The sequence below is a fragment of the Chiloscyllium plagiosum genome, unplaced genomic scaffold (assembly GCF_037043375.1).
Source record: "Chiloscyllium plagiosum isolate Xiang-an unplaced genomic scaffold, Cpla_swu_hap1 HiC_scaffold_31, whole genome shotgun sequence".
Taxonomy (NCBI): domain Eukaryota; kingdom Metazoa; phylum Chordata; class Chondrichthyes; order Orectolobiformes; family Hemiscylliidae; genus Chiloscyllium; species Chiloscyllium plagiosum.
In genome coordinates, this window is record NW_028270169.1 from 66159640 (window position 1) to 66303818 (window position 144179).

Genomic DNA, 144179 nt, shown 5'->3' on the forward strand with positions numbered 1-144179 from the left:
CCTCATTATTGGGACATTCCACACTATTATTGTCAGATTGTGACTTCTCCCCTCCCTCATTGTTGGGACATTCCACACTGTTATTGTCAGATTGTGATCCCTCCCCTCCCTCATTGTTGGGACATTCCACACTGTTATTGTCAGATTGTGATCCCTCCCCTCCCTCATTGTTGGGACATTCCACACTGTTATTGTCAGATTGTGATCTCTCCCCTCCCTCATTGTTGGGACATTCCACACTGTTATTGTCAGATTGTGATCCCTCCCCTCCCTCATTTTTGGGACATTCCACACTGTTATTTTCAGATTGTGATACCTCCCCTCGCTCATTGTTGGGACATTCCACACTGTTATTGTCAGATTGTGATCCCTCCCCTCCCTCATTCTTGGGACATTCCACACTTTTATTGTCAGATTGTGATCCTTCCCCTTCCTCATTGTTGGCACATTCCACACTGTTATTGTCAGATTGTGATCTCTCCCCTCCCTCATTGTTGGGACATTCCACACAGTTATTGTCAGATTGTGATCTCTCCCCTCCCTCATTGTTGGGGCATTCCACACTGTTATTGTCAGATTGTGATCCCTCCCCTCCCTCATTGTTGGGACATTCCACACTGTTATTGTCAGATTGTGATCCCTCCCCTCCCTCATTGTTGGCACATTCCACACTTTTATTGTCAGATTGTGATCCATCCCCTCCCTCATTGTTGGGACATTCCACACTGTTATTGTCAGATTTTGATCCCTCCCCTCCCGCATTGTTGGGACATTCCAGTCTGTTATTGTCAGATTGTGATCCCTCCCCTCCCTCATTGTTGGGACATTCCACACTGTTATTGTCAGATTGTGATCCCTCCCCTCCTTCATTCTTGGGACATTCCACACTTTTATTGTCAGATTGTGATCCTTCCCCTCCCTCATTGTTGGGACATTCCAGTCTGTTATTGTCAGATTGTGATCCCTCCCCTCCCTCATTGTTGGGACATTCCAGTCTGTTATTGTCAGATTGTGATCCCTCCCCTCCCTCATTGTTGGGACTTTCCAGTCTGTTATTGTCAGATTGTGATCCATACCCTCCCTCATTGTTGGGACATTCCAGTCTGTTATTGTCAGATTGTGATCCCTCCCCTCCCTCATTGTTGGGACATTCTACACTTTTATTGTCTGATTGTGATCCCTCCGCTCCCTCATTGTTGGGACATTCTTGTCTGTTATTGTCAGATTGTGTTCCCTCCCCTCCCTCATTGTTGGGACATTCCAGTCTGTTATTGTCAGATTGTGATCCTTCCCCTCCCTCATTGTTGGGACATTCCACACTGTTATTGTCAGATTGTGATCCCTCCCCTCCCTCATTGTTGGGACATTCTGCACTTTTATTGTCAGACTGTGATCCCTCAACTCCCTCATTATTGGCACATTCCACACTGTTATTGTCAGATTGTGATCCCTCCCCTCCCTCAGTGTTGGGACATTCTACACTTTTATTGTCAGATTCTGATCCCTCCCCTCCCTCATTGTTGGGACATTCCAGTCTGTTATTGTCAGATTGTGATCCCTCCCCTCCCTCATTGTTGGGACATTCCAGTCTGTTATTGTCAGATTGTGATCTCTCCCCTCCCTCATTGTTGGGACATTCTACACTTTTATTGTCAGATTCTGATCCCTCCCCTCCCTCATTGTTGGGACATTCCAGTCTGTTATTGTCAGATTGTGATCCCTCCCCTCCCTCATTGTTGGGACATTCCAGTCTGTTATTGTCAGATTGTGATCCCTCCCCTCCCTCATTGTTGGGACATTCCAGTCTGTTATTGTCAGATTGTGATCCCTCCCCTCCCTCATTGTTGGGACATTCCAGTCTGTTATTGTCAGATTGCGATCTCTCCCCTCCCTCATTGTTGGGACATTCCACACTGTTATTGTCAGATTGTGATCCCTCCCCTCCCTCATTGTTGGGACATTCTACACTTTTATTGTCAGATTGTGATCCCTCCCCTCCCTCATTGTTGGGACATTCCAGTCTGTTATTGTCAAATTGTGATCCCTCCCCTCCCTCATTGTTGGGACATTCCAGTCTGTTATTTTCAGATTGTGATCTCTCCCCTCCCTCATTGTTGCGACATTCCACACTGTTATTGTCAGATTGTGATCCCTCCCCTCCCTCATTGTTGGGACGTTCCACACTGTTATTGTCAGATTGTGATCCCTCCCCTCCCTCATTGTTGGGACATTCCACCCTGTTATTGTCAGATTGTGATCCCTCCCCTCCCTCATTGTTGGGACATTCCACACTGTTATTGTCAGATTGTGATACCTCCCCTCCCTCATTGTTGGGACATTCCACACTGTTATTGTCAGATTGTGATCCCTCCCCTCCCTCATTATTGGGACATTCCACGCTGTTATTGTCAGATTGTGACCCCTCCCCACCCTCATTGTTGGGACAATCCACATTGTTATTGTCAGATTGTGATCCCTCCCCTCCCTCATTGTTGGGACATTCCACACTGTTATTGTTAGATAGTGATCTCTCCCCTCCCTAATTGTTGGGACATTCCACACTGTTATTGTCAGATTGTGATCCCTCCCCTCCCTCATTTTTGGGACATTCCACACTGTTATTGTCAGATTGTGATCTCTCCCCTCCCTCATTGTTGGGACATTCCAGTCTGTTATTGTCAGATTGTGATCTCTCCCCTCCCTCATTGTTGGGACATTCCACACTGTTATTGTCAGATTCTGATCCCTCCCCTCCCTCATTGTTGGGACATTCCAGTCTGTTATTGTCAGATTGTGATCCCTCCCCTCCCTCATTGTTGGGGCATTCCAGTCTGTTATTGTCAGATTGTGATCCCTCCCTTCCCTCATTGTTGGGACATTCCAGTCTGTTATTGTCAGATTGTGATCCCTCCCCTCCCTCATTGTTGGGACATTCCAGTCTGTTATTGTCAGATTGTGATCTCTCCCCTCCCTCATTGTTGGGACATTCCACACTGTTATTGTCAGATTCTGATCCCTCCCCTCCCTCATTGTTGGGACATTCTACACTTTTATTTTCAGATTGTGATCCCTCCTCTCCATCATTGTTGGGACATTCCAGACTGTTATTGTCAAATTGTGATCCCTCCCCTCCCTCATTGTTGGGACATTCCATTCTGTTGTTTTCAGATTGTGATCCCTCCTCTCCCTCATTGTTGGGACATTCCAGTCTGTTATTGTCAAATTGTGATCCCTCCCCTCCCTCATTGTTGGGACATTCCAGTCTGTAACTGTCAGATTGTGATCTCTCCCCTCCCTCATTGTTGGGACATTCCACACTGTTATTGTCAGATTGTGATCCCTCCCCTCCCTCATTGTTGGGACGTTCCACACTGTTATTGTCAGATTGTGATCCCTCCCCTCCCTCATTGTTGGGACATTCCAGTCTGTTATTGTCAGATTGTGATCCCTCCCCTCCCTCATTGTTGGGACATTCCACACTGTTATTGTCAGATTGTGATACCTCCCCTCACTCATTGTTGGGACATTCCACACTGTTATTGTCAGATTGTGATCCCTCCCCTCCCTCATTATTGGGACATTCCACACTGTGATTGTCAGATTGTGATCCCTCCCCTCCCTCATTGTTGGGACTTTCCACACTGTTATTGTCAGATTGTGATCCCTCCCCTCCATAATAGTTGGGACATTTTACACTTTTATTTTCAGACTGTGATCCCTCCCCTCCCTCATAGTTGGGACATTCTACACTTTTATTTTCAGACTGTGATCCCTCCCCTCCCTCATTGTTGGGACATTCTACACTTTTATTTTCAGACTGTGATCCCTCCCCTCCCTCATAGTTGGGACATTCTACACTTTTATTTTCAGACTGTGATCCCTCCCCTCCCTCATTGTTGGCACATTCCACACTGTTATTGACAGATTGTGATCCATACCGTCCCTCATTGTTGGGACATTCTACACTTTTATTGTCAGATTGTGATCCCTCCCCTCCCTCATAGTTGGGACATTCTACACTTTTATTTTCAGACTGTGATCCCTCCCCTCCCTCATTGTTGGCACATTCCACACTGTTATTGTCAGATTGTGATCCCTCCCCTCCCTCATTGTTGGGACATTCCAGTCTGTTATTGTCAGATTGTGATCCCTCCCCTCCCTCATTGTTGGGACATTCCAGTCTGTTATTGTCAGATTGTGATCTCTACCCTCCCTCATTGTTGGGACATTCCACACTGTTATTGTCAGATTGTGATCCCTCCGCTCCCTCATTGTTGGGACGTTCCACATTGTTATTGTCAGATTGTGATCCCTCCCCTCCCTCATTGTTGGGACATTCCACACTGTTATTGTCAGATTGTGATACCTCCCCTCCCTCATTGTTGGGACATTCTACACTTTTATTGTCAGATTGTGATCCCTCCCCTCCCTCATTATTGGGACATTCCACACTATTATTGTCAGATTGTGACTTCTCCCCTCCCTCATTGTTGGGACATTCCACACTGTTATTGTCAGATTGTGATCCCTCCCCTCCCTCATTGTTGGGACATTCCACACTGTTATTGTCAGATTGTGATCTCTCCCCTCCCTCATTGTTGGGACATTCCACACTGTTATTGTCAGATTGTGATCCCTCCCCTCCCTCATTTTTGGGACATTCCACACTGTTATTTTCAGATTGTGATACCTCCCCTCGCTCATTGTTGGGACATTCCACACTGTTATTGTCAGATTGTGATCCCTCCCCTCCCTCATTCTTGGGACATTCCACACTTTTATTGTCAGATTGTGATCCTTCCCCTCCCTCATTGTTGGCACATTCCACACTATTATTGTCAGATTGTGATCTCTCCCCTCCCTCATTGTTGGGACATTCCACACAGTTATTGTCAGATTGTGATCTCTCCCCTCCCTCATTGTTGGGGCATTCCACACTGTTATTGTCAGATTGTGATCTCTCCCCTCCCTCATTGTTGGGACATTCCACACTGTTATTGTCAGATTGTGATCCCTCCCCTCCCTCATTGTTGGCACATTCCACACTTTTATTGTCAGATTGTGATCCATAATCTCCCTCATTGTTGGGACATTCCACACTGTTATTGTCAGATTTTGATCCCTCCCCTCCCGCATTGTTGGGACATTCCAGTCTGTTATTGTCAGATTGTGATCCCTCCCCTCCCTCATTGTTGGGACATTCCACACTGTTATTGTCAGATTGTGATCCCTCCCCTCCCTCATTGTTGGGACATTCCACGCTGTTATTGTTAGATAGTGATCTCTCCCCTCCCTAATTGTTGGGACATTCCACACTGTTATTGTCAGATTGTGATCCCTCCCCTCCCTCATTTTTGGAACATTCCACACTGTTATTGTCAGATTGTGATCTCTCCCCTCCCTCATTGTTGGGACATTCCAGTCTGTTATTGTCAGATTGTGATCTCTCCCCTCCCTCATTGTTGGGACATTCCACACTGTTATTGTCAGATTCTGATCCCTCCCCTCCCTCATTGTTGGGACATTCCAGTCTGTTATTGTCAGATTGTGATCCCTCCCCTCCCTCATTGTTGGGGCATTCCAGTCTGTTATTGTCAGATTGTGATCCCTCCCTTCCCTCATTGTTGGGACATTCCAGTCTGTTATTGTCAGATTGTGATCCCTCCCCTCCCTCATTGTTGGGACATTCCAGTCTGTTATTGTCAGATTGTGATCTCTCCCCTCCCTCATTGTTGGGACATTCCACACTGTTATTGTCAGATTCTGATCCCTCCCCTCCCTCATTGTTGGGACATTCTACACTTTTATTTTCAGATTGTGATCCCTCCTCTCCATCATTGTTGGGACATTCCAGTCTGTTATTGTCAAATTGTGATCCCTCCCCTCCCTCATTGTTGGGACATTCCAGTCTGTTGTTTTCAGATTGTGATCCCTCCTCTCCCTCATTGTTGGGACATTCCAGTCTGTTATTGTCAAATTGTGATCCCTCCCCTCCCTCATTGTTGGGACATTCCAGTCTGTAACTGTCAGATTGTGATCTCTCCCCTCCCTCATTGTTGGGACATTCCACACTGTTATTGTCAGATTGTGATCCCTCCCCTCCCTCATTGTTGGGACGTTCCACACTGTTATTGTCAGATTGTGATCCCTCCCCTCCCTCATTGTTGGGACATTCCAGTCTGTTATTGTCAGATTGTGATCCCTCCCCTCCCTCATTGTTGGGACATTCCAGTCTGTTATTGTCAAATTGTGATCCCTCCCCTCCCTCATTGTTGGGACATTCCAGTCTGTAACTGTCAGATTGTGATCTCTCCCCTCCCTCATTGTTGGGACATTCCACACTGTTATTGTCAGATTGTGATACCTCCCCTCACTCATTGTTGGGACATTCCACACTGTTATTGTCAGATTGTGATCCCTCCCCTCCCTCATTATTGGGACATTCCACACTGTGATTGTCAGATTGTGACCCCTCCCCTCCCTCATTGTTGGGACTTTCCACACTGTTATTGTCAGATTGTGATCCCTCCCCTCCATAATAGTTGGGACATTTTACACTTTTATTTTCAGACTGTGATCCCTCCCCTCCCTCATTGTTGGCACATTCCACACTGTTATTGACAGATTGTGATCCATACCCTCCCTCATTGTTGGGACATTCTACACTTTTATTGTCAGATTGTGATCCCTCCCCTCCCTCATAGTTGGGACATTCTACACTTTTATTTTCAGACTGTGATCCCTCCCCTCCCTCATTGTTGGCACATTCCACACTGTTATTGTCAGATTGTGATCTTTCCCCTCCCTCATTGTTGGGACATTCCAGTCTGTTATTGTCAGATTGTGATCCCTCCCCTCCCTCATTGTTGGGACATTCCAGTCTGTTATTGTCAGATTGTGATCTCTACCCTCCCTCATTGTTGGGACATTCCACACTGTTATTGTCAGATTGTGATCCCTCCGCTTCCTCATTGTTGGGACGTTCCACATTGTTATTGTCAGATTGTGATCCCTCCCCTCCCTCATTGTTGGGACATTCCACACTGTTATTGTCAGATTGTGATACCTCCCCTCCCTCATTGTTGGGACATTCTACACTTTTATTGTCAGATTGTGATCCCTCCCCTCCCTCATTATTGGGACATTCCACACTATTATTGTCAGATTGTGACTTCTCCCCTCCCTCATTGTTGGGACATTCCACACTGTTATTGTCAGATTGTGATCCCTCCCCTCCCTCATTGTTGGGACATTCCACACTGTTATTGTCAGATTGTGATCTCTCCCCTCCCTCATTGTTGGGACATTCCACACTGTTATTGACAGATTGTGATCCCTCCCCTCCCTCATTTTTGGGACATTCCACACTGTTATTTTCAGATTGTGATACCTCCCCTCGCTCGTTGTTGGGACATTCCACACTGTTATTGTCAGATTGTGATCCCTCCCCTCCCTCATTCTTGGGACATTCCACACTTTTATTGTCAGATTGTGATCCTTCCCCTCCCTCATTGTTGGCACATTCCACACTGTTATTGTCAGATTGTGATCTCTCCCCTCCCTCATTGTTGGGACATTCCACACAGTTATTGTCAGATTGTGATCTCTCCCCTCCCTCATTGTTGGGGCATTCCACACTGTTATTGTCAGATTGTGATCTCTCCCCTCCCTCATTGTTGGGACATTCCACACTGTTATTGTCAGATTGTGATCCCTCCCCTCCCTCATTGTTGGCACATTCCACACTTTTATTGTCAGATTGTGATCCATAATCTCCCTCATTGTTGGGACATTCCACACTGTTATTGTCAGATTTTGATCCCTCCCCTCCCGCATTGTTGGGACATTCCAGTCTGTTATTGTCAGATTGTGATCCCTCCCCTCCCTCATTGTTGGGACATTCCACACTGTTATTGTCAGATTGTGATCCCTCCCCTCCTTCATTCTTGGGACCTTCCACACTTTTATTGTCAGATTGTGATCCTTCCCCTAACTCATTGTTGGGACATTCCAGTCTGTTATTGTCAGATTGTGATCCCTCCCCTCCCTCATTGTTGGGACATTCCAGTCTGTTATTGTCAGATTGTGATCCCTCCCCTCCCTCATTGTTGGGACTTTCCAGTCTGTTATTGTCAGATTGTGATCCATACCCTCCCTCATTGTTGGGACATTCCAGTCTGTTATTGTCAGATTGTGATCCCTCTCCTCCCTCATTGTTGGGACATTCCACACTGTTATTGTCAGATTGTGATCCCTCCCCTCCCTCATTATTGGGACATTCCACACTGTTATTGTCAGATTGTGACCCCTCCCCTCCCTCATTGTTGGGACTTTCCACACTGTTATTGTCAGATTGTGATCCCTCCCCTCCCTCATAGTTGGGACATTCTACACTTTTATTTTCAGACTGTGATCCCTCCCCTCCCTCATAGTTGGGACATTCTACACTTTTATTTTCAGACTGTGATCCCTCCCCTCCCTCATTGTTGGCACATTCCACACTGTTATTGTCAGATTGTGATCCCTCCCCTCCCTCATTGTTGGGACATTCCAGTCTGTTATTGTCAGATTGTGATCCCTCCCCTCCCTCATTGTTGGGACATTCCAGTCTGTGATTGTCAGATTGTGATCTCTACCCTCCCTCATTGTTGGGACATTCCACACTGTTATTGTCAGATTGTGATCCCTCCGCTCCCTCATTGTTGGGACGTTCCACACTGTTATTGTCAGATGGTGATCCCTCCCCTCCCTCATTGTTGGGACATTCCAGTCTGTTATTGTCAGATTGTGATCCCTCCCCTCCCTCATTGTTGGGACATTCCACACTGTTATTGTCAGATTGTGATACCTCCCCTCCCTCATTGTTGGGACATTCTACACTTTTATTGTCAGATTGTGATCCCTCCCCTCCCTCATTATTGGGACATTCCACACTATTATTGTCAGATTGTGACTTCTCCCCTCCCTCATTGTTGGGACATTCCACACTGTTATTGTCAGATTGTGATCCCTCCCCTCCCTCATTGTTGGGACATTCCACACTGTTATTGTCAGATTGTGATCTCTCCCCTCCCTCATTGTTGGGACATTCCACACTATTATTGTCAGATTGTGATCCCTCCCCTCCCTCATTTTTGGGACATTCCACACTGTTATTTTCAGATTGTGATACCTCCCCTCGCTCATTGTTGGGACATTCCACACTGTTATTGTCAGATTGTGATCCCTCCCCTCCCTCATTCTTGGGACATTCCACACTTTTATTGTCAGATTGTGATCCTTCCCCTCCCTCATTGTTGGCACATTCCACACTGTTATTGTCAGATTGTGATCTCTCCCCTCCCTCATTGTTGGGACATTCCACACAGTTATTGTCAGATTGTGATCTCTCCCCTCCCTCATTGTTGGGGCATTCCACACTGTTATTGTCAGATTGTGATCTCTCCCCTCCCTCATTGTTGGGACAGTCCACACTGTTATTGTCAGATTGTGATCCCTCCCCTCCCTCATTGTTGGCACATTCCACACTTTTATTGTCAGATTGTGATCCATCCCCTCCCTCATTGTTGGGACATTCCACACTGTTATTGTCAGATTTTGATCCCTCCCCTCCCGCATTGTTGGGACATTCCAGTCTGTTATTGTCAGATTGTGATCCCTCCCCTCCCTCATTGTTGGGACATTCCACACTGTTATTGTCAGATTGTGATCCCTCCCCTCCTTCATTCTTGGGACATTCCACACTTTTATTGTCAGATTGTGATCCTTCCCCTCCCTCATTGTTGGGACATTCCAGTCTGTTATTGTCAGATTGTGATCCCTCCCCTCCCTCATTGTTGGGACATTCCAGTCTGTTATTGTCAGATTGTGATCCCTCCCCTCCCTCATTGTTGGGACTTTCCAGTATGTTATTGTCAGATTGTGATCCATACCCTCCCTCATTGTTGGGACATTCCAGTCTGTTATTGTCAGATTGTGATCCCTCCCTCCCTCATTGTTGGGACATTCTACACTTTTATTGTCTGATTGTGATCCCTCCGCTCCCTCATTGTTGGGACATTCTTGTCTGTTATTGTCAGATTGTGTTCCCTCCCCTCCCTCATTGTTGGGACATTCCAGTCTGTTATTGTCAGATTGTGATCCTTCCCCTCCCTCATTGTTGGGACATTCCACACTGTTATTGTCAGATTGTGATCCATCCCCTCCCTCATTGTTGGGACATTCTACACTTTTATTGTCAGACTGTGATCCCTCCCCTCCCTCATTATTGGCACATTCCACACTGTTATTGTCAGATTGTGATCCCTCCCCTCCCTCAGTGTTGGGACATTCTACACTTTTATTGTCAGATTCTGATCCCTCCCCTCCCTCATTGTTGGGACATTCCAGTCTGTTATTGTCAGATTGTGATCCCTCCCCTCCCTCATTGTTGGGACATTCCAGTCTGTTATTGTCAGATTGTGATCTCTCCCCTCCCTCATTGTTGGGACATTCTACACTTTTATTGTCAGATTCTGATCCCTCCCCTCCCTCATTGTTGGGACATTCCAGTCTGTTATTGTCAGATTGTGATCCCTCCCCTCCCTCATTGTTGGGACATTCCAGTCTGTTATTGTCAGATTGTGATCCCTCCCCTCCCTCATTGTTGGGACATTCCAGTCTGTTATTGTCAGATTGTGATCCCTCCCCTCCCTCATTGTTGGGACATTCCAGTCTGTTATTGTCAGATTGTGATCTCTCCCCTCCCTCATTGTTGGGACATTCCACCTGTTATTGTCAGATTGTGATCCCTCCCCTCCCTCATTGTTGGGACATTCTACACTTTTATTGTCAGATTGTGATCCCTCCCCTCCCTCATTGTTGGGACATTCCAGTCTGTTATTGTCAAATTGTGATCCCTCCCCTCCCTCATTGTTGGGACATTCCAGTCTGTTATTTTCAGATTGTGATCTCTCCCCTCCCTCATTGTTGGGACATTCCACACTGTTATTGTCAGATTGTGATCCCTCCCCTCCCTCATTGTTGGGACGTTCCACACTGTTATTGTCAGATTGTGATCCCTCCCCTCCCTCATTGTTGGGACATTCCAGTCTGTTATTGTCAGATTGTGATCCCTCCCCTCCCTCATTGTTGGGACATTCCAGTCTGTTATTGTCAGATTGTGATCCCTCCCCTCCCTCATTGTTGGGACATTCCAGTCTGTTATTGTCAGATTGTGATCCCTCCCCTCCCTCATTGTTGGGACATTCCAGTCTGTTATTGTCAGATTGTGATCTCTCCCCTCCCTCATTGTTGGGACATTCCACACTGTTATTGTCAGATTGTGATCCCTCCCCTCCCTCATTGTTGGGACATTCTAAACTTTTATTGTCAGATTGTGATTCCTCCCCTCCCTCATTGTTGGGACATTCCAGTCTGTTATTGTCAGATTGTGATCCCTCCCCTCCCTCAATGTTGGGACATTCCAGTCTGTTATTTTCAGATTGTGATCTCTCCCCTCCCTCATTGTTGGGACATTCCACACTGTTATTGTCAGATTGTGATCCCTCCCCTCCCTCATTGTTGGGACGTTCCACACTGTTATTGTCAGATTGTGATCCCTCCCCTCCCTCATTGTTGGGACATTCCAGTCTGTTATTGTCAGATTGTGATCCCTCCCCTCCCTCATTGTTGGGACATTCCACACTGTTATTGTCAGATTGTGATACCTCCCCTCCCTCATTGTTGGGACATTCCACACTGTTATTGTCAGATTGTGATCCCTCCCCTCCCTCATTATTGGGACATTCCACACTGTTATTGTCAGATTGTGACCCCTCCCCACCCTCATTGTTGGGACAATCCACACTGTTATTGTCAGATTGTGATCCCTCCCCTCCCTCATTGTTGGGACATTCCACACTGTTATTGTTAGATAGTGATCTCTCCCCTCCCTAATTGTTGGGACATTCCACACTGTTATTGTCAGATTGTGATCCCTCCCCTCCCTCATTTTTGGGACATTCCACACTGTTATTGTCAGATTGTGATCTCTCCCCTCCCTCATTGTTGGGACATTCCACACTGTTATTGTCAGATTCTGATCCCTCCCCTCCCTCATTGTTGGGACATTCCAGTCTGTTATTGTCAGATTGTGATCCCTCCCCTCCCTCATTGTTGTGACATTCCAGTCTGTTATTGTCAGATTGTGATCCCTCCCCTCCCTCATTGTTGGGACATTCCAGTCTGTTATTGTCAGATTGTGATCTCTCCCCTCCCTCATTGTTGGGACATTCTACACTTTTATTGTCAGATTCTGATCTCTCCCCTCCCTCATTGTTGGGACATTCCAGTCTGTTATTGTCAGATTGTGATCCCCCCACTCCCTCATTGTTGGGATATTCCAGTCTGTTATTGTCAGATTCTGATCCCTCCCCTCCCTCATTGTTGGGACATTCCAGTCTGTTATTGTCAGATTGTGATCCCTCCCCTCCCTCATTGTTGGGACATTCCAGTCTGTTATTGTCAGATTGTGATTTCTCCCCTCCCTCATTGTTGGGACATTCCACACTGTTATTGTCAGATTCTGATCCCTCCCCTCCCTCATTGTTGGGACATTCCAGTCTGTTATTGTCAGATTGTGATCCCTCCCTCCCTCATTGTTGGGACATTCCAGTCTGTTACTGTCAAATTGTGATCCCTCCCCTCCCTCATTGTTGGGACATTCCAGTCTGTTATTGTCAGATTGTGATCTCTCCCCTCCCTCATTGTTGGGACATTCCACACTGTTGTTGTCAGATTGTGATCCCTCCCCTCCCTTATTGTTGGGACGTTCCACACTGTTATTGTCAGATTGTGATCCCTCCCCTCCCTCATTGTTGGGACATTCCAGTCTGTTATTGTCAGATTGTGATCCCTCCCCTCCCTCATTGTTGGGACATTCCACACTGTTATTGTCAGATTGTGACCCCTCCCCTCCCTCATTGTTGGGACATTATACACTGTTATTGTCAGATTGTGATCCCTCCCCTCCCTCATTGTTGGGACATTCCACACTGTTATTGTCAGATTGTGATCCCTCCCCTCCCTCATTGTTGGGACATTCCAGTCTGTTATTGACAGATTGTGATCCCTCCCCTCCCTCATTGTTGGGACATTCCAGTCTGTTATTGTCAGATTGTGATCTCTACCCTCCCTCATTGTTGGGACATTCCACACTGTTATTGTCAGATTGTGATCCCTCCGCTCCCTCATTGTTGGGACGTTCCACACTGTTATTGTCAGATTGTGATCCCTCCCCTCCCTCATTGTTGGGACATTCCAGTCTGTTATTGTCAGATTGTGATCCCTCCCCTCCCTCATTGTTGGGACATTCCACACTGTTATTGTCAGATTGTGATACCTCCCCTCCCTCATTGTTGGGACATTCTACACTTTTATTGTCAGATTGTGATCCCTCCCCTCCCTCATTATTGGGACATTCCACACTATTATTGTCAGATTGTGACTTCTCCCCTCCCTCATTGTTGGGACATTCCACACTGTTTTTGTCAGATTGTGATCCCTCCCCTCCCTCATTGTTGGGACATTCCACACTGTTATTGTCAGATTGTGATCTCTCCCCTCCCTCATTGTTGGGACATTCCACACTGTTATTGTCAGATTGTGATCCCTCCCCTCCCTCATTTTTGGGACATTCCACACTGTTATTGTCAGATTGTGATACCTCCCCTCGCACATTGTTGGGACATTCCACACTGTTATTGTCAGATTGTGATCCCTCCCCTCCCTCATTCTTGGGACATTCCACACTTTTATTGTCAGATTGTGATCCTTCCCCTCCCTCATTGTTGGCACATTCTACACTGTTATTGTCAGATTGTGATCTCTCCCCTCCCTCATTGTTGGGACATTCCACACAGTTATTGTCAGATTGTGATCTCTCCCCTCCCTCATTGTTGGGGCATTCCACACTGTTATTGTCAGATTGTGATCTCTCCCCTCCCTCATTGTTGGGACATTCCACACTGTTATTGTCAGATTGTGATCCCTCCCCTCCCTCATTGTTGGCACATTCCACACTTTTATTGTCAAATTGTGATCCATCCCCTCCCTCATTGTTGGGACATTCCACACTGTTATTGTCAGATTTTGATCCCTCCCCTCCCGCATTGTTGGGACAGTCCAGTCTGTTATTGTCAGATTGTGATCCCTCCCCTCCCTCATTGTTGGGACATTCCACACTGTTATTGTCAGATTCTGATCCCTCCCCTCCTTCATTCTTGGGACATTCCACACTTTTATTGTCAGATTGTGATCCTTCCCCTCCCTCATTGTTGGGACATTCCAGTCTGTTATTGTCAGATTGTGATCCCTCCCTCCCTCATTGTTGGGACATTCCAGTCTGTTATTGTCAGATTGTGATCCCTCCCATCCCTCATTGTTGGGACTTTCCAGTCTGTTATTGTCAGATTGTGATCCATACCCTCCCTCATTGTTGGGACATTCCAGTCTGTTATTGTCAGATTGTGATCCCTCCCCTCCCTCATTGTTGGGACATTCTACACTTTTATTTTCAGATTGTGATCCCTCCGCTCCCTCATTGTTGGGACATTCTTGTCGGTTATTGTCAGATTGTGATCCCTCCCCTCCCTCATTGTTGGGACATTCCACACTGTTATTGTCAGATTGTGATCCCTCCCCTCCCTCATTATTGGGACATTCCAGTCTGTTATTGTCAGATTGTGATCCCTCCCCTCCCTCATTGTTGGGACATTCCAGTCTGTTATTGTCAGGTTGTGATCTCTCCCCTCCCTCATTGTTGGGACATTCCACACTGTTATTGTCAGATTGTGATCCCTCCCCTCCCTCATTGTTGGGACATTCTACACTTTTATTGTCAGATTGTTATCCCTCCCCTCCCTCATTGTTGGGACATTCCAGTCTGTTATTGTCAAATTGTGATCCCTCCCCTCCCTCATTATTGGGACATTCCAGTCTGTTATTGTCAGATTGTGATCCCTCCCTTCCCTCATTGTTGGGACATTCCAGTCTGTTATTGTCAGATTGTGATCCCTCCACTCCCTCATTGTTGGGACATTCCAGTCTGTTATTGTCAGATTGTGATCTCTCCCCTCCCTCATTGTTGGGACATTCCACACTGTTATTGTCAGATTCTGATCCCTCCCCTCCCTCATTGTTGGGACATTCTACACTTTTATTTTCAGATTGTGATCCCTCCTCTCCCTCATTGTTGGGACATTCCAGTCTGTTATTGTCAAATTGTGATCCCTCCCCTCCCTCATTGTTGGGACATTCCAGTCTGTTATTTTCAGATTGTGATCCCTCCCTTCCCTCATTTTTGGGACATTCCAGTCTGTTATTGTCAAATTGTGATCCCTCCCCTCCCTCATTGTTGGGACATTCCAGTCTGTTATTGTCAGATTGTGATCTCTCCCCTCCCTCATTGTTGGGACATTCCACACTGTTATTGTCAGATTGTGATCCCTCCCCTCCCTCATTGTTGGGACGTTCCACACTGTTATTGTCAGATTGTGATCCCTCCCCTCCCTCATTGTTGGGACATTCCAGTCTGTTATTGTCAGATTGTGATCCCTCCCCTCCCTCATTGTTGGGACATTCCACACTGTTATTGTCAGATTGTGATACCTCCCCTCCTTCATTGTTGGGACATTCCACACTGTTATTGTCAGATTGTGATCCCTCCCCTCCCTCATTATTGGGACATTCCACACTGTTATTGTCAGATTGTGACCCCTCCCCACCCTCATTGTTGGGACAATCCACACTGTTATTGTCAGATTGTGATCCCTCCCCTCCCTCATTGTTGGGACATTCCACACTGTTATTGTTAGATAGTGATCTCTCCCCTCCCTAATTGTTGGGACATTCCACACTGTTATTGTCAGATTGTGATCCCTCCCCTCCCTCATTTTTGGGACATTCCACACTGTTATTGTCAGATTGTGATCTCTCCCCTCCCTCATTGTTGGGACATTCCAGTCTGTTATTGTCAGATTGTGATCTCTCCCCTCCCTCATTGTTGGGACATTCCACACTGTTATTGTCAGATTCTGATCCCTCCCCTCCCTCATTGTTGGGACATTCCAGTCTGTTATTGTCAGATTGTGATCCCTCCCCTCCCTCATTGTTGGGACATTCCAGTCTGTTATTGTCAGATTGTGATCCCTCCCTTCCCTCATTGTTGGGACATTCCAGTCTGTTATTGTCAGATTGTGATACCTCCCCTCCCTCATTGTTGGGACATTCCACACTGTTCTTGTCAGATTGTGATCCCTCCCCTCCCTCATTATTGGGACATTCCACACTGTTATTGTCAGATTGTGACCCCACCCCTCCCTCATTGTTGGGACTTTCCACACTGTTATTTTAGATTGTGATCCCTCCCCTCCCTCATAGTTGGGACATGCTACACTTTTATTTTCAGACTGTGATCCCTCCCCTCCCTCATTGTTGGCACATTCCACACTGTTATTGTCAGATTGTGATCCATACCCTCCCTCATTGTTGGGACATTCTACACTTTTATTGTCAGATTGTGATCCCTCCCCTCCCTCATTGTTGTGACATTCCAGTCTGTTATTGTCAGATTGTGATCCCTCCCCTCCCTCATTGTTGGGACATTCCAGTCTGTTATTGTCAGATTGTGATCTCTCCCCTCCCTCATTGTTGGGACATTCTACACTTTTATTGTCAGATTCTGATCTCTCCCCTCCCTCATTGTTGGGACATTCCAGTCTGTTATTGTCAGATTGTGATCCCCCCACTCCCTCATTGTTGGGATATTCCAGTCTGTTATTGTCAGATTCTGATCCCTCCCCTCCCTCATTGTTGGGACATTCCAGTCTGTTATTGTCAGATTGTGATCCCTCCCCTCCCTCATTGTTGGGACATTCCAGTCTGTTATTGTCAGATTGTGATTTCTCCCCTCCCTCATTGTTGGGACATTCCACACTGTTATTGTCAGATTCTGATCCCTCCCCTCCCTCATTGTTGGGACATTCCAGTCTGTTATTGTCAGATTGTGATCCCTCCCTCCCTCATTGTTGGGACATTCCAGTCTGTTACTGTCAAATTGTGATCCCTCCCCTCCCTCATTGTTGGGACATTCCAGTCTGTTATTGTCAGATTGTGATCTCTCCCCTCCCTCATTGTTGGGACATTCCACACTGTTATTGTCAGATTGTGATCCCTCCCCTCCCTTATTGTTGGGACGTTCCACACTGTTATTGTCAGATTGTGATCCCTCCCCTCCCTCATTGTTGGGACATTCCAGTCTGTTATTGTCAGATTGTGATCCCTCCCCTCCCTCATTGTTGGGACATTCCACACTGTTATTGTCAGATTGTGATACCTCCCCTCCCTCATTGTTGGGACATTCCACACTGTTATTGTCAGATTGTGATCCCTCGACTCCCTCATTATTGGGAAATTCCACACTGTTATTGTCAGATTGTGACCCCTCCCCTCCCTCATTGTTGGGACATTATACACTGTTATTGTCAGATTGTGATCCCTCCCCTCCCTCATTGTTGGGACATTCCACACTGTTATTGTCAGATTGTGATCCCTCCCCTCCCTCATTGTTGGGACATTCCAGTCTGTTATTGACAGATTGTGATCCCTCCCCTCCCTCATTGTTGGGACATTCCAGTCTGTTATTGTCAGATTGTGATCTCTACCCTCCCTCATTGTTGGGACATTCCACACTGTTATTGTCAGATTGTGATCCCTCCGCTCCCTCATTGTTGGGACGTTCCACACTGTTATTGTCAGATTGTGATCCCTCCCCTCCCTCATTGTTGGAACATTCCAGTCTGTTATTGTCAGATTGTGATCCCTCCCCTCCCTCATTGTTGGGACATTCCACACTGTTATTGTCAGATTGTGATACCTCCCCTCCCTCATTGTTGGGACATTCTACACTTTTATTGTCAGATTGTGATCCCTCCCCTCCCTCATTATTGGGACATTCCACACTATTATTGTCAGATTGTGACTTCTCCCCTCCCTCATTGTTGGGACATTCCACACTGTTTTTGTCAGATTGTGATCCCTCCCCTCCCTCATTGTTGGGACATTCCACACTGTTATTGTCAGATTGTGATCTCTCCCCTCCCTCATTGTTGGGACATTCCACACTGTTATTGTCAGATTGTGATCCCTCCCCTCCCTCATTTTTGGGACATTCCACACTGTTATTGTCAGATTGTGATACCTCCCCTCGCACATTGTTGGGACATTCCACACTGTTATTGTCAGATTGTGATCCCTCCCCTCCCTCATTCTTGGGACATTCCACACTTTTATTGTCAGATTGTGATCCTTCCCCTCCCTCATTGTTGGCACATTCTACACTGTTATTGTCAGATTGTGATCTCTCCCCTCCCTCATTGTTGGGACATTCCACACAGTTATTGTCAGATTGTGATCTCTCCCCTCCCTCATTGTTGGGGCATTCCACACTGTTATTGTCAGATTGTGATCTCTCCCCTCCCTCATTGTTGGGACATTCCACACTGTTATTGTCAGATTGTGATCCCTCCCCTCCCTCATTGTTGGCACATTCCACACTTTTATTGTCAAATTGTGATCCATCCCCTCCCTCATTGTTGGGACATTCCACACTGTTATTGTCAGATTTTGATCCCTCCCCTCCCGCATTGTTGGGACATTCCAGTCTGTTATTGTCAGATTGTGATCCCTCCCCTCCCTCATTGTTGGGACATTCCACACTGTTATTGTCAGATTCTGATCCCTCCCCTCCTTCATTCTTGGGACATTCCACACTTTTATTGTCAGATTGTGATCCTTCCCCTCCCTCATTGTTGGGACATTCCAGTCTGTTATTGTCAGATTGTGATCCCTCCCTCCCTCATTGTTGGGACATTCCAGTCTGTTATTGTCAGATTGTGATCCCTCCCATCCCTCATTGTTGGGACTTTCCAGTCTGTTATTGTCAGATTGTGATCCATACCCTCCCTCATTGTTGGGACATTCCAGTCTGTTATTGTCAGATTGTGATCCCTCCCCTCCCTCATTGTTGGGACATTCTACACTTTTATTTTCAGATTGTGATCCCTCCGCTCCCTCATTGTTGGGACATTCTTGTCGGTTATTGTCAGATTGTGATCCCTCCCCTCCCTCATTGTTGGGACATTCCACACTGTTATTGTCAGATTGTGATCCCTCCCCTCCCTCATTATTGGGACATTCCAGTCTGTTATTGTCAGATTGTGATCCCTCCCCTCCCTCATTGTTGGGACATTCCAGTCTGTTATTGTCAGGTTGTGATCTCTCCCCTCCCTCATTGTTGGGACATTCCACACTGTTATTGTCAGATTGTGATCCCTCCCCTCCCTCATTGTTGGGACATTCTACACTTTTATTGTCAGATTGTTATCCCTCCCCTCCCTCATTGTTGGGACATTCCAGTCTGTTATTGTCAAATTGTGATCCCTCCCCTCCCTCATTGTTGGGACATTCCAGTCTGTTATTTTCAGATTGTGATCTCTCCCCTCCCTCATTGTTGGGACATTCCACACTGTTATTGTCAGATTGTGATCCCTCCCCTCCCTCATTGTTGGGACGTTCCACACTGTTATTGTCAGATTGTGATCCCACCCCTCCCTCATTGTTGGGACATTCCAGTCTGTTATTGTCAGATTGTGATCCCTCCCCTCCCTCATTGTTGGGACATTCCACACTGTTATTGTCAGATTGTGATACCTCCCCTCCCTCATTGTTGGGACATTCCACACTGTTATTGTCAGATTGTGATCCCTCCCCTCCCTCATTATTGGGACATTCCACACTGTTATTGTCAGATTGTGACCCCTCCCCACCCTCATTGTTGGGACAATCCACACTGTTATTGTCAGATTGTGATCCCTCCCCTCCCTCATTGTTGGGACATTCCACACTGTTATTGTTAGATAGTGATCTCTCCCCTCCCTAATTGTTGGGACATTCCACACTGTTATTGTCAGATTGTGATCCCTCCCCTCCCTCATTTTTGGGACATTCCACACTGTTATTGTCAGATTGTGATCTCTCCCCTCCCTCATTGTTGGGACATTCCAGTCTGTTATTGTCAGATTGTGATCTCTCCCCTCCCTCATTGTTGGGACATTCCAGTCTGTTATTGTCAGATTGTGATCCCTCCCCTCCCTCATTGTTGGGACATTCCAGTCTGTTATTGTCAGATTGTGATCCCTCCCCTCCCTCATTGTTGGGACATTCCAGTCTGTTATTGCCAGATTGTGATCCCTCCCTTCCCTCATTGTTGGGACATTCCAGTCTGTTATTGTCAGATTGTGATCCCTACCCTCCCTCATTGTTGGGACATTCCAGTCTGTTATTGTCAGATTGTGATCTCTCCCCTCCCTCATTGTTGGGACATTCCACACTGTTATTGTCAGATTGTGATCCCTCCCCTCCCTCATTGTTGGGACATTCTATACTTTTATTGTCAGATTGTGATCCCTCCTCTCCCTCATTGTTGGGACATTCCAGTCTGTTATTGTCAAATTGTGATCCCTCCCCTCCCTCATTGTTGGGACATTCCAGTCTGTTATTTTCAGATTGTGATCCCTCCTCTCCCTCATTGTTGGGACATTCCAGTCTGTTATTGTCAAATTGTGATCCCTCCCCTCCCTCATTGTTGGGACATTCCAGTCTGTTACTGTCAGATTGTGATCTCTCCCCTCCCTCATTGTTGGGACATACCACACTGTTATTGTCAGATTGTGATCCCTCCCCTCCCTAATTGTTGGGACGTTCCACACTGTTATTGTCAGATTGTGATCCCTCCCCTCCCTCATTGTTGGGACATTCCAGTCTGTTATTGTCAGATTGTGATCCCTCCCCTCCCTCATTGTTGGGACATTCCACACTGTTATTGTCAGATTCTGATACCTCCCCTCCCTCATTGTTGGGACATTCCACACTGTTATTGTCAGATTGTGATCCCTCCCCTCCCTCATTATTGGGACATTCCACACTGTTATTGTCAGATTGTGACCCCTCCCCTCCCTCATTGTTGGGACTTTCCACACTGTTATTGTCAGATTGTGATCCCTCCCCTCCCTCATAGTTGGGACATTCTACACTTTTATTTTCAGACTGTGATCCCTCCCCTCCCTCATTGTTGGCACATTCCACACTGTTATTGTCAGATTGTGATCCATACCCTCCCTCATTGTTGGGACATTCTACACTTTTATTGTCAGATTGTGATCCCTCCCCTCCCTCATTGTTGGGACATTCCAGTCTGTTATTGTCAGATTGTGATCCCTCCCCTCCCTGATTGTTGGGACATTCCAGTCTGTTATTGTCAGATTGTGATCTCTCCCCTCCCTCATTGTTGGGACATTCTACACTTTTATTGTCAGATTCTGATCCCTCCCCTCCCTCATTGTTGGGACATTCCAGTCTGTTATTGTCAGATTGTGATCCCTCCCCTCCCTCATTATTGGGACATTCCAGTCTGTTATTGTCAGATTCTGATCCCTCCCCTCCCTCATTGTTGGGACATTCCAGTCTGTTATTGTCAGATTGTGATCCCTCCCCTCCCTCATTGTTGGGACATTCCAGTCTGTTATTGTCAGATTGTGATCTCTCCCCTCCCTCATTGTTGGGACATTCCACACTGTTATTGTCAGATTCTGATCCCTCCCCTCCCTCATTGTTGGGACATTCTACACTTTTATTGTCAGATTGTTATCCCTCCCCTCCCTCATTGTTGGGACATTCCAGTCTGTTATTGTCAAATTGTGATCCCTCCCCTCCCTCATTGTTGGGACATTCCAGTCTGTTATTTTCAGATTGTGATCTCTCCCCTCCCTCATTGTTGGGACATTCCACACTGTTATTGTCAGATTGTGATCCCTCCCCTCCCTCATTGTTGGGACGTTCCACACTGTTATTGTCAGATTGTGATCCCACCCCTCCCTCATTGTTGGGACATTCCAGTCTGTTATTGTCAGATTGTGATCCCTCCCCTCCCTCATTGTTGGGACATTCCACACTGTTATTGTCAGATTGTGATACCTCCCCTCCCTCATTGTTGGGACATTCCACACTGTTATTGTCAGATTGTGATCCCTCCCCTCCCTCATTATTGGGACATTCCACACTGTTATTGTCAGATTGTGACCCCTCCCCACCCTCATTGTTGGGACATTCCACACTGTTATTGTCAGATTGTGATCCCTCCCCTCCCTCATTGTTGGGACATTCCACACTGTTATTGTCAGATAGTGATCTCTCCCCTCCCTAATTGTTGGGACATTCCACACTGTTATTGTCAGATTATGATCCCTCCCCTCCCTCATTTTTGGGACATTCCACACTGTTATTGTCAGATTGTGATCTCTCCCCTCCCTCATTGTTGGGACATTCCAGTCTGTTATTGTCAGATTGTGATCTCTCCCCTCCCTCATTGTTGGGACATTCCACACTGTTATTGTCAGATTCTGATCCCTCCCCTCCCTCATTGTTGGGACATTCCAGTCTGTTATTGTCAGATTGTGATCCCTCCCCTCCCTCATTGTTGGGACATTCCAGTCTGTTATTGTCAGATTGTGATCCCTCCCTTCCCTCATTGTTGGGACATTCCAGTCTGTTATTGTCAGATTGTGATCCCTCCCCTCCCTCATTGTTGGGACATTCCAGTCTGTTATTGTCAGATTGTGATCTCTCCCCTCCCTCATTGTTGGGACATTCCACACTGTTATTGTCAGATTCTGATCCCTCCCCTCCCTCATTGTTGGGACATTCTACACTTTTATTGTCAGATTGTGATCCCTCCTCTCCCTCATTGTTGGGACATTCCAGTCTGTTATTGTCAAATTGTGATCCCTCCCCTCCCTCATTGTTGGGACATTCCAGTCTGTTATTTTCAGATTGTGATCCCTCCTCTCCCTCATTGTTGGGACATTCCAGTCTGTTATTGTCAAATTGTGATCCCTCCCCTCCCTCATTGTTGGGACATTCCAGTCTGTTACTGTCAGATTGTGATCTCTCCCCTCCCTCATTGTTGGGACATTCCACACTGTTATTGTCAAATTGTGATCCCTCCCCTCCCTAATTGTTGGGACGTTCCACACTGTTATTGTCAGATTGTGATCCCTCCCCTCCCTCATTGTTGGGACATTCCAGTCTGTTATTGTCAGATTGTGATCCCTCCCCTCCCTCATTGTTGGGACAGTCCACACTGTTATTGTCAGATTGTGATCCCTCCCCTCCCTCATTGTTGGCACATTCCACACTTTTATTGTCAGATTGTGATCCATCCCCTCCCTCATTGTTGGGACATTCCACACTGTTATTGTCAGATTTTGATCCCTCCCCTCCCGCATTGTTGGGACATTCCAGTCTGTTATTGTCAGATTGTGATCCCTCCCCTCCCTCATTGTTGGGACATTCCACACTGTTATTGTCAGATTGTGATCCCTCCCCTCCTTCATTCTTGGGACATTCCACACTTTTATTGTCAGATTGTGATCCTTCCCCTCCCTCATTGTTGGGACATTCCAGTCTGTTATTGTCAGATTGTGATCCCTCCCCTCCCTCATTGTTGGGACATTCCAGTCTGTTATTGTCAGATTGTGATCCCTCCCCTCCCTCATTGTTGGGACTTTCCAGTCTGTTATTGTCAGATTGTGATCCATACCCTCCCTCATTGTTGGGACATTCCAGTCTGTTATTGTCAGATTGTGATCCCTCCCTCCCTCATTGTTGGGACATTCTACACTTTTATTGTCTGATTGTGATCCCTCCGCTCCCTCATTGTTGGGACATTCTTGTCTGTTATTGTCAGATTGTGTTCCCTCCCCTCCCTCATTGTTGGGACATTCCAGTCTGTTATTGTCAGATTGTGATCCTTCCCCTCCCTCATTGTTGGGACATTCCACACTGTTATTGTCAGATTGTGATCCATCCCCTCCCTCATTGTTGGGACATTCTACACTTTTATTGTCAGACTGTGATCCCTCCCCTCCCTCATTATTGGCACATTCCACACTGTTATTGTCAGATTGTGATCCCTCCCCTCCCTCAGTGTTGGGACATTCTACACTTTTATTGTCAGATTCTGATCCCTCCCCTCCCTCATTGTTGGGACATTCCAGTCTGTTATTGTCAGAATGTGATCCCTCCCCTCCCTCATTGTTGGGACATTCCAGTCTGTTATTGTCAGATTCTGATCCCTCCCCTCCCTCATTGTTGGGACATTCCAGTCTGTTATTGTCAGATTCTGATCCCTCCCCTCCCTCATTGTTGGGACATTCCAGTCTGTTATTGTCAGATTGTGATCTCTCCCCTCCCTCATTGTTGGTACATTCCACACTGTTATTGTCAGATTCTGATCCCTCCCCTCCCTCATTGTTGGGACATTCTACACTTTTATTGTCAGATTGTTATCCCTCCCCTCCCTCATTGTTGGGACATTCCAGTCTGTTATTGTCAAATTGTGATCCCTCCCCTCCCTCATTGTTGGGACATTCCAGTCTGTTATTTTCAGATTGTGATCTCTCCCCTCCCTCATTGTTGGGACATTCCACACTGTTATTGTCAGATTGTGATCCCTCCCCTCCCTCATTGTTGGGACGTTCCACACTGTTATTGTCAGATTGTGATCCCACCCCTCCCTCATTGTTGGGACATTCCAGTCTGTTATTGTCAGATTGTGATCCCTCCCCTCCCTCATTGTTGGGACATTCCACACTGTTATTGTCAGATTGTGATACCTCCCCTCCCTCATTGTTGGGACATTCCACACTGTTATTGTCAGATTGTGATCCCTCCCCTCCCTCATTATTGGGACATTCCACACTGTTATTGTCAGATTGTGACCCCTCCCCACCCTCATTGTTGGGACAATCCACACTGTTATTGTCAGATTGTGATCCCTCCCCTCCCTCATTGTTGGGACATTCCACACTGTTATTGTTAGATAGTGATCTCTCCCCTCCCTAATTGTTGGGACATTCCACACTGTTATTGTCAGATTGTGATCCCTCCCCTCCCTCATTTTTGGGACATACCACACTGTTATTGTCAGATTGTGATCTCTCCCCTCCCTCATTGTTGGGACATTCCAGTCTGTTATTGTCAGATTGTGATCTCTCCCCTCCCTCATTGTTGGGACATTCCACACTGTTATTGTCAGATTCTGATCCCTCCCCTCCCTCATTGTTGGGACATTCCAGTCTGTTATTGTCAGATTGTGATCCCTCCCCTCCCTCATTGTTGGGACATTCCAGTCTGTTATTGTCAGATTGTGATCCCTCCCTTCCCTCATTGTTGGGACATTCCAGTCTGTTATTGTCAGATTGTGATCCCTCCCCTCCCTCATTGTTGGGACATTCCAGTCTGTTATTGTCAGATTGTGATCTCTCCCCTCCCTCATTGTTGGGACATTCCACACTGTTATTGTCAGATTCTGATCCCTCCCCTCCCTCATTGTTGGGACATTCTACACTTTTATTGTCAGATTGTGATCCCTCCTCTCCCTCATTGTTGGGACATTCCAGTCTGTTATTGTCAAATTGTGATCCCTCCCCTCCCTCATTGTTGGGACATTCCAGTCTGTTATTTTCAGATTGTGATCCCTCCTCTCCCTCATTGTTGGGACATTCCAGTCTGTTATTGTCAAATTGTGATCCCTCCCCTCCCTCATTGTTGGGACATTCCAGTCTGTTACTGTCAGATTGTGATCTCTCCCCTCCCTCATTGTTGGGACATTCCACACTGTTATTGTCAGATTGTGATCCCTCCCCTCCCTAATTGTTGGGACGTTCCACACTGTTATTGTCAGATTGTGATCCCTCCCCTCCCTCATTGTTGGGACATTCCAGTCTGTTATTGTCAGATTGTGATCCCTCCCCTCCCTCATTGTTGGGACAGTCCACACTTTTATTGTCAGATTGTGATCCATCCCCTCCCTCATTGTTGGGACATTCCACACTGTTATTGTCAGATTTTGATCCCTCCCCTCCCGCATTGTTGGGGCATTCCAGTCTGTTATTGTCAGATTGTGATCCCTCCCCTCCCTCATTGTTGGGACATTCCACACTGTTATTGTCAGATTGTGATCCCTCCCCTCCTTCATTCTTGGGACATTCCACACTTTTATTGTCAGATTGTGATCCTTCCCCTCCCTCATTGTTGGGACATTCCAGTCTGTTATTGTCAGATTGTGATCCCTCCCCTCCCTCATTGTTGGGACATTCCAGTCTGTTATTGTCAGATTGTGATCCCTCCCCTCCCTCATTGTTGGGATTTTCCAGTCTGTTATTGTCAGATTGTGATCAATACCCTCCCTCATTGTTGGGACATTCCAGTCTGTTATTGTCAGATTGTGATCCCTCCCTCCCTCATTGTTGGGACATTCTACACTTTTATTGTCTGATTGTGATCCCTCCGCTCCCTCATTGTTGGGACATTCTTGTCTGTTATTGTCAGATTGTGTTCCCTCCCCTCCCTCATTGTTGGGACATTCCAGTCTGTTATTGTCAGATAGGGATCCTTCCCCTCCCTCATTGTTGGGACATTCCACACTGTTATTGTCAGATTGTGATCCATCCCCTCGCTCATTGTTGGGACATTCTACACTTTTATTGTCAGACTGTGATCCCTCCCCTCCCTCATTATTGGCACATTCCACACTGTTATTGTCAGATTGTGATCCCTCCCCTCCCTCAGTGTTGGGACATTCTACACTTTTATTGTCAGATTCTGATCCCTCTCCTCCCTCATTGTTGGGACATTCCAGTCTGTTATTGTCAGATTGTGATCCCTCCCCTCCCTCATTGTTGGGACATTCCAGTCTGTTATTGTCAGATTGTGATCTCTCCCCTCCCTCATTGTTGGGACATTCTACACTTTTATTGTCAGATTCAGATCCCTCCCCTCCCTCATTGTTGGGACATTCCACACTGTTATTGTCAGATTGTGATCCCTCCCCTCCCTCATTGTTGGGACATTCCAGTCTGTTATTGTCAGATTGTGATCCCTCCCCTCCCTCATTGTTGGGACATTCCAGTCTGTTATTGTCAGATTGTGATCCCTCCCCTCCCTCATTGTTGGGACATTCCAGTCTGTTATTGTCAGATTGTGATCTCTCCCCTCCCTCATTGTTGGGACATTCCACACTGTTATTGTCAGATTGTGATCCCTCCCCTCCCTCATTGTTGGGACATTCTACACTTTTATTGTCAGATTGTGATCCCTCCCCTCCCTCATTGTTGGGACATTCCAGTCTGTTATTGTCAAATTGTGATACCTCCCCTCCCTCATTGTTGGGACATTCCAGTCTGTTATTTTCAGATTGTGATCTCTCCCCTCCCTCATTGTTGGGACATTCCACACTGTTATTGTCAGATTGTGATCCCTCCCCTCCCTCATTGTTGGGACGTTCCACACTGTTATTGTCAGATTGTGATCCCTCCCTCCCTCATTGTTGGGACAATCCAGTCTGTTTTTGTCAGATTGTGATCCCTCCCCTCCCTCATTGTTGGGACATTCCAGTCTGTTATTGTCAGATTGTGATCCCTCCCCTCCCTCATTGTTGGGACATTCCAGTCTGTTATTGTCAGATTGTGATCCCTCCCCTCCCTCATTGTTGGGACATTCCAGTCTGTTATTGTCTGATTGTGATCTCTCCCCTCCCTCATTGTTGGGACATTCCACACTGTTCTTGTCAGATTGTGATCCCTCCCCTCCCTCATTGTTGGGACATTCTACACTTTTATTGTCAGATTGTGATCCCTCCCCTCCCTCATTGTTGGGACATTCCAGTCTGTTATTGTCAGATTGTGATCCCTCCCCTCCCTCATTGTTGGGACATTCCAGTCTGTTATTTTCAGATTGTGATCTCTCCCCTCCCTCATTGTTGGGACATTCCACACTGTTATTGTCAGATTGTGATCCCTCCCCTCCCTCATTGTTGGGACGTTCCACACTGTTATTGTCAGATTGTGATCCCTCCCCTCCCTCATTGTTGGGACATTCCAGTCTGTTATTGTCAGATTGTGATCCCTCCCCTCCCTCATTGTTGGGACATTCCACACTGTTATTTTCAGATTGTGATACCTCCCCTCCCTCATTGTTGGGACATTCCACACTGTTATTGTCAGATTGTGATCCCTCCCCTCCCTCATTATTGGGACATTCCACACTGTTATTGTCAGATTGTGACCCCTCCCCACCCTCATTGTTGGGACAATCCACACTGTTATTGTCAGATTGTGATCCCTCCCCTCCCTCATTGTTGGGACATTCCACACTGTTATTGTTAGATAGTGATCTCTCCCCTCCCTAATTGTTGGGACATTCCACACTGTTATTGTCAGATTGTGATCCCTCCCCTCCCTCATTTTTGGGACATTCCACGCTGTTATTGTCAGATTGTGATCTCTCCCCTCCCTCATTGTTGGGACATTCCAGTCTGTTATTGTCAGATTGTGATGTCTCCCCTCCCTCATTGTTGGCACATTCCACACTGTTATTGTCAGATTCTGATCCCTCCCCTCCCTCATTGTTGGGACATTCCAGTCTGTTATTGTCAGATTGTGATCCCTCCCCTCCCTCATTGTTGGGACATTCCAGTCAGTTATTGTCAGATTGTGATCCCTCCCTTCCCTCATTGTTGGGACATTCTACACTTTTATTTTCAGATTATTATCCCTCCTCTCCCTCATTGTTGGGACATTCCAGTCTGTTATTGTCAAATTGTGATCCCTCCCCTCCCTCATTGTTGGGACATTCCAGTCTGTTATTTTCAGATTGTGATCCCTCCTCTCCCTCATTGTTGAGACATTCCAGTCTGTTATTGTCAAATTGTGATCCCTCCCCTCCCTCATTGTTGGGACATTCCAGTCTGTTATTTTCAGATTGTGATCTCTCCCCTCCCCCATTGTTGGGACATTCCACACTGTTATTGTCAGGTTGTGATCCCTCCCCTCCCTCATTGTTGGGACGATCCACACTGTTATTGTCAGATTGTGATCCCTCCCCTCCCTCATTGTTGGGACATTCCAGTCTGTTATTGTCAGATTGTTATCCCTCCCCTCCCTCATTGTTGGGACATTCCACACTGTTATTGTCAGATTGTGATACCTCCCCTCCCTCATTGTTGGGACATTCCACACTGTTATTGTCAGATTGTGATCCCTCCCCTCCCTCATTATTGGGACATTCCACACTGTTATTGTCAGATTGTGACCCCTCCCCACCCTCATTGTTGGGACAATCCACACTCTTATTGTCAGATTGTGATCTCTCCCCTCCCTCATTGTTGGGACATTCCACACTGTTATTGTCAGATTCTGATCCCTCCCCTCCCTCATTGTTGGGACATTCCAGTCTGTTATTGTCAGATTGTGATCCCTCCCCTCCCTCATTGTTGGGACATTCCAGTCTGTTATTGCCAGATTGTGATCCCTCCCTTCCCTCATTGTTGGGACATTCCAGTCTGTTATTGTCAGATTGTGATCCCTCCCCTCCCTCATTGTTGGGACATTCCAGTCTGTTATTGTCAGATTGTGATCTCTCCCCTCCCTCATTGTTGGGACATTCCACACTGTTATTGTCAGATTGTGATCCCTCCCCTTCCTCATTGTTGGGACATTCTACACTTTTATTGTCAGATTGTGATCCCTCCTCTCCCTCATTGTTGGGACATTCCAGTCTGTTATTGTCAAATTGTGATCCCTCCCCTCCCTCATTGTTGGGACATTCCAGTCTGTTATTTTCAGATTGTGATCCCTCCTCTCCCTCATTGTTGGGACATTCCAGTCTGTTATTGTCAGATTGTGATCCCTCCCCTCCCTCATTGTTGGGACATTCCAGTCTGTTACTGTCAGATTGTGATCTCTCCCCTCCCTCATTGTTGGGACATTCCACACTGTTATTGTCAGATTGTGATCCCTCCCCTCCCTAATTGTTGGGACGTTCCACACTGTTATTGTCAGATTGTGATCCCTCCCCTCCCTCATTGTTGGGAAATTCCAGTCTGTTATTGTCAGATTGTGATCCCTCCCCTCCCTCATTGTTGGGACATTCCACACTGTTATTGTCAGATTGTGATACCTTCCCTCCCTCATTGTTGGGACTTTCCACACTGTTATTGTAAGATTGTGATCCCTCCCCTCCCTCATAGTTGGGACATTCTACACTTTTATTTTCAGACTGTGATCCCTCCCCTCCCTCATTGTTGGGACATTCCACACAGTTATTGTCAGATTGTGATCCATACCCTCCCTCATTGTTGGGACATTCCAGTCTGTTATTGTCAGATTGTGATCCCTCCCCTCCCTCATTGTTGGGACATTCCAGTCTGTTATTGTCAGATTGTGATCCCTCCGCTCCCTCATTGTTGGGACATTCTACACTTTTATTGTCAGATTCTGATCCCTCCCCTCCCTCATTGTTGGGACATTCCACACTGTTATTGTCAGATTGTGATCCCTCCCCTTCCTCATTGTTGGGACATTCTACACTTTTATTGTCAGATTGTGATCCCTCCTCTCCCTCATTGTTGGGACATTCCAGTCTGTTATTGTCAGATTGTGATCCCTCCCCTCCCTCATTGTTGGGACATTCCAGTCTGTTATTGTCAGATTGTGATCTCTCCCCTCCCTCATTGTTGGGACATTCCACACTGTTATTGTCAGATTCTGATCCCTCCCCTCCCTCATTGTTGGGACATTCTACACTTTTATTGTCAGATTGTTATCCCTCCCCTCCCTCATTGTTGGGACATTCCAGTCTGTTATTGTCAAATTGTGATCCCTCCCCTCCCTCATTGTTGGGTCATTCCAGTCTGTTATTTTCAGATTGTGATCTCTCCCCTCCCTCATTGTTGGGACATTCCACACTGTTATTGTCAGATTGTGATCCCTCCCCTCCCTCATTGTTGGGACGTTCCACACTGTTATTGTCAGATTGTGATCCCACCCCTCCCTCATTGTTGGGACATTCCAGTCTGTTATTGTCAGATTGTGATCCCTCCCCTCCCTCATTGTTGGGACATTCCACACTGTTATTGTCAGATTGTGATACCTCCCCTCCCTCATTGTTGGGACATTCCACACTGTTATTGTCAGATTGTGATCCCTCCCCTCCCTCATTATTGGGACATTCCACACTGTTATTGTCCGATTGTGACCCCTCCCCACCCTCATTGTTGGGACAATCCACACTGTTATTGTCAGATTGTGATCCCTCCCCTCCCTCATTGTTGGGACATTCCACACTGTTATTGTTAGATAGTGATCTCTCCCCTCCCTAATTGTTGGGACATTCCACACTGTTATTGTCAGATTGTGATCCCTCCCCTCCCTCATTTTTGGGACATTCCACACTGTTATTGTCAGATTGTGATCTCTCCCCTCCCTCATTGTTGGGACATTCCAGTCTGTTATTGTCAGATTGTGATCTCTCCCCTCCCTCATTGTTGGGACATTCCACACTGTTATTGTTAGATTCTGATCCCTCCCCTCCCTCATTGTTGGGACATTCCAGTCTGTTATTGTCAGATTGTGATCCCTCCCCTCCCTCATTGTTGGGACATTCCAGTCAGTTATTGTCAGATTGTGATCCCTCCCTTCCCTCATTGTTGGGACATTCCAGTCTGTTATTGTCAGATTGTGATCCCTCCCCTCCCTCATTGTTGGGACATTCCAGTCTGTTATTGTCAGATTGTGATCTCTCCCCTTCCTCATTGTTGGGACATTCCACACTGTTATTGTCAGATTCTGATCCCTCCCCTCCCTCATTGTTGGGACATTCTACACTTTTATTGTCAGATTGTGATCCCTCCTCTCCCTCATTGTTGGGACATTCCACACTGTTATTGTCAAATTGTGATCCCTCCCCTCCCTCATTGTTGGGACATTCCAGTCTGTTATTTTCAGATTGTGATCCCTCCTCTCCCTCATTGTTGGGACATTCCAGTCTGTTATTGTCAAATTGTGATCCCTCCCCTCCCTCATTGTTGGGACATTCCAGTCTGTTACTGTCAGATTGTGATCTCTCCCCTCCCTCATTGTTGGGACATTCCACACTGTTATTGTCAGATTGTGATCCCTACCCTCCCTAATTGTTGGGACGTTCCACACTGTTATTGTCAGATTGTGATCCCTCCCCTCCCTCATTGTTGGGACATTCCAGTCTGTTATTGTCAGATTGTGATCCCTCCCCTCCCTCATTGTTGGGACATTCCACACTGTTATTGTCAGATTGTGATCCCTCCCCTCCCTCATAGTTGGGACATTCTACACTTTTATTTTCAGACTGTGATCCCTCCCCTCCCTCATTGTTGGCACATTCCACACTGTTATTGTCAGATTGTGATCCATACCCTCCCTCATTGTTGGGACATTCAACACTTTTATTGTCAGATTGTGATCCCTCCCCTCCCTCATTGTTGGGACATTCCAGTCTGTTATTGTCAGATTGTGATCCCTCCCCTCCCTCATTGTTGGGACATTCCAGTCTGTTATTGTCAGATTGTGATCCCTCCCCTCCCTCATTGTTGGGACATTCCAGTCTGTTATTGTCAGATTGTGATCCCTCCCCTCCCTCATTGTTGGGACATTCCAGTCTGTTATTGTCAGATTCTGATCCCTCCCCTCCCTCATTGTTGGGACATTCCAGTCTGTTATTGTCAGATTGTGATCTCTCCCCTCCCTCATTGTTGGGACATTCTACACTTTTATTGTCAGATTCTGATCCCTCCCCTCCCTCATTGTTGGGACATTCCAGTCTGTTATTGTCAGATTGTGATCCCTCCCCTCCCTCATTGTTGGGACATTCCAGTCTGTTATTGTCAGATTCTGATCCCTCCCCTCCCTCATTGTTGGGACATTCCAGTCTGTTATTGTCAGATTGTGATCCCTCCCCTCCCTCATTGTTGGGACATTCCAGTCTGTTATTGTCAGATTGTGATCTCTCCCCTCCCTCATTGTTGGGACATTCCACACTGTTATTGTCAGATTCTGATCCCTCCCCTCCCTCATTGTTGGGACATTCTACACTTTTATTGTCAGATTGTGATCCCTCCCCTCCCTCATTGTTGGGACATTCCAGTCTGTTATTGTCAAATTGTGATCCCTCCCCTCCCTCATTGTTGGGACATTCCAGTCTGTTATTGTCAGATTGTGATCTCTCCCCTCCCTCATTGTTGGGACATTCCACACTGTTATTGTCAGATTGTGATCCCTCCCCTCCCTCATTGTTGGGACGTTCCACACTGTTATTGTCAGATTGTGATCCCTCCCCTCCCTCATTGTTGGGACATTTCAGTCTGTTATTGTCAGATTGTGATCCCTCCCCTCCCTCATTGTTGGGACATTCCACACTGTTATTGTCAGATTGTGATACCTCCCCTCCCTCATTGTTGGGACATTCCACACTGTTATTGTCAGATTGTGATCCCTCCCCTCCCTCATTATTGGGACTTTCCACACTGTTATTGTCAGATTGTGACCCCTCCCCTCCCTCATTGTTGGGACATTCCACACTGTTATTGTCAGATTGTGATCCCTCCCCTCCTGCATTGTTGGGACTTTCCAGTCTGTTATTGTCAGATTGTGATCCCTCCCCTCCCTCATTGTTGGGACATTCCACACTGTTATTGTCAGATTGTGATCCCTCCCCTCCCTCATTGTTGGGACATTCCACACTTTTATTGTCAGATTGTGATCCTTCCCCACCCTCATTGTTGGGACATTCCACACTGTTAATGTCAGATTGTGATCCCTCCCCTCCCTCATTGTTGGGACATTCCAGTCTGTTATTGTCAGATTGTGATCCCTCCCCTCCCTCATTGTTGGGACATTCCACACTGTTATTATCAGATTGTGATCTCTCCCCTCCCTCATTGTTGGGACATTCCACACAGTTATTGTCAGATTGAGATGTCTCCCCTCCCTCATTGTTGGGACATTCCACACTGTTATTGTCAGATTGTGATCTATCCCCTCCCTCATTGTTGGGACATTCCACACTGTTATTGTCAGATTGTGAATCCTCCCCTCCCTCATTGTTGGCACATTCCACACTTTTATTGTCAGATTGTGATCTCTCCCCTCCCTCATTGTTGGGACATTCCAGTCTGTTACTGTCAGATTGTGATCTCTCCCCTCCCTCATTATTGGGACATTCCACACTGTTATTGTCAGATTGTGATTACTCCCCTCCCTAATTGTTGGGACGTTCCACACTGTTATTGTCAGATTGTGATCCCTCCCCTCCCTCATTGTTGGGACATTCCAGTCTGTTATTGTCAGATTGTGATCCCTCCCCTCCCTCATTGTTGGGACATTCCACCCTGTTATTGTCAGATTGTGATACCTCCCCTCACTCATTGTTGGGACATTCCACACTGTTATTGTCAGATTGTGATCCCTCCCCTCCCTCATTATTGGGACATTCCACACTGTTATTGTCAGATTGTGACCCCTCCCCTCCCTCATTGTTGGGACTTTCCACACTGTTATTGTCAGATTGTGATCCCTCCCCTCCCTCATAGTTGGAACATTCTACACTTTTATTTTCAGACTGTGATCCCTCCCCTCCCTCATTGTTGGCACATTCCACACTGTTATTGTCAGATTGTGATCCATACCCTCCCTCATTGTTGGGACATTCTACACTTTTATGGTCAGATTGTGATCCCTCCCCTCCGTCATTGTTGGGACATTCCAGTCTGTTATTGTCAGATTGTGATCCTTCCCCTCCCTCATTGTTGGGACATTCCAGTCTGTTATTGTCAGATTGTGATCTCTCCCCTCCCTCATTGTTGGGACATTCTACACTTTTATTGTCAGATTCTGATCCCTCCCCTCCCTCATTGTTGGGACATTCCAGTCTGTTATTGTCAGATTGTGATCCCTCCCCTCCCTCATTGTTGGGACATTCCAGTCTGTTATTGTCAGATTCTGATCCCTCCCCTCCCTCATTGTTGGGACATTCCAGTCTGTTATTGTCAGATTGTGATCCCTCCCCTCCCTCATTGTTGGGACATTCCAGTCTGTTATTGTCAGATTGTGATCTCTCCCCTCCCTCATTGTTGGGACATTCCACACTGTTATTGTCAGATTCTGATCCCTCCCCTCCCTCATTGTTGGGACATTCTACACTTTTATTGTCAGATTGTTATCCCTCCCCTCCCTCATTGTTGGGACATTCCAGTCTGTTATTGTCAAATTGTGATCCCTCCCCTCCCTCATTGTTGGGACATTCCAGTCTGTTATTTTCAGATTGTGATCCCTCCCCTCCCTCATTGTTGGGACATTCCAGTCTGTTATTGTCAGATTGTGATCTCTCCCCTCCCTCATTGTTGGGACATTCCACACTGTTATTGTCAGATTGTGATCCCTCCCCTTCCTCATTGTTGGGACATTCCAGTCTGTTATTGTCAGATTGTGATCCCTCCCCTCCCTCATTGTTGGGACATTCCAGTCTGTTATTGTCAGATTCTGATCTCTCCCCTCCCTCATTGTTGGGACATTCCAGTCTGTTATTGTCAGATTGTGATCCCTCCCCTCCCTCATTGTTGGGACATTCCACACTGTTATTGTCAGATTGTGATCCCTCCCCTCCCTCATTGTTGGGACATTCCACACTGTTATTGTCAGATTGTGATCCCTCCCCTCCCTCATTGTTGTGACATTCCAGTCTGTTATTGTCAGATTGTGATCCCTCCCCTCCCTCATTTTTGGGACATTCCAGTCTGTTATTTTCAGATTGTGATCCCTCCCCTCCCTCATTGTTGGGACATTCCACACTGTTATTGTCAGATTGTATTCCCTCCCCTCCCTCATTGTTGGGACATTCCACACTGTTATTGTCAGATTGTGATCCCTCCCCTCCCTCATTGTTGGGACGTTCCACACTGTTATTGTCAGATTGTGATCCCTCCCCTCCCTCATTGTTGGGACATTCCAGTCTGTTATTGTCAGATTGTGATCCCTCCCCTCCCTCATTGTTGGGACATTCCACACTGTTATTGTCAGATTGTGATACCTCCCCTCCCTCATTGTTGGGACATTCCACACTGTTATTGTCAGATTGTGATCCCTCCCCTCCCTCATTATTGGGACATTCCTCACTGTTATTGTCAGATTGTGACCCCTCCCCTCCCTCATTGTTGGGACATTCCACACTGTTATTGTCAGATTGTGATCCCTCCCCTCCCTCATTGTTGGGACATTCCACACTGTTATTGTCAGATTGTGATCTCTCCCCTCCCTCATTGTTGGGACATTCCACACAGTTATTGTCAGATTGTGATCCCTCCCCTCCCTCATTTTTGGGACATTCCACACTGTTATTGTCAGATTGTGATTACTCCCCTCCCTCATTGTTGGGACATTCCAGTCTGTTATTGTCAGATTGTGATCCATCCCCTCCCGCATTGTTGGGACATTCCACACTTTTATTGTCAGATTGTGATCTCTCCCCTCCCTCATTGTTGGGACATTCCACACTGTTATTGTCAGATTGTGATCTCTCCCCTCCCTCATTGTTGGGACATTCCACACTGTTATTGTCAGATTGTGATCCCTCCCCTCCTGCATTGTTGGGACTTTCCAGTCTGTTATTGTCAGATTGTGATCCCTCCCCTCCCTCATTGTTGGGACATTCCACACTGTTATTGTCAGATTGTGATCTCTCCCCTCCCTCATTCTTGGGACATTCCACACAGTTATTGTCAGATTGTGATGTCTCCCCTCCCTCATTGTTGGGACATTCCACACTGTTATTGTCAGATTGTGATCTATCCCCTCCCTCATTGTTGGGACATTCCACACTGTTATTGTCAGATTGTGAATCCTCCCCTCCCTCATTGTTGGCACATTCCACACTTTTATTGTCAGATTGTGATCTCTCCCCTCCCTCATTCTTGGGACATTCCACACAGTTATTGTCAGATTGTGATGTCTCCCCTCCCTCATTGTTGGAACATTCCACACTGTTATTGTCAGATTGTGATCTATCCCCTCCCTCATTGTTGGGACATTCCACACTGTTATTGTCAGATTGTGAATCCTCCCCTCCCTCATTGTTGGCACATTCCACACTTTTATTGTCAGATTGTGATCCCTCCCCTCCCTCATTGTTGGGACATTCCACACTGTTATTGTCAGATTGTGATCCCTCCCCTCCCGCATTGTTGGGACATTCCAGTCTGTTATTGTCAGATTGTGATCCCTCCCCTCCCTCATTGTTAGGACATTCCACACTGTTATTGTCAGATTGTGATCCCTCCCCTCCCTCATTCTTGGGACATTCCACACTGTTACTGTCAGATTGTGATCCCTCCCCTCCCTCATTGTTGGGACATTCCAGTCTGTGGTTGTCAGATTGTGATCTCTCCCCTCCCTCATTGTTGGGACATTCCAGTCTGTTATTGTCAGATTGTGATCCCTCCCCTCCCTCATTGTTGGGACATTCCACACTGTTATTGTCAGATTGTGATCCCTCCCCTTCCTCATTGTTGGGACATTCCAGTCTGTTATTGTCAGATTGTGATCCCTCCCCTCCCTCATTGTTGGGACATTCCAGTCTGTTATTGTCAGATTCTGATCTCTCCCCTCCCTAATTGTTGGGACATTCCAGTCTGTTATTGTCAGATTGTGATCCCTCCCCTCCCTCATTGTTGGGACATTCCACACTGTTATTGTCAGATTGTGATCCCTCCCCTCCCTCATTGTTGGGACATTCCACACTGTTATTGTCAGATTGTGATCCCTCCCCTCCCTCATTGTTGTGACATTCCAGTCTGTTATTGTCAGATTGTGATCCCTCCCCTCCCTCATTTTTGGGACATTCCAGTCTGTTATTTTCAGATTGTGATCCCTCCCCTCCCTCATTGTTTGGACATTCCACACTGTTATTGTCAGATTGTATTCCCTCCCCTCCCTCATTGTTGGGACATTCCACACTGTTATTGTCAGATTGTGATCCCTCCCCTCCCTCATTGTTGGGACGTTCCACACTGTTATTGTCAGATTGTGATCCCTCCCCTCCCTCATTGTTGGGACATTCCAGTCTGTTATTGTCAGATTGTGATCCCTCCCCTCCCTCATTGTTGGGACATTCCACACTGTTATTGTCAGATTGTGATCCCTCCCCTCCCTCATTGTTGGGACATTCCACACTGTTATTGTCAGATTGTGATCCCTCCCCTCCCTCATTGTTGGGACATTCCACACTGTTATTGTCAGATTGTGATACCTCCCCTCCCTCATTGTTGGGACATTCCACACTGTTATTGTCAGATTGTGATCTCTCCCCTCCCTCATTGTTGGGACATTCCACACAGTTATTGTCAGATTGTGATCCCTCCCCTCCCTCATTTTTGGGACATTCCACACTGTTATTGTCAGATTGTGATTACTCCCCTCCCTCATTGTTGGGACATTCCAGTCTGTTATTGTCAGATTGTGATCCATCCCCTCCCGCATTGTTGGGACATTCCACACTTTTATTGTCAGATTGTGATCCTTCCCCTCCCTCATTGTTGGGACATTCCACACTGTTATTGTCAGATTGTGATCTCTCCCCTCCCTCATTGTTGGGACATTCCACACAGTTATTGTCAGATTGTGATCTCTCCCCTCCCTCATTGTTGGGACATTCCACACTGTTATTGTCAGATTGTGATCTCTCCCCTCCCTCATTGTTGGGACATTCCACACTGTTATTGTCAGATTGTGATCCCTCCCCTCCCTCATTGTTGGCACATTCCACACTTTTATTGTCAGATTGTTATCCATCCCCTCCCTCATTGTTGGGACATTCCACACTGTTATTGTCAGATTGTGATCCCTCCCCTCCTGCATTGTTGGGACTTTCCAGTCTGTTATTGTCAGATTGTGATCCCTCCCCTCCCTCATTGTTGGGACATTCCACACTGTTATTGTCAGATTGTGATCCCTCCCCTCCCTCATTCTTGGGACATTCCACACTTTTATTGTCAGATTGTGATCCTTCCCCACCCTCATTGTTGGGACATTCCACACTGTTAATGTCAGATTCTGATCCCTCCCCTCCCTCATTGTTGGGACATTCCAGTCTGTTATTGTCAGATTGTGATCCCTCCCCTCCCTCATTGTTGGGACATTCCACACTGTTATTATCAGATTGTGATCTCTCCCCTCCCTCATTGTTGGGACATTCCACACAGTTATTGTCAGATTGTGATCTATCCCCTCCTTCATTGTTGGGACATTCCACACTGTTATTGTCAGATTGTGAATCCTCCCCTCCCTCATTGTTGGCACATTCCACACTTTTATTGTCAGATTGTGATCCCTCCCCTCCCTCATTGTTGGGACATTCCACACTGTTATTGTCAGATTGTGATCCCTCCCCTCCCGCATTGTTGGGACATTCCAGTCTGTTATTGTCAGATTGTGACCCCTCCCCTCCCTCATTGTTGGGACATTCCACACTGTTATTGTCAGATTGTGATCCCTCCCCTCCCTCATTCTTGGGACATTCCAGTTTGTTGTTGTCAGATTGTGATCTCTCCCCTCCCTCATTGTTGGGACATTCCACACTGTTATTGTCAGATTGTGTTCCCTCCCCTTCCTCATTGTTGGGACATTCCAGTCTGTTATTGTCAGATTGTGATCCCTCCCCTCCCTCATTGTTGGGACATTCCAGTCTGTTATTGTCAGATTCTGATCTCTCCCCTACATCATTGTTTGGAATATTCCAGTCTGTTATTGTCAGATTGTGATCCCTCCCCTCCCTCATTGTTGGGACATTCCACACTGTTATTGTCAGATTGTGATCCCTCCCCTCCCTCATTGTTGGGACATTCCACACTGTTATTGTCAGATTGTGATCCCTCCCCTCCCTCATTGTTGTGACATTCCAGTCTGTTATTGTCAGATTGTGATCCCTCCCCTCCCTCATTTTTGGGACATTCCAGTCTGTTATTTTCAGATTGTGATTCCTCCCCTCCCTCATTGTTGGGACATTCCAGTCTGTTATTGTCAGATTGTATTCCCTCCCCTCCCTCATTGTTGGGACATTCCACACTGTTATTGTCAGATTGTGATCTCTCCCCTCCCTCATTGTTGGGACATTCCACAATTTTATTGTCAGATTGTGATCTCTCCCCTCCCTCATTGTTGGGACATTCCACACTGTTATTGTCAGATTGTGATCTCTCCCCTCCCTCATTGTTGGGACATTCCACACAGTTATTGTCAGATTGTGATCTCTCCCCTCCCTCATTGTTGGGGCATTCCACACTGTTATTGTCAGATTGTGATCTCTCCCCTCCCTCATTGTTGGGACATTCCACACTGTTATTGTCAGATTGTTATCCCTCCCCTCCCTCATTGTTGGCACATTCCACACTGTTATTGTCAGATTTTGATCCCTCCCCTCCCGCATTGTTGGGACATTCCAGTCTGTTATTGTCAGATTGTGATCCCTCCCCTCCCTCATTGTTGGGACATTGCACACTGTTATTGTCAGATTGTTATCCCTCCCCTCCCTCATTGTTGGCACATTCCACACTGTTATTGTCAGATTGTGATCCCTCCCCTCCTTCATTCTTGGGACATTCCACACTTTTATTGTCAGATTGTGATCCTTCCCCTCCCTCATTGTTGGGACATTCCACACTGTTAATGTCAGATTGTGATCCCTCCCCTCCCTCATTGTTGGGACATTCCAGTCTGTTATTGTCAGATTGTGATCCCTCCCCTCCCTCATTGTTGGGACATTCCACACTGTTATTGTCAGATTGTGATCTCTCCCCTCCCTCATTGTTGGGACATTCCACACAGTTATTGTCAGATTGTGATCTCTCCCCTCCCTCATTGTTGGGACATTCCACACTGTTATTGACAGATTGTGATCTCTCCCCTACCTCATTGTTGGGACATTCCACACTGTTATTGTCAGATTGTGATCCCTCCCCTCCCTCATTGTTGGCACATTCCACACTTTTATTGTCAGATTGTGATCCATCCCCTCCCTCATTGTTGGGACATTCCACACTGATATTGTCAGATTGTGATCCCTCCCCTCCCGCATTGTTGGGACATTCCAGTCTGTTATTGTCAGATTGTGATCCCTCCCCTCCCTCATTGTTGGGACATTCCACACTGTTATTGTCAGATTGTGATCCCTCCCCTCCCTCATTCTTGGGACATTCCACACTTTTATTGTCAGATTGTGATCCTTCCCCTCCCTCATTGTTGGGACATTCCACACTGTGAATGTCAGATTGTGATCCCTCCCCTCCCTCATTGTTGGGACATTCCAGTCTGTTATTGTCAGATTGTGATCCCTCCCCTCCCTCATTGTTGGGACATTCCAGTCTGTTGTTGTCAGATTGTGATCTCTCCCCTCCCTCATTGTTGGGACATTCCACACTGTTATTGTCAGATTGTGATCTCTCCCCTCCCTCATTGTTGGGACATTCCACACTGTTATTCTCAGATTGTGATCTCTCCCCTCCCTCATTGTTGGGACATTCTACACTTATTGTCAGATTGTATCCCTCCCCTCCCTCATTGTTGGGACATTCCACACTGTCATTGTCAGATTGTGATCTCTCCCCTCCCTCATTGTTGGGACATTCCAGTCTGTTATTGTCAGATTGTGATCTCTCCCCTCCCTCATTGTTGGGACATTCCACACTGTTATTCTCAGATTGTGATCTCTCCCCTCCCTCATTGTTGGGACATTCCACACTGTTATTGTCAGATTGTGATCTCTCCCCTCCCTCATTGTTGGGACATTCCACACTGTTATTGTCAGATTGTGATCTCTCCCCTCCCTCATTGTTGGGACATTCCACACTGTTATTGTCAGATTGTGATCCCTCCCCTCCCTCATTGTTGGGACATTCCACACTGTTATTGTCAGATTGTGATCTCTCCCCTCCCTCATTGTTGGGACATTCTACACTGTTATTGTCAGTTTGTGATCTCTCCCCTCCCTCATTGTTGGGACATTCCACACTGTTATTGTCAGATTGTGATCTCTCCCCTCCCCCATTGTTGGGACATTCCACACTGTTATTGTCAGATTGTGATCTCTCCCCTCCCTCATTGTTGGGACATTCCACACTGTTATTGTCAGATTGTGATCCCTCCCCTCCCTCATTGTTGTGACATTCCACACTGTTATTGTCAGATTGTGTTCCCACCCCTTCCCGATTGTTGGGACAATCCACACTGTTATTGTCAGATTGTGATCCCTCCCCTTCCCTCATTGTTGGGACATTCCACACTGTTATTGTCAGATTGTGATCCCTCCCCTCCCTCATTGTTGGGACATTCCAGTCTGTTATTGTCAGATTGTGATCTCTCCCCTCCCTCATTGTTGTGACATTCCAGTCTGTTATTGTCAGATTGTGATCTGCTAATCAGTCTATGCCAAAAATAATCGCAGTCTAAACCAGTCCTACCTGCCTACTCCTGGCTCATATTCCTCCAAACCTTTCCTATTCATTCAAAATTCCAAATGTCTTTTAAATGTTGAAATTGTACCGATATCCATCCCTTCCTCAGGAAGTTCTTTCCACAAACATACCAGTCTCTGTACAAAAGAAGCCCTATCTTTTTTAAATCTTTCTCCTCTCACTTTAAAAATGCATCCCCGAGTCTTGAAATCCCCCACTCTAGGTAAAAGATAGCTACCATTAACTCGATCTGCACTCTCTATATTTTGCAAACTTCTATCTCAACATCCTGCGCTCCATGTAAAAGGTCCCAGCCTATCCAGCCTTTCTTTCTAACTCAACCCTTCCATACCTGGCAACACCTTGGAAAATCTCTTCTGAACCCTCTCTAATTTTATAACATCCTTCCTATAATGGGGCGACCAGAATTGGACACAACATTAAGGAAAAAGCCTCACCAAAATCCTGTCCAATCTTAACACGAATTCCCAACTGCTATACTCAACATGCCAAAAACCTTTTTAACCAGCCTGTGAAAATGTGCTGCATACTCCAAAGAATTATATGCCTACAGCCCGAGTAAATGTTCCTCTAAAACTCTGAATCCAGATATTCACTTTAGAATCAATACTAACTGCATCAGTGAACCTGTTCATTCCCTCTGCTCGTCTTCGCTACTTACAGTATCCCTCGTGGATGTATGTGTAACTCAGTTTTGGCTGTGACAATGGTTTCAATGTAACACACACGCACACACGCACACACACACACACTTGCCTCATTCTGATGCAATGGAGATATTGAGATATACATCCGTGGAAGGCCCATTAACTGTCATTCAGCATGGTGTTACGACATAGCAGTGAACCCTTCTGTTAATTAAACCAAACACCCAGAAAAGCTCACCTCGCGTCGTAATCTGTTAACATATGAGTGAAAGAGAACTCCCAAATTCCACTATTTAAAGAAAATAATATCAATTTATTCTTTAACTCTAAAAGCGAACATTAAAGAACAACTATTCACAGCTCTAAGCCATCCTTTCTCTTAACTGCTTATATTTGCCTCCAACTTAATAACAATATACTGTTGCAACAAACCACTGACTAAAATTTCTTCAACTTAATTTCAAAATGGACTTCAGTAAAGCCTTTGATAAGGTTCCACATGGTAGGCTATTGGAGAAAATGCAGAGACATGGGATTGAGGGTGATTTTGCAGTTTGGATTAGAAACTGGCTTTCTGAAAGAAGGCAGCGGGTGGTGGTTGATGGAAAATATTCAGCCTGGAGCCCGGTTACTAGTGGTGTGCCACAAGGGTCTGTTTTGGGACCACTGCTGTTTGTCATTTTTATAAATGATTTAGATGCACGCATAGGGGATGGGTTAATAGATTTGCATATGAAACTAAATTTGGTGGAGTAGTGGACAGTGTGGAAGAATGCTACAGGTTGCAGGGGAACTTGGATAAACTACAGAATTAGGCTGAGAGGTTATTCTTCACTTTGGTAAGAATAACAGGAAGGCAGAGTACTGGGTCAATGGAAAGATTCTTGGTAGTGTGGATGTGCAGAGGGATCTTGGAGTCCATGTACGTGGATCCCTGAAAGTTGCCACCCAGGTGGATAGTGCTGTTAAGAAGGCATACAGTGTGTTAGGTTTCATCGGTAGAGGAATTGAGTTCTGGAGCCGGAATGTCATGCTGAAACTACAAAACTACAGAATATTGTGTACAGTTCCGGTTGCCACATTACAGAAAGGACGTGGAAGCATTGGAAAAGGTGCAGAGGAAATTTACCAGGATGTTGCTTGGTCTGGAGGGAAGGTCTTATGAGGAAAGGCTGAGAGACTTGAACCTGTTCTCATTGGCAAGAAGAAGGCGAAGAGGGGATTTAATAGAGACATACAAGATGATCAGAGGATTAGATAGGGAGGACAGTGAGAGTCTTTTTCCTAGGATGATGACGTCAGCGTGTACGGGGGGACATAACTACAAATTGAGGGGTGATAGATTTAAGACAGATGGCAGAGGCAGATTCTTTACTCAGAGAGTGGTAAGGGTGTGTAATGCCATACCTGCCAATGTTAGGGACACTTAAACAATCTTTGGATAATCATATGGATGATGATGGGATAGTGTAGGGGAATGAGCTGAGGATAGTTCACAGGTGCAACATTGGGGGCCGAAAGGCCTGTTCTGCATTGTATTGTTCTATGTTCTATGTTCTAAAACCATACAGCAGCTGTCATTATCAGTGTCTTTCTTCTACTGTCTACAGATCTCCCTGGGTTGTCTTCTTTCTTTTACTGTGAATACATTTCATTTGAAAAGATACCTTTGATAGAGTGTTTCAAGTGACAGTTGCTCTCTCGATGGTAGTTACTCTGCCTGACCTTCAAACTGTCTGCCTATTTTACACGCCCAACATCAGATCATAAACAATAGATAATATACAATAGGTGCAGGAGTAGGCCATTCTGCCCTTCGAGCCTGCACCACCATTCAATATGATCATGGCTGATCATCCTTAATCAGTATCCTGTTCCTGCCTTATCTCCATAACCCTTAATTCCACTATCCTTGAGAGCTCTATCCAACTATTTCATAAATGAATCCAGAGAGTGGGCCTCCACTGCCCTCTGGGCAGAGCATTCCACACAGCCACCACTCTCTGGGTGAAGACGTTTCTCCTCATCTCTGTCCTAAATGGTCGACTGCGTATTTTTAAGCTGTGTCCTCTGTTTCGGCACTCACCCACCAGCGGAAATATGTTTCCTGCCTCCAGAGTGTCCAATCCTTTAATAATCTTATATGTCTCAATCAGATCCCCTCTCAGTCTTCTAAACTCAAGGGTATACAAGCCCAGTCGCTCCAGTCTTTCAGGGTAAGGTAGTCCCGTCATTCCAGGAATTGACCTCGTGAACCTATGCTGCACTGCCTCAATAGCTAGAATGTCTTTCCTCAAATTTGGAGACCAGAACCACCCAGGTGTGGTTTCACCAGGGCCCTGTACAGCTGCAGAAGAACCTCTTTGCTTCTACACTCAATCCCTCTTGTTATGAAGGCCAGCATGCTATTAGCCTTCTTCACTACCTGCTGTACCTTTACCTTCATTGACTGGTGTACAAGAACACCCAGATCTCTTTGTACTGCCCCTTTACCTAAATTGATTCCATTTAGGTAGTAATCTGCCTTCCTGTTCTTGCCACCAAAGTGGATAACCATACATTTATCCACATTAAACTGCATCTGCCATGCATCTGACCACTCACCTAATCTGTCCAGGTCACCCTGTCATCTCCTAACATCTTCCTCACATTTCACCCTGCCACCCAGCTTAGTATCATCAGCAAATTTACTAATGTTATTACTAATACCATCTTCTATATTGTAAAAAGCTGCTGTCATCTCATTGGTTCGTCATTGGCAGACACATTAAATTCAAACTCGGTTGGGTTTTCGTATCCTTGGGCATAATTTAAACTGTTTGATTAAATTAGAATTGTTGTCAAAACAGCAACCAACTCAGGTAACTATTTCACAGCCAAATATTTTCAATTTTCCAGTACACTCTGTTGACTGACAGTTTGTCATATGTGAGCTCTCAGTTTGTGAGCTCTCAGTTCAGAACAGTACTCACTCTCTCTTAAAGGGACAGTCCACACCTTCAACTTCATAACACCTCCCCCTGAAGAAAACAAATGAACCATTATAATGAAAGATGGCTTCATTTTTTTTCCTAATTCTTAATCCCATTACAATGAAATACGCAGGACATTAATCGAAGTTCATATTAATTTCTGCAGACACCTACGTATAACATTGGAATCTGTTCAAATTTATTTATACTTTATCGTGTTAATCCTCGATAACACATTTGCTATCACATTTTTCAATCCGCAACATGTAAAATTTGCAAATTAAAAGTCTGAAACATAATACTTCAATGAAATAGTCTCATATTTTTGTCCTTAAATCGTTCAAACAATGTAAGAGGATTATGATCTGTGTACACAACTGTCTCCGACATATCATTCATCACATAAACATTAAAATGTTTTAAGGCAGTACCAAGTTCAATATTTCATTTTCAATGGTAGAGTGTTTTCTCTGGTGAGTGTTGAGTTTCTTTGTAACATAGCCAATTCGTGGTTCAATTCCATCATCATCTTCCTGTAGCAGTACAGTTCCAACCCATATACTGCTCACATTGATTGCAACTTTGAAGAGTTCCAAAAAAATTTGGTGTAACTAAAACTAGTGCAGTGGTTAATATAGCTTTTAAATTTTCAAATGTCTACTGGCATTGCTCTGTCCACAGGAATTTTGCGTCCTTCAGTAAATCTGTTAGTGGTGCCACCAAACTGCTGAAGTTTGGAACAAACCTCTGGTAGAATCCACTTAATCCCAAATATCGAAGCACCTCTTTCTTCGAGGCTGGTCGTGGAAATTCCCCGATGGCCTTCGTCTTTGCATTCCTTGTTATGTCCCAAGAACATCATCTCTGCCTTTGTGAATTCAGTTTGGTTTAAGTTTATTACCAGTTTTGCTTCTCTGAATCATTCAAAGAGCTCTGCCAACTGTACTATGTGATCTTTCCATGGCTCGCTAAAGATAGTACATCATCCCGATAGACTGCACAATTTGTTAAACCAGCCACCACTCTATTCGTGAATCTTTGGAATGTGGGTGGTATGTTCTTCATTCCAAATGGCATCACTTTGAATTGATATAGCCCAATTGGAGTTACAAATGCAGCAACTTCTTTCACTTTCTCTGATAAAGGTACCTGCCAATAACCACGCAGTAAGTCCAACTTTGTGATGTAACTTTCTCTGTACAGTCCTCCAAACTTGATTTTGGATATGAGTCCAATTTTGTTACAGGGTTGACTTTCCAATATTCCATGCAAAATCGTGGACAGCGGGCTTCAGCTGCTTTGAAAAAGGTCTTTGAAACTTGCTTTCCACTGAGCGGTCGTGCTTGTCCCCCTTAGGTGATCATGCAGTCAGTGACATGAGGAAGCCCCTCAAGTTCTGATTGTAAAGGACGTGGCACTTGTCTTTTTTTATCTGAGGTACTTCTGGCCAACAACTGTTGTTGAAAGGTTGGTGGTGATGCTCGGGTTGGTTTGCTGGAGGTTGTGCTGTCAGCTGCCTCAGACATCCAGGGAACCTGAGGATTTGTTGACTCAACTCTGGACGAAGCTTTGGGAGTCCAGTTACAGCATCTGGGTCTGCAAGGTGAACATAGCACTCAAAACTGGAACCCTCCCAACCCCCCAAGGGTGAGTTCTCAGCTCTCTACTGTACTCTCTGTACACCCATGACTCTGTTTCCAAATTCCAAACAAATGCCACCTACAAGTTCGTTGAAAACGCCACCAGGACAGATATCTAATAATGACAGTCAGAATATATGAAGTAAATAGAGAGCTTGGTGACATGGTGCAATGATAATAACCTCGGTCTCAATGTCGGAAAAACAATCAAAGTAATCATTAACTTCAGCAAGGAAGGTGGAGAACACCCCCACACAACCCCTCACCCGCCCCCCCCCCCCCCCCGCCCCCACACACACATACACACACACACAAACACATCAATAGAGCTCAGGTTGAGAGGTGGAGAGACTCAAGTTCATCAGAGTGATGATAACCGCCATAATGTCCTGGACCTCCCACATGGATGTGATTGTCAAGAAGGCAGAATAAAATCTCTTCTTCCTCAGGCTGCTCAGGAAACCTAGCAAGTCCATCAGGACCCGCACCAACCTTCCCAGATACACCATTGAGAACACATTATCCAGATGCATAACAGACTGATATGGCAAATAATCTGCTCAGGACAGTGAGAAACTACAGAAGGTGGTTTGCACAGCCCAGAGTACCAGGGAACCAACATCCCATCCATGGACTTCAGTTAAACAGCTCGCTACCTCGGAAAGGTTGCCAACATCCTAAATGACCCCGCCCACCCCGGTAATGCTCTCTTACACTCCTTTCCATTAAACACGATACAGAAGCCTGAACACCCGCACCAACAGGTTCAATAACAGATTCGTCCCTGCTGTTATTAGACTGATGATGGACTCTCTAACTTAAAACAATCCTGACCTTGTTGATCCTGATCTTGTCTAGCGCACGTCCTTCATAATGTGAACTGTATTCCTTTCTCTCTCCAAGGCTTTTTTACACTCTGTGATCTGTATATCCTTGCTTACTATGATCTATCTGTACTACTCACAAACAAAGCCTTTCACTGTACTTAGGTTCACGTGACAATAATTTAAACCAAATCAAAACCAAATGGAGCACACACTGCAGAGAGGCAAAGTTCTGAAACCAAGCAGTAGGTGTGTGTGGGAAAGGGATCTGCCGTATTCACCCATGGTTTTCGAAGAACAGCTTCCCCAGCGACACTTATCCCAGGAGCAGAGTGTGAGGGGACCCTGACTGAACACGGAGCTGGTCACAGAGCAGTGTCACCTCCTTCAACATGACCTGCAGCTTCACACCAGGGGGAGGACAGTGCTGCCAGAGGCTGTTAGGGTCACAGTTTCATTCAGCTTCTAAGATCTGGAGTGTGTGAGATATCCATCATCTCCCAGTGTGTCGACATCAATGTCACTATTCAGTGAGGGAGGATATATATGATGGTTGAGGTGAATACAATGCTTTCTCATACAGCAGGGAGCTGCTGGGTGCATCTTGTTTTCCCAGTAGAAAGGGTTTTGCGATTGTGTACTCATGGTTCCATTGATTTGCCATGTCAATGAAGCGAGGTAGAGCAACTGAAGGAACTCTCATTCCATTGATGTCACATTGTGATCATCCATATTACATCATAGAGTTATAGAGTCATTGAGTTGTACAGCATAGAAACACACCCTTTAGAACAACTCATCCATGATAAGTAAATATCCTAAAGTAATCTACAGCCATTTGCCAGCATTTGACCCATATCCCTCTTAACCTTCCTATTCATGTACCCATTCAAATACCTTTTAAATGTTGCATAATTTTACCAGCCTCCACCACTTTCTTTGGTCATACATTCCACACCTGTACAACCGTATGATTGAAAAAGATCCCTGTTAGGTCCTTTCTAAATCTTTCCCCTCTCACGTTATACATACGCCCTCTAGTTTTGGACTTCCCACCCCAGGGAAAAGACTTGTCTCTTCAATCCAAAGGGAATAATCTCGGCTTTATTCTTAGTGCAATGTATTAGTGAGTCAAGGAATAGGAACAGACCAGGTGAATGTTTGCCTGAGGGATTGAACAAAGTTAGGAATTTGGATTTTTCAGGACTGGGACTGATTCTGTGGAAGATGGGATGTGTACAATCCAGACAGGTTACACCACAGCAGCACCAGCACCAATATCCTCACAGGGAACTTTCAGTAGGCTGTGGGGGAGGGTTTAAACCAGAGTGGTAGGGAGATGGGAACCAGAACTGGGAGACAGGAGTTAGAACAACACAGATGGAAATGAAAGAAAAAAAAAGTAGAAAGCAAAGGAAAGCAGAAGAAACAGAAATATTGATAAATATTGTTGTAAAGATGGAATCAATTCAATAGTGAGAAAAAGTATTGGAGCAGGAACCCCAGATATGGGTGCATCGAGAAAGTTACAAAAGACAGAAGACATTTGTGGAAGTTCTTCGGAGGCCTCCAAACAGTACTGATAAGAGAGGAGATGACAGGAGATTGGAGATGCATGCAACAAGGATGCTACAGTAATCATCATTTTAATCTACAGATCGAATGGCAAAGCACATTCATAATAATACTCTGACTATTAATTCCTGGAGTGTGTACAAGATGAGGGGTGTGTCATTGATAGGCGATGCATGGATTGCAATAGCTATACATTCCTTTTGGAAAACAAAGTGCAAAAGAAAACCATGGCTAATGAAAGAAATTGAGAATACGATTAGCTTCAAAGAGGAGCCATATAAAGTTTCTAAAGAATATAGTAAGCCTGAGGCTTGGGAACATTGTAGAATTCAGCAAAGGAGGTCTGGGAAGTTGGTTATGAGGGCAAAAATAATGTATGAGAAGCAAACTTTCAAAAACAAATTAAAGATTGACGGTAGAATCCTCTAGAAATATGTAAAAAAAAAAGTGAGGACAAATTCTTCAAGAGACTTCATCCTTACAGTCTGAAATGGGATAAATCCATAATGGAAAACACTGAAATGGCAACGCAGTTAAACAAATATTTTAGTTTTGCCTTTACAGAAGAGCACACTGATAATTTCCCAGAAATGCTAGGGTTGCAAGTATATATCTAGAAGGAAGCATTGAAGGAAATTAATGTTACTACAAAATAGTGCTGGAGAAATTAATGGGAGTGAAATTACACTGAAGGAAATAGCCAATCTGTTAGATCCCTCACTGATGATTTACTTTATGCTTTATTGTTTTATCAATTTTGGTTTGGATCTAAAGATGATTTATAGACTTTGAAACAGCTTGTGACAACAGGAAAACAATAGTTTGTTTTGTTGGTGAATTCCCACTGTCCTGGCAGCAGCAACAGCCTCTTCATTTAGAAGCAGTCAGCCATTCCTGTCATCTTCAGGTCTCCATGGAGAGAGAAAGGGTGGCCTCTCAGATTAAGGTCATCCCTTTGATATTAGTTTCAAAACACCCTTCAACTCAGCATTCCCCACTGCAAACCAACCCCATCAAAATACCCTGTGTGTACTGAGAGCAATGGGCCCACTGGGAACATCAGGGAGCAGACCATCAGGGAGATGGAACAACACTTCTGATGTCCGAATGGGTCAGAGTGAACCCTCCAGTACAGATTATTTCATTAAGTCCTGTAATCTCTATCCATTTCAGTAACATTCTGCCTTCTATTCTTCCTGATAAAAATGACAGGATATATATCACATTAACAGCGACCACAATTCTGTAAGTTTTAGAATACTTGTAGACAAAGATGAGAGTGGTCCTAAGGGACGAGTAATAAACTGGGCTGAAGCCAATTATATCAAAATTAGGCAGGAGCTTGGAAATGTGGATTGGACACAGCTATTTGAAGGGAGGTCCACATTTAAGATGTGGGAGGCTTTCAAAGATAGGTTAAAGATAGTGCAGGATAGGCATATCTTGTTGAAAGCAAGGGATAGGAAAGGCAAGATTTGTGAACCGTGGATGACAGGAAAAATCGTACGACTAGCCAAGAAGAAAAGGGAAGCGTACATAAGATCTAGGCAGCTGAGGACAGGACGCGCCCTGGAGGAATATCGGAAGAGTAGGACCAGTCTTAAATGAGGAATCAAGCAGGCTAAAAGGGGTCATGAAATAGCTTTAGCTAGCAGAATTAAAGAGAATCCCAAAGACTTTTATTCTTATATAAGAAAGAAGCGGGTAAATAGAGAAAGGATTGGTCCACTAAAGGATAATGAAGGAAGGCTGTGTGCCGAACCTGAGAGAATGGGTGAGATTCTGTATGATAACTTTGCATCAGTGTTCATTGAAGAGAGGGACATGATTAATGTTGAGATTAGAGATAGAAGTTTGATTACTCTGGATCACATTGACATAATAGGCAAGATGTGTTGGTTATGCTGGAGGTTATTAAAGTGGACAAATTCCGAGGACCAGATGGGATCTATCCCAGGTTGCTTAGGGAGGCGAGAGAGGAAATAGCTGGGGCCCTGACAGATATCCTTCCAGCATCCTTAAATACAGGTGAGGTGCCGGAGGACTGGAGAGTAGCTCATGTTGTCCCCCTGTTCAAGAAGGGTAGTAGGGATATTCCGGGTAACTACAGACTAGTGAGCCTGACGTCAGTGATGGGAAAGTTGCTGGAGAATGTACTGAAGGATAAAATCCATTTATGCTTGGAAAAGAATGGGCTTATCAGTGATAGGCAATATGGTTTTGTACGGGGGAGATCATGCTTTACCAACTTAATAGAGTTCTTTGAGGATGACCTTCCAAGCTCTTATACTCAATACCCTGTCTGATCAAGTTGATAGATGAAGGAAGTGCTGTTGATGTTATATACATTGTCATAGTAAGGTATTTGATTAGGTTCCCCACAGTAAACTAATGGAGAAAGTGAAGTCACATGGTGTGCAGGGTGTTCTAGCTAGGAGGATAAAGAACTGATTGAGCAACAGGAGACAGAGAGTAGTAGTTGAAGGGAGTTTCTGGAAATGGAGAAAGGTGACCAGTGGTGTTCCACAGGGGTCAGTATTGGGGCCACTGTTGTTTGTGGTATCCATAAATGATCTAGAAGAGGGCACAGTTAGTACGATCAGCAAGTTTGCAGATGTCATGAAGATTGGTGGAGTGGCAGAAAGCATAAGGGACTGTCAAAGAATACAGGAGGACATAGATAGACTGGAGAGTTGGGCGGAGAGGTGGCAGATGGAGTTCAATCCAGGCAAAAGTGAGATGATGCATTTTGTGAAGTCTAATTTTAGAGTGAATTATACAGTAAACGGAAGAGCTTTGGGAAAAGTTGATGGGCAGAGAGATCTGGGAGTTCAGGTCCATTATACCCTGAAGGTTGCTGCACAGGTGGATAGAGTGATCAAGAAGGCATATAGCATCAGACAGGGTATTGAGTATAAGAGCTTGGAAGGTCATGTTAAAATTGTACAAGACATTGGTTCAGCCGCATTTAGAATACTGTGTACAGTTCTGGTTGCCACATTACCAAAAGGATGTGGACGCTTTGGAGAGGGTGCAGAGAAGATGTTGCCTGGTATGGAAGGTGCTAGCTATGAAGAGAGATTGAGTAGGTTAGGATTGTTTTCATTAGAAAAAAGGAGATTGAGGGGGGACCTCGTTGAGGTTTGCAAAATCATGAAGGGTATAGACAGGGGGGATAGAGACAAGCTTTTGCCCAGGGTGAGGGATTCAATGATGAGGTCATGCTTTCAAGGTGAGAGGGGGAAAGTTTAAGAGGGATACACGCAGGAAGTACTTCACACAGAGGGTGGTGGGCATCTGGAACACATTGCCAGCAGAGGTGGTAGAGGCAGACACGGTAGATTCATTTAAGATGCGTTTGGACAGATGCATAAGTAGGTGGGGAGCAGAGGGATACAGATGCTTAGGAATTGACCGACAGGTTTAGACACTAGATTTGGATCGGCTCAGGCTTTGAAGGGCCTGTTAATTCTCTTTGTTCTATGTATTATATTGCACCCTCCAAACTAATGTCCATTGACTTTACACGTCTAGATGAGAGTAAACCAGTTGATGTGGTGTATATGGATATTAGCAAAGTGTTCGATAAGGTTCCCCACAGTAGGCTATTGTACAAAATGTAGAAAGTGAGGTCTGCAGATGCTGGAGATCAAAGTTGAAACTTTATTGCTGGAACAGCACAGCAGGTCAGGCAGCATCCAGGGAACAGGAGATTCGACGTTTCGGGCACAGGCCCTTCTTCAGGAATGAGCAGAGAGTGTTCAGCAGGAGAAGATAAAAGGTAGGGAGGAGGGACTTGGAGGAGGGGAGTTGGAAATGTGATAGGTGGAAAGAGGTCAAGGTGAGGGTGATAGGTCGGAGTAGGGTGGAGGCGGAGAGGTCAAGAAGAAGACTGCAGGTCAGGAAGGCGGTGCCGGGCTGGAAGGATCCGGCTGAGACAAGGTGGGGGGAGGGGGGATGAAGAAACTGGTGAAGTCCAAGTTCATCCCCTGCGGTTGGAGGGTTCCCAGTCGGAAGATAAGACGCTCCTCCTCCGACCGTCGGGTTGTTGTGGTTTGGCGGTGGATGAGTCCAATGACCTGCATATCCTCGGTGGAGTGGGAGGGGGAGTTGAAATGCTGTGCCACAGGTTGGTTGGGTTGGTTCGTCCGGGTGGCCCAGAGGTGCTCCCTGAATCGCTCCGCAAGTAGGCGGCCTGTCTCCCCAATATAGAGGAGGCCACACCGGCTGCAGCGGATGCAGTAGATGATGTGGGTGGAGGTGCAGGTGAATCTGTGGCGGATATGGAAGTTTCCCTTGGGGCCTTGGAGAGAAGTGAGGGGGGAGGTGTGGGCGCAAGTGTTGCACCTCCTGCGGTTGCAAGGGAAGGTGCCGGGAGTGGTGGTTGGGTCGGTGGGGGGTGTGGATCTGACAAGGGAGTCGCGGAGGGAGTGGTCTCTACGGAAAGCTGATAGGGGAGGGGAGGGAAATATATCCTTGGTGCTGGGGTCTGTTTGGAGGTGGCGGAAGTGACGGCGGATGATGCGCTGTACATGGAGATTGGTGGGGTGGTAGGTGAGGACCAGTGGGGTTCTATCCTGGTGGCGGTTGGAGGGGCGGGGCTCAAGGGCGGAGGAGCGGGAAGTGGAGGAGATGCGGTGGAGGGCACCGTCGACCACGTCGGGGGGGAAATTGCGGTCCTTGAAGAAGGAGGCCATCTGTGTTGTACGTAATTTGAACTGGTCCTCCTGGGAGCAGATGCGGCGGAGACGAAGGAATTGGGAGAATGGGATGGCGTTTTTACAGGGGGCAGGATGGGAGGAGGTGTAGTCCAGGTAGCTGTGTGAGTCGGTAGGTTTGTAGTAGATGTCCGTGTTGATTCGGTCGCCTGAGATAGAAACAGAAAGGTCTAGGAAGGGGAGGGAGGAGTCCGAGACTGTCCAGGTGAATTTGAGGTCGGGGTGGAAGGTGTTGGTGTAGTGGATGAACTGTTCAACCTCCTCGTGGGAGCACGAGGTAGCGCCGATACAGTCATCAATGTAGCGAAGAAAAAGATGGGGGGTGGGGCCAGTGTAGTTGCGGAAGATGGATTGTTCCACATACCCTACGAAGAGGCAGGCATAGCTGGGGCCCATGCGGGTGCCCATGGCTACTCCTTTTGTTTGGAGAAAGTGGGAGGATTGGAAAGAAAAGTTGTTCAGGGTGAGGACCAGTTCGGTCAGTCGAAGGAGGGTGTCGGTGGAAGGGTACTGGGTGGTACGGCGGGAAAGGAAGAAGCGGAGTGCTTTGAGTCCTTCGTGATGGGGGATGGAGGTGTACAGGGACTGGATGTCCATGGTGAAGATGAGGCGTTGGGGACCGGGGAAGCGGAAATCCTGGAGGAGGTGGAGGGCGTGGGTGGTGTCACGAACGTAGGTGGGGAGTTCTTGGACTAATGGGGACAGGACCGTGTCGAGGTATGCCGAGATGAGTTCGGTTGGGCAGGAGCAGGCTGAGACGATGGGTCGTCCGGGGCAGTCAGGTTTGTGGATTTTGGGCAGGAGGTAGAAACGGGCGGTTCGGGGTTGTGGGACTATGAGGTTGGAGGCGGTGGATGGGAGGTCCCCTGAGGTGATGAGGTTATGGACGGTCTGGGAGATGATGGTTTGGTGGTGGGGGGTGGGGTCATGGTCAAGGGGACGGTAGGAGGAGGTATCTGCGAGCTGGCGTTTGGCCTCAGCGGTGTAAAGGTCAGTGCGCCAAACTACTACTGCGCCTCCCTTGTCAGCTGGTTTGATGGTGAGGTTGGGGTTGGAACGGAGGGAGTGGAGGGCTGCGCGTTCCGAGGGTGAGAGGTTGGAGTGGGTGGGGGGAGTGTGGGAGTTCAGGTAGCGGTTAATATCGCGGCGGCAGTTTGCTATGAAGAGGTCGAGGGCAGGTAGGAGGCCAGCACGGGGTGTCCAGGTGGACGGGGTGTGTTGGAGGTGGGAGAAGGGGTCGTCAGAGGGTGGGCGAGGGTCTTGATTGAAGAAGAAGGCACGGAGGCGAAGGCGGCGGAAGAATTGTTCGGTGTCACTCCGTGTATTGAATTCATTGACCCGAGAACGTGTGGGAAGGAAGGTGAGACCTCTGCTGAGGACTGATCTTTCATCCTCAGAGAGGGGCAAGTCTGGAGGGATGGTGAACACACGGCAGGGCTGGGAGCTAGGACCTGGTGTGGGGCTGGAGCTGGATGTGGGGGCGGGGTTAGGCCTGGGGGCGGGGACAGAGGTCGGCTTGGGGGCGGAGTTGGACATGGTGATAGAGACCGGCGGGGGGGCGGGGTTAGTCGCGGTGACGGAACTCGGCCGGGGGGCGGAGTTAGGCGCGGTGACGGAACGCGGCGTGGGGGCGGGGTTAGGCACGGTGACGGAACTCGGCCGGGGGGCGGAGTTAGGCGTGGTGGCGGAACGCGGCTTGGGGGCGGGGTTAGGCGCGGTGACGGAACGCGGCCGGGGGGCGGAGTTAGGCGTGGTGGCGGAACGCGGCGGGGGGGCGGGGTTAGGCGTGGTGACGGAACGCGGCGGGGGGGCGGAGACACCTGCGGCGATGTGGTCCAAACGTAGATTGCTGACGTCACTGGGGGCGGAAGTAGCTGCGGCGACCACGCAGACAGAGTTCTTCCCCGTAGCCGCGGAGGTCGCCAATCTGTTGGTGATTGTCTTCATGACGATCGCAGAGCAGGTTGTCTGTGCGGCGATTCCGGAGGCGGTTGTTTGGGCCGCGATCATGAAGGTTGCGAGGTCGGTGGGGGCGGAAGTGACGTCATCGTCGGCGGCGTCTGCGGCTATTGCCGCGGGCGCTGTAGCGGCCGCGTGTGTAATGGCGCCGGACTGGTTTCGGAGGCCGATGGAAGTTTCTGGAACGGTTGAGGAATCCGGAGTTTGGGGGTAAGTGCATGAAAGTTTTTGGTACTTACTGCCTTTAATTTCCGAAATGGCTAGAAAGAACTGTTTGTTTAGTTTATGGATCCTTCTGTAAATGAAGAACAGTAGAGGTCCTTTACAGGTCTGTGAGAGAGTTGTCCTGAGCTGGGGTAGGTCGAGCTGCAGGGAATGTAGGTACCGGCGCATGGCTGCAAGCGTGGAGCGGAGGATCCGGAGGGAGGTCCGTTGCTGGAGGCTGCGGATTTGTTGCAGGTACTGGTAGTCCTGGTTGGGTCCAAATTGTGTTGGTCGGAAGGTGATCTGGAGTCCATGGGGGATCAGTCGGTTCCGTAGGCAGGTGCTGAGGAAGGAGACATGGCTGTGGTAACGAGTCTGCTTCAGAATATGGCTGAAGAGCTTCTGTGCAGAGGAGATGACCTGGGGTGTGCAGTGAGAGAGGGACTCACTGAAATCTTTGTAGAGAGAGGCAGAGAGCTTCTTCAAGGAAGGCATCCTTGTAAGAGGATTCGCAGAAGGTTGAAATCTTCTAGGAGAAAGTGAGGTCTGCAGATGCTGGAGATCAAAGTTGAAACTTTATTGCTGGAACAGCACAGCAGGTCAGGCAGCATCCAGGGAACAGGAGATTCGACGTTTCGGGCACAGGCCCTTCTTCAGGAATGAGCAGAGAGTGTTCAGCAGGAGAAGATAAAAGGTAGGGAGGAGGGACTTGGAGGAGGGGAGTTGGAAATGTGATAGGTGGAAAGAGGTCAAGGTGAGGGTGATAGGTCGGAGTAGGGTGGAGGCGGAGAGGTCAAGAAGAAGACTGCAGGTCAGGAAGGCGGTGCCGGGCTGGAAGGATCCGGCTGAGACAAGGTGGGGGGAGGGGGGATGAAGAAACTGGTGAAGTCCAAGTTCATCCCCTGCGGTTGGAGGGTTCCCAGTCGGAAGATAAGACGCTCCTCCTCCGACCGTCGGGTTGTTGTGGTTTGGCGGTGGATGAGTCCAATGACCTGCATATCCTCGGTGGAGTGGGAGGGGGAGTTGAAATGCTGTGCCACAGGTTGGTTGGGTTGGTTCGTCCGGGTGGCCCAGAGGTGCTCCCTGAATCGCTCCGCAAGTAGGCGGCCTGTCTCCCCAATATAGAGGAGGCCACACCGGCTGCAGCGGATGCAGTAGATGATGTGGGTGGAGGTGCAGGTGAATCTGTGGCGGATATGGAAGTTTCCCTTGGGGCCTTGGAGAGAAGTGAGGGGGGAGGTGTGGGCGCAAGTGTTGCACCTCCTGCGGTTGCAAGGGAAGGTGCCGGGAGTGGTGGTTGGGTCGGTGGGGGGTGTGGATCTGACAAGGGAGTCGCGGAGGGAGTGGACTACACCTCCTCCCATCCTGCCCCCTGTAAAAACGCCATCCCATTCTCCCAATTCCTTCGTCTCCGCCGCATCTGCTCCCAGGAGGACCAGTTCAAATTACGTACAACACAGATGGCCTCCTTCTTCAAGGACCGCAATTTCCCCCCCGACGTGGTCGACGGTGCCCTCCACCGCATCTCCTCCACTTCCCGCTCCTCCGCCCTTGAGCCCCGCCCCTCCAACCGCCACCAGGATAGAACCCCACTGGTCCTCACCTACCACCCCACCAATCTCCATGTACAGCGCATCATCCGCCGTCACTTCCGCCACCTCCAAACAGACCCCAGCACCAAGGATATATTTCCCTCCCCTCCCCTATCAGCTTTCCGTAGAGACCACTCCCTCCGCGACTCCCTTGTCAGATCCACACCCCCCACCGACCCAACCACCACTCCCGGCACCTTCCCTTGCAACCGCAGGAGGTGCAACACTTGCGCCCACACCTCCCCCCTCACTTCTCTCCAAGGCCCCAAGGGAAACTTCCATATCCGCCACAGATTCACCTGCACCTCCACCCACATCATCTACTGCATCCGCTGCAGCCGGTGTGGCCTCCTCTATATTGGGGAGACAGGCCGCCTACTTGCGGAGCGATTCAGGGAGCACCTCTGGGCCACCCGGACGAACCAACCCAACCAACCTGTGGCACAGCATTTCAACTCCCCCTCCCACTCCACCGAGGATATGCAGGTCATTGGACTCATCCACCGCCAAACCACAACAACCCGACGGTCGGAGGAGGAGCGTCTTATCTTCCGACTGGGAACCCTCCAACCGCAGGGGATGAACTTGGACTTCACCAGTTTCTTCATCCCCCCCCCCCCACCTTGTCTCAGCCGGATCCTTCCAGCCCGGCACCGCCTTCCTGACCTGCAGTCTTCTTCTTGACCTCTCCGCCTCCACCCTACTCCGACCTATCACCCTCACCTTGACCTCTTTCCACCTATCACATTTCCAACTCCCCTCCTCCAAGTCCCTCCTCCCTACCTTTTATCTTCTCCTGCTGAACACTCTCTGCTCATTCCTGAAGAAGGGCCTGTGCCCGAAACGTCGAATCTCCTGTTCCCTGGATGCTGCCTGACCTGCTGTGCTGTTCCAGCAATAAAGTTTCAACTACAAAATGTAGAGGAATGGGATTGTGGGAGATATTGCAGTTTGGATCAGTAATTGGCTTGCTGAAAGAAAACAGAAGGTGGTGATTGATGGGAAATGTTCATCCTGGAGTCCAGTTACTCATGGGTCCACTGCTGATCGTCATTTTTATAAACGACCTAGAAGGGTGGGTTAGAAAATTTGCAGACGATACTAAGGTCGGTGGAGTTGTGGATAGTGACGAAGGATGTTGTAGGTTACAGAGAGACATAGATAAGCTGCAGACCTGGGCTGAGAGGTGGCAAATGGAGTTTAATGCAGACAAGTGTGAGGTGATTCACTTTGGTCGGAGTAACCGGAATGCAAAGTACTGGGCTAATGGTAAGATTCTTAGGAGTGTAGATGAGCAGAGAGATTTCGGTGTCCAGGTACACAGATCCTTGAAAGTTGCCACCCAGGTTGACAGGGTTGTTAAGAAGGCATACAGTGTTTTAGCTTTTGTTAATAGAGGGATCGAGTTCCGAAACCATGAGGTTATGATGCAGCTGTACAAAACTCTGGTACAGCCGCACTTGGAGTTTCGTGTACAGTTCTGGTCACTGCATTATAAGAAGGATGTGGAAGCTTTGGAAAGGGTGCAGAGGAGATTTACCAGGATGTTGTCTGGTATGGAGGGGAGGTCTTACGAGGAAAGGCTGAGGGACTTGAGGCTGTTTTCGTTAGAGAGAAGAAGGTTGAGAGGTGACTTAATAGAGACATATAAGATAATCAGAGGGTTAGATAGGGTGGACAGGGAGAGCCTTTTTCCAAGTATGGGGACGGCGAGCACGAGGGGGCATAGCTTTAAATTGAGGGTTGATAGATATAGGACAGATGTCAGAGGTAGTTTCTTTACTCATTGAGTAGTAAGGCTATGGAATGCTTTGCCTGCTTTGCCGACTTTAAGTTCATTTAAGTCGTCATTGGACAAGCATATGGACATACATGGAATAGTGTAGGTTAGATGGACTTCAGATTGGTATGACAGGTCGGCGTAACATCGAGGGCTGAAGGGCCTGTACTGCGGTGTAATGTTCTATGTTCTATGTTCTATATCCACTTACAGTCTCTCCACCTTCTCTTGATAATTTAATTTCCTACTTATCTGTGTGTTGTCAGCAAACTTAGTTCCAATCCATCTGTTCCATCCTCCTGATCATTGATCTCGATTGTAAATGGCTGAGGAGCCAGCACTGGTCACCGTGGGACTCCACTGGTTACTTTCTCTCAAACTGGTCAAGACTGATTTATTCCGAGTGCCTGCTCCCTGTCTGATACACAGTCCTGCATGATTCTTGTGGAGTACATTGAAAGGGCTGAATACAAGTGAGGAGCATCAGTTTGCAAGTTAGCCTTTTGAGCGTGCTCGGCCATTTAATATGACCATGACTAATGTCACTCGGCTTCGGGTCTACTTTCCTGTCCACTCTCCATCACCCTTCATTTACTCAATGCCTCCAGCATCCACTGCACTCTGGGGTAGGGAATCTCACAGATTCACAAAAGTTTAAGCGAAGTGAGTTCTCCTCACCCCTTATTCTAAAACTCTGGTCTTTTGTTCAAGACTGTCCCATGAGGAAATATCCATTCCACATTTGCATTATCAATCATTTTTAGCATCTTACAGACCTCAATGAGATCTCTTCTCATTCTTATAAACTCCAGAGAGCACAGGCCTGAAGTGCTCAACCTCTCTTCATAAGACAAACTCCTCATCTCTGAATTTAATCCAGTGAACCTCTTCTGAACTGCCTCCAATGCAACTACATCCCTCCTCCAGTCTGGGCACCAAACTGCACACAGTCTTCCAGTTGTTGTCTCACTAACGGTTTGCTTAGCTGCAGGAACCCTTCCCTACCAGTATATTGCGGTCTATTAGAAATAAACAATGTAAGTGCACTTGCCTTCCTCCTCACCTGCTGTACCTGCATATGTGTTTTCTGTGATACAAACGAGAACACACAGATCCCTCTGCACCTAAGCATGCTGAAGTTTCTCTTCATTTAGATAGTAAGTTGCCTTTGTATTCCGCCGGTCAAAAGAGATAACCTCATACTTATCTCTTTGAAATTTCATCGGACAAATGTTGGCTCATTTACTAAACATATCCATGTCTATTTGTAAACTTCAGACATTTTCACTGCAACCCACTTTTCCAAGTATTTTAATATAATCTGATAATTTGACTGGAGTATCTTTTATCTCTCATCCAAGTAACATTACAGATTGCAAACAGCTGGGGCCTGGGATTCAAAATCTATGGCAGTCCAAAAGTCGTCAACCATAAAACGTTGGATCTATTCCATCTTTGTCCATTTTGTTAGTTCATCAATCCTCGATCTAAGTTAATAAATTACTCCTAACTTGAAGTGCTCTTGTCTAGATATTTTACATCACGAGGATCCCCATTATCCAACTTGTTTGTCACATAGAATCATACAATCCCTACAGTGTAGAAACAGACCATTCGGCCCATAAAGTCCACACCAACACCCGAAGAGCATCCCGTCCAGATCCACTCCCTATCCTATCCCTGTGACGCAGCATTCCCTATGGCTAATACTCCTACACTGCACATCCCTGAATACTATGGGCCATTTATCATGCCCAATCCGCCTAACCTGCACACTTTGGGACGGTGGGAGGAAACCAGAGCACTCAGAGGAAATCCCTGCAGACACAGGGAGGACGTGCAACCTCCACACCGACTGAGATTGCAATCAAATGGCAGTCACTGGCATGGTGAGGCAGCAGTGCTAACCACTTAGCCACTGTGCAACCATCTTTAAGGAACTCAACTAATTCCAATACGATTTATTCTGAAGAAACAAAGCTGGCTCTGATGGATGATGATGAATATTTTACTCACCCCTTTTTATTCTTTGGTGAAGGTGACTATTCTAAGTTCTCCCCTTTCTATAATCTCAATGTTCCCTTCCAATTCCTGTGTAACAGGGCACTATCTTCTCAGAATGCTATTTCAGAGCATGAGTGGCTGAATGGATACATTCTGCTCCTGGTGTGAAACTTGATGGGCTGAATGTCCTCCTGGTGTTGCTACATTACAGTCTCAATGAGCTGCATGTCCTGCTCCGGTTCTGTTGTAAGCAGATCAAGGTCTGAATATCCTCCTTCTGTTGCTGTGTAAGGGTTTTAAGGGATTATGAGATCTTCCTGTTGCTATTTAACAGTTTGAGGAGCTGGAGGGTCTCCTCCTATTGTTCCATTACAGACTCGAGGTACTGAACAGTCTCCTCCTGCATCCCTGAAATGAGACTGAGAGAGTGATTGGTCTTCTCCTGTTCCCACACAACACACATGTGGCTGTATTACTTTTTCCTTTCCCATATAAATCTCAAATTATTTTGTATTCTTCTTCAATTACCTTTCAACCAGCTCAATGGGCTGAAGGGCTTCCTGTTATTTCAGTCTAACAATCTGAAGTCACATTTTGGCCTCTTCTGGTCCCTGTATTAAAGACTTTAGGATGCTGAATGAACTGATTCTGTTGCGGTGTGTGATGATGCTGTCAGGTTAACAAGGTTATTTTGTCCTTGGGTTTTTTTAAAGAGGGGTTGTAAAGGCAGAAGTGCTGAGAGGTTTAGGAAGATCCACGTTTAACAATGGCAAGGGAGTGGCCAGTTCTCTCAGTTCAAGTTTTCTTTTCTAGTTTGGTTTAGTTGTGGAAGTCACAAGATGTTGTAATCCAGAGAGGTTGGAGCATCAGCAAATGATTTCTGGCAGACTTTCTATTTGAAACCTCTTTGGATGTTGTTCCCTCCTGCCTGGAGGAATCAATTTACCTTATTGTCAAGCAGTGTGTTTATGGGATGTGACTGGATTGGAACAGTTCCTTAGTTAAGTTGCTGTATCGACTTGGTTAAGTTTTCCAATTGTTAAGTTATTGTAAATTCCATTTTCTTTTGATTGTGCTTTAATTGTAACATTTAAATAAATTCTGTTTTACTTAAAGCCAAGTGCTTTGACCAGCAGCATCACACCTGGAATATCCACTACACATCTGCCTTTAAAATAAGACAAAAATTAGGGTCTAAGCTACCTTCTTAAAATATTTTCGGCATTCTGGCCTGGTCCATAACCTCGGTAACAGGATACTAGTGCTGCATGGCCTGTTCTGGGTCCTGTGTTATCGGCTCAAGGGATTCACTGGCCTCCTCCTGTAATTGTACATCAGGCTCCAGGGCTGAATAGCCTCGTCCTGTTCCATAGACATAGAAACATAGAATCCCTACAGGATAGAAACAGTCCATTTGACCCAACAAGTCCACGCTGTCCCTCCAAAGAGTAACCCACCCAGACCCATTCTCCTACCCTATTACTCTACATTTCCACTGACTAAGACCCCTAACCTACATATCCTTGAACACTATGGGACAATTTAGTATGGCAAATTCACCTAGCCCGCACATCATTGGATAATGGGAGGGAACTGAAGCACTTGGAGAAACGCAGACATGGGGAGAAAGTTCAAATTCCACACAGAGTTGCCCAAGGCTGGAATCGAACCAGAGTCCCTGACTCTATGAGGCAGCAGTGAATGCCTGAATATCCTTCTGAAATTTCTGTGCGACAGACTCAAGATTCCTCCATTTGCTGTGGAATTGGTTTCTGTGGCTGACATCTTCCAGTCTTTTCTATAAAATTATGATCAGCTTTCATTATCATAAACTCCAATGCATATTAGATCAAACTGATCATTCTTTTGTTTTAAGCTAACACCTTCATTGCAGGAATCAGTTGAGACAACCATCTCTGAGCTGCTTCCAGTACAACAATATCCTTTCTTCAGTGAGGAGACAAAATCCTGTGCACACTATTCCAGGCATAATCTCAATAAGATTCTGTGCAGCAGCAGCTACACTTTGCCAGCCTGCTGTAAGGCTCCCATCGAGGTTAGAGCAGCCTCAGCTCTCTCGAGGAATGCACTGCATAGCTTGAAAGATCTTTGCTTTTTTCTACTACACCAGCGTAACAGGAGATCTGGTGAAAATGTCATAATTACGCTTGAGAAGAACGAATAAGATGTGGTGAGATGACCTCAATGTCAAGATAAGCCTCACCAAACATCTCACCAGAATCTACTATTAATGTTTTCAGAACCTATGTTGCTTGGATTCCACTGAAATTGGTAATGTGGAGCTTAGAATCAGCAAGGAGAATCAAACATTAAAGCGCGTTACACATCAAAGTCAAAAATGCAACACAAATGTTGGGCATGTTATAAAACAGGAAATTAGATATTTAGGTTCATGTGTACTGCAGCACTAATGGAAAAAAACCTGTGTTAACCCAAGTGAATCCTAATGCTGGGAAAAATGGATTCCATGGCGTGTGTGAGATTGTTTGTTTTAACAGCATATTGAGCACCAAGCCAGAGATCAGGCTGTTTTGGAATTGTTGTTGTGTGACTAGAAGAGCTAATTGAAAACCTTGCTGTAAAGGACCTTTTGAAATAGTGATCATAATATATTGAATTTTACATGACATCTGAATACAACTTTTTTTTTGAAATTACATTTATAAACCTGAGTCAGGCAAGTCATGAAGTATTGAGGGACAAGTTGGCTTCAGTGAATTGGAAAAGTATGTGAAAAAGATTCAATGGAACAAAGGCAATGTCTGTTACTTATAGAAATACTGTAAGGTGTACAATGTGCATATATCCTTCAAAGGTGCAAACAGCAAAACGAAAGCGACTCAATGATGGTTAAATAAAGAAGTTAAAGATTGCATTAGTTCAGGGGGAAGCGGCTTAGAAAAAGGCCAAATATTGTGGAAAGCCTTGGTTTCAGAGAGACATTTCGGACTCAGCAAAAGAGAACCAATAAACTGATAAGAAAATCAAAAAGAAAACTTCAATGCAAACTGACAACAAACATAAAGACTGCCGAAAAACTTCAAACAGTATTTGAAAAGCAAAATGAAGGCAAGGTCAAATGTGAAACGGTGAATATGTGAACAGGATAATTGATTGTCGGGAACAGAGAAATTACTGGGAAAATAAGGAGTTAATTTATGTCTGTTTTCCTGGAGGAAAATCCAGAAATTCTCCCAGAAATATCAAGTCATTCCTGATATAGATGATTTTTCCCTATCGACCTTTTTGAACTTGGTACTGTCCTACAAAATAGGGAATATAGCTGTTCCTGACCATGCGGCAGTGTATATGGTGGTTAAGATCAAAGGTGGTGAGGTGGATTCCCGGCACTGGCGGATGGACCCTTTCCTCCTGAAAGATAATAAGTTTATAGAATATTTTCCACAGGAATTTAAATCGTTTGGGACATCAATTAAGGTATGGCCAGCAACCCATCGGTGATGTGGGAGACTGACAAGGCCTATGCCTGGGGTCAGATTATTTCTTACTCTGCGACCTGGAGATGACAGAGGGGAGAACAGCAATGTCTGCTTGAGGCTCGCATGAAGGCAGCTGAGTTAGCATTCTTTGATTGGCCGTCCATAACTAAATTACAGAGGATTACAGACCTCAGGGCTACTTTGAATGCTGCACTTACCCAAACAGTAAAGAAGGAGATCTCTTTTGTGAAACACAACATCGGCATAACATTGTGGGTCGAAGGGCCTGTTCTGTGCTGTACTTTTTTATGTTTCTATGAAACAGAGACTATTTGAGTACGGTGATAATCCGGGTAGGTATTTAGCGTACTTGGCGAGAAAGAGGAATGCTTCCTAATCTATTACATCTATTAGAGAGAGTCTGACACTTTGACTTGCAATGCCAAAAAGATTAATGCAGCATTTTGAAAGTTCTATTTTTTGCTGTATGAGTTGGACAGCTGTGAGGGTAGAATGGGGAAGATGGAGTCCTTTTTTAAGACTTTGGACTTTTTTGGGTGTAACCTCAGAGCAGCTGTCCTTTTTGAGTGCCCCCTTGACAATTCAGGAAGTACAGGAGGAGGTGAGACTGCTCCAGAGTGGTAAAGCGCCTGGACCAGATGGATTTCAAAGTGAGTTTTATAAGGAGTTTACAGACATGCTGGCCGGGCCACTCTTGGATATGTACAATTAATCGTACAATCAGGACTGTCTCCCATGTTTTTTGAGAGAATCAAATATTTGTCTCATCCTTAGGAAAGGGAAAGCCCTAGAAGATTGCACATCATACAGGCCTATATCGTTACTGAACGTGGATTTAAATATCCTGTCAAAAATGCTGGCATTAAGACTGGAGAGGGTATTGCCTTTTATTGTAAAGGAGGACCAGGCAGGTTTTAATAAGGGTTGTACATCGACCAATAATATCAGAAGAGTATTAAATATGGTCCAAATATGTCAGCAAAGAGCGATCTTGGGTTTAGTAGTCTCCTCGGCTGCAGAGAAAACATTTGTTCAGGTGGCATGGCGTACCTCTCTTTTGTCATGGAACAGTTTGGTCTTGGAGAGATTTTTACCAAATGGGTGGCAGTGCTGTATAGTGACCCAAAAGCAGTGGTGCTCACTAATTGTATAAGGTCAGATAGCTTTAGTGTTGGCAGAGGCTTCTATCAAAGGTGTCCAGTTTCACCACTATTATTTAGACTGGTGATTGAGCCACTGATGGAAGCCATTCGGACGGATCCCAATATAATTGCCCCGGAGATAGGATGAGGCAGGCATAAAATTACTCTTTATGTGGATGATGTCCTTCTCTTTTTAACTGAGCCAATGACATGTATACCCTGCATAACACAAGAGGTTAATCTGTTTGGTGTGTTTTCAGGGTACAAAATTAATTTCATGAAATCAGAGGCCATGCCTGTCGGGGTCGAACCAATATGTCCAACTTTGAGGATGGAACCCATTTCCCCTTTTGGTGGTCACAGGGAGGTTTTCTGTACTTAGGCATTTTTATTACCCTGGTTTTTGATCAGTTATAAAAAAGCCAATTACATGTAGCTTTTGGAGAAAATTAGGCAGGATCTTCAGTGCTGGGAAGATCTTCTGATATCTTGGGCAGAATAGCTTTGGTTAAGATGAATGTTCTTCCTCGCTTATTATATCCCATGAGAATGCCCCCTTTGATGTTGCCAAGACAAGTGACGTAGACTTTATAGCTGGCTTGGATCTTTTATTTGACATCATCGATGGCCTCTTATTAAGCTGGATAAATTGCAGCTTTTGCAAGAAAGGGTGGGGGGGTCTAGACTTTCCAGACTTTAGGAATTATCAACTGAGTTCCTTGTTATCCTATGTGGTGGATTATTAACTTGTTGTTTATGGACAATATGAGAACTGTTATGGAACATTGTAAAAATTCGATTGTCCTAAACACAGTTAAAGCATAATGCGGCAGGGCGAGGGCAATTTACAAAAAAACCTCCCCTTTCACTTCTATAGTGGGAATGTTGGGATTTCAGTCAGGTTTGACGGACTCTGGCTGTAAGCCCTGGGAATCCTGAGGAATCTCCTGTTTGAGATGGGGAGGTCATGATGTCCTTCGAACAGCTGAGTCAGAAGTTGAGCTTCGATACTTCCAAGTTAGAGACTTTGTATAAAAAAAGACTACAATTATGGTCAATCCTTACAAATTGGACATGGCGAGGAGAGTGCTCCGATCAGCGGGTTCCCCCTCAGTTAGCACACTCTATCACTTACTAGGTAGTAAAGTGCCAACGGACATAGAATGGCTATATAAAACCTGGACTCAAGAATTAGGGGTGGAAATCTCCTCAGAGATGTAGGTGGATGTCTGGAGAAAATGTTAGGAAGATCTCGATTTGTAATAGGACTCAGGCTATTCAACTGAAGATACTTCATAGGGCCTACCTGGCACCAGAACGGCAAGTGAAGTTTAAGACAGGATCATACTCGATGCGCTGCAAATGAAAAACGGAGGTTGGTACTCTTACTCATTGTTTGTGGACATGCCACAAGATTCACAGGTGTTGGGATGACGTAGCGAGTGCCTTGGCAAAGTTTTTGGGAACTGAGATTGGGTTGGATCCGCTGTCCCTCCTTATGGGTCTTTCAAATCTTCCTTCCCTGGATGCACATGGGTAGAATCTGTTTAATATTCTTTCTTTCTGTGCAAGGAAGTACATTTTAATGAGCTGGGTGTCAGGAGATCCCCAGGACTCTTGAGCTGGCATAGGATGGTATTGGAACACCTCCCTCTGGACTTCCTTATGAGTATGGTGCACCAGAAAACAGAATTGTTCTATAAAACATGGCGGTCCTTTTTGAACTATATCAATGTAGACATATCGGCTATATTATCCAGGGCCTTTGTTTAGGACTGTGCCTGTTGGTTTGGGGGCTCCTGGGAGGAAGAATCCCATATAAATACGGGTCTATTCATTATTGCTCCCAATGTTGGGGAATTGTGATGAGATTGCGCTGAGTGTAGAAAGTTAATTGAATGTAACTTAAGTTTCCTTGTTATGACTTGGCATAATTTTACTTTTTCTGCTTTTTTTTCTTCTTCTTTCTCAATGGTTATTTATTGAACTGTAGATTTTATAGAGTTTTAAAATTTTTTTGTGTTTTGATAGTCTGTGGAGTAGATTAGTAGTTTGTTTTTTTCTTATTGTTGTGATTATAATGTAAAGTTGTCATACTATTTTGTACTGGTTTTGTAATTTTGTAAAAGACCTAAAATCTTTTCGTTTTAATAAAAATATTGATAAAAGTGAACAGGTTGTCATCAGATTCAGGCGCACAAGTTTCTGACCTATTCACCCAGACTTGTCACTGGACCAAAGCTTGGCTTGATGGTAATGGTAGACTGAGGGATTATTCTGGGCAAGAAGTTGCAGATTGTGGTTGAGTACAATTCTGCTTGTGCTGCTACTGTGGCCTGCAGCGCCACATGAATGCCCGTTTTGAGCTCCAACATCTGCAATGCAATTCTGCTGCCTGTTCCCAATTCACACCAAGACCCCTTCACCCACCAACCTTGTACTCAGCGACCTACTCCAGTTTCTGATATGGCAATTCTTCTGAGGGTCTCACCGTGGTGTCATTTGTACCTTTCCTTGACCTTGATGGGGATCTCTATGTTTCTTCTGGAAAAGTGGGGAACAGGCACTGGCAAAAGCATGGGAGATGGGTCAGTTACAGCTGAAGGGCCTGTCCACCAGAGTTTGGGGATTTCTTGTCATGTTGGTGTCTTCCCACTGGAATGTGGCATCATCAAATGACAGAGATGGGAAACTGGTAGAGTGGAGTGACCCTCAGCTGATCACGTATTCAGCCACATACGGAAGATCACCCTGAATGATTGAAAAGAACCAGGCATCTAAATTGCAGTTTTGTCTGACATCTGGTCTAAGGCAGGATGTGAAAATACACCCAGGTGAAGGTCAGTGTATGTACAATGGCAGACATCTGAGCAGATATTTCATAATGTTCTGCAGTGATCGATTCTGTTCAAAAAGCGGGACTTGATAAGAAGATGAACCACCAGTGGTTCACAAACGCAATCAAAGAGAATTTTCAAACAGAAACTAAAGAATTCCAATCAGTGAGGATTAGTGCAGACCAAATTTGGGATGTTTAGTTTAGGAACCAAAAACAGATTATATAAAATGAAAAATAATAACCATATTGCGCATGTAAATTATGAAGAAGGATAAAAAAAACCCAACACAGCCTTTTCCATGTGTATAAAAAATGTGAATAAATCATGTGTATATGATTGTGTGAACCTTGGAAGAAAATCAGGAAGGTATATGTGGGGCACCTGGACAGTGTGGTGAGGGAAATAATTAATGTAAACAGGCAGATAATTTAAACCAGTGGTCTGCATCACCCTCAAAGGAAAATACACAGTGAGCATTTCAATGATGTGAGCGAATGGTAAGAGAAGGAAAGTTTCATCTGTCTTTAAGAAAATGAATAAAGTTTTTGACTAACAGATAAGACTGAGGGTAGATTAGAATTCCTGATGAAGGGCTTTTCCCTGAAACGTCAATTTTCCTGCTCCTTGGATGTTGCCTGGCCTGCTGTGTTTTTCCAGCACCGCTCTGATCTCCAGCATCTGCAGTCCACATTTTCGCCTAAGACTGAGGGTAGACAGGTCAGCAGCAACTGACACATAGTTTTAAAAGAAGTTTTAAAAGAGGGACAGGTGACATTGTATGGAATATTTCATAACTCTCTGAATTGCAGGAGTGTTCCAGCAAAACTGGAGAACCTTCAATGTGGTGCTTGCCTTTCGGGAGGGGGTCAGACTGAAGTCAGGAACCTATAGGCCAATTAGCCTATTCATTATTGCTGGGAATCTGCTAAAGTCTGTCAATAATTTAGGAATTGCAGGACATTTAGGAAAGCTTAACGTACAATCAGCATGATTTTGTGAATGGGACATTGTGTTTTGCCCTGTAAAATCATGCAACATTTTGCTGGAGATTCCCAAGAACATAACAAGACTTAATCAGTGTGAACTACTAGACAGTGTATTTGGCTTTCCAGAAACATAAAGTTTGTTACACAAGACGTGAGTGCACAGTAAGACGGTAATATATTAGCAAAGAATGAGGATTGGTTAACACACAGAAAATGGAGAGTTAAGGTTAAGAAGATATATCTAAAGGAGTATCACAAATATCAGTCCTGTAGCATGTTATTTGCAATCTATATTGATGGTTTGAAGCCAGGCATTGAGTGCAGTTTATATTTGAGTTTGTGGATGATGTAAACATGCGTGGGAGGGCATATTGCAGTAGGGATGTAAGGAATCTGAAAGGGGGTATAGATAAGGTCAGTGAGTAGGCAAATAATTAGCAGATGGAGTTTATTGTTAAAAAAAAGTATGTTTTATCCACTTTGGCAATGAGAACCAAATTTAAGGTTATTATTCAATTACAGATGACGCAACCTGAACGTGAAAATGAAATGAAATGGTTTGAATTACAGTTAATAGCAGAGGAAAGGGAAAGAACAACAAGAAAAGAAAAGGAGAGGAAGGCCTGAGCAAAGGTGGGGGAGGGTGATGGTCTTCATAAATTGGCACTTAGACAGGAAAGTCGGACTTAAAAGGAATAGAGGTGAGGGTAAAGATAGGCTGAGTGAGGAAGGTATTGAGGATGACACCGTAAGAACATAGGAATGAGGAGCAGGAGTAGGCCATTCAGCCCATCGAGCCTGCTCCGCCATTCTATAAGATCATGGCTAATCTTTTTGCGGACTAAGCGCCACTTACCCGCCCTCTCTCTGTATCCCTTAGTTCCTTTATTTTCAAAAAAGAACTGCCTTAGCTTTAAAAGCATTTACTGAAATAGCGTCAACTACTTCCCAAGGCAAGGAATTCCATAGATTAACAACCCTCTGAGTGAAGACGTTTCTTCTCAATTCAGTCTTAAATCTGCTCTCTCTAACCTTGTAGCTCTGCCCTCTTCCCCTAGTTTCACCTGCCAGTAGAAACATCTCTCTCCTTTCTAATTTAGAAATTCCTTTCATAATTTTATGTTTTCATAAGATCCCCCCCCCCATTCTTCTGAATTCCAATGAATATAATACCAATCTACTCAGTCCTTCCTCATAAGCCAACCCCCTCATCTCCAGAATCAACCTTATGAACCCTCTCCAGTATCAGTACATCCTTTCTCAAGTAAGGAGAACAAATCTGCACACAGTACTCACAGTTTTGTGCCACATTACCAAAAGGATGTGGACGCTTTGGAGAGGGTGCAGAGAAGGTTTACGAGGATGTTGCTGGCTATGAAAAGAGGTTGAATAGGTTAGGTTTGTTTTCATTAGAAAAAAGGAGATTGAGGGGGGACCTGATTGAGGTTTACAAAATCATGAAGGATATAGACAGGGTGGATAAAGACGAGCTTTTTCCCAGGGTGAGGGATTCAATAACGAGAGGTCATGCTTTCAAGGTGAGAGGTGGAAAGTTTAAGGGGGATACACAGGTAAGTGCTTCACACAGAGGATGGTGGGTGTTTGGAACACATTCCCAGCAGTGGTGGTAGAGGCAGGCAGGCACAGTAGATTCATTTAAGATGCGTCTGGACAGATGCATGAGTAGGTAGGGAGCAGAGGGACTTAGGAATTGACCAACAGATTTAGACAATACATTTGAATTGGTTCAGGCTTGGAGGGCTGAAGGGCCTGTTCCTGGGCTGTAAATTTTCTTTGTTCTTTGCTCTATTGCACACAGTGTGGCCTCACCAGCACCCTATCCAGCTGCTACATAACCTCTCTGCTTTTAAATTCAATCCCTTTCGTAATGAAGGACAAAATTCCATTCACCTTCTGACCAACCCTCTGTGATTCATGCACAAGGACACTCAGGCCCCTGTGCCCAGCAGCATGCTGCAACTTTTTATCATTCAAGTAATAATCCTTTTTCTGTTACTCCTACCAAATGTATGACTTCACATTTACTAACACTGTATTCCATCTGCCAGACCTTAGCCCACTCACTCAATGTATCTATGTTCCTCTGCAAAGTTTCACAGTCCTCTGCACACTTTGCTCTGCCACTCGTCTTAGTGTCATCTGCAAACTTTGACACCAAACACATGGTCCCCCATTCCAAATCATCTATATAAATTGTAAATAATTGCAGTGCCAATACCGATCCCTGAGGCACACCACTAGTCACTGATTATCAGCCAGAATACCACTCATTTATCCCACTCTGCTTCCTGTCAGTCAACCAATCTTCTATCCACGGCTAATACTTTACCCCTAATGCCATGCATCCTTATTTTCTGCAGCAACCTCTTGTGCAGCACCTTGTTGAAGGCCTATTGGAAATCTATGTACACCACATCTACTGGGTCCCCATTATCCACCTTGCTCATAATGTCTTCATAGAATTCCAAAAGACTTGTCAAGCTTCTGAGGAAACCCATTGTAGCCAAAGGTCTGGTGGAGATCTGTTTAAATATATCCAAACATTACCTATATTTAATGAGAAGGATGAGAAACCTTTTTCATCTCAGTTGAGAAAGCGGCTAAACAAAGGCAATGGCCAGTGACCTTGTGGGCTTTTTTGATCCAAATAAAGCTGGTAGAGAACTAGAGAAGTAGCAGTGAGTCACTAATTTGAACCTTTAAAAGCTTATAACCAGCGCAGGAGTCCTCCATTTCTGTTTTTCAGCGGCAGGTACAACTCGAAGGGCGGGAGCTAGCACCAGGGGCCTGCCGGGAGCAGTGACTCACTGATTGGTGCTTTCACATTTGAAGTCAGAGAGCAGAGGTTTCTCAGAAAGGAGGGCTTTCTTATTTTTTTATTTCCGACCAGCTATATCAGTAGTATTTCTCAACCGGAGACCCTACCTTTGTAGGACACAACCACCTTCTCTAACATTATAGACCAGGGACATATCAGATAAGTGTCTCTTCTTTTTTTACTTTGTGACTAGGGGACTAGCAGAGATGGCAGTGCAGGGAGAGCAATGTTCCTCCTGCAGGATGTTTGAGGTCAGGGACACCAATAGTGTCCCATCCAAGTACATTTGCAGGAAGTGCACCCAACTCTCGCTCATCCAAGACCGTGTTAGGGAACTGGAGCGGGAGCTGGATGAACTTCGGGTCATTTGGGAGGCAGAGGCTGTGATAGATAGGAGTTAAAGGGAAGTAGTTACTCCTAGGCACGAAGAAAGCTGGGTGACTCTTCGAAGAGGGAGAAAACAGTCAGTGGAGGGATCCCCTGTGGTCGTTCCCCTGAAAAACATGTATACTGTTTTGGATACTGTTGGGGGGGGGGGGACGACTTACCAGGGGTATGCAGTGGGGCCCAGGTCTCTGGCACAGAGCCTGTCCCTGTTGCGCAGAAGGGAAGGAGAGAAAGGAGGAGTAGGGATAACCCTAGTAACTATAGGCCGGTGAGTCTCACTTCTGTTGTGGGTAAAATCTTAGAGAGAATTGTAAGGGATAGGATTTATGAACATCTGGATAGGAATAATGTGATCAAGGATAGTCAGCATGGTTTTGTGAAGGGCAGGTCGTGCCTCATAAACCTTATTGAATTCTTTGAGAAGGTGACTAAGGAGGTCGACGAGGGGAAAGCAGTAGATGTGGTGTATATGGATTTTAGTAAGGCGTTTGATAAGGTTCCCCATGGTAGACTACTGCAAAAAATACGGAGGTATGGCATTGAGGGTGAGTTGGAGGTTTGGATTAGGAGTTGGCTGGCTGGAAGAAGACAGAGAGTAGTAGTTGATGGAAAGGTTCATCTTGGAGTGCTGTCACTAGCGGTGTTCCGCAAGGATCTGTTTTGGGACCATTGCTGTTTGTCATTTTTATAAATGACCTGGAGGAGGGGTTAGAAGGTTGGGTGAGCAAGTTTGCGGATGATACGAAAGTCGGAGGAGTGGTAGACAGTGAGGAAGGATGTGGCAGGTTACAGCGGGATATTGATAAGCTGCAGAACTGGGCAGAAAGGTGGCAAATGGAGTTCAATGTAGCTAAGTGTGAGGTGATTCATTTTGGTAAGAGTAATAAAAAGATGGGGTACTGGGCTAACGGTCGGATACTTGGTAGTGTGGATGAGCAGAAAGATCTTGGTGTCCATGTACACAAATCTTTGAAAGTTGCCACCCAGGTAAATAGTGCGGTGAAGAAGGCATATGGCGTACTGGCTTTTATTGGTAGAGGAATTGAATTCCGGAGTACTGAGGTAATGTTGCAGTTGTATAAGACTCTGGTGCGGCCGCATCTGGAGTATTGTGTGCAGTTTTGGTCCCCATACTATAGGAAGGATGTGGAGGCACTGGAACGGGTGCAGAGGAGGTTTACCAGGATGTTGCCTGGTATGGTAGGAAGACCGTATGAGGAAAGGCTGAGGCACTTGGGGCTGTTTTCATTGGAGAAAAGAAGGTTTAGGGGTGACTTGATAGAGGTGTAAAAGATGATTAGGGGTTTAGATAGGGTCGATAGTGAGAATCTTTTTCCACGTATGGAGTCAGCTATTACAAGGGGGCATAGCTTTAAATTAAGGGGGGGTAGGTATAGGACAGATGTTAGGGGTAGATTCTTTACTCAGCGAGTCGTGAGTTTATGGAATGCCCTGCCAGTAGCAGTGGTGGACGCTCCTTCATTATGGGCATTTAAACGTGCATTGGATAGGCATATGGAGGATAGTGGGCTAGTGTAGGTTAGGTGGGCTTGGATCGGCGCAACATCGAGGGCCAAAGGGCCTGTACTGCACTGTATTCTTCTATGTTCTATGTTCTATGAGGAGAGTGTTAGTCATTGTGGACTCAATAGTTAGAGGCTCAGATAGAAGGTTTCTTGGGAATGAACGAGACTCACGGTTGGTGTGTTGCCTCCCAGGTGCCAAGGTCCATGATGTCTCGGATCGGATCTTTGAGGTCCTGAAGGGAGAGCGTGACCAGCCTCAAGTCGTTGTCCATGTAGGGACCAATGACATAGGTAGAAAGAGGGATAGGGATGTAAGGCAGGATTTCAGGGAGCTATGGTGGAAGCTGAGAGCTAGAACAAACAGAGTTGTTGTCTCTGGATTGTTACCCGTGCCACGTGATAGTGAGGCAAGGAATAGGGAGAGATATCAGCTGAACACGTGGCTGCAAGGATGGTGCAGGAGGGAGGGTTTCAGGTACTTGGATAACTGGGGCTCATTCTGGGGAAGGTGGGACTTATACAAACAGGACAGTCTTCACTTGAACCAGAGGGGTACTAATATCCTTGGTGGGAAATTTGCTGGTGCTATTCGAGTGGGTTTAAACTAGCTCAGCAGGGGGATGGGAACCGGAGGTGTAGTTGCAGTGCACGGGAGAATAAGAGTATGAAGGATAGGGACAGGATTTCGTGGTCACAGGAATGTGCTGGCAGACAGCGAAGTGGTTTGAATTAGGAGTTGGCTGGCTGGAAGAAGACAGAGAGTAGTAGTTGATGGCAAAGGTTCATCTTGGAGTGCCGTCACTAGCGGTGTTCCGCAAGGATCTGTTTTGGGACCATTGCTGTTTGTCATTTTTATAAATGACCTGGAGGAGGGGTTAGAAGGCTGGGTGAGCAAGTTTGCGGATGATACGAAAGTTGTAGACAGTGAGGAAGGATGTGGCAGGTTACAGCGGGATATAGATAAGCTGCAGAGCTGGGCAGAAAGGTGGCAAATGGAGTTCAATGTAGCTAAGTGTGAGGTGATTCACTTTGGTAAGAGTAATAAAAAGATGGGGTACTGGGCTAATGGTCGGATACTTGGTAGTGTGGATGAGCAGAGGGATCTTGGTGTCCATGTACACAGATCTTTGAAAGTTGCTACCCAGGTAAATAGTGCGGTGAAGAAGGCATATGGCGTACTGGCTTTTATTGGTAGAGGAATTGAGTTCCGGAGTACTGAGGTAATGTTGCAGTTGTATAAGACTCTGGTGTGGCCACATCTGGAGTATTGTGTGCAGTTTTGGTCGCCATACTATAGGAAGGATGTGGAGGCACTGGAACGGGTGCAGAGGAGATTTACCAGGATGTTGCCTGGTATGGTAGGAAGATCGTATGAGGAAAGGCTGAGGCACTTGGGTTGTTTTCATTGGAGAAAAGAAGGTTTAGGGGTGACTTGATAGAGGTGTACAAGATGATTAGGGGTTTAGATAGGGTTGACAGTGAGAATCTTTTTCCACGTATGGAGTCAGCGATTACAAGGGGGCATAGCTTTAAATTAAGGGGGGGGTAGGTATAGGACAGATGTTAGGGGTAGATTCTTTACTTAGCGAGTCGTGAGTTCATGGAATGCCCTGCCAGTAGCAGTGGTGGACTCTCCCTCATTATGGGCATTTAAGCGGGCATTGGATAGGCATATGGAGGATAGTGGGCTAGTGTAGGTTAGGTGGGCTTGGATCGGCGCAACATCGAGGGCCGAAGGGCCTGTACTGCACTGTACTCTTCTATGTTCTATGTTCTATGTTCTATGTTCTATAAGTGTGTCTACTTCATTGCCAGAAGTATCCGAAATAAGGTAGGTGAGCTTGCAGCATGGGTAGGTACCTGGGACTTCGATGTTGTGGCCATTTCGGAGACATGGAAAGAGCAGGTTGAGGAATGGATGTTGCAGGTTCCAGGTTTTAGATCTTTCATTAAGAGCAGGTAAGTCGGTAAAAGAGGGGGAGGTGAGGCCTTGTTAGTCAATGATAGTATAACGGTGGCTGAGAGAACTTTTGACAAGGACTCGTCTACTGAGGTAGTGTGGGCTGAGGTTAGAAACAGGAGAGGAGAGGTCCCACTGCTTGGAGTTTTTTTATAGGCCTCCACAGAGTTCCAGGGATGTGGAAGAGAGGATTAACAACATTATTCTGGGTAGGAGTGAAAGGAACAGGGTGGTCATTATGGGAGACTTTAACTTCCCCAACATTGATTGGAAATGTTTTAGCTTTCGTACTTCGGCTGGATCAGTTTTTGTCCAATGTGTACAGGAGGGTTTCCTGACGCAGTATGTCGAAGGGCCGACAAGAGGGGGGCCACACCAGATCTGGTGCTTGGTCATGAACCAGGCCAGGTGTTTGATTTAGTTGTTGGTGAGCACTTTGGAGAGAGTGACCATAATTCAGTTACGTTTAGTTTAGTGATGGAAAGGGATAGGTACATGCCACAGGTCCTGGTGTTTTCACTGCAATAAAGTAGGCTACATGAGGTCTCAGTGTTGGTCAGTTAGAGAAAGCACTGGGAAGCTGGATGTATGAAAACAGGATAAGCCAGTGAATTTTGTAAAGTGGTCAAGGAAAGCCTAGTGGAGGCTATAAAGCTATACCAGATTGTACAACCTTGTCAGAGGTCACTTCAGGAGGAAGTGTCAGATAATCTTAAACCATTCACTTGCAAAGGTAAGGTTTAATCACATAGATTAGGAGCAGCAGGTAAAGAGGTTACAATGTTAAGAGAAATGGGATTATGTCAACCTTTGATGTTGCGAGATGAGGAGATATATAACTCAGAAGAACAATTACCAGAAGAAGTGTTAATTGCGGGACAAGACGTCTTGCAATGTGTTATGCAGAGTGAGGTTATAGTGACTAGTGAAAAGCGGATTAGTGATGGTTGGAGTACTGTAAAATCTCTTGCCTCCAGGAATACAATTTGTCCTTGCTAACAATATAAGCTAGGTCTCAGTTAGGACTGCTGCCTGCTGAGATTGAAAGGTCAATGGAAAACTGAGGTATTATAGGAGGTATATCCTGGGACTTTTCCTGACAGTGTGATAACAAGGTCACAAAGCCACCAGTTGAACCATGAGGAGAAATCAAAGAATAAGATAAGGAAATTGAAATAGAATTATCAAAGTCCATATTTGATCAAATGGTTGAGACAAAATGGGATGTAGACGATGAATCGAGAATTCGAAATTTTGCTAAAGGAGATAAAGTTTTCGTGTTACTTCCAGTGATAGGAGTACCTTTAAAACCAAGGTTTAGCAGACCCTACCAAGTCAAAAGGAGTTTGAGTGAAGTGAACTATTTGATAAGAACTCCAAACAGAAAACAATCTCACAATTTCATATGAATATGAAAGCAAAAAGAGAATGTGCTGCTTGTTACAACACAGAGTGAAGACCCAAGTTCGGAGGATTCTGAATTGGACATTCCTCAAATTAAATTGGACAATGCGAAAGTTCTCAGAAACTGTGATAAGTTATTGAGTTACCTTCCAGAGGAAATTCGAAATGACCTGAAAGAGTTATTGTTATTGTTCAGGCAGGTAAGTGGGAATAAGCTGGAAACAAGTACTAATTTAATTATGCATGATTTAGATATTGGAATTACTTTTCCAATTAAACCATATTCTGATAGATCTAACCCTCTAAAGTTTGCACAAATTCAAAAAGACATTGAGCACGTGCTCCAAAACAACGTATTCGAAGTGAGATTGCAGTGGAGCTCACCCAGAAAATATAGTGTCGAACCCAAAGGGTACTCAGTGGTTATGTGTATACTGTAGCAAAGTCAATGCAGTTACAAAGTCTGATTCACATCCGAAGGCTGTATTGGGAAGGTGGGTCAAACAACTTATATTTTTTAGTTTGACCTACTCAGAGAATACTGGCAGGTACCTTTTTTTTAAAACAGCGAAGACAATTTTGGCTTTCATAACGCCAAATGGACTGTATCAATTTAAAGTCATGCCATTTGGTGTGAAATTGTGCCAGCAACATTTCAAAGACTAACAAAGTCACTTCTAATTTACTCAATAGTGTGGTAAAAATCACAACCTGGTGATGTTTAGTCTTACATGAAAAGAACATTTTCAGAATTCTTTGGAATTATTCAATTGGCTTCGGGGGCAGGCTTAGTGTTAAAACTGGCTAGGAGGGGATTCACCAAAGCGCAAGTCACCTTCCTGGGTTGTGTTATCGGATATTGACAGATTGTCCCACAGAATATGAAAACAAAGGTTATTGAGGAATTTGCTATGTCATCAACGAAGAGAGCATATTACGATTCCTGGGATTGAGTGAGTGTCATTAGAAATTCGTATGGAATGTTAGCAGCGTGATTGCTCCACTCACTGAATTACTGAAGAGATGCAGGAAGTTTCAGTAGACAGCAGACTGTCAGAAGGCATTTGACAGCCTGAAAGCTGTGTTAAGCACTGCCCCAGTATTAGCTGCACCTAATTATGCAAAGCCATTCAAGGTGGATATCTATGTGAGCGCTGTGAGTGTTGGTGCTGTGCTCTTAAAAGCAGTAAACCATATGATAGAAGTATTGGATATTTCTCCAGGAAATTGAACATGTTGAAAAGAATACATTGAGCTTGGTGTTGGTGTTACAATATTTCCATATTTATTTTGCCAGTACTGTGTCTAAGACAATCATACATACTGATCATGACCCATTAACATTTTTGGAGTAATTTAAGGACAAACTTTCCAGACTGTTTAGATGGAGCTGATTAGTGCAGGCATTAAATTTGAAAATTATTCATGTGGCAGAATGAGAAACCATAGTTGCCGACGCATTCTCGAGACTTGGATTAAAAACTTGAATTACAATTCGGTTGTAGTTAAAATTCTAGAGTCTAGATTGGAGTGGTGCTGGAAAAGCACAGCAGGTCAGGCAGCATCCGAGGAGCAGGAAAATCAATGTTTCGGGCAAAAGCCCTTCATCAGGAATAGAGGCAGGGTGCCTGTAGGGTGGAGAGATAAATGAGAGGAGGGTGGGGGTGGGGAGAAAGTAGCTTCAGGGCAGAGGAGATGACCAGGGGGTTGCAGTGAGAGGCACCCTGCCTCTATTCCTGATGAAGGGCTTTTGCCCAAAACATTGATTTTCCTGCTCCTCGGATGCTACCTGACCTGCTGTGCTTTTCCAGCATCACTCTAATCTAGACTTTGGTTTCCAGCATCTGCAGTCCTTGTTCTTACTGAGGTAAAATTCTAGAATCCATCGTTAAGGATGAGATTTCTAAATTCTTCGAAATGCAGGATTGGATTAGAACAAGTCAGCATGGATTTAGAAGGGGAGGTCGTACCTGACAAACCTGTTAGAATTCTTTGAAGAGGTAACAAGTAGGTTAGACCTGGGAAACCCAGTGGATGTTATCTACCTAGACTTCCAAAAGGCTTTTGATAAGGTGCCTCACGGGAGGCTGCTGAGTAAGGTGAAGGCCCATGGTGTTCGAGGTGAGCTACTGGTATGGATTGAGGATTGGCTGTCTGACAGAAGGCAGAGAGTTGGGATAAAAGGTTCTTTTTCAGAATGGCAGCTGGTGACAAGCGGTGTCCCGCAGGGTTCAGTGTTGGGGCCGTAGCTGTTCACTTTATACATTAATGATCTGGACGAAGAGACTGGGGGCAGTCTGGTGAAGTTCGCCGATGATATGAAGTTAGGTGGACAGGCAGATAGCACTGAGGAGGTGGGGAGGCTGCAGAAAGATTTAGACAGTTTAGGAGAGTGGTCCAGGAAATGGCTGATGAAATTCAATGTGAGCAAATGCGAGGTCTAGCACTTTGGAAAAAAGAATACAGGCATGGACTACTTTCTAAACAGTGAGAAAATACATAAAGCTGAAGTACAAAGGGATCTGGGAGTGCTAGTCCAGGATTCTCTAAAGGTAAACATGCAGGTTGAGTCCGTGATTAAGAAAGCGAATGTAATGTTGTCATTTATCTCAAGAGGGTTGGAATATAAAAGCAGTGATGTGCTACTGAGACTTTATAAAGCTCTGGTTAGGCCCCATTTGGAGTACTATATCCAGTTTTGGGCCCCACACCTCAGGAAGGACATACTGGCACTGGAGCGTGTCCAGCAGAGATTCACACGGATGATCCCTGGAATGGTAGGTCTAACATACAATGAACGGCTGAGGATCCTGGGATTATATTCATTAGAGTTCAGAAGGTTGAGGGGAGACCTATTAGAAACTTACAAGATAATGCATGGCTTAGAAAGGTTGGACATTGGGAAATTGTTTCCGTCAGGCGGAGATATAAAGACTTGTGAGCACAGCCTTAGAATTAGAGGGGGTCACTTTAAAACGGAAATGAGAAGACATTTCTTCAGCCTGTGGAATTTATTGCCACGGAGCACAGTGGAGGCTGAGACGTTAAATGGCTTCAAGGCAGAGATTGATAAATGTTTGATCTCGCAAAGAATTAAGGGATATGGGGAGAGTGCGGGTAAGTGGCGTTGAAATGCCCATCAGCCATGACTAAATGGTGGAGTGGACTCGATGGGCCGAATGGTCTTACTTCCACTCCTATTTGTTATGGTCTTAAAAAACAGAGATGTTCAGTGGCAGGAGTAAATGGACTGAAATAGAATTTAATAGTGCATAGTTGCATGGTTATGGTTAATATAATGTATAAGTTTTATGGTGTACTAACAGTATTAGACTAAGGGGCTTAAAATGAAGTCATCGTTGTATATTGCTGGATCATTTTTTAAAGTGGGTTGGTGTGGTGATGTTGTCAGTTTAAGACGGTTATTTTGTGCATTTTATTAAGAGAGGCAATAAAGGCAAAGTTGCTGAGGGCTCTAGAAAGAGCCTAGTTTTCCAATGACAGGGGAGTGGCTAGATCTCCGAATTCATGATTTGGAGATGCCGGTGTTGGACTGGGGTGTACAAAGTTAAAATCACACAACACCAGGTTATAGTCTAACAGGTTTAATTGGAAGCACTAGCTTTCGGAGCGACACTCCTTCATCAGGTGATAAAATCTCCTAATTCAGGTATTTTCAAGTTTGATTTGGCTGCAGCAGTCAAAAGATGCTGGAGTCTAGGAAAAGTTGTCACTTCAGCACATGACTCCTGACTGACTTTCTCTCTGAAATCTCTCTTTGGATGTTGTTCCCTCCTGCCTGTAAGAATCTGATTTTCAAATTACCTTTTTACCAAGCGGTGTATTTATGGGATATTACTGGATTGGAAAAGTTCCTCACTTAAGTTGCTGTAATGGTTTGATTAAATTTTCCTATAGTTACGTTATTCTAAATTCTATTTTCTTTTGTTTGTTTTTCAACTGTAGTGTTTAAATAAATTTGGCTTGCACGGTGGCACAGTGGTTAGCATTGCTGCCTCACAGCGCCAGGGACCCGGGTTCATTTCCTGCCTTGGGCAACTGTCTGTGTGGAGTTTGCACATTCTCCCTGTGTCTGTGTGGGTTTCCTCCAGGTGCTCTGGTTTCCTCCCACAATCCAAAGATGTGCAGGTCAGGTGAATTGGCCATGCTAAACTGCCCGTAGTATTAGGTGCATTAGTCAGGGGTAAATATAGGGTAGGGGAATGGGTCTGGGTGGGTTGCTCTTTGGAGGGTCAGTGTGGACTTGTTGGGCCGAAGGTCCTGTTTCAACACTGTAGGGAATCTAATCTAAAGCTGAGTGTTTTCACCAGCTGCTTCACTCCTAGAATATCCACTTTACATATGCCATTAAAATAAGATAATGTTAGGGTTTAGGCTACCTTCTAAAAATATTTTGAGGAGTTCTGGCCTGTTCCATAACAAAATGAAGTGAAATATCTCTGAACCACTTCCACTGTAATTATTATCCTTTCTCAGACAAGTAGAAAAAAACACATTCACATAACGTCCTCCAGATATGTTATCAATCTGGGTACAACTGCAACAATATGGCCTTCCTACAACATGAATTGAAAGTACAGCTAGCGGCACATTCTATGTCTTTACCTTCTTTAAAAAATCTTCTTTAATTTACTAGAGTTGAGGAAATTTACTCTCTATTTTCAGTGTTGTGTGTCTTTGAAACTCCCTTCCACAGACAGCATTCGGGGAAAAGATCACAAACAGATAGATTGAGAAATAACAACAGAGTCAAGGATTTTCGGATAGTGGACAGGAATGTGCAGTGTGGGAGTAAATTCTGATCGTGATACAAAATGAAACTGTGCCTGTCCAGAACATTCAGGAATACAATGGAAAAATAAATAATAATGTAGAGAAAATTTTAAAATGCTAACAGTGATAGAATAAAGTTGCTATAGTCCCAGAGGACCATAACGATGCTGTCTTATTAGAGAGACACTTGTGGTGGTTTAACCGAAGGGACACCATACCTCAGTCGAAGGATGAGGTTAAGACAGTGGACCCTTTAGCCTCTGTCAGAGTGGGGAATTGAACCTGCACTGTTGACTTCCTTGTGCATCACCAACCAGCTGTTCAGCCAACTGAGCTAACTAAGAAGGTAGCCCAGACTCTAACCTTTTTGGTTGTTTAAGCAAATGTAAAGTGGGTATTCCAGGTGTGCTGCACCTAGTCAAACCACTTGGCTTTAAACAGAACAGAACTTATTTAAACAGTATGGATGCAACATGAACAAAAGAAAACAGAATTTAGAACAACAACTTATTTGAAAGCCCAACCAAATCTAGCTTAACTTAAAGAAGCTGTTCCAATTCCTGCAACATTCCATAAACACATCCCTTGGCAAAAGATACATTTAAAAATAAGTTCTTACAGGCAGGAGAAAACAACTTCCAGAGTTTGGACAAAAAGCCAGAGTGGAACCATCTGTTGAAGAATGGAACCACTTTTCACTACAGCTGCTTCTACATTACGAGCAGTTTCCTGACTGACTGCTAAATCTAAACCAAAGTAGAGAAAATCTGAATTGAAACAACTGACCACTCTCCTGCCATTGTTCAAGCCAAGCATTTCCAGACAAATTGGCATCTCTGCCTTTATGAACTCACTTAAAATCCAAGGACAACATTAGACTTGGTAGTGGGCAGCATTTTCACAAGTATGAGACTTTAAAACTGCTATAGACTGGAATAATCAAAGACAAAGGATAATAAAAACTTTTATAACAAGGAAGACGCTGTAAGTCAGACCATGTTCAAGATGACGGCTCATGAATAAAATGTTCTCTGCTGGAAATTGTATTTTTATAATGAGATGAGCGTATAGACGCTGTCTTTGGCTGATTAAAAGAAGGCGAGACAAATGAAGTAGCCAGAATTACTGATTGTTTTCGGATATTGAAAATCATAAAATATGTGTAATGTTTTGATTGAGTTGTGTAAAGTGTATTATGATTACATAAAAGGGTCAATCTGATGTAACATATTTATTGGAGAGTCCATCTTCCTGGGAAATGGTTCGTTTGAAGAAAACTCATGTAAAACGAATCCGAGTGTCATCTGATCAGTGACAGGAAGTCAGGGGGTTGAATGATTGAAACATGGAGCTCAGGACGCCATCAATTCACCATGTTTCCTGGTGGCTAGTTTTCTGCCTGTTTGTCGAATGTAGTGTTTGTTACAGTTCTTGCACGGTATTTTGTAAATGACATTAGTTTTGCTTGTTGTCTGTGTAGGGTCTTTCAACTTCATTAGCTGCTATTTTAGAGCGTTGGTGGGTTTGTGGGCTACCATGAACATCAACTAGCCACAAAACAACATGACCCACTCTCACTAGTATCCTTACATATAGATGAGGAAGGACATCACTTCGACTGGGACAACACATCCATCCTCGGACAAGCCAAACAGAGACATGCACGAGAATTCCTAGAAGCATGGCATTCCAACTGGAACACTATTGGCAAACATATTGAGTTGGATCCCATTTATCTCATCCTGAGAAAAAGAACAGTAAATGACATCACCATTGGAAATGACATCACCACAGGAAATGACATCACCAACCCAAAGAACCCCAAATATATAAAGAGAAACCAGGAATCATCAGCAGTGCTTCATCCGGAGGCTCACTGAAGATGTTACTAGTTATGATGACGAAACGGCTGAAAATGAACCTTCCAGTTCAGTGAGCTAACCAAATCCAAAACTGATGCAGTGGTTAATAAGGCTTTTAACTTCTGAAATGCCACCTCACATTGTTCTGTCTACCGAAATTTTGTGTTCTTCTTCAGTAAATCTCTCAGCGGTGTCACCACTCTGCTCACATTTGGTACAAGCTTCCGGTAGAATCTGCTCAGTCCCAAAAATCGAAGCACCACTTTCTTTGCGGATGTTTGTGGAAATTCCTCGATGGCCTTTATCTTCCTGTTCCTGGGGGTTATCCTTCTATGTATGATGTTATGTGCCAAGAAATTCACCTCTGCTTTCGCAAATTCTGTTTTGTTTAAGCTTATTACTAGTTTCTCTTTTCATAACCATTCGAAGAGCTTTGCCAAATGTACCCAGATGATCTTTCCATGAATGGCTAAAGATCACTACATCATAAGATAAACTGCACAAGTTTTGAATCAGGCGACAACTCTGTTCAAGAATCTTTGAAATGTGGCTGATGCATTCTTCATTCTAAAGGGCATCATTTTAAATTGATATGTCCTATTTGGGGTTACAAATGCAGAAACTTCTTTCGCTTTATCTGATAAAGGTACCTGCCAATAACCACGCAATCAGTGCAACTTCATGAAGTAAACGGCTTGCTCGACTTTCGTTGTATCGACCTCCAGCTTTGGTGTTGGATAAAATTCTGGTTTAGTTATGACATTGACCTTTTGATAGTCCACACCATATCGTTGAGTCTATTCAGGTTTGGGAACTAAAATGATCTGCTGTTATGGACTAGGCAAGACCCCTCAAAACATTTTTAAGCAGGTATCCCAGACCGTAACGTTGCTATTTGTTTTAGATTGCTGTACAGTGGATTTTCCCAGAGTAAATTAGCTGGTTCGGCTGCCAAGTTTTAAACAAATAACATTATTTACAAAATTACAGAATGAAACGCAAAGAACCGAAAACAGAATAATACATAATTTATCCTATCCGAATCTGACTTAACAATGCTGTTCTGAAAATACTCACAACAGTCCTAATATACACATCCTGTAGCACAAATGGTGAAAATGGCACAGGCAGCTTGTCGTTATTGTAGTTACAAGGGCAGAAGCAGAGAGAGCTTCCCGATTCAACTGTGACTCTTGCTCAACTAACTCCCAAACTGAATTGAACTGCACAGCTGGCCACACCCCCTTGACTAGGAGAAAGTGAGGACTGCAGATGCTGGGGATCAGAGCTTAAAAATGTGTTGCTGGAAAAGCGCAGCAGGTCAGGCAGCATCAACGGAGCAGGAAATCCCAACCCTCGGACTCAGCAATGCCTTCTTGACCTGCAATCTTCTTCCCGACCTCTCCGCCCCCACCCCCTCTCCAGCCTATCACCCTCACCTTAACCTCCTCCCACCTATCGCATTCCCAAAGCCCCTCCTCCCTACCTTTTATCTTAACCTGCTTGGCACACCTTCCTCATTCCTGAAGAAGGGCTTATGCCCGAAAAGTCGATTCTCCTGTTCCTTTGATGCTGCCTAACCTGCTGCGCTTTTCCAGCAACACATTTTTAAGCTCACAACCCCTTGACTATTCCAGTTATTTCAAAAGACTTTTCAAACTTTTGGTCTGAAGCACTATCTGTTAGGGTAAACGAAATTTTGTGTTCTTCTTCAGTAAATCTCTCAGCGGTGTCACCACTCTGCTCACATTTGGTACAAGCTTCCGGTAGAATCTGCTCAGTCCCAAAAATCGAAGCACCACTTTCTTTGCGGATGTTTGTGGAAATTCCTCGATGGCCTTTATCTTCCTGTTCCTGGGGGTTATCCTTCTATGTATGATGTTATGTGCCAAGAAATTCACCTCTGCTTTCGCAAATTCTGTTTTGTTTAAGCAAGCCCCCAATGAACCATTCCAACCTTCGACATGATGTAGCCTGGCTAATTACCTGCACTCTGGGAAAAAAACTCAACAGCAAAGTAACCTTGTAAAAAAACCAGCATTGAGGCACTGTGAACTCAGCTCACTCTGACTCACTTCGATTATGTCTTCGTTGAGCATCACATCCACCTCCTTCCATATCTGTGCAGCTTTGAGAGGATTAAGCCTGTAGGGTTTTTTTTTTATTGCCAAAGCCTTCCTATTTCCACCTCATGAACAACAGTAGTTGTCCTTCTCATTCTATTCCTGCATATGTCCTTATACAGCTGCAACAAACCTTTCAACTCCGTTCTTTGTTCCTGAGACAGGTTATCCAATATCCTATCCCATTCTCCAAGAACTTCCTAATTATTTAATGTATTTTGCAGCCCATCAAAGTCCACACCACCTGGATTTGATTCCTCACTCTACGGGACAGTAATTAACACTTGTTTTCTATGGTGGCTTTCCTATCCTCTGGCATATTTTACAGGTACAGCAAATCTCAACCCCATCCTTTTACATTCCAGGCAAATAGAAGTGCTTTAGATTAGATTAGATTACTTACAGTGTGGAAACAGGCCCTTCGGCCCAACAAGTCCACACCGACCCGCCAAAGCGCGACCCACCCATACCCCTACATTTACTACGGGCAATTTAGCATGGCCAATTCACCTGACCTGCACATCTTTGGACTGTGGGAGGAAACCGGAGCACCCGGAGGAAACCCACACAGACACAGGGAGAATGTGCAAACTCCACACAGTCAGTCGCCTGAGGCAGGAATTGAACCCGGGTCTCTGGCGCTGGGAGGCAACAGTGCTAACCAATGTGCCACCGTGCCGCCCACCGTGCTTTTCTACCTTAGCCTGAGTTTTCCTCACCCCTAAATGACCTCCTACTGGTAATACTTCCTGTCTGTATGCTGTCGGTAACAAAATCTGGTGCACTTGAGCCCACTTCTCCTCTCCACTAACCTGCTGTGGTCTCTGTTTTCATTTTAGGATTCTATCCTTAAGATAATAATCCTCTGAAATACATTCCGATTCTTTTTCTGAGTAAGCTTCATAATACACATCTTTTATTGTTTCAATTTTCTGTTGTAAGTCCATTGGCCTTTCAGGACTAAACACCTCTGCCTGACTGGATCTGTTCAGAGTTTTTTTTTCTGTATCATTACATCAAACAGGGTGTCTGCTAACTGAACCTCGACTCCTTTGTCTTTCTGTTTAGTTTTGCCCTCTTACTGTAACTTATGACAGTGAGATCTTGTTGCTGAATAGTCAGGAAAAATTTCAGGGTATTTATCCTTTAACTTCACAGTTCCCTGGTTTTCCTTTGGCTTCTTCACCACAACAGGCAGATATTCCACCTTGGATCCTGCTAGGTCATTTCCAAGACCATACTATACTCCTGTAACTGGCACTCCATCAAACCTGATTTGGCTCTCCAACTGATCTTATGTAGGGGAATACTAAACCTCCAAAAATTATCACGTTCCCTGGTAACATGTCTGAAAGAGTGCAAATTGTTTCATCTCTTACTATTAGAGATTGATCAGATCCTGTATCTGTTAGAATTGTAACTTCTTTCCCTTCTCCCCCGATCTTTCTGAAGAAATTTTACCCATGGAGATGAAGTCTTTCCAGAGATTGGGCACTATCTCAATATCCAGCAGATGCCCATGCTGTGCAACTCTCTTGTAGCTCCTTGACTTTTCTTGGTACTTCCTCTACTCCTTCCACTAATCCCACTGGCTTAGCCTCTTTTACCACATCATTTCCCACAGTGCCTTACTTTAACGACCAGCACTGTGACTTTGCATGTCCCACCTTATCCACAGTGGAAACACCTCAGATCTTTCTCCCCGTTTTACCCCCTTGGGTGTTTTTTTTCACCTGTGGTAAACCGTTTCCAGTGTCATCTACACTTTGTTTTTGTAGTGAAGAATCTGGCCTTCTCCCAATTTCTATTCCTCACAGGATGAAATTCCTGCTGGAAGCTAAACTTTGCCTTATGCACCAATGTATATTCATCCGCCATCTCTGCTGCTCTTTTTACTTCTTGAACTTTCTGTTCATCCACATGAATTCTTATCATCCCTGGAAGTGAGTTTTTAAACTCCTTCAGCAGAATAACCTCTCTTAGAGCCTCAAATGTCTTGTCTATTTTTAAGGCCTGCACCCATTTATCAAAATTGCTATGTTTAATTCTTTCAAACTCAACAAATGTCTGACCTGGTTAATTCTTTATGTTTCTGAACCACTCGCTATATACTTCTGGTACCAATTCATAAGCATTCAAAATAGCCTTTTTGACCTCTGGACAATCTCTTGATCCCTCATCTGACAGCGCTGCAAATATCTCACCACCCCATTGTCTGAACCAGCATTACCGACATGTTCTCTGGCCATTCTATATGCCTAGTGAAATTTTCAAATGTATAACAAAATGCTTTTATATCTTTCAGATCGGAATATAACAATGTTTTAACACAGTTGTCTACATCCCTCCCTTCTTCTTTCCTCTCCATCCTGTTAACTTGACTTTCCCGTCTAATTTGCAACTTCTGAAGTTCAAATTATCTCTCTCTTTCTCTTTCTTCTCTCTCACTTTCCCTCTCCCTTTTTTCTTCTCTTTCTCTTTATCTCTTTCTTCTCTTTCTTCTCTCACTTTCCCTCTCCCTTTTTTCTTCTCTTTCTCTTACTTTCTCTTTTACTTCTCTCTTTCTTTCTCTTTCTCCTCCGTCTCTTTTTCCTTGCTCCGCTAAGTCACTCCCGTCCCTTTCTTTCTTGTCCAAGCGAAGCTGCTTCATCTGCAATTGAATTTTAGTCATTTCCAAGGATTCTCATGGCCTTGCTGGCATATTTAAATATTGAGTTATTTTGGTAATAACCTCATCTTTTTCTTTCAGAGACACAGGCAATTGCAGCTTGAGCTTGTCTGAAAATCCTAGCAGCTTTTCCTTGCTCATCTTAATGTAAAACCCCCAAAGTCACTTAGAGTCATAGAGTCATAGAGACGTATTCTATATGAATTCCAGTAAGGCCTTGGATAAGTTCCACATGGCAGGTTGCTCTGGAAGGTAAGATTGCACGGAATTGAGGGAGAGCTGGCAAATTGGGGAATCGAGGACTAGAGTCATGGAGATGTACAGCATGGAAACAAACCCTTCAGTCCAACCCGTCCATGCCGACCAGATATCCCAACCCAATCTAGTCCCACCTGCCAGCACCCAGTCCATATCTCTCCAAACCCTTCCTATTCATATACCCATCCAAATGCCTCTTAAATGTTATAATTGTACCAGCCTCCACCACTTCCTCTGGCAGCTCATTCCATACACACCCCACTCTGCGTGAAAACGTTGCCCCTTAGGTCTCTTTTATATCTTTCCCCTCTCACCCTAAACCTATGCCCTCTAGTTCTGGACTCCCCGAACCAGGGAAAAGACTTTGCCTATTTACCCTATCCATGCCCCTCATAATTTTGTAAACCTCTATAAGGTCACCTTTCAGCCTCCGATGCTCCAGTGAAAACAGCCCCAGCCTATTCAGCCTCTCCCTGTAGCTCAAATCCTCCAACCCTGGCAACATCCTTGTAAATCTTTTCTGAACCCTTGCAAGTTTCACAACATCTTTCAGATAGGAAGGAGACCAGAATTGCGCGCAATATTCCAACAGTGGCCTAACCACTGTCCGGTACAGCCGCAACATGACCTCCCAACTCCTGTACTCAATACTCTGACCAATAAAGGAAAGCATACCAAACGCCTTCTTCACTATCCTATCTACCTGCAACTCCACTTTATAGGAGCTATGAACCTGCACTCCAAGGTCTCTTTGTTCAGCAACACTCCCTCGGGCCTTACCATTAAGTGTATAAGTCCTGCTAAGATTTACTTTCCCAAAATGCAGCACCTCGCATTTATCTGAATTAATCTCCATTTGCCACTTCTCAGCCCATTGGCCCATCTGGTCCAGATCCTGTTGTAGTCTGAGGTAACCCTCTTCACTGTCCACTACACCTCCAATTTTGGTGTCATCTGCAAACTTACTAACTGTACCTCTAATGCTCGCATCCAAATCATTTATGTGTAAATGACAAAAAGTAGAGGGCCCAGCACCGATCCTCGTGGCACTCCACTGGTCACAGGCCTCCAGTCTGAAAAACAACCCTCCACCACCACCCTCTGTCCTCTACCTTTGAGCCAGTTCTGTATCCAAATGGCTAGTTCTCCCTGTATTCCATGAGATCTAGCCTTGCTAATCAGTCTCCCATGGGGAACCTTGTCGAACGCCTTACTGAAGTCCATATAGATCACATCTACTAATCCTCTTTGTTACTTCTTCAAAAAACTCAATCAGGTTTGTGAGACATGATTTGCGGCACAGTGGCTCAGTGGCTAGCACTGCTGCCTCAAAGCACCAGGGTCCCAGGTTCAATTCCAGCCTCGGGTGACTGTTTGTCTGGAGTTTGCACATTCTCCCTGTGTCTGCATGGATTTCCTCCGGGTGCTCCGGTTTCCTCCCACAGTCCAAAGATATGCAGGTCAGGTGAATTGGCCATGCTAAATTGCCCATAGTGTTAGGTGCATTAGTCAGAGGGAAATGGGTCTGGGTGGGTTACTCTTCGGTGTGGACTGGTTGAGCTGAAGGGCTTGTTTCCACACTGTAGGGAATCTTAAAAAAACACACAGATTTCCTCTGCACAAAGCCATGTTGACTATCCCTAATCAGTCCTTGCCTTTCCAAATACATGTACATCTTGTCCCTCAGGATTCCCTCCAACAACTTGCCCACCACCAACGTCAGGCTCACTGGTCTGTAGTTCCCTGGCTTGTCCTTCCCACTCTTCTTAAACAGTGGCACCGCATTTGCCAACCTCCAGTCTTCCGGAACCTCACCTGTGACTATCGATGATGCAAATATCTCAGCAAGAGACCCAGCAATCACTTCTCTAGCTTCCCACAGAGTTCTTGGGTACACCTGATCAGGTCCTGGGGATTTATCCACCTTTACCTATTTCAAGACATCCAGCACTTCCTCTTCTGTAATCTGGACATTTTGCAAGATGTCACCATCTATTTCCCTACAGTCTATATGTACCACATCCTTTTCCACAGTAAATACTGATGCAAAATACTCATTTAGTATCTCCCCCATTTTCTGTGGCTCCACACAAAGGCCTCCTTGCTAATCTTTGAGGGGCCCTATTCTCTCCCTAGATACCCTTTTGTCTTGAATGTATTCGTAAAAACGCTTTGGATTCTCCTTAATTCTATTTGCCAAAGCTATCTCATGTCCCCTTTTTGCCCTCCTGATTTCCCTCTTAAGTATACTCCTACTTCCTTTATACTCTTCTAAGGATTCACTCGATCTCTCCTGTCTGTATCTGACATATGCTTCCTTCTTTTTCTTAACCAAACCCTCAATTTCTTTAGTCATCCAGCATTCCCTAAACCTACCAGCCTTCCCTTTCACCCTGACAGGAATACACTTTCTCTGGATTCTTGTTATCTCATTTCTGAAGGCTTCCCATTTTCCAGCCGTCCCTTTACGAACATCTGCCTCCAATCAGCTTTCAAAAGTTCTTGCCTAATACTGTCAAAATTGGCCTTTCTACAATTTAGAACTTCAACTTTTAGATCTGGTCTATCCTTTGTATCACTATTTTAAAACGAATCGAATTATGGTCGCTGGCCCCAAAGTGCTCCCCCACTGACACCTCAGTCACCTTCCCTGCCTTATTTCCCAAGAGTAGGTCAAGTTTTGCACCTTCTCTAGTAGGTACATCCACATATTGAATCAGAAAATTGTCTTGTACACACTTAACAAATTCCTCTCCATCTAAACCTTTAACACTATGGCAGTCCCAGTCGATGTTTGGAAAGTTAAAATCCCCGACCATAACCACCCTATTATTCTTATAGATAGCTGAGATCTCCTTGCAAGTTTGTTTCTCAATTTCCCTCTGACTACTGGGGGGTCTATAATAAAATCCCAATAAGGTGATCATCCCTTTCTTATTTCTCAGTTCCACCCAAATAACTTGCCTGGATGTATTTCCGGGAATATCCTCCCTCAGCACAGCTGTAATGCTATCCCTTATCAAAAATGCCACTACCCCTCCTCTCTTGCCTCCCTTTCTATCCTTCCTGTAGCATTTGTATCCTGGAACATTAAGCTGCCAGTCCTGCCCATCCCTGAGCCATGTTTCTGTAATTGCTATGATATCCCAGTCCCATGTTCCTAACCATCGCCTGAGTTCATCTGCCTTCCCTGTTCGGCCCCTTGCATTGAAATAAATGCAGTTTAATTTATTAGTCCTACCTTGTCCCTGCCTGCCCTGACTGTTTGACTCACTTCTGTTCTCAACTGTATCCGTCTCAGATCGATCTCTTACCTCACTATCTCCCTGGGTCCCACCCCCCCACCTTACTAGTTTAAATCCTCCCTAGCAGTTCTAGCAAATCTCCCTGCCAGTATATTAGTCCCCTTCCAATGTAGGTGCAGTCTGTCCTTCTTGTACAGTCACCTCTACCCCAAAAGAGATTCCAATGATCCAAAAATGTGAATCCTTCTCCCATATTCCAGCTCCTCAGCCATGCAGTGATCTGCTCTGTCCTCCTATTCCTGCCCTCACTAGCTCGTAGCACTGGGAGTAATCCAGATACTACTACTCTCGAGGACCTCCTTTTTAAATTTCTGCCTAACTCTCTGTAATCTCCCTTCAGAATCTCAACCTTTTCCCTTCCAATGTCGTTGGTTCCAATGTGGACAATGACCTCCTCTCCCCCGTGAGAACATTCTGCACCCTCTCTGAGACATCCTTGATCCTGGCACCAGGGAAACAACACACCATTCTGCTTTTTCTCTGATGGCCACAGAAACGTCTGTCTGTACCTCGGACTACAGAATCCCCTAACACAATTGATCTCTTGGAAGCCGACGTACCCCTCGTTGCATTAGAGCCAGTCTCAAAACCCGAAACTTGGCTGTTTGTGATATGTTCCCCTGAGAATCCATCACCCCCTACATTTTCCAAAATAGCATACCTGTTTGAAATGGGTATATCCACAAAAGACTCCTGCCCTAGGTGCTGACTTCTCTCACCCTTCCTGTTTTTAACCCATCTATGTGACTGTATCTGAGACTTCTCCCCTTCCTATAACTGCCATCCATCACATACTGTTGCTGTTGCAAATTCCTCATCGCTTCTAACTGTCTCTCCAACTGATCCACTCAATCTGATAAGATTTGCATCCAACAGCATGTATGGCAGATATAATCCACAGTAACCTGCCACCTGTGGAGGCTTTGGAGACGGTGAAAAGAATGTTTACCAGGGTGCTGCCTGGACTGGAGGGCTTGTCTTATGAAGAGAGGTTGAATAAGCTTGGACTTTTCTCTCTGGAGAGAAGGAGGAAGAGTGGTGACCTGATCGAGGTGTACAAAATAATGAGAGGAATAGATAGAGTCAATAGCCAGAAACTTTTCCCCAGGGCAGGATTGACTGGCATGAGGGGTCATAGTGTTAAGATATTAGGAGAAAGGTTTAGAGGAGATGTCAGAGGAAGGTTCTTTACACAGAGAGTTGTGAATGTATGGAATGTGTTGCCAGCGGTGGTGGTGGAAGCAAAGTCATTAGGGACATTTAAGCGACTGCTGGACATGCACATGATAGCAGTGCGTTGAGGGGTGCGTGGGTTAAGTTATTATATTTTACATTAGAATTAATCCTCAGCACAACATCGTGGGCCGAAGGGCCTGTTCTGTGCTGTACTTTTCTATGTTCTATGTTCTATTTGAGCTAGGAAAATAAATTGATTTTCTTTTAAATAGTGGAAATTAGGAGTTCTTTGTCACTTACTGACACTTGTAAAATCTGCCTGCCTTGTAACACTTGTAACAGATTAAGAGGCAATGTTAGCTTTTCTGGGTGTTGGTTTTAATTGGCAGAGAGGTTCGACCTCTGCGTTGTAACAGATTTGGACAGGTTTGGACAGATCCAGTCTGGGACTGGGACAGGATCGGACAGATTTGAATAGATGTGGGGGACGAACGGTCCCAGCAGATTTAAACACTAGGCAAGTGAGAAAAATCTATTTAATTTCAGATACTTGTAGTTGGTTATATTAAAAGTAAGATGAATGGCACTTTCAGTTACAAAATGTTTTCTGGAGGTGGAAGAAGATGATTCTGGGTAATCGAAGATGGACGACGGGAAATATTTCTGGCTGTAACAGCTGCTTCTTTTTTGAGGTATTTTAGGTGTAGGAAGTGATTTCCTCAAATTCCAGGAGCAGCAATTACTGTTTTATATGCTGTTGCATTGTTTTGGAACTTTGGGAAAAAAAAAGTCAAAACAACAGCAGTTTAAAAGGGAGAAGAGCAGACAAAGGAAGCACATGGTGAGGACAGTGCAGGAGAGAGAGAGAGAGAGCGCGAGAGAGAGAACCTGCACAGTTACCGCTTTTGCTGTTTTGAATTCATGTATCGCTGGACATCGGAGTACATCTGGGAAAATTAACAAATGGTGAAATTCACAACTAATTTTGGAGGAACCTGTTTGGGCGAAGTTCACAACACAGAATCAGATAAGTTAATCATTGTTTTAAGTGTGGCCGACAGAGAATCTGCAGTAGTGAGTAGAGTGGGTTCTTTCTTGATTTTTTTTTTGAGATTTATCTCTTGATTAAACTGAAAATATAAGCCATAACTATTAACTTAATCTGGGGCACTGTTTTGTAGAGGAATAAGTTGATGTTATTTTCTGGATCTGTAGATTGTGAAGTAGCAAAAATAGCCTTTAGTACAGTGATATGTACTTCTTGTCAGATGTGGAAATTTAATGAGAGTTTAAGGGACTAGATTGGGTTGGGATATCTGGTCGGATTGGACAGGTTGGACCGAAGGATCTGTTTCCATGCTGTACATCTCTATGACTCTATCTTTCCTGTGATAGGACGACCAGAACTGGACACAATATTCCAAGTGTAGTCTCACGAGGGACTTGTAGAGCTGGAGTTGGCTCTTAAACTCGATCCCCCTGTTAATGAAAGCCAAAACACTATATGCTTTCTTAACAACTCTATCCACTTGGGTGGAAACTTTGAGGGATCTATGTACTTACACACCCAGATCCCTCTGTTCCTCCACACTGCCAAGAATCCTATCTTTAATCTTATATTCGAGTTCGATCTTCCAAAATGCATCACTTTGAATTTATCCAGGTTGAACTCCATCTGCCTTTTCTCAGCCTAGCTCTGCATCCTGTCTATGTCATGCTGCAGCCTGCAGTAGCCCTATATACAATCGACGGCACCTCCAACCTTTGTGTCATCTGCAAATTTACTAAACCACCCCTCAACCTCCTCATCCAAGTCATTTATAAAAACTACAAAGAGCAGAGGCCCAAGAACAGAGCCCTGTGGGACCCCACTCAACACTGACCTCCAGGCAGAATATTTTCCATCTACAACCACTCTCTGCCTTCTGTCAGCCAGCCAATTCTGCATCCAGACAGCCAGATCTCCCTGACTTACAGATGTAAGACTGACTGGTCTGTAATTGCCAGGGATTTCCCTATTACCCTTCTTGAGAAGTGAATACTAAACAAAATTATTAACAAACCGGACTTCAGGACAGGCAATAATGCAAAGTGGCCAAGCAGAGGCTGATAGCCAAGCTCGGTACCGATGGGAATGGACTCAACTGGGATCCCGGGTTCATGTCACGCTACAGGTGACTCCACTGCACACACACACATAAGTTTGTGAGGTGAATTGTACTTGCAGAATAAAGTTTTATTTGCTCATAAACTACATGAATCCATGTAAGATTCTGTAAATCCCTTTTGAGAATAGAATCAGTTTGAACATTGGGACACAGACAGACCGACTTTAACCTTACCCCTTACCCCTTCATGCATTATCTGACCTGACATGGCACCTACTCTTAAAGTTCACTTGAGAATGTGAGAATTTGGGAGAACTGAAACCAACATGGTCATCATAAAATATGAGCGACTTAACAAACCAGGTCTTTTTCAATATATAATTTCAGTTACATCACACTGTAAACCTTTGGGACAAATCCTGTGTCCTACAATCTTATTCTCCACAACCACCTGCTGAAGGAGCAGCGCTCCAAAAGCTGGTGCTTCCATATAAACCTGTTGGAGTATAACCTGGTGTTGTGGGATTTTTAACCATGAACAAACCGGACATACTTTCCCGAATGAATCAGTATTCCTTAACTGAACACAATTCTATTAACGTGCTGTTCCAATAACACAATTATTAAACATTAACTTAGTCTCAGGTCCACACAGTCTCTTATGCTGTCTTCTTCTTGCTTTTTACTGGGAATGCTTTTACAGGAGAACTTACTTTTTGATAGGTAGTGCCTTCTGATTTCCTTGAGAACTTTTCTGATGGGCAATTAGCTCTCTGGATTAGTGGTGCTGGAAGAGCACAGCAGTTCAGGCAGCATCCAAGGAGCAGCAAAATCGACGTTTTGAGCAAAAGCCCTTCATCAGGAATAAAGGCAGAGAGCCAGAAGCGTGGAGAGATAAGCTAGAGGAGGGTGGGGGTGGGGAGAGAGTAGCATAGAGTACAATAGGTGAGTGGGGGAGGGGATGAAGGTGATAGGTCAGGGAGGAGAGGGTGGAGTGGATAGGTGGAAAAGGAGATAGGCAGGTAGGACAAGTCCAGACAAGTCATGGGGACAGGGCTGAGCTGGAAGTTTGAAACTAGGAAGAGGTGGGGAAGGGGAAATGAGGAAACTGTTGAAGTCCACATTGATGCCCTGGGGTTGAAGTGTTCCGAGGTGGAAGATGAGGCGTTCTTCCTCCAGGCGTCTGGTGGTGAGGGAGCGGTGGTGAAGGAGGCCCAGGACCTTCATGTCCTCGGCAGAGTGGGAGGGGGAGTTGAAATGTTGGGCCACGGGGCAGTTTGGTTGATTGGTGCGGGTGTCTCGGAGATGTTCCCTAAAGCGCTCTGCTAGGAGGCACCCAGTCTCCCCAATGTAGAGGAGACCGCATCGGGAGCAATGGACACAATAAATTATATTAGTGGATGTGCAAGTAAAACTTTGATGGATGTGGAAGGTTCCTTTAGGGCCTTGGATAGAGATGAGGGAGGAGGTGTGGGCGCAGGTTTTACAGTTCCTGCGGTGGCAGGGGAAAGTGCCAGGATGGGAGGGTGTGTCGTAGGGGGGTGTGGACCTGACATAGAACATAGAACAATACAGCACAGAACAGGCCCTTTGGCCCACAATGTTGTGCCGAACATTTGTCCTAGCTTAAGCACCCATCCATGTACCTATCCAATTGCTGCTTAAAGGTCACCAAAGATTCTGACTCTGCCACTCCCACAGGCAGCGCATTCCATGCCCCCACCACTCTCTGGGTAAAGAACCCACCCCTGACATCTCCCCTATGCCTTCCACCCTTCACCTTAAATTTATGTCCCCTTGTAACACTCTGTTGCACCCGGGGAAAAAGTTTCTGACTGTCTACTCTATCTATTCCTCTGATCATCTTATAAACCTCTATCAAGTCACCCCTCATCCTTCGCCGTTCCAATGAGAAAAGGCTTAGCACTCTCAACTTATCCTCGTACGACCTATTCTCCATTCCAGGCAACATCCTGGTAAATCTTCTCTGCACCCTCTCCAAAGCTTCCACATCTTTCCTAAAGTGAGGCGACCAGAACTGCACACAGTACTCCAAATGTGGCCTAACCAAAGTCCTGTACAGTTGCAACATCACTTCACGACTCTTGAATTCAATCCCTCTGCCACTGAACGCTAATACATCATAGGCCTTCTTACAAGCTCTATCCACCTGAGTGGCAACTTTCAAAGACCTATGAACATAGACCCCAAGATCCCTCTGTTCCTCCACCTCACTAAGAACCCTACCGTTAACCCTGTATTCCGCATTCTTATTTGTCTTTCCAAAATGGACAACCTCACACTTGGCAGGGTTGAACTCCATCTGCCACTCCTCAGCCCAGCTCTGCATCATATCTCAGTCTCTTTGCAGCCGACAACAGCCCTCCTCACTATCCACAACTCCACCAATCTTCGTATCATCTGCAAATTTACTGACCCACCCTTCGACTCCCTCAGCCAAGTCATTAATAAAAATTACAAACAGCAGAGGACCCAGAACTGATCCCTGCGGAACTCTACTTGTAACTGGGCTCCAGGCTGAATATTTGCCATCTACCACCACTCTCTGACTTCGACCGGTTAGCCAGTTTTCTATCCAATTGGTCAAATTTCCCTCTATCCCATGCCTCCTGACTTTCCGCATAAGCCTACCATGGGGAACCTTATCAAATGTCTTACTAAAATCCATGTATACTACATCCACTGCTCTACCCTCATCCACATGCTTGGTCACCTCCTCAAAGAATTCAATAAGACTTGTAAGGCAAGACCTACCCTTCACAAATCCGTGCTGGCAGTCCCTAATCAAGCAGTGTCTTTCCAGATACTCATAAATCCTATCCCTCAGTACCCTTTCCATTACTTTGCCTACCACCGAAGTAAGACTAACTGGCCTGTAATTCCCGGGGTTATCCCTATTCCCTTTTTTGAACAGGGGCACAACATTCGCCACTCTCCAGTCCCCTGGTACCACCCCTGTTAACAGTGAAGATGAAAAGATCATTGCCAACGGTTCTGCAATTTCCTCTCTTGCTTCCCACATAATCCTCGGATATATCCTGTCAGGCCCGGGGGACTTGTCTGTCCTCAAGTTGTTCAAAATGTCCAACACATCTTCCTTCCTAACAAGTATCTCCTCTAGCTTACCAGTCCGTTTCACACTCTCCTCTTCAACAATACGGTCCCTCTCGTTCGTAAATACTGAAGAAAAGTACTCATTCAAGACCTCTCCTATCTCTTCCGACTCAATACACAGTCTCCCACTACTGTCCTTGATCGGACCTACCCTCGTTCTCGTCATTCTCATGTTTCTCATTACGCATAAAATGCCTTTGGGCTATCCTTGATCCTATCCGCCAAAGATTTTTCATGCCCTCTCTTAGCTCTCCTAATCCCTTTCTTCAGGTCCCTTCTGGCTATCCCGTATCCCTCCACTGCTCTGTCTGAACCCTGTTTCCTCAACCTGATGTAAGCCTCCTTCTTCCTCTTTACAAGACATTCAACCTCCCTTGTCAACCAAGGTTCCCTCACACGACCATTTCTTTCCTGCCTGACAGGTACATACATATCAAGGACACATCGTATCTGTTCCTTGAAAAAAGTTCCACATTTTCACAACATCCTTCCCTGACAGCCTATGCTTCCAACTTATGCTCCTCAGATCCTGTCTTACAGCATCGTAATTACCCATCCCCCAATTGTAAAACCTACCCTGTTGCACGCACCTATCTCTCTCCATAACCAAGGTGAAAGTCACAGAATTGTGGTCACCATCACCAAAATGTTCACCCACTAACAAGCCCATCACTTGTCCCAGTTCATTACCGAGTACCAAATCCAATTTGGCCTCCCCTCTGGTCGGACAATCTACATACTGAGTTAGAAAAGCTTCCTGGACACACTGCGCAAACACCGCCCCATCCAATCTACTTGATCTAAAGAGCTTCCAATCAATATTTGGGAAGTTGAAATCGCCCATGACTACTACCCTGTGGCTTCTGCACCTTTCCAAAATCTGTTTCCCAATCTGTTTCTCCACATCTCTGCTGCTATTGGGGGGCCTATAGTAAACACCCAACAAGGTTACTGCACCTTTCCTATTTCTGACTTCAGCCCATACTACCTCTAAAGGCAGATCCCCCTCGAACTGCCTTTCTGCAGCCGTTATACCATTTCTAATTAGCAACGCCACCCCCCTCCTTTTTTACCACCCTCCCTAATCTTACTGAAACATCTGTAACCAGGAACCTCCAACAACCATTTCTGTCCCTCTTCTATCCACGTTTCTGTGATGGCCACAACATCGTAGTCCCAGGTACCGATCCACGCCTTAAGTTCACCCACCTTATTTCTGATACTCCTTGCGTTGAAGTATACGCACTTATTCCCTGTCAGTGCTACCTTCTTCACAGCCTCCCTACATTCTTGGACATCCTGACAAACAGCTAGCCTACTTGCTGGATTACAAGTCCGGATCCCATCCCCCTGCCAAATTAGTTTAAACCCCCCCGAAGAGTGCTCGCAAACCTACCCCCCCAGGATATTGGTGCCCTTCTGGTTCAGGTGCAACCCATCCTGCTTGTACAGGTCCCACCTTCCCCAGAATGCAGTCCAATTGTCCAAATACCTGAAGCCCTCCCTCCTACACCATCCTTGCAGCCATGTGTTCAACTGCACTCTCTCCCTATTCCTTGCCTCACTGTCACGTGGTACCGGCAACAACCCAGAGATGACGATTATGTCCGTCCTAGCTTGTAGCTTCCAGCCTAACTCCCTGAGCTCCTGAATGACCTCCCCACCCCTCTTCCTACCTATGTCGTTGGTGCCAACGTGCACCACGACTTCTGGCTGCACCCCCTCCCCCTTAAGGATTCTGAAGACACGGTCCAAGACGTCTCGGACCCTGGCACCCGGGAGGCAACAAACCATCCGAGAGTCTCGCCCATGTCCACAGAACCGCCTGTCCGTCCCTCTAACTAGAGAGTCTCCTATAACAAGCACTCTCCTCCTCTCCCCCTTTCCCTTCTGAATCTCAGAGCCAGACCTTGCGCCACAGACCCAGTCACTGCAGCTTACCCCTGCTACCCCAACAGTATCCAAAGCGGTATATTTATTGTTTAGGGGAACGACCACAGGGGATCCCTGCACTGCCTGCTTCCTCCCCTTCCCACCTCTAGCTGTTACCCAGCTACCTCTGTTCTCTGGCGTAGCTATGTCCCTGTAACTTCTGTCTATCACCCTCTCAGCCTCTCGAATAATCCTCAGTTCATCCAACTCCAGTTCCCTAACTCGTTCTGTGAGGAGCAGGATCTGACTGCATTTCCTGCAGATGAAGTCGGCAGGAGTATCGATGGTCACCCCTACCTCGAACATCCTGCAGGAGGAACATTCCACTGCCTGCGCTGCCATTACTCTACACCTCGTCTCCGAAAACAAGAACACTGAGTAGCTTACCTGTGGACTTTAAAATTAGGTTAGAGGAGGAGGATGGGAGGGAGGCCCTACTATGTAGGGCCTGGGGTCTAGAACACACCCACTCAAATATCAGTCACTTACCTTCCCGACCAGCTCTGCGCTCCAACCTCACTTCCGCCCAGGTCGCGCCGCTCTCTGCTGTGACCAGGTAGTCACGGAGGGAACGGTCTTTGCGGAAGGCGGAAAGGGGTGGGGAGGGAAATATATCCCTAGTGGTGGGGTCTGTTTGGAGGTGGCGGAAATGTCGGCGGATGATTTGGTTTATGCGGAGGTTTGTCGGGTGGAAGGTGAGCACCAGGGGTGTTCTGTCCTTGTTACGGTTGGAGGGGTGGGGTCTGAGGGCGGAGGTGCGGGATGTGGACGAGATACGTTGGAGGGCATCTTTAACCACGTGGGAAGGGAAATTGCGGTCTCTAAAGAAGGAGGCCATCTGGTGTGTTCTGTGGTGGAACTGCTCCTCCTGGGAGCAGATCCGGCAGAGGCGGAGGAATTGGGAATACGGGATGGCATTTTTGCAGGGGATAGGGTGGGAAGAGGTGTAATCCAGGTAGCTGTGGGAGTCGGTGGGTTTGTAGAAAATGTCAGTGTCAAGTCGGTCGTCATTAATGGAGATGGAGAGGTCCAGGAAGGGGAGGGAGGTGTCAGAGATGGTCCAGGTAAATTTAAGGTCAGGGTGGAATGTGTTGGTGAAGTTGATGAATTGCTCAACCTCCTTGCGGGAGATGAATTGCTCTCTGGCCCTACCGCAGCTGGTCTGACCAATTTTCAAAATGCCAGAGTTTTTTACACCCCCAACATTGTTCCCTCTCATTGGTTTGATGTTGTTAATACAACAAACTCATGTTCAATTTGGTTTCAGTATCCTGAGCATAATTTAAATTAATTGTTTAAATCTGAATGGTTTTCATAACATCAACCAAAACACAGGTATCCCTTTAACAGTCAGTTGTTAAATGGATTGGTTTTGAAACAACCCATTCCTTAGCTGTTATGCTTTGGCTGCACTTTAAATTTACTTTGAAATTCGGAGAACACTTTCTATCTTAGAGTTAGCATATACTCTTCAGACTTCGTAACTCTCTGTGCTGGTGGACATTTCTTCAGACTGCAGATACTGCACTGAGCTGGGTGGTAAGCTCAGACCATGCTTGGTGGGTCTGGTGGTGTGGCATCCTCTGGGAAGCGAATGGTCTCCTCTGTACTAGCCTATCCACCAGGACCTTTGTGTCCCTGTCGACAAATTGTGTTGTAATTGCCCCTTATCTGCCGTGTTCGGATTAAACTTTGCAGGACAGCTCTGAGCTGAGAGAAACGAAGCATGTGCACATAAGCCTTTTAAATATGGCACTAGTGCCAGAGATCACCGGTGCCACGAGATAGTGAGATGAGGAACAGGCAGTGAATGCAGCTTAACACGTGGATGTGAGGCTGGAGCAGGAAGGAGGGCTTCAGATACCTAGACCATTGGGATACCTTCTGGGGAAGGTGGGACCTGTACATGGAGGACGGGTTGCACCTGAACTGGAGGGGCACAAATGTCCTGGGTGGGAGATTTGCTCGAGTGATTCAGGAGGGTTTAAACTAGTTTGGCAAGGGGTGGGAATCAGAGCTACATGTCTGAGAGGGGGGTAGTTGTAGATGGGGCAGTGACAGGATGTAGTGAATCTATCAGGAAGGAATCTCACGTGATGAAACAAAGGGATCGGCTAAAGTGTGTCTGTTTTAATGCAAGGAGTGTCAGAGATAAGAGTGAGGAACTTAGAGCATGGATCAGTACTTGGCACTGTGATGTTGTGGCCATAACAGAGGCCAGGGTTTCACAGGGGCAGGAATGGTTGCTTGATGTTCCAAGGTTTAGAACATTTTAAAAGAACAGGGAGGGTGGAAAAAGAGGAGGGGGTGTAACATTGCTAATCAGAGAGTGCATCACAGCTACAGAAACGAAGGTTGTTGAGGAAGGTTTGTCTACTGAGTCAGTATGGGTGGGAGTTAGGAACAGCAAGGGAACAGCCATCGCACTGGGGGTTTTCTACAGACCCCCTAATAGCAATAGAGAGATTGAAGAACTTATAGGCAGGCAGATTTTGGAAACATGTAGATGTAGCAGGGTTGTTGTTATGGGTGATTTCAACTTTCCCAATATTGACTGGAACCTCCTTAGTGCAGATGGTTTGGATGGAGCTGTTTTTGTCAGGTGTGTTCAGGAGGGTTTCCTTACTCAGTATGTAGACAGGCCGACGAGGGGAGAGGCCATTTTGGATTTGGTGCTCGGCAACGAGCCAGGACAGTTGTCAGATCTCGCAGTGGGAGAGCACTTTGGTGAAAGTGATCATAACTGCCTCACATTTACCATGGCCTTGGAAAGTGAAAGGAGCAGTTAAGGAGGGAAGATATTTAATTGGGGAAAAGGAAATTATGACACTATCAGACAGGAGTTGGGAAGTACAGACTGGGAGCAATTGTTCCACAGAAAGGGCATAGCAGACATGTGGAGACTATTTAAGGAGCAGTTGTTGCGAGTGATGCACGAATGTGTTCCTTGAGACAGGTAAGAAGGGGTAAGATTAAGGAACCTTGTATGACAAGAACAGAGGAACTTCTCGTCAAAAGGAAGAAGGAGCTTACGTAAGGTGGAGGAAGCGAGGATCTAGCACAGCTTTCGAGGATTCCAGGCTTGCTAGAAAGAAGCTCAGAAATGCACTGAGGAGAGCCTGGAGGGGGAACGAGAAAGGCTTGGCAATAAGGATTAGGGGGAACAAAGGCATTTACTCATACGTGAGGAATAAGAGAATGATCAGGGAAAAGGTAGGGCCCATCAGGGATAACGTAGTGAACTTGTGCGTGGAGTCTGAGCAGATAGGGAAGCCCAAAATGAATTCTTTTGCTTCGGATTTCAATAAGGAAAAGGACCTTGTTGTGAATGAGAACTTTGAGGAGCTGGGATACAGGTTTGACAGATCGAGATTGATGAAATTGATGTGTTGGAAAATTTCGCAAACATTAAGATTGCTAAGTCCCCAGGGCCAGACCAGATTTATCCCAGGCTGCTCCAGGAAGTGAGAAAGGAGGTTGCTAAGCCACTGGCGAAGATCTTTGCCTCCTCACTCTCCACGAGAGTCATACCGGAGGATTGGAAAGAGGTGAATTTTGTTCCTCTTTTCAAGAAAGGCAATAGGGAAATCCCTGCAATTACAGACCAGTCAGTCTTATGTCTGTGATCAGCAAGGATTTGGAAAGAATCCTGAGAGATAGGATTTATGACTATTTGGAAAAGCATAGTATGATTACAGGCAGTCAGCATGGCTTTGTGAGGGGCAGGTCATGCCTCACAAATCTTACTGAGTTCTTTGAGGAGGTGACAAGACAGGTCAGCAAAGGTCAAGCAGTGGATGTGGTGTTTCTGGAATTCAGCAAAGTATTTGATAAGGTTCCTCATGGTAGGCTCATTCATAAAGTCAGCAGGTATGGGATGCAGGGAGATTTGCCTGTCTGGATTCGAAATTGGTTGGCTGACACTAGGCAGAGAGTGGTTATAGATGGAAAGTATCCTGCCTGGAGGTCAATGGTGAGTAGTGTCCCGCAGGGCTCTGTTTTTGGGCCTCTGCTCTTTGTAGTTTTTATAAGTGACTTGGATGAGGAGGTTGGGGGGTGGGTCAATAAATTTGCAGATGACACTAAGGTTGGAGGTGTTATCGATAATATCGAGAGCTATTGCAGGCTGCAGCATGACATAGACAGGATGCAGAGCTGGGCTGAGAAATGGCAGATGGAGTTCAACCTGGATAAATGCGAAGTGATGCATTTTGAAAGGTCGAATTCGAATGCTGAATATAGGATTAAAGACAGGATTCTTGGTAGTGTGGAGGAACAGAGGGATCTGGGTGTGTAAGTACATAGATCCCTCAAAGTTGCCACCCAAGTGGATAGGGTTGTTAAAAAGCATAGTGTTTTGGCTTTCATTAATAGGGGGATCGACTTTAAGAGCCGTGAGGTTTTGCTGCAGCTGTACAAGTCCCTGGTGAGATCAAACTTGGAATATTGTGTCCAGTTCTGGTCGCCTTACTATAGGAAAGATACGGAGGCTTTGGAGAGGGTGCAAAGAAGGTTTAGCAGGATGCTGCCTGGACTGGAGGACTTGTCTTATAAAGAGAGATTGACTAAGCTCGGACTTTTCTCTCTGGAGAGAAGGAGGAAGAGAGGAGACCTGATCGAGGTGTACAAAATAATGAGAGGAATAGATAGAGTCAATAGCCAGAGACTTTTCCCCAGGGCAGGATTGACTGGTACGAGAAGTCATAGTTTGAAGATATTAGGAGAAAGGTATAGAGGAGACATCAGAGGTAGGTTCTTTACGCAGAGAGTTGTGAATGCATGGAATGCGTTGCCAGCGGTGGTGATGGAAGCAGAGTCATTAGGGACATTTAAGCGACTGCTGGATACGCACATGAACATGTGAATTGAAGGGTGGGGTTATTTTATTTTAGATTAGGATTAATCTTCAGCACAACATCGTGGGCCGAAGGGCCTGTTCTGTGCTGTACTTTTCTATGTTCTATGTTCTACCACAGAATATTCAGGGGAAACCAGGTGATGGCAAATACCTCCAGCTGTGATGGGTGGGAGAATTGGGCTGGCATTGAATGAGAGGGATGCCATGGGGTGGGTGTTTAGTTAATAAGTTGAGTTGGATAAGACAGCACCATGAAACTAGCTCAGCCTCATACAGACAATGTCTCTGTCACAGTCAATGAAAATGACACGGAGACAAATTATTGTTAGATTCAGCCCAATGAGTCAAAGTCTCTGCTGACGCCACTCCCAGTTACAAAGCTGCTGAATCAATATGTTTCTAATATTCTCCATCATCTGCACTCACCCAAATCCCATTCAACCAAACCTTCCTGGAAATATTGGCCCATGTTGCAGGATGATATTGAAGTGTACTCATTTCAGCATTCTTAATCCTGTGAAGACATGCTTCCATGGCATTGTCTCTCAATCTGCCCCTCTCTATTTCCCAAACCTCTCCCATTTGTTGATGTTGAAACTGATCTCACTGACATCTCCCTCTGGTAGTGATTTTCACATCCACAGCACCCCTTGTCATGGCACAATGGAGATATGGAGCCGTCAATGAATGGGAGCTGCATATCCTGTTACTTCTAGCATGAGATGCAAGTTCCCTGCACAGCTCCTATGTTACAAAAATACCTAGTCTTTGTTTATTGATTGATTCACTGGAGTGGACTGCGCGGTGGTCCACCCTGGACAGATTGTCAGGCTGTATTGAGCAGTACACTAGCCTGGTCTGCACAGTGCTGCATGATGTACAGATACCTCCTCTGGCTTTACGGTATCTGCACTGGTTCTCTGAGGTGAATTGACAATGTAGTAGAACGGAACGTTTCAGTTGATTTGGCAATGCCTTTATTTTATCTCATTCTTCTGATCAATCCTCCAAAGTCTGACAGCTCCAGCTCCTCCCATTTCTCCGTCTACCTGCATATTTTTGCATTAATTATTTGTCCCGTTTTAACATAAATATTTTTTCCTGGCCCTTTGTGTTGCTCTCCCGGAACAGCTTTCAGATTACGCCTTTTAACTTGTTCTGTGCCTGTTGACTGACTGCCTGTATTAGTCACTCTCTGCTGACCATGAGCTCAGTAACATGAGGTTACTGTTATTGTTTCAGACCAGGATTCTAATTTGAAATTGAGAGGAGTTTGACATAATTGTGGTATTGAAAGGTTTGTAGAAATGCTGGGGATATTTTCCTAGAGATTGGGTTTTACGCTGCTGTGCACAGACACAAAGAAAGAAGACTTTGATGACCCACTCTGGTTAAGTCATGTTGACTATAGTTACAACACTGGGATCTGCAACATGACCAGCAAGTGGGAGCAGTGGCTGCAGAGAGGAGAATCTCTGTCATATGGAATGGGGAGTCACAATCAGATCAGCCGTGGTCTTGTTGCACTTTGGATGACCCACTCCTCCAACTTATTCATATGTTTTTGTTTGTAACAAGCCAATTCTCCTTCTCTCCCAGTGTATTATACTGCTAGGGAGTGAGTCACCTCCTCCTGTTCCTGGGTAACAGGATCCTGGGAGCTCATTGGCCTCCAGCTTTTCCTGTGTCTCAGTCTCGAGCTGTTGAAAGACTGCCTCCTGCTCCTGTGTACCTGGTTTGTGGAAATAGATGTCCTCCTTCTTCTCCTGAGTAACAGGCTCAAATAGTTGAGTGCTTTTCTGCAGCCCTCATTTTCTCCTAGTCATTTGGTCCAGGTACACTCCCAATGCACTGGCAAAGCATTGCAACAAACCTCAGAGTAGTTGGGGCATGGAATGGCCTGCCTGCAACAGTAGTAGACTGGCCACCTGTAAGGGCATTAAATGGTCATTGGAAAGGCATATGGATGAGAATGGAATAGTAGGTTAAATAGGCTTTAGATTGGTCCTACAGATCGGCACAACATCAAGGGCTGAAGGGCCTGTATTGCACTGTAATGTTCTATGTTCTATGATGGGCAGATAGTCCAGTTTACTGTGCAATAGACTGGCATAGTCTATGCAGCTCTCCATGCTGGCCTCTCTTCTTGTTCCAGTTTATGGTATCTGGGCAGATCCAGAATTTGATGTAACAAACCATTTCAACTGATCTGGCAATGTTCTCATTATGTGATTTGGATACTCCAAGTCTCACTCCTCCAGTTAGTCCCATTCCCCTGTCTTTTTCCTTCATACTTCCAATACACGTTTTCGATTAATTAATTGTCTGTTTCTGTTTTTAATTGGAATCTTTGTCCGTCGGTATGTTTCCTGGCCTCGGGTTTTGCCTCCCACGTGTATCAGGTGCTGGCATTGTGAATCTCAGAAACAATTAAATGGTGTGTGTCTGACTGTTGTTCACTTCCCGGTGTGCCCCATTTGGTGCTTCATGTTGGACAGGAGGGTTCCAGTATCTTTGAAACGTGGTCTGTGCCTGTCCACTGAAAGCCTAAGTTTGTCCCTCTCAGCTGATTGTGCGGTCAGTAACACGAGGAAGTCCCATAAGTATTATTGTAAAAGACCTAACATCCAACGTGTAGCTCAGGGACGTCTGGATGATTCTTGGTATTAAAATGTTAATGGAGGGGCTGGGGATGGTTTTCTGGAGGTTGTGCTGTGACCCGCCTCAGACATTCAGGGAGACCTGAGGATTTGGTGACCCAACTCTGGATGGAGTCTGGGGACTGTAGTTACAGCATCTGGGTCTATAATATGAACAACAAATGGAGCAGGGGCTGGAGAGTGGGGCAGCTCTGAAACCACGGAGTGAGTGTGGATGGGGAAAGGGATCTGCTGTATCCATCCCGGGTTTTCCAAGACCAGCTTCCCAAGCTAAACTTATCCCAGGAGCAGTGTGTGAGGGGACCCTGACTGAACAAGGAGCTGGTCACAGAGCTGTGTCACCTCATTCAATATGACCTGCAGCGTCACACCAGGGGGAGGACAGTGCTGCCAGTGGCTGATAGGGTCACAGTTTCATTCAGCTTCTAGGATCCGGAACTTTCCAGGCAGAAGTGGGTGAGATATTCATCATCTCCCAGTATGTCGATATCAATGTCATCATTCACTGATGGAGGATATTAATGGTGGATGTGGAAAATATTCTTCTTTTCCCTCAACAGAAAGCAGCAGGATATATTCTTGTTTTCCCAGTATAGTGGGATTCCTGATTGTGTACATGGCTCTGCAGGTCCCCATATCAATGTGGAGAGGTAGACAAACTGAAGGAAGTCTCATTCCATGAATGTTGCAGTGTGTCCATGCACAGGACATCATGTTGGTGAATACCCACTGTCCTGGCAGCAGCCACAGCCTCTTCATTCAGAAGCAGTCAGCCATTCCCATCATCTTCAGATCTCCATGGAGAAAGAAAGAATGGCATCTCGGATAAAGGCTGTCCCCTTGATACACTGCTCAATGTACTCTCCCTCTCAATAGTCCCCACCACCAAACAATCAAACTAAATTACCGTGTGTGAACTGAGAGCAATGGGGCCACTGGGAACATCAGGGAGCAGACCGCCAGGGAGATGGAGCAACACTTACGATGTCTGAACAGGTCAGAGTGAACCTTCCAGTACACACTGTATCACTAAGTCCTGTAAAGTCTCTCTATTCATGCAATATACTGCCTTTTATTCTTCCTGAAAAATTCACAGATTCACAGTTGCTCACGTTATATTCCATCTGCCGAATTGTTGCTCATTGATTATATATTTACGGACTCTCTATCTTTTCTTGATAATTTTGCTTCCTAACTGTGTTAGCATAATTGACAAATTTAGTTTGATTGTATTTGTTTCCTTTTTCTATATCGTTACTAAAGGTTGTAAATAATTGAGGACCCAGTACTAGTCACTGTGTCACTGGAGTCATTAGTTTCTGTTAAACTGACTTAGAATAATTTATCCCAGTGAGCAGTATCTTCAATATGGGGATAAACTCTTCCTCCACAAGGACAGTGTGCTGGATGCTCCGACACATACTGTTAGGGACAGATACAGGATTAGAATCCCTACAGTGTGGAAACAGGCCTTTCAGCCCAACAAGTCCACACCAACCCTCCAAAACCTAACCCACCCAGACCCATTCTCCTACATTTACCCCAGACTGTTACACCTAACGTACACATCCCTGAACACTATGGGCAATTTAGCATGGCCAATATTACACCTAACCTGCACATCTTTGGATTGTGGGAGGAAACCCACGCAGACACAGGGAGAATGTGCAAACTCCACACAGACAGTTGTCTGAGGCTGGAATTGAACTCAGATCCCCTGGTGCTGTGAGGCAGCTGTGCTAGCCACTGAGCCACCGTGCCATGCCAAACGTCAATGAGAATGGTTTGTTATTCTTGAATAAAAGGCTCCTTCACAGGATAGCAGCCAGTGACAAGTGGTGTTCTGCAAGGCTCAGTGTTAGGATCACAACTTTTCACTTTAGACATTAATGATCTAAATAAAGGAACTGTGGCAATCTGGCTAAGTATGTAGATGATACAAAGATAGGTAAAGTGATAGATGGGATTGAGGAGGCGGGCACCTCCCTCCCCTTCAAGGGTCTCTCCATTTCCACTAATGACCACCGACTTGACACTGACATTTCTTTACAAACCCACCGACTCCCACAGCTACCTGGATTACACCTCTTCCCACCCTATCCCCTGCAAAAATGCCATCCCGTATTCCCAATTCCTCCGCTCCACCGTATCTGCTCCCAGGAGGACCAGTACCACCACAGAACACACCAGATGGCCTCCTTCTTTAGAGACCACCATTTCTCTTCCCACGTGGTTAAAGATGCCCTCCAACGCAACTCATCCACATCCTGCACCTCCGCCCTCAGATCCCACCCCTCCAACCGCAACAAGGACAGAACCCCCCCCGGTGCTCACCTTCCGCCCTACCATAGACCATAGAACATAGAACAGTACAGCACAGAACAGGCCCTTCAGCCCATGATGGTGTGCTGACCACTGATCCTCATGTATGCACCCTCAAATTTCTGTGACCATATGCATGTCCAGTAGTCTCTTTAATGTCCCCAATGACCTTGCTTCCACAACTGCTGCTGGCAACACATTCCATGCTCTCACAACTCTCTTGGTTAAGAACCTGCCTCTGACATCCCCTCTATACTTTCCTCCAACCAGCTTAAAACTATGACGCCTCATGTTAGTCATTTCTGCCCTGGGAAATAGTCTCTGGCTATCGACTCTATCTATGCCTCTCATTATCTTGTATACCTCAATTAGGTCCCCCCTTCTCCTCCTTTTCTCCAATGAAAAAGGTCCGAGCTCAGTCAACCTCTCTTCATCTTTCCTATAATAGGGCAACCAGAACTGGACGCAGTATTCCAAGTGCGGTCTAACCAAAGTTTTATAGAGCTGCAATAAGATCTCACGACTCTTAAACTCAATCCCCCTGTTAATGAAAGCCAAAACACCATATGCTTTCTTAACAACCCTGTCCACTTAGGTGGCCATTTTAAGGGAGCTATGTACCTGCACACCAAGATCCTTCTGTTCCTCCACACTGCCAAGAATCCTTTCCTTATTCCTGTACTCAGCTTTCAAATTCGACCTTCCAAAATGCATCACCTCGCATTTATCCAGGTTGAACTCCATCTGCCACCTCTCAGCCCATCTCTGCATCCTGTCAATGTCCCACTGCAGCCTATAACAGCCCTCTGTACTGTCAATGACACTTCCAACCTTTGTGTCGTCTGCAAACTTGCTGACCCATCCTTCAATCCCCTCATCCAAGTCATTAATAAAAATTACAAACAGTAGAGGCCCAAGGACAGAGCCCTGTGGAACACCACTCACCACAGACTTCCAGGCAGAATATTTTCCTTCTACTACCACTCACTGTCTTCTGTTGGCCAGCCAATTCTGCATCCAGGCAGCTAAGTTCCCCTGTATCCCATTCCTCCTGACCTTCTGAATGAGCCTACCATGGGGAACCTTATCAAATGCCTTGCTGAAGTCCATATACAACACATCCACAGCTCAACCCTCATCAACATTTCTAGTCACATCCTCAAAGAACTCGATAAGGTTTGTGAGGCATGACCTGCCCCTCACAAAGCCGTGTTGACTGCATTTAATCAAGCCATGCTCTTCCAGATGGTCATAAATCCTATCCCTCAGAATCCTTTCTAACACCTTGCAGACAACAGACGTGAGACTTACTGGTCTGTAATTGCCGGGGAGGAATTTCTTGAAGAGAGGAATTACATTTGCCTCTCTCCAGTCCTCAGGTACGACTCCAGTGGAGAGCGAGGATGAAAAGATCTTTGCAAGTGGCGAAGCAATTGCATTTCTCGTTTCCCAAAGCAGCCGAGGACCAATCTGGTCAGGGCCTGGCGACTTGTCAATCTTAATGTTGGACAAAATTTTCAGCTCATCAGCTCCCTCTATCTCTATCCATTCCAGCATGCACACCTGCTCTTCAAAGGTTTCATTCACTACAAAGTTCGTATCTTTCGTAAAGACAGAAGCAAAAAACTCATTTAGGGCTTCCCCTACCTCCTCAGACTCCACACACAAATTCCCTATGCTACCCCTGATCGGCCCTACTCTTTCTTTGACCATTCTCTTATTCCTCACATAAGTGTAAAATGCCTTTGTGTTCACCCTAATCTGTTCTGCCAAGCCTTTCTCATGCCCCCTCCTGGCTCTCCTCAGACCATTTTTGAGCTCCTTCCTCGCCTGCCTGTAATCCTGTAGAGCTGAGCTTGACCCGAGCTTCCTCCACCTTATGTAAGCTACGTTTTTCCTTTTGACGAGAAGCTCCACCGCTATCGTCATCCAAGGTTCCTTTATCTTACACCTTCTTGCCTGTCTCAGAGGGACATATTTATTCATCACTTGCAACAACTGTTTTTAGATTAGATTAGATTAGATTATAGTGTGGAAACAAGCCCTTCGGCCCAACAAGTCCACACCGACCCGCCGAAGCAAAACCCACCCATACCCCTACATTTACCCCTTACCTAACACTATGGGCAATTTAGTATGGCCAATTCACCTGACCCTGCACATCTTTGGACTGTGGGAGGAAACCGGAGCACCCGGAGGAAACCCACGCAGACACAGGGAGAACGTGCAAACTCCACACAGTCAGTCGCCTGAGGCGGGAATTGAACCCGGGTCTCTGGCGCTGTGAGGCAGCAGTGCTAACCACTGTGCCACCGTGCCGCCCACCAAACAGTCCTTAAACAGTCTCCACATGTCTATAGTGCCTTTACCATGGAACAATTGCTCCCAATCCATGCTTCCTAACTCATGCCTAATCGCATCATAGTTTCCTCTTCCCCAATTAAATATCCTCCCATTTTGCCTAATCCTCTCCTTCTCCATAGCTATGTAGAATGTGAGACAGTTGTGGTCACTATCACCAAAATGCTTTCCCACCGCAAGATACCTGCCCTGGCTCGTTTCCGAGCACCAAGTCTAGAACAGCCTCTCCCCTCGTCGGCCTGTCAACGTACTGAGTTAGGAAACCCTCCTGAACACACCTTACAAAAACAGCTCCATTCAAATCTTCTGCTCGAATGAGGTTCCAATCAATACTGGGAAAGTTAAAGTCACCCAATAGAACAACCCTACTACGTCCACACTTTTCCAAAATCTGCCGACCTATGCATTCTTTCATCTCCCTGCTGCTATTGGGGGGCCTGTAGTAAACCCCTAATGAGGTGACTGCTCCCTTGCTGTTCCTAATTTCCACCCATACTGACTCGGTAGGCAGATCTTCCTCGACAAGGGAAGCTTCGGTAGCTGTGATACCCTCTCTGATTAGTAGTGCTACACCCCCTCCTCTTTTCCCCCCTCCCTATTCTTTTTAAATGTTCTAAACCCTGGAACATCCAGCAACCATTTCTGCCCCTGAGAAACTCATGTCTCTGTTATGGCCACAACATCATAGCACCAGGTACTGATCCATGCTCTAAATTCGTCACTTTTATTCCTGATACTCCTTGCGTTAAAGCAAACACACTTTAACTGATACCTTGGTTCCTTCCCAGGAAATTCCTTCCCACTAGCTGGTCTACCTCTTGCTATTGCCTCATCTCCATCAACTCTCACAACTCTCAGGTTCCCACCCCCCTGCCATACTAGTTTAAACCCTCTCGAACTACTCGAGCAAAACTTCCACCCAGGACATTGGTCCCTTTCCAGTTCAGATGCAACCCGTCTTTCTTGTACAGGTCCCACCTTCCCCAGAAGGCATCCCAATTATCTACATATCTGAAGCCCTCCCTCCTACACCAGCTGCGCAGCCACGTGTTAAACTGCTCCCGCTCCCTGTTCCTTGCCTCGCAATCTCGTGGCACCGGTAGTAAACTAGAGAACACTACTCTGTTCGTCCTGCTTTGCAGCTTCCACCCTAACTCCCTGAAATCACTTTTTATATCCTCGATCCTTTTCCTGGCTATATCATTAGTGCAATATGTAACACGATTTCTGGCTGTTCGCCCTCCCCTTTCAGAACCTTATACACCCGATTGGATACGTCCCGGACCCTGGCACCAGGGAGGCAACATACCTTCCGAGAATCCCGATCCTGACCACAAAATCTCCTGTCGATTCCCCTAACTATCGAGTCCCCTACCACGAGTACTTTTCTATTCTGCCCCCTTCCCTTCTGGGCCACAGTGTCAGGCTCAGTGCCAGAGAACTGATTGCTATGGCTTTCCTCTGGTAGGTCATCCCCTCCAGCAGTATCCAAAACGGTATACTTATTGCTGAGGGGAATGTCCACAGAGGATCTCTGCACTGTCTGACTGTCCCCTTTCCTCCCCCTAACTGTAACCCATCTATCCTTGTCCTGAGCCTTAGGAGTGACCAACTCCCGGTAACTCCTCTCAATTACCCCCTCAGCCTCCCGAATGATCCGTCGTTCATACAGCTCCAGCTCCAATTCCCTAACACGGTTTTCAAGGAGCTGGAGTTGGGTGCACTTCCTGCAGATGTAGCCAGCGGAGACATGTGCCATGTCACCCACCTGCCACATTCTGCAGGAGGAGCAAGCAACTGCCCTAGCATCCATACCCCACTTACCTGAACACCCACTCAAGTACTAAAGTAGAAAGCTTAGTTCAAGTTGCTATAAAAATTAATAACAAACTTATATCCAATAGAGGAAGTTTAGAATGAACATTACCTTATTAACTAGGTTAGAGGAGGAGGGTGGGTGGGAGACTCTACAGTAGTAGAGTCTCGAGTTTAGCCGTCTTGCTGATACATATGGTCACTGCTTTCCTTCCCGGCTGCTCCTCCGGTCCACGTCACTTCCCCCGCTGCTCCCCCTCCTTCTGTGAAAGGGAAAACACCGCTGTCCGCTACCGGTAAGTAATTTTTTTTAAAACTGCCTTACCTTAGCTGCAGTGTTCTGGCTTCGTCTTGCCTCCGCTGCTGCTCGCACTCAAAATGGCTGTTGGTGTCGAAGGGTGAGAATTTATACTCACTGCTTACCTTCCCGGCTGCCCCTCTGTTCCTCGTCACTTCCTCCGCTGCTACTCGCACTCAAAAATCTAACCTTCGCTTAAACCACGCCATCAGCCGACATTTCTGCCACTTCCAAATGGACCCAACCACTAGGGATATATTCCCCTCCCCACCCCTTTCTGCATTCCGCAAAGACCATTCCCTCTGTGACTACCTGGTCAGCTCCATGCCCCCCACCCTCCCTTCCCAGCACCCTCCCCTGCCACTGCAGAAATTATAAATCCTGGGCCCACACCTCCTCCCTCACCTCCATCCAAGGCCCCAAAGGAGCCTTCCACATCCATCAAAGTTTTACCTGCACTTCCACTAATATCATTTATTGTATCCATTGCTCCCGATGCGGTCTCCTCTACATTGGGGAGACTGGACGCCTCCTAGCACAGCGCTTTAGGGAACATCTCTGAGACACCCGCACCAATCAACCAAACCGCCCCGTGGCCCAACATTTCAACTCCCCCTCCCACTCTGCCGAGGACATGCAGGTCCTGGGCCTCCTCCACCGCCACTCCCTCACCCGACGCCTGGAGGAAGAACGCCTCATCTTCCACCTCAGAACACTTCAACCCCAGGGCATCAAGGTGGATTTCACCAGTTTCCTCATTTCCCCTTCTCCTACCTTACCCCAGCTCCAGCCTTCCAGCTCAGCACTGTCCTCATGACCTGTCCTACCTGCCTATCTTCCTTCCCACCTATCCACTCCACCCTCCTCTCTGACCTATCCCCTTCATCCCCACCCCCATTCACCTATTGTACTCTTTGCTACTTTCTCCCCATCCCCACCCCCCTCTCATTTATCTCTCCACCCTAGAGACTTCTTGCCTCTATTCCTGATGAAGGGCTTTTGCCCGAAACGTTGATTTTCCTGCTCCTCGGATGCTGTCTGACCTGCTGTGCTTTTCTAGCTCCACTCTAACTTAGACTCTGCTTTCCAACATCTGCAGTCCTTGTTTTTACCTTGTAGAAAGTTTTTCACAGGTTTGTAGAGTGGGTAATGAAGTGACAGATGGAGTACAACATGGGAAAGTGTAAGGTTGTGCATTTTGGTAACAAGAATAGAAGTATGGACTATTTTTTAAATGGAGAAAAAATTCAAAAGAGACTTGAGAGTTCTAGTCTAGGCTTCTTTGAAGGTAAGCTTGCAGGTTGAGTCAGCAATTAGGGAGGAAAATGCAATGATAGCATTTATTTTGAAAGAATTTGGATATAAAAGCAGTAATGTACTTTTGAGGCTCTAGAAGAGTCTGGTCAGACCACATTTGGTGTATTGTGCGCAGCTTTCAGTCCCATATCTCAGGAGGGATGTACTGGCCCTGGAGCGTGTTCAGAAGAGCTTCATGAAAATGGTCCCAGAAATGAAAAGCTTAACATATGAGGAACTTTTGATGACTCTAGGCCCATATTCTATGGAGCTTAGAAGGATGAAGGGGGATCTAATTGAAACAGACAGAATATAGAATGGCCTGGAGACAGTAGATATTTGAAAGATGTTTCTATTTGTAGGAGAGATTAGGACCCGAGGGCACAGCCTTAGAGTAAAGGGAAGACGTTTTAGAATGGAGGTAAGGAGAAACCTCTTCAGCCAGAGAGTGGTGAATCTATGGTATTCACTGCCACATAAGGCTGTGGAGGCCAGGTCAGTGAGTCTGTTTAAAACAGATAGGTTGATTGTCAAGAATATTGAGAACTACAGGGAGAAAGTGGAATCATGGAGTTGAAAAACTCACCAGCCATGATTGAATGGCAGAGCAGACTCGATGGGCTGATCGGCCTAATTTCTGCTCCTGTGTCGTATGGTCTTATACCCAGACATAGCGATAGTGCTTCATGAAACATTACTCATCAAGGTTTGGTTCTCTGAGCATGATGATGTCAGACATTTTCTTGACCAATGAAAATGAGGAAAAAAGCTGACAATGGAGCAGCGAATAATGGGTTATAAAGCTGAATGAAAGGCCTTCTATCTGAATGTGTGTTATATTCTCAAAAAGATCGAGGGATCCAATGTATACACTGAGGGAAATGAATATGATGTAATGACATGAGAGAGATTTGGCTACTGATTGACCGATATTGGATACTGAATATCCAGGACATTTTATATTTGGGAGTGTTAGACAAAAATAAAAAGGAGGTAGGGGAGTTCTCCGAATAAGGGATGATGTCTGTATGATCGCAGGTGATGATAGAACATGAACTGTTCAAGGCATTGGTTTCATCTTATTGTTTTGTGCACAACATGCCAGTTGAGTCAAGTTTGGGGGAGAAATCAACAGCACGGCCGAATGGATCTCACTAAACTTAATGGGCAGAAGGGCCTTTTTCTTTGATGTGGAACTGTATGGCTCCATCACATTCTATAATTGACATTATTTTTGGCAGGCTGGACGTCAGTTAATGGAGCAGAAGATAAGATGCCGAGGGAAAAGGCATTATGGGTGGAGCTGAGAAATAAGAAGGTTACATTGTTGGGGCTGTATTACAGGCCTCCCAACAGTGAGCGTGAGGTAGAAGAACAAATAGGTAAACAGATTATGGAAAGATGTAGAGGCAACAGGGTGGTGGTGATGGGAGATTTTAATTTTCCCAACATTGACTGGGATACACATAGCGTCAGAGGTCTGGATGGGGTAGAATTTATAAGAAGCGTCCAGGAGAGTTTTCTAGAGCAGTATGTCAATAGTCCGATGAGGGAAGGGGCCATATTGGACCTGGTACTGGGGAACGAGCCAGGACAGGTGGTAGAGGTTGCGGTGGGGGATTTCTTTGGGAACAGTGACCACAATTCTGTAAGTTTTAGAATACTCTTAGATAAAGATGAGAGTGGTCCTAAGGGAAGAGTACTAAACTGGGCCAAGGCCAATTATATCAAAATTAGGCAGGAACTCAGAAGTGTGGATTGGACACAGCTATTTGAAGGGAAGTCCACATTTGAGATGTGGGAGGCTTTCAAAGATAGGTTAAAGATAGTGCAGGATAGGCATATCCCGTTGAAGGTAAGGAATAGGAAGGACAAGATTCGTGAACCGTGGATGACAGGAGAAATTGTACGACTGGCCAAGAGGAAAAGAGAAGTGTACATAAGGTCTAGGCAGCTAAGAACAGAACGAGCCCTGGAGGAATATCGGAAGAGGAGGACAAGTCTTAAAAGAGGAATCAAGCGGGCTGAAAGGGGTCATGAAGTAGCTTTAGCAAGCAGAATTAAGGAAATTCCCAAAGCATTTTATTCTTATATAAGAAGCAGGCAGGTAACTAGAGAAAGGATTGGTCCACTAAAAGATAATGAAGGAAGGCTGTGTGCCGAACCTGATAGAATGGGTGAGATTCTGAATGATTACTTTGCATCAGTGTTCACTGAGGAGAGGAACATGATGAATCTTGAGATTAGAGACAGAAGTTTGATTAATCTGAATCACGTTGACATTAGTAGGGAAAATGTGTTGGGTATGCTAAAGGTCATTAAGGTGCACAAATCCCCAGGACCAGATGGAATCTATCCCAGGTTGCTGAGGGAGGCAAGAGAGGAAATAGCTGGGGCCCTGACAGATATCTTTGTGGCATCCTTAACTACAGATGAGGTGCTGGAGGACTGGAAGGTTGCTTATGTTGTCCCCCTGTATATGAAGGGTAGTAGGGATATTCTGGGTAACTACAGACCAGTGAGCCTGACATCGGTGGTGGGGAAGTTGCTGGACAGGGTACTGAGGGATAGGATCTCTGGATATTTGGAAAGGAATGAACTTATCGGTGATGGGCAACATGGTTTTTGTGAGGGGTAGATCGTGCCTTACCAACTTAATAGAGTTCTTTGAGGAAGTGACCAAGTTGTTAGATGAAGGAAGGGCTGCTGATGTCATATTCATGGACTTTAGTAAGGTGTTTGATAAGGTTCCCCATTGTAGATTAATGGAGAAAGTGAAGTCAAATGGTGTGCAGGGTGTCCTAGCTAGGTGGATAAAAAACTGGTTGAGCAACAGTAGACAGAGGGTATTAGTTGAAGGGAGTTTCTCGAAATGGAGAAAGGTGACCAGTGGTGTTCCACAGGGGTCAGTGTTGGGGCCACTGTTGTTTGTGATATACATAAATGATCTGGAAGAGGCCACTGTTGATATGATCAGCAAGTTTGCAGATGACACAAAGATTGGTGGAGTAGCAGAAAGCATAAGGGACTGTCAGAGAATACAGGAGGATATAGATAGACTGGAGAGTTGGGCGGAAACGTGGCAGATGGCTTTCAATTCAGAAAAATGTGAGGTGATGCATTTCGGCAAGACTAATTCTACAGTGAATGATACAATGAATGGAAGAGCCTTGGGAAAAGTTGATGGGCAGAGAGATCTGGGAGTACAGGTCCATTGTACCCTGAAGGTTTCTGCACAGGTGGATAGAGTGGTCAAAAAGGCATATAGTATGCTAGCCTTCATTGGACGGGGTATTGAGTATAAGAGCTGGCAAGTCATGTTGACATTGTACAAGACATTGGTTCGGCCACATTTAGAATACTGTGTACAGTTCTGGTCGCCACATTACCAAAAGGATGTGGACGCTTTGGAGAGGGTGCAGAGAAGGTTTATGAGGATGTTGCCTGGTATGGAAGGTGCTAGCTATGAAGAGAGGTTGAGTAGGTTAGGTTTATTTTCACCAGAAAAAAGGAGATTGAGGGGGGACCTGATTGAGGTTTACAAAATCATGAAGGGTATAGACAGGGTGGATAGAGACAAGCTTTTTCCCAGGGTGAAAAGTGAGAGGTGGAAAGTTTAAGGGGGATACATGCAGTAAATACTTCACACAGAGGGTGGTGGGCGTTTAGAATGTGTTGCCAACAGAGGATGGATCCAGGCTGATGGATAATGTGTTTGTTTTCCTTCCTCACAGTTACCGTAGTGACGATTTACGTCCTGCTTTATAAAGATTGTGGATTGTCTCCATGTGTCAGACGTTACCTGGGGGCGATGGCAGCAGCGGATTTTCTAGTCATTATCTTTGACCTGATATTGAGACAAATTCCAATTATTTTTAAAAAACAGTTTGATTTCATGAGGAATATCCCTGTGTGTAATATCCACGCCATCCTGCTTTATGCAGCCACTGACTGCTCTGTCTGGTTCACCGTCACTTTCACCTTTGATCGATTTGTGGCCATTTGTTGCCAGAAGCTGAAAAGTAAATATTGCAGTGAGAAAACGGCGGCTGTGGTGCTGGGAGCAGTGACTGTGCTGAGCTGTTTAAAGAACATTTTCTGGTATTTTATGTTCTCACGTTGGTATTGGCTGAGGAACCTCTCCTGGTTTTGTTTTGTATCAATCGCTGTTCGTCATTCTCTGTTCTGGTCCACAATTGAGTTCCTCCACCATATTCTAACCCCGGCTCTCCCATTTCTCCTGATTCTGCTGCTCAATGTTCTCAGCGTCAGACACATTTTAGTCACCAGCAGAGCCCGCAGGAGACTCCAGGCTCGGACCAATTGGGATGGTCAGTGTGACCCAGAAATTCAAAAACGAAAGAAATCCATCATTTTACTGTTTGTGATCTCGGCCAATTTCATCCTGTTATGGTCAATGTTAATGCTGTTTTCTATATGGTAACGGATGTACTGGATTGGGTATGATTCTGTGTATCTAGGTTGGTTTGTGATGGAATTGGGCTTCATGCTGCAGCTCCTCAGTTGCTCCACAAACACCGCGATTTATGCCGTGACCCAGACTAAGTTCAGGCAGCAGCTGAAGAATGTGCTGAAATATCCCTTTACCCAAATTCATCAATCAATCAAATTCATTCATTTATCAATCCATCCAGGATTTTCACATTCCAGTTCAATGTTTGAGCAATGAAACAGCCTGTCGCTATGGTAACAGGCTGAGGGTAGTGCTGGTTTGTCCAACCTTATCCCACAGGGGGGTTTCAGGGACACATTTCAATGTTTCCCTCAACTCAGGGACCAGTGAGAAAAGGCACCATTCCACTGACTGTATCGATAACTTCAATTTGTAAACAATAAAAATATTCATTAAAAAGTGCTGACCAGCAGAGTCAACTATCTTGCTGTTAGTCTTTGTGCTGAAGAAGCTGAGTCAGAGAGAGACAGACTCGGCCCCAACTCTTGCTCCTCAGGAAAAGGGAGGGGCGCAGGGCCCTGCTCAGGAGTTGAGTTTAAGTCACTGTGTCCTTGCTTTCATCTCTGGGCGATCCACTCCAATCTGGCTTCAGTAGAATTCATCTCTCTCACTTGTTCCCTCTCTCTCCATAGCTCCCTCCCTCCCTCACTCTCTCTCTCTCCTCGTCCCATTTTTGTCTCCTTTTGCTCATAACAGGGAAATATTCGATGGCACAAAACTGCTGTCTCCAAAGACACTGTTTGAAGAAGGTTTCACAGGCTATGATGTTTTCACCAAAATAATCTGCCGCCTGTGTCCGGGCATAGGGGGGGCCAGCATATGCTGGCACTGTATCACTTTATACACAAGAGAGTGATAGAGTGAGAGAGAGAGAGAGAGAGAGAGAGAGACAGACAGAGAGAGACTCGGAACCTCTGATTTATCACTTTTAATTCATTTATTCATAGTTTGTGAGAAGATTTGTAGCTTGGATGCTCGTTGTTGTGGTTCTGTTCGCCGAGCTGGGAATTTGTGTTGCAGACGTTTCGTCCCCTATTTCCTCCAGAAACATCACAGCAGCGCTTCACAGGAGGCTCCCAAGCACTGAGGATGTCACCTAGACAGGGGACGAAACATCTGCAACACAAATTCCCAGCTCGGCGAACACAACCACAACATCATGCATTCATTTTAACATCCTCCAGTTAGTGCTATTGCAGCCAGATACAAACACAAGGATACATATATGGAGAAACCAACAACATGACTGTTGTATCAGTTTAAACAGTCACATGAGGGAACAGGCTAATTATATTTCAATGGATTCACCCCAAAACAACAGACTCACTGCACAGAAACATGGGCACAGAATTACACTAATACACACATTCAGACGCACTGCCTTTTACACACACAACTACAAAAACACAGATAGCTCAACAGAGGTATGCAACACACAGATGCAAATACACAGACGCATTTATAAACACACATGTACAAACAGACACAGACACACATACAAAGACCGAAATACACAGACACTGATTCACACACACACGCACACCCAAACACTGATACTCATACAGACACACGCAGACTGTGTGCAGCAACTGACATTGCCCTCAGTTTAACCTACTTTAACACACTTGTGTCAATCAGATAATTTCCAGCTTTTCCTGATGAAATGTCAGTGAGAAAGTGAAACAATGCTGTGATGCCCCTCTCTTCATTATCAGATAAGAGATTAATGCATTGAATAAACTCATGATCATTTGTAAAATAAACAAACGTCCACTCATTAAACGGATCCATGTAATCTCTTGACGTCCACCTATGAAGTGGATCGATATTCATTCTTAGGAGCTCCTTAAAAGTTAACTCACTGACTTTACTGGTTAATTTCAGTCCCACTCAAACCTTGTGTTGGTCTGTGAAGTGTGTGTGAAGAGAGAATGAGAGAGAGAGTGACTGAGTGAGTGTATGAGGGGAGAAGTTAGGGACAGACAGAAGCCATTGGACTGAAGTTTTGAGTTGCTGCCTTCTCTCACACCTCCTCCTTTCCCACTTGTACCTCCCAAAGAAGACTCTTGGTTTACTCTGTACCTGGAAGACATGTGTTCCAGGTCGTGTGAGCTGGGAACTGACTCGACGAACCGGGATTTGGGAGGACAGAGGGTGGTTTATAAACCAGATATAGGCAGTCATGCTTGCTTTTGTCACGTGGATGGGGTCAGGAGGGAATAGTGTGAAAGAGACCATTCCTTCTATGACTTCCTTGTCAGGTCCAAATCCCCCGACCAACCCATCCTCCCATCCCGAATCCTTCCACTGCCACCACTACAAGTCCAAACCCTGGCCCACACCTCCCCCCATCTCCTCCATCCAAGGCCCCAAAGAATCCTCCCACATCTGACAAAAATGTACCTGTACTTCTACAAGCATCATCTACTGTGTCAGTTGAACCCACTGTGGTCTCCTCTACATTGGGGAGACAGGGCGCTAACTTGCAGATTGTTTCAGAGAGCATCTCTGGGACATCTGCACCAACCAATCCCACCACCCTGGGGCTGAACACCTCTATTCCCCCTCCCACTCTGTGAAGGGCATGCAGATCCTGGGCCTTCTCCACGCCAAACCCTAACCACATGACACCTGGAGGAAGAACGCCTCTTCTTCCACTTTGGGACCCTGCAACCACACAGAATTAATGTGGATTTCACCAGATTCCTCATTTCCCCTCCCCCACCTTATCCCAGTCCCAACCTTCCAACTGGGAACCCCCTCTTCAACGGTTCTACCTGTCCATCTTCCTTCCCAACTTTCTGCTTCACCCTCCCCTCCGACTTATTGTGGGCGGCACGGTGGCACAGTGGTTTGCACTGCTGCCTCACAGCGCCTGAGACCCGGGTTCAATTCCCGCCTCAGGCGACTGACTGTATGGAGTTTGCACGTTCTCCCCATGTCTGCGTGGGTTTCCTCCGGGTGCTCCGGTCTCCTCCCACAGTCCAAAGATGTGCAGGGTCAGGTGAATTGGCCAGGCTAAATTGCCCGTAGTGTTAGGTAAGGGGTAAATGTAGGGGTATGGGTGGGTTTCGCTTCGGCGGGTCGGTGTGGACTTGTTGGGCCGAAGGGCCTGTTTCCACACTGTAATGTAATGTAATCTAATCTAATCTAATCTAATGTAATCTAATCTAATCTTATCACTTTCACCCCACCTTCATCTACCAATCACATTCTCAGTTACGTTATACCCCAACACCACACCCCCCCCCCCTCCCCCTCCATTTATCTCTCAGTTCCCTTGTCCCACAAGCCTCATTCCTGATGAAGGGCTTATGCCCAAAATGTCGATTCTCCTGCTCCTTGGATGCTGCCTGATCTGCTGTGCTTTTCAGCACCATACTCTGGAGACTCTTATCTCCAGCATCTGCAGTCCTCACTTTCTCCTCCAAGGACTCTTTGTTCAGTCACATTTCCCAGGACCTTAAACACTACAATAAATATTCAGCCCTCCACCTGCACCCCCACCCCCTCAACCAACCCAGCGCTGAGTCCAAATTAGCCCCCATGGAAAGAGGCAGAGGAACAGAGGGGCAAAGTCAAACAGACTCAAACCCCCAGAGAAAGAGACAGAGGGATAGAAAGACAGAGACAGAGTGATGGAGATACAGAGACATACGTTTGTTGAAAACCCAGGGCAGGGGTGGGAAGAGAGAAACGGGGAGACAGAGTGAAACCGCCAATGAGAGAGAAAGCATAGACAAACGCAGGCAGAAAGAGTGAAGCCCTGAGGGAGAGGCAAAGGGATGCAGAGACGCAGGCAGACCGAGAATGAAACCCCCACCCCCCAGGGAGAGACAGAGACATGAAGAGACAAAGGCAGACAAAGACAAACCTTGAGGGACGCAGACAGACGTATAGAGAGTGACAGGCAGAGTGTAAAACCCAGGGAGAGAGAAGGCGACAAAGAATCACAGGCAGCTCAAGAGTAAAACCAAGGGAGAAAGAGAAATAGAGGAATAGAGCTGCAGGCAGACAGAGACAGAAGGGTAGTAAGACAGGCAGTCAGTGTGAAACGCTCAGGAAAACAGAGAGAGGAACAGAGAGAGAGACAGGCCGATGGAGTGTGAATCCCCAGGGGAGAGTGGCATGTGTTATGGAGGTGCAGGTGCGTTCTGTACCTTCAATTCAGAGTGAAAGCTGGCAAGGATTTAACAAGCAGAGAGTGCGCTGAACAATTTAAAAACCAAATTAAACATTTGGTTGTGAAACAAATGCCTGGAGCTGAGTTGCCTTGGTACCAACAAATACAAATTCAGCCAATCAGTTTAAATTATGCCCAAAGTTACCAAAATCCAATCGATTTTAAAATTTAAAGTTTTGATGACATCAAACCAACAAGCCAGTCCAATGTTGGGGAGTGTAAAAATTAGGTATTTTGAACTTTGAGCCAGGTGGCAACAAGCACCAACTAACTGGCCGCAGAACCCGCTCTCTGGATGGTACCTGTTCATATGAAATCTCTGAAGGAGAAAACCGAAGAAAAGAAGACAGGAAAATCTACCAAAGGAAAATACAGCGGAAAGTCGACCCAGCTGACTGGTTTTGAAATTAGATTATTTTGTTAAACTTAATTGGGGGTAGGGGGAATGGGGGGGGGGTGGTTTTATGAGATCAGAATATTGTTGTAGAGTGGGGGGAGAATAAATTGATCAGACAAAGAAGGTTTGCAGAGTAGATAGTTGTTGTTTAATGTTTTGGTTTACTTGGAGTAAAAGAATAACTTGTTTTTTTTTCTTTAATGGTGGGATTTGGGTAGTTCTCTGTCACTCATACTTTAACAGATTACAAGGTGAGGTGAGCTTTTCTGTGTGTCTGGTTTAAACTGGCAGAAGGGTTTGCCTGTCATGTCGGAAGAGAATGAAACCCTCTGGGAGAGAGACAGATGTATAGACACAGGCAGACAGAGAGAGAAGCCCCCAGGAAGAGAGAGAGTGACAGAGACACACACAAACAGACAAGAATAAGAAGACAGGGATAGAGCGACACAGACAGAGTTTCAAAAACAAGGGCGGAGACAGAGGGATGGAGAGACACAGGCAGAGTGTGAGAACTCCAAGAAATGAGCAACTGAGTGATAGAGAGAGACCTGCAGACAGCCTGTGAAACCATGGAGAGAGAGAGAGAGAGAGAGAACAGATAGAGACGGGCAGAGTGTGAAACTCAGGGATAGAAAAGGCAATGGAGTGACACAGACAGGCAGAGAATAAACCCAAGTGAGAGAGGGAAAGAGATATAGAAAAAGACAGAACACGTAACCCCCAGGGAGAGAGGCAGAGGGATAGAAGGGTACAGGCAGACATGGTGGGAAATCCTGAGAGATAGAGGCATAGAGAGGCACAGGCAGACAGAGATTAAAGTCCCGAGAGAGAGAGAGAGAGAGAGAGGCAGATATAGAGACAGGCAGACAGAAAACGAAATACTCCAAGCGAGAGACACTTGGATAGAGGGACCCAGGCAGACAGAGTGCAAAAGCCCTGGGAGAGAGGTAGAGGGATAAGGGACACAGACAGACAGTGAGTGGAATCCCCTGGGAGAGACAAAGCAATAGAGAGTGACAGGCAGAGTGTGAAACCCCCAGGGAAAGAGTGACAGAGTGATAGAGAGAGAGACATGCAGAGAGCATGTGAAACCATGGAGAAAGATACAGGAGCCTGGAGTGTGGTGCTAGAAAAGCACAGTAGGTCAGGCAGCATCTGAGGAACAGAAGAATCAACATTTGGGGCATAAGCCCTTCATCAGGAATGAGGCTTGTGGACCAAGGGGGCTAAGAGATAAATGGGAGAGGCAAAGATAGCTGGGATTGCCATTCCCCAGCCCCACCGACATGACCTTCTCTCACTACTATCCTTATATACAGATGAAGCAGGACACCACTTCGACTGGGACAACACATCCATCCTAGGACAAGCCAAACAGAAACACGCTCGAGAATTCCTGGAAGCATGGCATTCCAACTGGAACTCTATCAACAAACACATTGGGTTGGACCCGTTTACCACCCCCGAGAAAAAGAACAGGGAGTGACATCTTCAACCCAAAGAAACCCAAACATATAAATAGAAAGCAGGAATCATCAGCATTGCTTCATCCAGAGGCTCATTGAAGATGTTACCTAGTATGGTGATGAACAATCTGAAAATAAACCTTCCAGCTCAGTGAGCAAACCTACATTCATAGGCATGGAGGATTGTATTGGTAGAAGGAGCTTCAGGGATAGTGACTGCTGTAGGAGTTTGCATGGATAGGGAAGTTTGTGTTTACTGGAGAAGGTTAGACTGATGCAGACAGTGTTAGGGATTGAAGAATTTGATAGCAGTAGGGAGTGTTCTATGGACTGTAGGAGGTTACAGACTGAGGAAAGATTATAGGGACTAGAGGAGACTACAGACATCTGGAGGATTATAGGTTTGGGAAGACGTTATTGAGGTAGGCAGTGTTCTAAGGGTGGGAGAAGGTTGTAGTGATCATTAAATTTGTCAAGACTTACTTGCTTTATTGATATAGAGTGGGACTGAGGATGTTACAGTCAAACGGAAATTCATCCATTCTAAATGAGTTTACAGAGATATGAATGGTTTGAGGAGTCGCAGGAGGTAACAGTGATGGGGAGGACTGTAAAGAATGGCTAAGGTTACAGTCATAGGGAGAATTCTAAGGGTAGGAAGAGATGACAGACGTATGGATCTTTGTAAGGACTGTAGAGGCTTACATAGGCAAGCAGTGTTTGAGAGACTGTAGGAGATTACAGAGATAAGGAGAGTAGTGGGGATGGGTAAAGGCTCAAGAGACAGAGACAGTTGATTAGACTGGAGAAAGATTTGATTATGCAGAAATCGAATGAGGTCACGAAGTTCATGAAGATTACAGGAACAGGAAAGGTTACAAAGATGGCATGCTTTGGATGGACTGGCAGAGGTTCCAGCAATAAGGAAAATGGTGGAAGTTCTGTACGATTACAGAGATAGGAACAGTAGTTGAAACTGGATGAAGTTAGTAATACTGAGAGTTGTAAACACTGGATGAGGTTACAAAGTTAGCAAGGATTCTTCGGACTAGCCAGGGTTATAGACAGAGACAGCTTTTGGGACTGGAAGTGATTACAGCAATCAAGAGGATGTCACACGTTACTGGTTGGTTTTAGTGTCCTCAGGAGGTGACAGAGCTAGAAAGGCTAGTCCTGATTTGGAGAAAGTTAGAGAAACAAAGCATTGTAGTAATGAGGGGAGGTCTCAGATATGAAGGAGATTGTAGAGACTGGGCAAGGTTACAGACAGAGAAAGGATTCAAGTGGTTTCAGAACATTGTATAAACGGAGGGTTGGCAGGAAAGATTACAGGGACTGGAGGAATTTATGCAAATAGAGAGGTTTGTAGGGATTGTAAAAGGTTAGAGGTAGTGAGGTGCTGTAGGACAGGTTGCCAGAGTACTGTGTGAACTGGAAACGTTTACAGTGATATCATGCACTGTATAGGCTGGAGCTTGGTGCAAAGATGGGGAGTTTGTTAAGGACAGGAGGATTAAACAGACAGAGTGGGCTGTAGGTACTGGACAAGAAAACAGAGAAGATTTTTGTGGCATGTTTTAGGGAGATCGCGACCATAACTCTATGTGTCAAAGTCACTGTGGAAAGCGATAAGGATAGTGCAGCAGTTTAGTGTTAATATTTGGGGAAGGCCACTTATCATTTGATTATCTCTATCACTGGACATTATCACTATCATTAGATAGGATCTGGTAAACATAGACTGGAAGGACTTAATCTCAGCTGAGTCTATATTCAGAAAATGAGAGTATTTAAAAGTGATACAGTCAGAATTCAGGGCTAGTGAGTTCTGCGAAGAGTGAATGGCAAAAGCAGCAAGTCTAGCAAATACTGATCAAGCGATGTTGTGAGTTTGATAAAGAAAGTACAGTGCAATAAAATCAAGCAAAAGCCTTCAAACCTATAGAGAATGCAAGGGGATCTTAAAAATTAAGCACAAACAATGAAATACTATTGGCAGAAACTGTTAAGGTATAGTCAAAGGTATTTTATCAGTACAGTTCGAGTAAGAGAATTACCAAGAAAAAAGTGGGTTCTGTTATAAATCAAAGGGACAATCTGTGCATGGAGTCAGAGGAAGTAGATGAGGTCTTAAGTCAATACTTCTCATCTGTATTCACACAGGAGAAAGACATTGTAGTTGGGATTTTCAGTTGGGATGGTGAGGTTCTCAAACATGCTAAGATCATTAAGGAGGAGGTATTAAATCTTTCACCAGCATAAAGGTGGATAAATCCCCAGTGAAAATTACCCCAGGCTGCTACGGGCGGTAAGGGACGAGATTGCTGGGGCCCTGGTGGATATATTTAATACTTTGTTGACCACAGGTGAAGTGCCAAATGACTGGAGGATCGCTAATGTGAGTCCTTTGTTCTCGAAGGGCAGCATGGATATGCCAGGTAATTACAGAGCAGATAGTCTAGCATCAGTGGGAGGAGAATCCAAAGAGATTCTACAAGTATATTAAGGGCAAAAGAGTAACTAGGGATAGAGTAAGGTCCCTTACAGATCAATGAGGCCATCCACGTGTGGAACCACAGAATATGGATGAGATACTAAAAGGAGACTTAACGTCAGAACTTACTGTGGAGAAAGACGAAGAAAATTAGGAAATAAATAGTGATGCCATGAAGAGTCTACATTACAGAAAATAAGGAACTGAAAGTCTTAAAACGCACAAAGTAGATCAATCCCCAAGATCTCAGCAAGTGCCCTCAGGATATTGTAGGGACACTATGGAAGATATTGCTGGACCCAACAGAGACAATTGCATTGTTTCTATTACCAATAATTACCTCCGTATTACCAGTGAGGTAGGCACACTTGTGGATAGTGCCGAAGGGTGTTGTAGGTTACAGAGGGATACAGATAAGCTGCAGAGCTGGGCTGAGAGGTGGCAAATGGAGTTTAATGCAGAAAAGTGTGAGGTGATTCACTTTGGAAGGAGTAACAGGAATGCGGAGTACTGGGCGAATAGTAAGATTCTTGGTAGCGAAGATGAGCAGAGAGATCTTGGTGTTCATGTAGATAGACCCTTCAAAGTTGCCACCCAGGTTGATAGAGCTGTGAAGAAGGCATATGGTGTATTAGCTTTTGTTAGTAGAGGGATTGAGTTTTGGAACCATGAGGTCATGTTGCAGCTGTATAAAACTTTGGTGTGGCTGCACTTGGGGTATTGCATGCAGTTCTGGTCACTTCATTATAGGAAGGGTGTGGAAGTTTTGGAAAGGGTTCAGAGGAGATGTACTAAAATGTTTCCTGGTATGAAGAGAAGGGCTTATGAGGAAAGGTTGAGGGACTTGAGGCTGTTTTCTTTTGAGAGAAGAAGGTTGAGAGGTGACTTAATTGAGACATATAAGATAATCAGAGGGTTAGATAGGCTGGACAATGAGATCCTTTTTCCTGGGATAGCGATGGCTAGCACGAGGGGACATAGCTTTAAATCGAAGGGTGATAGATATCGGACAGATGTCAGAGGAAGATGTTTTTACTCAGAGAGTAGTAGGGGCATGGAATGCATGCCTGCAACTGTAGTAGACTCACCAACTTTACAGGCATTTAAATGGTCATTGGATAGGCATATGGACGAGAATGGATTAGTGTAGATTAGATGGGCTTCAGATTGATTCCACAGGTCAGTGCAACATCAAGAGGCTGAAGGGCCTGTCCTATACTGTAATGTTCTATGTTCTATTACCATTGAGCATAGGATGTTGAGGGCTTACTGCATAGAGGTTTATACAACCATGAGGGGCATAAATAAGGTGAATAGCCAAGGCCATTCTCCCACGGTAGACGAGTTCAAATCTAGAGGACGTAGGTTTGACGTGCAAGGTGAAAGATTTAAAAATGACCAGAAGGACAGCACTTTGCACACGGAGGATAGTGCAGAAATGGAATGAATTGTCAGAGGAAGTTCTAGAAGCAAGTAAAATGATAACATAAAAGAGAACTGGCAGGTACTGAATAGGAAAGTCTTGGGTGATGTTGTTCAGACACAGGCCAATGTGACCAGTTCACCTCAGGAAACCTGGTCAGCATGGATGGGTTCAGCTGAAAGGTCTGATTGCATGCTGCATGACACTATGATTCTAGTTGCTGGAGAAGGAGACCACTGGGATAATGCATGTTGTAGAGACTGAAGCACGTTACAGAGAAAGGGATGGTAGATTGGAGTCTGTTTCAAATATATAAGGGGATTGCAGGGAGGGGAGTAGGCGACGGAGATAGAAACAGTTACAGGAGTTAGAATAATTGAAGACACTGGTCTGCGAGGCATGACAGAGATAGTGGTGGAGAGAGAATCCAGTACAGAAAGATCCCATGGCCAATACCAGCATCTCCTGGGAGTCCTGCTATCACCTCTACTGTACGATCCTCACTAAAACAGTTGAGACTTGGATTGATAACTGTGAACTCCCCATGCTGTTTTAGGAAGGCTCAGTACACCAGAGGTTAAAGTAGGCCACCCATTAGTGGGTAATGATTAAGTCTGGGATCTTTCTGCACTGTTCGTCCCCTCCAGCACTGTATCTTTGTCATGTAATGGGGGACTGATGCTTTAAGCTCTCTAGTTGCTCTCTGCTCTGTTGGCTGTGGGTGATCTTACCTTGCTGCAGATTTATTGAAAACTCCAGATCTCTCTCCTCTTTATCTCTCTGGCCAACCATCCATCTTCAATGTGATGATGGACAAGGTGGGAGTCAGTACTTCTGCTGAGTCAGGAACAAGACCAACAGGAGACAGAGAAATAAACAGACTCAGAAATCAGACTGATGCAGTGAGGGTTACACATGGAGGATGGCCCCGGGTCCCACAGAGACCCGGAAAATCCCAATCTCCATCCCTGGCCTGTGCTGCTGTGTCTCTCTGGAATGGAGAATTCTGTTGGCTCAGGATCTGGAGTAGCTGCAAGAGCGAGACCCTGACAGAGGAAGCAATTAGACCCACACAGTGAGGGATACCACATGGAGAGAGACTGAGTGATATCACCAGAGTGCAGGAAGACTTCAGGATCAAACAATGATGTCACAAGAAGTGTTGATTTTAATTCGGCAGCACTGTTACAAGTACTCAGGGACAACTGAGCTATTATATTGGCTTGGGCTCCATTGGTACGATACTGGGACCAGTGCCCTGGTCAGTCATATGACCAGGATTCTACAGAGTGCTTTAAACTGACACAGATGAGGAGGGATAGGGCTCAGTTGAAGGGCAATTCCCAAATCCAAAGAGGAAGGTTGAAATATTGAAACACCATGGGAATTTGGTTGAAGACAAGCAGAAAGAAACAGGAAAGGACCGAGTTTAACCATAAAAGTACAATAGCAAATAGGTTTCTAACAGGAAATTGTGGTGAAAAGTAAATTAGAGTTTTTTGATTTGAATGCACAAATAGTTTGCACTTGTTACACAGCGAAGTAAACAGCTCCTATCGAATTGCCAACAGGGCAACGTGGTTACAGAGCAGATAAAAAGGTGGAACATCAATATTCATGGAGAGTCAGGCAGAATGGGAAGCAGGATGGGGAGCTCTCATAGTGAGGGATAACAATGGGATTACCAAGAAAATATATGAATCAGCATAAATATCATAATAAGTGTCAGACAACAGAAGTAAAAGGACAGTTTTGATGGCCCTTAACAGCATTACATTGTTAGACACTGCAGTAACATGGAATTATTGGAATTTGTCACAAAAGGTACTGGGATAATTGAGGGGGAATTCAATCTTCCTATCTCACTGGCTGTGGGTCACAGATGAGGCTGTCTATTTCCCACTCTCAGGGGGAGTCTGTAGGTGGCTGTACAGACCGATGTGGCCTTCCACAGACTGTGTTGCACTTGGGACAGAAGGTGGCCGTGGGAAGGGGGTGAGTGAGGCATTGGGGTGGCAGAGCGCTCCTTGTGCTGTTTTCTCCTGGATTCCCCTTTTACCCCACAGCAAGTTTCAAGGTGCTCGATACCTTCCCAATGCTCCTCCCCCACTTTAGACAGTCATAGCCCAGTAATTCCCAGGTTTCGGGGGGAATGCTGCACTTTCCCAGTGACGCCTTGAGGTTATCCCTGAAGTACTTCCTCTGTCCAACTGGGGCTCACCTGCTGTTTCGGAGCTGAGAGGAGAGCACCTGCTTGGGGAGCCTTGTGTCAGTCATGGGGACGATGTACCCAGCCCATTGCAGCAGATTGGGGGCAGGGGGGTCAGTGCCTCAATACTGGGCATGTTGACCTAGTCGAGGACACTGGTGTTGGTGTATCTGTCTTCCCAGCGGATTCACAGGATCTTACGCAGGCAGCATTGGTGGTTCTGCTCCAGCACCTTGAGATCCCTGCTGTACACAGTCCGTGTCTCAGAGACATACAGGAGGGTGGAAACCACCACAGCTCTGTATACCATGAGCTTGGGGCTGGAGCTGATGTTGTTATCCTCGAACACCCTTTCCCTCAGATGGCTGAAAGCTATGCTCGTACACTGGAGGCAGTTCTGGATCTCTTCATCAATATCCACTTATGTCAACAGGACATTCCTGGAGGGATTGGAAGGTCCAAGGCTTCCCCATGGACATTGATGATCGGGGGGTTGCTCTGTAATGCCGGGCCAGTGTGGTGGGGGGGGGGGGGGGCTTCATCTTGTGGATGTTCAGGGGAGACCCATTCTCTCACATGCCTCCAAAAAGGTACTGATGATGGTCTGGAGTTCATACGCTAGGATTGCATACTCACAAACACCATCCATGTCCTGCAGCCCGATGACACTGGGTTGCAGGTGAAGATTGGGGACAAACTTCACGGTGTATCCAAAGCTGAGACGGACACCTTATAATGTTTTCCGGTTGATGGTGTGAAAGACCTTTGTAAGATTGAAGGTGGACCTGGACACGGGGAGGTTCTGTTCTCTGCATTCTCCTGCAGCTGTCACATGGTGAAAATCAAGTCCATTGTGCCCCTCCACAGCGGGAAGCCACACTGCGATTCTGGGAGGAGTTCCTCAGTTTCAGCGGGGAGATGATTGAGGTGGACCTTGGCGATGACCTTTCCATAAATCTGCAGCAAGTCCAACTTAGAAATGTAAGTTGCTTGTCCCAATTTTTCAACACAGCCCTCCAACTGTAGAATTGGATATGCATCAGTCTTTGTAACGGTGTTGACTTTGCGATAATCCACACGTAACCGTTGGGAACCATCTGGCTATGGCACCATAACTATGGCTATGGTGGGCGGCGCGGTGGCACAGTGGTTAGCACTGCTGCCTCACAGCGCCAGAGACCCGGGTTCAATTCCCGCCTCAGGCGACTGACTGTGTGGAGTTTGCACGTTCTCCCCGTGTCTGCGTGGGTTTCCTCCGGGTGCTCCGGTTTCCTCCCACAGTCCAAAAGATGTGCAGGGTCAGGTGAATTGGCCATACTGAATTGCCCATAGTGTTAGGTAAGGGGTAGATGTAGGGGTATGGGTGGGTTTCGCTTCGGCGGGTCGGTGTGGACTTGTTGGGCCAAAGGGCCTGTTTCCACACTGTAATCTAATCTAATCTAATCTAACAATGGGTGAGCTCCAGTCACTGTCACTCACTTCGATTATGCCGTTTTGGAGCATGCGCTCTATCTCCTGAACCTGCGCCAACTTTAGAGGGTTGTTGCATATTAGGATGTTGCTTAATCGGAACAGCATCCCCTACATCTACGTCGTGCACAATTAGGTTAGTACTTAGAAAAAGAAAATTACAAAGCACTGAACAGGCCCTTTGGCCCACGATATTGTGCTGAGGGTTAATCCTCATGTAAAATAAAATAACTTAATCTACACACCCCTCAACTCACTGTTATCCATGTGCATGTCCAGCAGTCACTTAAATGTTCCCAATGACTCTGCTTCTACCACCACCGCTGGCAACGCATTCCATGCATTCACAACTCTCTGTGTAAAGAACCTACCTCTGATGTCTCCTCTATACCTTCCTCCTAATATCTTCAAACTGTGACCCCTCATACCAGTCAATCCTGCCCTGGGGAATGTCTCTGGTTATTGACTCTATCCATTCCTCTCATTACCTTGTATACCTCGATCGGGTCTTCTCTCTTCCTCCTCCTCTCCAGAGAGAAAAGTCTGAGATTAGTCAATCTTTCTTCATATAGCAAGCCCTCCAGTCCAGACAGCATCCTGGTAAACCTTCTTTGCACCCTCTCCAAAGCCTCTGTATCTTTCCTATAGTAGGGCGAACAGAACTGGGCACAATATTCCAAGTGTGGTCTCACCAGGGACTTGTAGAGCTGCAGCAAACCCTCGCGGCTCTTAAACGTGATCCCCCGTTAATGAAAGCCAAAACGCCATATGCTTTCTTAACAACCCTGTCCACTTGGGTGGCAACTTTGAGGGATCTATGTACTTGCACACCCAGATCCCTCTGTTCCTCCACACTGCCAAGAATCCTGTCTTTAATCCTATATTCAGCATTCGGGTTCGACCTTCCAAAATGCATCACTTCGCATTTATCCATCTGCCATTTCTCAGCCCAGCTCTGCATCCTGCCTATACCGCACTGCAGCCTGCAATAGCCCTTGATACTATCAACAGCACCTCCAACCTTTGTGTCATCGGCAAATTTACTATATCAGCCCTCAACCTCCTCATCCAAGTCATTTTTAAAAACCACAAAGAGCAGAGGCCCAAGAACAGAGCTCTGCAGGACCCCACTCAACACTGACCTCCAGGCAGAATGCTTTCCATCTACAACCACTCTGTGCCTTCTGTCAGCCAGCCAATTCTGAATCCAGATAGCCAAATCTCCCTGTCTCCCATACTTCCTGACTTTATGAATGAGCCTACAGTGTGGAACCCTATCAAATGCCTTGCTGAAATCCATATAAACGACATCCACTGCTCGACCCTTGTCAACCTGTCTTGTCACCTCCTCAAAAAATTCAATAAGTTTTGTGAGGCATGACCTGCCCTTCCCAAAGCCATGCTGACTGCCTTTAACCACGTTAAAAATCACACAACACCAGGTTACTGTCCAACAGGTTTAATTGGAAGCATGCTAGCTTTCGGAGCGAAATGGCAGATACATGAATAGGCAGGGGACAGAGGAATACAGATCCTTAGAAAATAGGTGACAGGTTTAGAGAGAGGATCTGGATCGGCACAGGCTTGGAGGGCCGAAGGGCTTGTTCCTGTGCTGTAATTTTCTCTATTCTTTTGTTGTATTGCATTCACTTTCAATCACAAACTCCATCCCTATCCCACGAATTTCATATCCTTCACTTACAAACCTGAGGGGGAACAAAAGTGTTCATAACCAAAAATACTCCATTTTGTCATGAGCTGATGTATATTTCAATATTCTCTCTATCACCAAACCTGAACACTTCCTTCTCCACAATATCCCCAGTCTTTACTTCTGGCTCAGTGCTGTTTCTGAGTAAACCATCATCTACAAACTTTTGGTTTCAGTTCTCTTCCTGTCACTCTTCCAGTTACAAATATTTTGATAGCAAACTTACTCTTGTCTCAACCTGGAGCAAAGTGAAGCCGGACTGATGCTAAAACGAGGTGGTAACAGTTTTGTGTCACTTCTTTCAGCATAACCTGTAGCTTCACAAGAGGGAGAGGACTGTTCTGTCAGTGACCATGAAGTATCATGTGCTCCAAGATGCAATCAAAATGTCATCATTTTACCATTTCAATACCTGTGATCACATCCTTCCATGACACTATCTTTCAATCTCTTCATCTGTATATGCCAAACCCCTCCCATTTGTTCGTATTTAAACTGGTAGGTCAAATCTCCCTCTGGCAGTGATTTTGACATCCACAGCACTAATTGTCCTGGCACAATGGAGATATGGAGCTGTAAATGGATGGGAGCTCTACATCCAGTCACTCCCAGCCCGGGCTGCAAGGTTCCCCACGCTGGGCAGTGATCTAATGCAGTGTTACCGAGCAATGAACTGAGGTAGTGTACACAGGTCTATGTGCTGGGGGAATAACTGATTTATAGATCAATGCATTGTTGTCTTCTGCACAGTTTTCCACTCTGGACAGAGTGCCAGGTTGTAGATATCCGTACAGTGGCCTGGTCTGCACAGAGCTCCGAGCTGCACTGCTATCTCAGCCAGATTTATGGTGGGTCTGGGATGGTTCTGGGGTGGACTGAGAATGTGAAATAACTAACAAGTTCAGCTGATCTGACAATGTCTTTATTTTATGCTCTCATTCATATGATTGAACCATCCAAAGCCTGATTCCTCTGGCTTGTTCCATTCCAGTGAAGAAACCCATATTTCTGTAACTTGTTGTCCGTTTAGTAATGGCAACAGTTATGAAAACTGTTCTCTCTGACAGAGGTACTTGCCTGTAGCCTCTGAGCAAGCCCAACTTAGAAATGTAAGTTGCTTGTCCCACTTTTTGACACAGTCCTCTAACTGCGGAATTGGTTATGCATCAGTCTTTGTAACAGCACTGACTTTGCAATAGTCTCCACATAACTGTTGGGTACCATCTGGCTTTGGCACCATGACTATGGGTGAGCTCCAGTCACTGTAACTCACTTCGATTATGCCATCTTGGAACATGCGGTAGAGGGACAGCATCTCCTCTATCTACATCATGTACAATTAGGTTCATACTTCCTAGTTTATTTCTGCATATCTCCCCATGTGATAGTAATAACTCTTTCAGGTCATTTCGATTTTCTTGTGCAAGGTAACTCAATAATTTATCCCAATTTTTGACAACTGTCAAATTTGATTTGAGGAATGTCCAGTTCAGAACCCTCTGAACGTGGTTCTTCCTTCTGTGCTGTCATCAGTAACACCTTCTCCTTTTGCTTTCCTTCCCGATCAAAATACCTTTTGAGCATATTCACATGACACACTCTGTAAGGTTTCTTCCTGTCTGGAGTTCTTAGCGAGTAGTTCGCCTCACTCAATTTCCTCTCAAATTGATACGGTCCACTAAACCTTGCTTTTAAAGGCTCACCTGTTACTGTAAGTAACACCAATACCTTATCCCCAAGTTTAATATTGCAAATTTGTGATTTCTTATCCACTTCCTGTTTCATTGTATGCTGTGATACTTTTAAATGTTGTCTAGCCAACTCTCCAGCTGTGTTTAATCGTTCTCTAAAATTTGACACATTGTCCAAATGGGTGGTCACTGAGTTCTGACATATTATTCTTCCTTAATTAATTTTAACAGTCCTGTTACTTCATGCCCCCAAATTAATTCAAATTGACTAAACTTGGTTGATTCATTCGGTGCAACTCTAATCACAAAAGGGATAAACGGAACTCCCTTATCCCAGTCAGCTGGATAATCCTGACCATAAGCCCTCAACATGGTCTTTAGTGTATGCTGCCATCTCTTTAGCTCTTCCTGCGATTCCAGATGGTACGTGTTAGATTTGAATTGCTTTATTCCCAAGTTATCCATAACCTCCTTGAATAGTTTGGATGTGAAGTTTGATCCTGACTGGATTTCTATTGGTAATCCGTATCTAGTAAATATTTAAGTAATTCTTTTACAACCCTTTCAGCTGTGATGTTGCATAATGGGATTGTCTCTGGATATCTAGTCAACACATCCATTAATGTTAATAAATACTTATTCCCACTTTTTGTTTGAGTTAGAGGACTTATGCAATCAATCAAGACTCTTGTGAAAGGTTCCCCAAATGCTGGAATAGGTATTAAAGGTGAAGATTTTATTGCTGCCTGTGGCTTTCCGATGTGCAGGTTAGGTGAATTGACCATGCTAAATTGCCCATAGTGTTAGGTGCATTAATCAGAGGGAAATGGGTGTGGGTGGGTTACTCTTCGGTGGGTCAGTGTGGAGTGGTTGGGCCGAAGGGCCTGTTTCCACACTGTAGGGAATCTAATCTTACCGAACAAATTGCAAACTTAAGGTCTGAGCTGCCTGCTTAAGAATGTTTTGAGTGGTCTGGCCTAGTCCATAACAGATTGGGGGCTTTTTGCGGGATTTTAAACAGCGAATGGTAGGTGCTAGTGTCTTTATTTCGGGTGTTGGTTTGGTTGGGTAGACAAAGCTTGGGATAGGAGTAACTCTTTTAGTTGCCAAATGTTTTCTGGATGTGGATGCGGTGACTTTGGAAGTTTTGCAAAAAGTGACTAAGACCAAGTTGCAAGAATTAGCAGAGAAGCTGGAATTGGAACTGTGTGATTCTGTGAGGAGAAGAGAGATAATTACAGCAGTAGCTCAGCATTTAAACTTGCTGGAGAAATCATCAGAATCTATAGAGAAGGCAAGAATTCAATTGTAAATAAAGCAGCTTGAGTCAGAGGTGAGAGATAAGGAAAGGGCAGCAGAAGTGAAACAGTTTGAGTTACAATGAAAAGCAGAAGAGGGGGAAAAAGAGAGAGCGTTTGAACTTCAAAACTGATACTTAAAAAGGAAAGTCAGCTTAAAAGGCTGGAGATAAAGGCTGAAGATAACCTTAGTGAGGAAGTATTGCAAACTCATGTGGAAGAGCAGAGGGTTAAAACAGCAAGGTTAGCAGCTGAAGGGGCTGATGATTATGAGCTGGTCCATGATGGATTGAAATTGGGGCAAAGAGAAATCCTCACGAGGAAAGGGAAAGGTGGATCTTAGTGAAGATCATAAGGATAATTTACCACAGGGTAAAAAATAAACTCTTGAGGGAGACAAAGAAGTTAAAAAGTTCTGATGTTTTCATTGTAATAAAGTGGGCCACAGGAAATCACTGTGTTGGTGGGCTAGGAGAAAGCCAGGTGTAGGAAAACCAGACACGCCTGGGAGTTTTGTTGGACTAGTAACAAAAAGCACAAGGGAAGTTAGACAACTGCCTTAGAGTGTACAAGATGATCAGAGGTTGGTTAAGGAGGAAGTGCCAGATCTGCTTAAAAAATATACCTGTAAGGGTAAAATTTATTCATATAGGCCCAGAGTAATAGGTAAGGAGGTTACAATATTAAAAGACACAGGATCCTCTTAGTCTGTGATGCTGAAGGATGAGGAGATATGTACTCCTGAGGGACTATTGACAGAAAACGTACTGGTCACACAAATTCATGGTGAGACAAAAAGTGCTCAGTTATGAAAAGTGAGGTTAGAGAGTCCAGAGAACAGTGGAGAGTTTGTGGTAGGAGTACTGGACAAACTCTCAGCTCCAGGAATACAATTTGTCCTTGTAAATGATATAGCTAATTCACCGGTAGGCGTGCTGCCTACTCTAGTTGAAAAGCCAGTGGAGACGCAGGCAACTGAAGACCTGGAGAATGCTTATCCAGGAAGTTTCTCAGATTGTGTGATCACAAGATCACAGAGGCACAAGTTGAAGCAGGAGAAACCAAAAGGCACAGAAAAGAAGCTGATGTTGTGTAATCGAAAACTTTCTTTGATCAAATAGGTGAAACAAAGAATGAGCAAAGAGGTTAACATGCCAGCATCTTTAGCTCTGCTAAGCTGGTTTAATTCTTCATCTTTCTGCTGTAATTCAAACAGTGATATCTAAAGGCATTTACTGATAAAGAAAGTGAATGCATCCCTGTGTGTAATTACTTAACAAATGATGTTTTAATGAGGAAATGAGGAAATGAGCTAATGTAGTCAACTCAGCCAAATTAGGGAGATTTAAAAAATCCTTCGATAAGCACATAGCTGATTTTGAGATAGCGTAGGGGACGAACTGAGAATAGTTCACAGGTCGGCGTAACATCAAGGGCCCAAGGGCCTGTTCTGCGCTGTATTGTTCTATGTTCTATGTTCTCGCATATAATCAAGCAGATGAGAAATGGGCAGAGAGTCATCAAATTGTTTTGCTGCTTGTGGCTTTCCGATTAGCTGACATGTGTGACACGTCTGACAAAATTCAACTACATCTTTGTGTCATCCAGGAGAGTAAAAATGTCTTTGTATTTTAGCCCGTGTTTATCTCACCCCTAAATGACCTCCGTGTTAGCTCATGTGCCACTTGCTGCACCTCCTTTCTGGAGGAAACCCACGCAGACACAGGGAGAATGTGCAAACTGCACACAGACAGTTGCCCGAGGCTGGAATTGAATCTGGGACCCCAGTGCTTTGAAGTAGCAGTGTTAACCACTGAGCCACCATGCCACCCACAACCATAGAGTGAAAATCACCTGGATTAAGTTAACCAGGTTGACAACTAGATTTTAAAACAGACACAAATTTATTCACATAATTACACAATGAAACACAAAGAACAGAATTAAGAACTCCTACAGAACTCAATGTTAAAATTAGAGAGGTGCTGGAAAAGCTCAGCATGTCAGGCAGCATCCGAGGATCAGAAAAATTGTGCCTCAGGCAAAAGACTAACCAACGATACTTAATTATGCTGTCCCAAATATACACAATAGTCCCAATAAGCAAACTCCCTTTAAAACCCATTATAAATGGAACACATGCTTACAGATTGATGTTGAAGAACAGAAAGAGAGAGAGAGAGTTTCCACACAGCTCCCTGTTGAACTTCCAACCAGCTCAAGATTGAATTAAAAACTGCTCAGCTCAGCTAGAGAGCTGGCCACTCCCCTTTCATTGTACAGGTCACTTCTAAAGCATGACCATTTTGGCCTGAAGTCTCAGCTGTTTACACTGAAACAAAAGGCCTCTCAAAATCCTTTTCATCTCTGTACCAAACCAGACTGATCGAAGCCTGGTCCAGTGTATTACCCCTTTGAAAAAAATCAAGGACGAGCCTCACTGAGCCATGCAACAGCTTTTAGAAAACAAATGGGAGTAGCTTTGTGACAGTAGTTACAGCACCTGGGTCTGCAACATGACCAACAAATGGAGCAGAGGCTGCAGAGTTGGGATTGTCTGTAAAATGGAGTGAGGGAAGTCACAGTCAGATCAGCCATGGTCTTAGTGAATAGGAGCAGGATTGAATGGCCCACTCCTGCAAACTATTCATATGTTTCTGTTAGTAACAAGCCAATTCCCCTTCTCTCCCAGTGTATCATAGTGAGAGGGAATGAGTCACCTCCTCCTGCTAGTGTCTAACAGGATCCTTGGGAGCTCACTGGCCTCCAGGTTTTCCAGCGTACCATAGAGTCATAGAGATGTACAACACGGAAACAGATCCTTCGGTCCAACCCGTCCATGTTGCCCAGATATCCCAACCCAATCTAGTCCCACCTGCCAGCACCCGGCCCATATCCCTCCAAACCCTTCCTATTCATATACCCATCCAAATGCCTCTTAAATGTTGCAATTGTACCAGCCTCTACCACTTCCTGTCTCTCAGGATTCCCTCCAACAACTTGCCCACCACCGAGGTCAGGCTCACCGATCTATAGTTCACTGGCTTGTCTTCACTGCCCTTCTTAAACAGTGGCACCACGTTAGCCAACCTCCAGTCTTCTGGCACCTCACCTGTGACTATCAATGATACAAATATCTCAGCAAGAGGCCCAGTAATCACTTCTCTAGCTTCCCACAGAGTTCTCAGGTACACCTGATCAGGTCCTGGGGATTTATCCACTTTTAACCGTTTCAAGACATCCAGCACTTCCTCCTCTGTAATGTGGACATTTTGCAAGATATCACCATCTATTTCCCGACAGTCAATATCTTCCATATACTTTTCCACAGTAAATACTGATGCAAAATACTCATTCAGTATCTCCCCTATTTTCTGTGGCTCCACACAAAGGCCACCTTGCTGATCTTTGAGGGGCTCTATTC